Genomic DNA, 144,179 nt, shown 5'->3' on the forward strand with positions numbered 1-144,179 from the left:
CACAGCTGCTACTACGCGCACAAAGTGTAAAACACATCCGTGGAGCATTTCATAGCTTTGACAATAACACATTGTAAAATTCTGTATTTGAAGATTCAGTTTTCATACAAAATCCATTTGCAGTATAAAGCATTACAACGTTGAATTCACGGTTGCTTATACGTAAACACATACAATATATATCCACACCATCGCACACATTATGTATTTCCCAAGCAGCCATTATTAATATAGACGGCGGAAGACGCACATTAATACAGCCTTTGGGAGTAATGTTAGGAGGTGTGCTTATATGCGACATTGTTTTGTATCAGAAATTGACCTTTGCATTCTCCCCACCAGTGCACTATAAGCATGTGTTGCTTATATCAGAACTGAGCTTAAAAAAGCTATGCTTATATCTGGCGGCTACAGTATATTATGTATTTAAAAGTGCCCATCGACGTTCGAAAGATAAGTAGGCGCTACACTGGACGAGCAATTCTAAAGGTCCGAAATCACGCTGGGCCCTGTCCAGTCGTGAATATAAATCGGTGCATCACAGTAAGTGGGTTGGCAGGCCGCATGTGGTGGGATAAAGTGCTGCTATTCCCGCTGTCTTCTAAGATGTCCGGCCAGCGTGGAAGGGTAGGCCAAAAACACCACCTGGAGTGGATCTCTAGAGCTCCCTCTGGCGGAGGCCCAGCCAGGTGTGGCATAGCAAGAAATTGCAGCGCTGCGCCTTGACCTTTGCTACCTACACGATGCCACTTATTTGACTCGTATATACACATTTGAGGGCCTGTCTGTTACGATTGATATCCTGCATTGTCGTGGTGTGGCCTTGGATTCTTGTTGTTATTGTTGTTTTGCTGCATTGCCCAAGCTTGCATTTGTTGTTGACAGATCGGCAGGAATTCACGTACGAGTGAAATGTGTACTTGTATACTTCAAATCAAGATTCTATACTTTATATTTGTTTAGTGATATGGTTGACTTGCTTACATTTTCTCTCTCAATCTTGCCCCTTACTGGACATCTGTTCAAAAGAGCTTTGAAGCCCATCGGATTCCTCCAGTCTGAATAAAGACTATGATTCTGACAAGAAAGCGTTCACTGGCACGCATTTACAGTCTACAAGCAGATTTTGTGAAATCTCTCCTCTGCAATTCACCTCTTTGGCAGAGGATGAGGAGGATCTGAGAAGGGAAGGAGTTTTTGCTCCACGGAGGTCAGGCTTCAGAATCAGCAGGGGTCGCATGCCTTGCTCAGCGGAACCACAAGCCAAGGTCAGACTCAACATCTGCTCGCATTGTGCCAGGTATAGTATGCATCTGTGCGTGTGCAAACTCACTCGGCGTTTACACCATTGGAACCTCATTTGCCAGTAAAAAAGATAATAATGGGTTTTTTAAATCCTTTATTAATTTCACTTGCTTGCTTGCGACCGTGCAAATCTTTCGGTCGTTTTTTAACCCACTTCCCGTGATCCAATCGAGCTGACATTTTGCACACAGACTCGTTGTGCGTGACAATTTATGTTCGTGAAAATTTTTTCCAAAATTTTACACTTTTTAGGAATTTTTTTTAAATATTTAATTACCAATTGCTTAATGGTGGCAGGCAATCATCTGACCCATAGGTGGCAGCCATCTCAAGCCAGAGGACGAGAGGACTCTAGCCGCCACGCATATAAAGGATTTATAGTGAAAAACTTAGTTTTTACGGGTTTATTTTTTTACCCTTCCCAGCTTAAATAGACGCTCCAAGCCCAGGACGTGTCATTCAGACTCTGTCTTCTCGACAGACCTGTTCTTCACCTGAGGACGGCTGCTTGCGTTGTTGCCGAAACGTCGTGAGAATTATTTTATCATGTTTTATTTTTATTATTTTATTATTTCCATTCTACGTGACTTTACCGAAAGAACCAAGAAGATGAATCCCTGCAGTCACGAAAGCTTTAAATCGAAACTATTTTGTATTGTTTGTGTGTGTGTGTATGTGTCTTTGTATGTGTGTGTATATGTGTGTGTATGTGTGTGTATGTGTGTGTATATGTGTGTGTATGTGTGTATGTATGTGTGTGTATATGTGTGTATGTATGTGTGTGTGTATGTGTGTGTATGTGTGTGTATGTGTGTGTATGTGTGTATGTATGTGTGTGTATATGTGTGTGTGTATGTGTGTGTGTATGTGTGTGTGTATGTGTGTGTATGTGTGTGTGTATGTGTGTGTATGTGTGTATGTATGTGTGTGTATATGTGTGTGTGTATGTATGTGTGTGTATATGTGTGTGTGTGTATGTGTGTGTATGTTTGTGTGTGTATGTGTGTTTATGTGTGTGTATGTATGTGTGTGCGGTGATTTTTTTTCTGACTTCTTGCCAGGTCCTCCTAGCAAAATAGGCTTTTAAATCTCAAGGGAGTTTTTTTTTACCTAGTTAAATAAAGGTGAAATAAAATTAATTTTTTTACGTTTAATTTTGAAGCCAACTTGTTTAAATGTTTACATGGTTGGCAGGATGTGCATTACTTGAATGTGTTGCTTTTCACGTGTTTTAATTAAAATGGTAATATAATACGAGATCACCATTTTAAAAGTACGTTGCATTTTCTTAACGTCAAAAAAATTACTGTTAAAAAGCAATATCCTCTCCTTTTGACACGCTAAATATCAAAATGCTACAATAAAAGCCTCCGAAGAAGCTTTTTTATTTTAAAAGTACCCACGCTCGGATGCATGTTTTGCATCTATTTTCAGTCAACGTTGTCATTTTGGGGCAAATAAAATAACTTTAAGAAGATTACTCGAAACACCAAAATTGCATTAGAGACCTTTGATGAAGGCTTAACCGTGTAACCTCACAGCAGTCGCGTGAATTTGCAGAAAGCGAAATGTAATGCGGAATGTCATGAATCCAATTGCATTTCTGGGTCAATTCCCACATGGATTCACGGATATGTTTGCTTGCTTCTTTGACGTTATTCTCCATCGATAATTCAGCAACGTTTATAAATTAGTGATTGTATCCAGGTCACATTGGTAATTCCTTACTTTATTTATTTTTTCACTAAACCGCAGTGTCAAAACCACTGGGAATTATATTTGCATAAGTTAGAAAATGTTTTGAATTCTTACATGCTTGGCTATTTTCACATCTTGATGTGACGAGCTGCATTCGAGTAGTGTAAACACGTTACGCATATATAGTCGACAACAAAACTAAATGTACATTTATATTCTTGGTTCTTTCGGTAAAGTCACGTATTTTATTATTTCCCTTCTACGTGACTTCACCGAAAAAACCAAGAATATGAATCCCTGCAGTCACGAAAGCTTTATATCGAAATTTTAATGTAAATTTGTTTTCGTAAATTTCAATCAAGCAAAGGCGCAAACCTGCAATTGCTTGTTCACTCCACTGTTGGCAGAAGGGCCTCCACTCGACTGAGCTCTAGACAGCTCCCTATAGAGGGTATTTCGCCTCCTCTCACACACTGGCCAGACTTCTTGAAAGAGGCGGGAGTAACCCACACTTGACCCCACTACACGCAACCTTCCGATGGACTAACTGGTGTATCCATTTCGATTTAAAGCTTTCGTGACTGCAGGGATTCATATTCTTGGTTTTTTTTGGTAAAATCACGTAGAAGGGAAATAATAAAAATAAAAATACAATTATCACGACGTTTCGATTGCAACACAAGCAGTCGTCATCAGGTGTGAAAACCACAGCAATACTTATTTTCCAAATTTTTCAATTTTTTGTTCAAATTTTTTTGCTGAAAGAACCAAGAATATGGTGTATCCATCTTCATGGTGTTTCCATTTTTACTGCTGGGTGGACGGAGGCAGTAGGGCTGGGCGGTTTAAGAAACCTGCCGCATTATGTTAACTTCCTCACCGGGTGATCGAATCGAGTTTAGTGTACTAACCATGACCCTATGGCAGCATCCCTCATCTAACCGCATGGGTAACCTGAAAGTTATCTTCATGGCAGAGTTTAGCAGAGATGAAAATGGATACACGTTACACAATGGGGCTTGGCAAGAGCTGATGAGGTCTACATTAACAAGCATCGTGTGGCTGAGTGAACACTTGAGGGGAAAATGGAAACTATGTTGGTAAAGAACATGCATGGAAAATAAAATGTAGAGTGAATTGTTTAGAATGATTACCCACAAATACCACGCACTGTCATAAAACTAGGAAGACATTTAATCTTGAAGAGATTCATGCGTATTTATCTTCCTACCATCCGGTTTAAACCAAACGTGTTTTCAACCAACCAGTTAATTTCAATTTGCAGTCAAAATGTGGACGTTCATTCTCGGTTATTTTTAACGTAATGTGCCCATTTATCTTAGTGGACTCCTGATGTATCAAATGATTGCAGTTTATTTTGTTTACAAAAGAGCTGGCAACCATAGATATAACATGCATGGGCATCTTAGTCCATTAATAGTGAAAAAGAGTATACACTCTACACTGAGAATGACAGCAATAAATAAGAGCCCATAAAACCCCAGCATTGCTCTACCTTATATAGAGCTGAGATTCATAATGGCGATAAGAATGCCATGATGAAAAATAAAAGCAATGGATGGAACATCTTCATACATTTTAAGACAAATTGTGGATAACGTTTATTAATAACATTTCAGTGTTGTTATTTTAAATATGTATTTAAACCTAATAGCATGAGTAAAGCAACACTGATCAATTTCGTTAACTGTAAAATGTTTCCATTTTAAAATGCTTTTATACAATTTGGATGGCCCTACTACAGCGATTGTTATATACAGGTAGTCGATATTCATTTTAAATATTACTGTGCACTCAATACTCATGTACAAAAGCACTATCAAATTTCAAATTGGGTTTTCACGGATTACGGCTGCAAAAACTGACGTGTTACATTACCATACTTGCTTGCGAGTTTAAAGAGTGCAGTGATACGTTGCAGCAATTGTATGGATGTGCATATTTGAAAATCATAGCTTGGATATGTATTTTACATTATGGTCCTGTTCTGTCTTCGGAATATATATTTTGCGGTCAGGCTACAGGGAGTGGATGACCTAAGAGAAGACGCAGAAACCTCTATTCCAGGTCCTGCTTCGTTCATAGAAAGTAAGTTGCATCATACGCAGAATTACAAGACGGTTGATTGCCAGAGACAGGAAACAAAGTTGCTTAACCAAATGTCATACAACATCAATAATAGAGATGTTTTGGGTTAGATCGCGTAAATATATAAATCTGTCGTTAAACCCGCCACCACCCGACACAGCCAACTAGTAAGGGTTGTCACGTAAACAGAATGTGACCAATTCGGCACTAGTACAGCACACCGCTGTGTTGGAGAGTAAATCCGAAATATTTACAATTTGAGTTCGACGTTTCACCAGTGATGACAACTAGCATGATGCTGGATGCAATTACCAGCGAAACGTCGTACTCAAATTGTAAATGTTGTGGTTCCACGCTTCAACACACCGGTGGGCTAAAGCAGTGAACTATTTGTCTTTTGTCAACGTGACACTTTTTTTACTGATTGGCCGTGTCGGGTGGTGGAGGGTTACGACACATTTATAAATAACGCGATCTAAACCCAAAAATCGTTGATTATGAATAGCATCATCAGGTGACAGCCAGGTTTGTGGAGAAATCTCCCTGTTTTGTTCTTAAATAGAGGTATAAATGTGATGTCGTCACCTGTGAACGAAACGAATCGATACTACTGATATTGGACCGTCTTCATAGCACGTAAAATGTATGTGCTGTGAAGAAGGGCCCGGAATGTCGCCTATTATTATATTATTCTTTTGAGAAAGTCTTTTTAACAAAAGTGTAGATTTTTTTTGCGTGCTAATTGTGCTTGTTGTACCCCCGCAAGTGCAGCATCAACAAAAACGTTGTATTATCTATTTAAAAAAAGAAATTAGGATTTTATGAAACGACAACTTATGCCCATAACAACGCCTTAGGTGATAGAATAACAGGAGGCGGACAGTCTATATAAGATGGGGGGGGGGGGTATTTATAGTATAGTATTTAAAAAAACAAAATATGTGTGAGTCTGTGCATATTTAGATTTTTCTAGTGAAAGCGTTTATCACCAACTGCTCATATTGTAGTGCGTTGTGTGGGTGATAAACACCGTTGAATAAACACTGTAAATATTGTTCCTGCCAAACCACACAATGGAAAGTGTTATACGTAACAATTGTTCATTTCAATCATCTGAGATGTATAGTGTAGTGTTGATAGGACTGTGTGTCCCCCCCATATCACACTATATTTGCTCTTTCCAAGTAAAAAAAAAGTCAGCAATCAATCAGCCTTGGCACAGATTTCACATCCAGCTTCCATATTATATTCAGATTATCTAGGCCCCTGAGAGATGTGTGGATGAAACTATATGGACAATGATGTTTTTAAACCGTTATACCCTATACTCTTTGGTTCTTCCGGTAAAGTCACGTAGGTAGAAAAAATAATAGCTCACGACGTTTCGATCACAACAACAAGCGACCGACTTCAGGTGAGAGAATCAGACTGCTGTGGACGATGCATTATATACCCTATATATTCCAATGCCTCTATTTCACGGTGGTTTATTTTATTTTATTGAGGACTTGAAGCAATATGGCATCCTCCGCTGAACACATGCAAGTTGTGTGAAATAGCCTCATTTGCATTTGAAGTCTCAGCAAGATTTACATTCATACTCTTTGAATCCTTGCAGTCACGAAAGCTTCAAATCTAAAATTAAGATTTAAATTGGCATAAAAAAAACTGTCACGGGCAAGTGAGTTGTCACAGGGCTCCAGATGCTTTGAGTTAAAAAAATCCCCGATTTTAATGGGTACCAGTGCATGAGTGGGGTGGAATGAATGTTTGAAAAAGTGAGATATTTTGGTAAGGGCACCATTCTGGAAAACTTTGAACTGCTTTGTTACAGAATCCGTCTCACTTGAGCTTGTGAAGGGCACTCTTAAAGATACAGAAACACGGCATCCAACGAGCAGCACACAGGTACTTGATGACAATTTATTTCAGAATGTTTGGTCTTACATTATAGGCTTTTTTATGTTACCCAACATCTGTTTTGCAATAATTAAAATCCAAAACGTTGTTTATCACCTAGTCTGCCTGCTGGAAATTACACAGTTTTATTGATTACCTATTTTCCCAGCTGTTCAGCACAGCATTTCAACTGCGAAATGCCATCGGTGTGCGATTAAAGTATTTTTTTTATTCATGTCTGCCTTAAAATAAACATTGTTTTTACATTCTACAGTTAATCTCATGTTTCCATTTGCCATGATTTCACTGGTGGCAAAGAACCGGACTTGTTTGCTTTCTTTATTATTTGATTGACTACATTTGATATATATATAGATGTCCCATATAATCCCATGGTGTGGCCGTGCATGACTAATTATCATCAGGCTGTTTGACCACAGGCGTATGAGTGTTGCAGTACAGTACAGACAGATCATCTTCCACAGCCACGTTTTAAGTTGCCTGACTGGATGTACTGAATTAATTGGCAACCAGATTTTAACATGAACATTTTCATCATTTTAGGTGCGTCATTTCGGCGTTACAACTGACACTTGTAAATGCTACAATAACTATGACAAGTCAATTAGAATTGGAAATGTAAACATAATAACGTTGAAGTATGAAATACGGATGACTGTGACATTTAATCGTAATAAATAATAAAGCTACTTGGAGTGATCTTTACAGGACTAACAGTTGCTCGAATAGTAGAATTATAAAAGCTCCTGTTTACATTAAATGCATCCAGGGATTCCAGGCAGACTTCTGCGTGGCGAGATGTTAACTACCTCGCCTGGCATACAGGAGGTCGTGGGTTCGATCCCAACTCCTGACGCCTGCTGCTGTATATTTGGAGTTTGTACAGTATGTTCTCCCTGTGTTCGCATGGATTTTTCTCCGGGCCCTCCGGTTTTTCCTCCGCATTTAGAAATATGCGTTTAGAGTATTTGGCTGCTATACATTTCCACATGATAAGCCACTTAATCAGGTTATCATTTGTGGTCAATTCGCTTCTGAAAAAGAGCGATGGAACTCTGGTAAAATAAAAATAATTGTAATAAAAATAATAAAATGAGATGTCAGATACCCCGCATGACGAAGCTCTGCAAGGTGGTTGTCTGCTCCCGGGGACATCATTTCCAGGGAATTAATTTGTTCGTGGCATGCCAAGCATTGAGAAAATATGTTCCAGTTTGTGAAACACAACAGCAATTACATTTATCTTCTTGGTTCTTTCGGTAAAGTCACGTAGAATGGAAATAATAAAATAATACAAATAAAACATAATAAAATAATTCTCACGATGTTTCGGCCACAACGCAAGCAGCCGTCCTCAGGTGGAGAACAGGTCTGTCGAGAACACAGAATTCAGACTCTGTCTTCTCGACAGACCTGTTCTCCACCTGAGGACGGCTGCTTGCGTTGTGGCCGAAACGTCGTGAGAATTATTTTATTATGTTTTATTTTTATTATTTTATTATTTCCATTCTACGTGACTTTACCGAAAGAACCAAGAAGATGAATCCCTGCAGTCACGAAAGCTTTAATTAGCAATAACATTAGTTTTCGTCTGGTTCATTTTAATTGGGAAGCTTAAAAATTCGGAAAAGTGTATTTGTTAAAAAAAAAAAATCCTCTTACAAAACCACCCTAAATACGTTTGATCTCATCTAATATGAGAAACTTGGATGGGTGACCACTAAGGTGGAGCCAGGCATTGTCAATGTGGGACTGCAGAGAGGTGTAAGTGTAAGTGGTGCCCCCTCTTAGGCATGGGGGGTTTCTCCGGTTCTCTGCGGCGGTTTTGAGCCACATTCCAAATCTTTATTCGTGGTGTATTGGGCAAAGACCATGAGGCAGAGCTCTCCTGAAAAAAGAGTTCAGATTTCTTAAGGTAAATTCCTTTGCATTTATATGTTTAAAAACTTAACCAAAAGACATGTAGCAAATAGCACGTCATATATGTGTCTGCAAGCGACTCATCGGGCGTGAATTCGGTGAATGATGGATAAAATGTTATAATTTGAATCACTGTCCGAATGTATATTCAGAATCTATACGTTTTAAACGTGGGTCTGTAAAATATTTATACCGATATTGTGTGGCATATAATTACGCGGAGGCAATGGGGCTTTTAAGACAACATAAAAACCATTGAATTGCAGTTATGCCCAGCCAGACCTGTTCCCGTTTCCAAAAGTCATCTAACCGGTAAGCGGTTTGCACATTTCATTTTCTTTTTGACACTGCATTCATTCAAAATCCAAATTCATGCTTTTTTTTCAAATGTCTGATGAAGCAATGCATTAGTGACGAATAGCATTGACTTACTTGATTGGGGAAAGTTACAACTGTGTAATTATCCAACCATTACTTGGTCATATTGAATGATAAAAAGGCGTTAAGACGTTCACCAATTACTAACCATCGTATATGCACAAGCACGCATACTTGTGGTAAATGCAAATATATATTTTTTTATATATTATCATACTGGTGAAAAGATTCCATAGTTATCATCAGTCATATCCGCTTACCAATTCTGCCATGTAATGTCTATCGATTTTAACCGTGGTAATATTTTTAGGAAATATGCACAGCTGCAATATACATAGACCACTTATTGTATAACCACTTATAACCACGATTAACTTGTTACTCAAATCATCTGCAACAATTGCAATGCATAAACATTTGATTTAAGCACAATCTTTAATAATTTTTTTAGAAAAGTTAAGAACGCTAATCAATCAATTGGCACGTAGTGATATTCATATCTTTATAAACTTGATAATTTTGTAGGACGGCGGAGGGATAACAACAATTGGACATATGTGAAAAGAGCTTCATAGTTCATCGGATTCCATCGGTATAAATAAATATTCTGATTCAATAATAAACTAGCACGGTAGTTTGATGCCAAAATTACCACGGTATCACTACCTGCCAATTGATTGATTAGCGTTCTGAACAATTAACCTACTCTTCACCAGTGGCTTAAGGAGTTTCACGACGACATTCATCATCAACTATTAACACGCGACGGCGTTTTGCTCAACATGCTTTGAGCTTCTTCAAAGCACGAAAAGTCTTACGCCACTGGTGAATAGGAGGTCGAAGGTCAGACATCAATCAGTACATTGGCAACGTACTGAAATAATATCTTGTTAAATATGACGTACGTAGCTAACCGTGCTAATCGGAGGTGTTTATGGGTAATTACATATAATTACATAGAATGAGAGAGCCGGTTGAGCTATGTCGATAAAATTATACAAACATATGCTTGGTCTCGATTTAAAGCTTTCGTGACTGCAGGGATTCATCTTCTTGGTTCTTTCGGCAAAGTCACGTAGAAGGGAAGTATTATGTTTTATTTTTATTATTTTATTACTTCCCTTCTACGTGACTTTACCGAAAGAACCAAGAAGATGTGCTTGGTCGTGTGCAGACTTTATTGCATGAGCCTCATCCCTGGAAAGAGTGATGTCTGCCATGGCATTGGCGATGCACATCAAATTGAGATTTGACAGATGACCTTGGTGTTTGCAAACATCTCGAGTGTGATCATTTCAGAAGCTTCTGTTATAAAAAAAAATCTGTCAAAATGTACAGATGTAAACGCATATGCGAGGAACATGTTGCCACGATTTCAACAGCTTATCCGATAAGGTGGCTCATGGGCAGGTCGAGCGGCTCGCAAATCAGAAGGTTGCAAGTTTCCATTTTGGGGTGGATAAACTTGCTACCACTTTGTGAGAAAGTCAACGGTCGTTGTCCTTTGTGTAAACTCGCTCCAACCATATTTAGGCGGGATTTCCATCACGGGCTCAGTACTTTAAGCAGAAACTGAGTGTCAGTCATGCTCATTTGAGCAGGAAATCACTTTCATTTTGACTTTCACCACGCAGTTCAAACTGCTCTCTAATTACAATTATTTAATAATGAATGATACCACTACAGACACCCTATATTACAAATTAACAATTTGATTTCATTACAGATATTAAATATAGGCGTGATTTTTCTTTTACTGAATATTTAAATATTACGAAATAACTAAAACATTCTTTGGACACTCCATTTGTACATCGTTCAGTAGCAATGTCAAGGGATAATGATTAAATATGAAAAACACAAAACGGCCTTGTAATTTTAGGTTCATGGAGCTTGTGGGACTATGATCAGACTAAGTCTGTGTGGCACAAGACAGACACATGCATCCTCTTTTAATTGTCTAATAGCTCTGCTCGCTCTGTGTGCTCTGCATACAACATAAGCAATGCTGTTATGCAAGCCAATGGAGCTGTTCATATTCTTGGTTCTTTCGGTAAAGTCACGTAGAAGGGAAATAATAAAATAATATAAATATAAAACAATACAAATTCTCACGACGTTTCGACTGCAACACAAGCAATCATCATCATCAGGAAAAACCGCCACTTTTTTCAAATTTTCTTGCTGTGGATTTCACATCTGATGATGATTGCTTGTGCTGCAGTCGAAACGTCGTGAGAATTTTTATTGTTTTATATCTGTGTTATTTTATTATTTCCCTTCTACATGACTTTACCGAAAGAACCAAGAATATGAATCCCTGCAGTCACGAAAGCTTTAAATCAAAATTTAATGGAGCTCTGCATACAACATAAGCAATACTGTTATGCAAGCCAATGGAGCTGTTATCGCAATGCAAAAAAATAAATTTCGAAAAAATCTCTCAGTGATCACAATACAGAGAAATTGTCTGCAGATGATTATAGATTCTTATGTTTAGTGTGCAAGGGAGGCTATAAGGCATAAATAAGGCAGCCTGTAAGTTAACATGTTCTATAATTCTACCAAAACATGCACAAAATGCATTATGATCACGTTGTTTATGAAAGTTCATGACCTTATATATGAAAGCCTAAATCATTGCAATTAAACGCAATAATGAGTTCATTAAATAAATGAATAGGTGGAGGAATGCAATTGCTGGCAGGAAAGCCTCATCTCATGGGAGCTCTGAAATAGCCCCTTAGGATAAACACTTAAATAACAAAGCAGCTAAATTCAGACATTTGTCGTGTTCAATGTCGAACTCAATTTCACTTTCTTGTATCGAAGATGTTTGCATTTCGCCCGGTGGAGTGTCTATTCATAGTGTCTCGTAAGCGTCGCTTAGCATCACGGGCACGACGCTTTTGCGCCTTGCAGAGAATCGCGATCTATATCCACGGCGCAAATATACACCGTGAATATATCAAATGCTCAAGGGCTGTGTTATCCAACGTTATTCTTTGGTTCTTTCGGTTAAGTCACGTCTAAAGATAAAATAATAAATTAAATAATGGCATATTACGACGTTTCGATTGCAACACAAGCAATCATCATCAGGCATAAAAGAAATAGCAACACAAATCTAACTAGAAAACTATCGACAGACATACAAGCAGTCCTTGTGATGTCTGTCTGCTTGTATGTCTGTCTATAGTTTTCTAGTTAGATTTTTGTTGCTATTTCTTTTATGCCTGATGATGATTGCTTGTGTTGCAATCGAAACGTCGTAATATGCTATTATTTAATTTATTATTTTATCTTTAGACGTGACTTAACCGAAAGAACCAAAGAATAATTCCTGCAGTCACGAAAGCTCCAAAATTAAGATTTTCCAACGTTCACATCTCGACGGTTAAGAAGGATCGAGCTCTCCTTCTCTGCCGAGCAGGCCAAGCCAACTTCGTCCGCTTTGCCCGAGGAGGAGGAGAGGGGGAGAAAATCCCAACGGGAATTGCTGCCCGGCCAAAACCCCGAGCAGCAACTGCCACGCAGCAGCAGCAGCGGCGGCAAATCGCAAGGGGCGAGCAGACAGCAGGCCAAGTCGGCCTCTTTCCCACACTCGCCAGGAGCGTCAGCGAGCCGAGCCGCTTCGTCGCGTATTCCTGTTGTGAGCCAGTCGCTGCGGACGCTCCCGGAAACTTCGAGCGCAAAGCCTCGAGCGAAGGTGCGCGCCATGGGTCGGTGTCAAATGTTGCAACGAGTTTCAAAGGGAACGCGCCGGAGAGAAGTGTGGGGTTTAAAACAAAATTTTAAAAAAGTGGCACAGCCCTTTGCGAGTTGTGCAGCGATAAAAAAAACTGCCGGCGGTTTATCTTATTGGTTCTTTCGGTAAAGTCACGTAGAAGGAAAGTCATAAAATAATTAAAATAAAACATAAAATAATTCTCACGACGTTTCGGCCACAACGCAAGCAGCCGTCTTCAGGTGGACAGACCTGTTCTCCACCTGAAGACGGCTGGACAGACCTGCTCTCCACCTGAAGACGGCTGCTTGCGTTGTGGCCGAAACGTCGTGATAATTATTTTATAATGTTTTATTTTTATTATTTTATTATTTTCCTTCTACGTGACTTTACCGAAAGAACCAAGAAGATGAATCCCTGCAGTCACGAAAGCTTCATGCCGGCGGTTTCTGAAGGAGTGCATTGTCTAAGGTTTCCCGTAAAAAAAAAAAACTAATTCAGGCAGCAGTGATACAGAGCAGGGCAATTGGTCCATGGTTTGCTGATGGTTTTAGAAAATTGCTCATCATTTACAGATTTCAATGCTCACAAAATAATTTGTCAACAAGGATGTTTTTGTTGTTGTTATTACTTTAGTCCGAAATGACTACAAGTGGATGAAAATGAATCAAGACCAATGCACGTGCTTAGATTTTTCGCTATGCACTCAGATTTAATTACCTACTACCAAATATATATTTTCAGGCTGTAATTGCAATATTTAAATAGCCATTTCTCGCATCTCTGCTTTAAATGTGCATGTGCCAGCTGTTTTTTTTCTGTTCATCTCTGATTGCGATGGTGACAACTGTAATTCTTTGTCGTTCTTATGTCATCAGATGCCCACAGGACAGCAGCAAAGGTAGCAGCAGTGGATTGCGCCCAGATCCACAAAAACGCTCATGGGAAGCCTTCTCGACCCAGGCTTCCATCAATACTGGATAAGAACCACGTGCTCATTGTATCGACATCTTGGCAGCAGACGCGTGGTGCAACTGTGCCTTTCTATTTTGGCGCTTCCTTTGAGAAATGGCTGTAGAACCTTTTATTGCGTTCCCTTTTTGTTTTTGATATACAATAACGAAAGGTAATGTGTATTATCTAATATTGACAAATGGCGAAAATCTCGAATGAAATGAGACGAAATACTCGGTATGCAATAAGAACAAATTTGTTTCTGTTAAAAAAAAGTGAGATGAAATTGTAGTCTGACAAAATATAATATGCATGATGCATTATAAATGGTATACTTTACGAACAATGTCTGACCCATGTGCATCATTGTGTGGGTGTATGAAGCCTACTCGTTAAACGTAATGATTATTTTTGGTTTTATTGTTGTATACATGGAAATAAAATAAATATTTGTACTGACACGTATTATTATGAATGCAATAACATTACTAATTATGCAAAGCCACTTTGTTAAAAAAAATAATTCGGCTGAATATAGTTGATCAAATCCACTGATTTGAAAATAATTTGCTTCTGAATTTCTATTACATTTTGCAATATATTACATTGTATGTTGATGCTGATTTTCGTGCACGGCAGTTGTTCAATTCTAACAATAATCTGACCACAAAACTATTATCCCAGCCTAGAATAAACAGTACAGTGGGACCTCGGTATACGACCGCTTTGGAATACGTCTAATTTGGTATACGTCGTGTTTTTTCGAGAAAAAAATGTCTTGGGATACGACGTCTTGCTTGGGATACGACGCGTTTGCTAGCACTTGTATGGGTCAGGATGAGTCACCGCGTACCCGCGTGTGCCCCGTTCACGACTGAAACAAAGCGAGAGGGGCGGGGTGGCGGGGGGGAGAGGGGCGGGGGGCGTGGGGGAGAAGGGCGGGGGGCGGGGGGAAGAGGGGCGGGGTGACGTGGGGGAGAGGGGCGGGTGGCGTGGGGGAGAGGGGCGGGGGGCGGGGGGAAGAGGGGCGGGGTGACGTGGGGGAGAGGGGCGGGTGACGTGGGGGAGAGGGGCGGGGGGCGGGGGGAAGAGGGGCGGGGGGCGGGGGGGAGAGGGGCGGGGTGGCGGGGGGGAGAGGGGCGGGTGACGTGGGGGAGAGGGGCGGGGGGCGGGGGGAAGAGGGGCGGGGTGACGTGGGGGAGAGGGGCGGGGTGACGTGGGGGAGAGGGGCGGGGGGCGGGGGGGAGAGGGGCGGGGGGCGTGGGGGAGAGGGGCGGGGGGCGTGGGGGAGAGGGGCGGGGGGCGGGGGGAAGAGGGGCGGGGTGACGTGGGGGAGAGGGGCGGGGTGACGTGGGGGAGAGGGGCGGGGGGCGGGGGGCGTGGGGGAGAAGGGCGGGGGGCGTGGGGGAGAGGGGCGGGGGGCGGGGGGGAGAGGGGCGGGGTGGCGTGGGGGAGAGGGGCGGGGTGACGTGGGGGAGAGGGGCGGGGGGCGGGGGGCGTGGGGGAGAAGGGCGGGGGGCGTGGGGGAGAGGGGCGGGGGGCGGGGGGGAGAGGGGCGGGGTGGCGTGGGGGAGAGGGGCGGGGTGGCGTGGGGGAGAGGGGCGGGGTGACGTGGGGGAGAGGGGCGGGGGACGTGGGGGAGAGGGGAGGGGGTGTGGGGGGCTGCCCCCATGGAGGGTGGAGCCCCGGGTCGAGGCGCGCGCGACGTCACGTGACCAGCGCAGCTGGCAGGAAGGCGGTCACGTGGCTTCTGTATGCATTTTAGTAATTAGTGTCTAAATGATTTTATACAACCCCATTAATGTATAATATGCCATGTTAAATATCATTTATTTTCCCCTGGAACGGATTATTTCCTTTATCTTTATGTCTTGTGGGAAAAATTCGTTTGGTATACGTCATTTTCGGTATAAGTCCTACCTTCTGGAACGAATTAATGACGTATACCGAGGTACCACTGTATATGGCTTCAGTGATATTCTATCCTGGTAAATATATGAAGCTAAGACTCTGATGAAAGTGCAGAAGGCTATAGAATGACTACTTTTTTATGGGAAATAAGAACACTTAGTGTGCTATTATTTGTACCAAATCCATGTGTAATGTATACAGCTCTATATGCCAGAGGTGGGACAAAGTCATTGTTATGCAAGTCCAAGTCGAGTCGCAAGTCATCAAATTCATGACTCGAGTCTGACTCGAGTCCAAGTCACATGACTCGAGTCCACATCTCATAGGTGGGACAAAGTCATTGTTATGCAAGTCCAAGTCGAGTCGCAAGTCATCAATTCATGACTCGAGTCTGACTCGAGTCCAAGTCACATGACTCGAGTCCACACCTCTGCTATATGCCATATATATTATATGTAAAAGTACAGACCATACATTGAAAATATTGATTTTAATGGAAACATTTTATTCCGAAAGCTCGAATGTTGTATGCTAACATTGCATTTTGTACATATTTATCTGCAGTTTAATAATTATAATAATCTTTGCAATTGCATATACATTTTACAATGGTCAACGTAAGCAGCATGCACATACACTACGCATGTGTATATTATATAACATGGACAGTCAAGGTTGTTCCATGCTAATATCCACATATTTTCTAATATATAAATAAATGAATGGGAAAAATACCAATTGTTGCAAATAGAGCAATGTGTTACAATAGAGTGAGGATAAAGAAATACAAGCGTGTTGTGTAATGCATGGCACAATTCCTTTTTATTGCATATTACTTACTTGCTGAGTCAAAACAGATTTATTTGAAACCTACCCAAAGGAAATGAAAAATTATACAGTCTATTCCAGACAGGTGTAATAATATGGACTACTTTCAACGGAACAAGCCACAGCATTTTTCATATTTATGAAGAGGGAACAAACAAAAAAAATCTTCCGCTGTAAAGCATTAGCTGTAGGATATTAGCATTTTCATAAGAAACTAAGAATAAACATGGGTTTATTAAAAGTTCAGTGTATACCGTGTCGTAATGCTCATTCCTACTGACCACTTGATTTAAAAACTGATCTTGACCATCTATTCAATACGTGTTAGACAGGTTGCAAATTGTTATGCGTGTTCAGTTATATTTGAAGTTGGAATATATTTTTTATTTCCCCAACCCCTACCCTAATTTCATTAAAATTGTGCTCTTGGTGTTCAGTCAAAGTATACCCAACCAGGACTCTCACAGAAGGCTGCGGCGCCCCCATTCTAAATTAAATATGTTTAAAGTATAAAAAAAATTGTTCGTAGAATATCTAAAACCAGTGGCGTCCGCAGCCTTTGGGGCCATCCATTTAGTACATACGCGTGGAGGGGGGAGGAGGGGAGGTTAACCCAAACGCGTAGCCTGCGTATGGGGGTATACTGACAATGTACGTACGCATACGACACCGGGGGGGGGGGTGTGAAGCCTCGATAATAATGTGTCTACATTGGCCTTCAAATGAGTTCGATAGTCCGGCGGTGGACTATCTGTTTGCTTAAAATAAACGTGGATTAAATATCGGTCGGGGGGGGGGGGGTGTGTCAGGGGTATGTACGCAGGTGGGGGGGGGGGGTGTAAAAAGTAGACGTGCGTGCAGGGAGGGGTGGAGGGGTCGAGTTTTGGCAGATTTTAGCGTATCTACTCAATGGATGGCCCCTTTCCCCGTACACATACTGACTGAGCGCTAGACCAGAATGCATGATCGCACTGCAGGCTGACTCCTCTATCATTATCTCCCGTGGCCACTAGTCCATTCGCACTGCAGGCTGACTCTCCTGTCATTACCTCCCGTGGCCACTAGTCCATTCGCAATGCAGGCTGACTCCCCTGTAATTACCTCCCATGGCCACTAGTCCATTCGCACTGCAGGCTGACTCCCCTGTCATTACCTCCCGTGGCCACTAGTCCATTCGCACTGCAGGCTGACTCCCCTGTAATTACCTCCCGTGGCCACGAGTCCATTCGCACTGCAGGCTGACTCCCCTGTCATTACCTCCCGTGGCCACGAGTCCATTCGCACTGCAGGCTGACTCCCCTGTCATTACCTCCCGTGGCCACGAGTCCATTCGCACTGCAGGCTGACTCCCCTGTCATTACCTCCCGTGGCCACGAGTCCATTCGCACTGCAGGCTGACTCTCCTGTCATTACCTCCCGTGGCCACGAGTCCATTCGCACTGCAGGCTGACTCCCCTGTAATTACCTCCCGTGGCCACGAGTCCATTCGCACTGCAGGCTGACTCCCCTGTCATTACCTCCCGTGGCCACTAGTCCATTCGCACTGCAGGCTGACTCCCCTGTCATTACCTCCCGTGGCCACGAGTCCATTCGCACTGCAGGCTGACTCCCCTGTCATTACCTCCCGTGGCCACGAGTCCATTCGCACTGCAGGCTGACTCCCCTGTCATTACCTCCCGTGGCCACGAGTCCATTCGCACTGCAGGCTGACTCCCCTGTCATTACCTCCCGTGGCCACGAGTCCATTCGCACTGCAGGCTGACTCTCCTGTCATTACCTCCCGTGGCCACGAGTCCATTCGCACTGCAGGCTGACTCCCCTGTAATTACCTCCCGTGGCCACGAGTCCATTCGCACTGCAGGCTGACTCCCCTGTCATTACCTCCCGTGGCCACTAGTCCATTCGCACTGCAGGCTGACTCCCCTGTCATTACCTCCCGTGGCCACGAGTCTATTCGCACTGCAGGCTGACTCCCCTGTCATTACATCCCGTGGTCACTAGTCCATTCACACTCTAGGCTGACTCCCCTCTCATTACCTCCCGTGGCCACTAGTCCATTCACACTCTAGGCTGACTCCTTTGTCATTAACTCCCGTGGCCACTAGTCCATTCACACCATAGGTTGACTCTACTGCCATTACACAGGTAAGTCCTTTACATTAGAACCCCTCTGAACGACCCTGTTAACGACTAACTGCTTAAGGACGGGCCTCCATAGAGCCCAATGTGTAGTGTATAGTGTAGTGTATAGTGTCGTGTATAGTAGTATAGTGCCTTCATAGAGCCCAATGTGTTCCCTTACCGACCATTCCCCTGTTAACGGCGGGCTGTTGTAGGTACAGTAAATATAAATTAATGCATATATTAAAAAAATATATTTTAATATGTATTTTCATGTTTGTTAGTATCTTTATGCATTATTATCCATCGTTTAAATATTTAGGGTGCAAAAGGGAAACTTTCGATGCTATCGGAACGAATTAAGTTTATAACATGTATTTCCTATACTCGCTTAACGACCAGATCACGTAACGACCGGTAGAACCAATTACCATCGTTAAGAGGGGCTTTACTGTATTGTTACATGTTTTTTTTAATGATCCTGTTATATTTATCGTAAGGGGCATCACAATGCCACCAAAAGCAACATCCCAGTTAACGTTTAGCCAACGTTGGCATTGGTTCAACGCTGCATGTTTACTGGAGTGTCATGAGCCAACATACCTCACAAGCCAACGGCATGCACGTAACAGCCTATGGATATGATGCGCACTGCATAATGCATAAAACACACTACACAATGTTTCATATGCAGCGCACGCAACTATAACTGGCCCGGGGGTACAAGATTCGCAGTAGGAATAGTTACACGATGCACCCTGCACAACGTTCAACACTGGGGATGAGCAAAATCCAGCGACACATCGGCAACGACGCCGTTTCGCTTTCGATAAATAAATGTATTGACGTCGATGTTTATTACACCGATAATGATTAATATCAGAACTTCGGTGTTTTTTCATGAAATGATAGTGATTAAGCACTTTGATGAATATTTATCTGTTGTCAGATAGAAGGGTAAAAAAACAATTATCATATTTTTTACTGGCAAATGAGGTTCCAATGGTGTAAATGCTTAACTCGAGCTCTCATACTCTGATGGTGCATTGTCTTTGAGTTGTGCGCCTTTTGGCGTCATCTGGTCCAACCCATGTGAGACTAGGCTCTAAGGAAAGCTGTCTCGGGTGTGGACCAATCAACTTCAAGGACAGTGCATACATTATCAGAGTTATGTTTTTTGTTTGCATTATGACTGCACGTATTGTGGTTCATGCAAACATGACTCCTTGTAAAAAAAGGTGTCAGTTTTGTTGCCAGATAGAAGGGTAAAAAACCAATTATCATATTTTTTACTGGCAAATGAGGTTCCAATGGTGAAGCCACATTGTAAAAAATATTAATCAAACACGTGTTTTAGACAGTTGTAAACGGTGAATGATCAACAAACGATTTGGCTGCCTAGCTTGGAGCGTATTGGTTTTGACAAACATGCTCCTTGTGAAAACTTTTTTTTTCCAGACACACAAAAAATGTAGTACTTCTGCAAAATCAATCTCGATAATTAAAAGCAGCGCACCAATGCGCCTTAAGGAAAACGTTCTCCTGTTCGTGGATATCACTGTTTAATTACATGGAACGAACACGTGGACATGAACAAAAGACTGATGAAAGAAAGCTGACAAGTTTTGCAGGGAAGAAATTATCGAGAATTATGCCAAGAGACGGGAAGAGGAACGTATGGATCAGACTCGTAGCCATCAAATTGACTGTTAAAGTCAGCGGGCTCGGACAGGGCAGATTGCTAGAGATAATAGGTGATGGCTGACAGTGGAATGTCAGCTTAATAAGTAATCTTTAAAAAAACCCTTTTTTAAACACGCTTTAATGAAATGTACCGTACTAGTAATTGAAGAACTCCACGACTCCAGGAAGTGGCCCCGAAGCTTGACACAAGGTAAGGGACAGTGGTCAATTACAGCCAACGTGAGTTGACCGTGGACAGTTATACCCAAGCCAAAACATAACAGATAAAAAAGATTGCTTAAAAATATATTTTATTTTTAATGATAGAATATAGTATTGTCATCAGTATGACATAAGTATACCAAGTTTGCAGTCGATACGACATTGGGAAGTGGGTTAAATTGAGTTACAAGATTTGAGGATACAACAGAGTGAGTTAAACGTGTAAAAAGGAAAGCAGCCATAGGTGAAGTAATGAATTGAGATCATATTCGGGAACGAATTGGGTGGGGTGTTGCATCGCAAGGCCATCAATTAAAAAAATTTACCCGTAAAAACTAAGTTTTTCACTATAAATCCTTTATATGCGTGGCATCGGTTTTATTTTATTATTCATTTCTGTTTTTCTTGAGTAGGAGTTTCATTTTTATCACATTGGTATTTTAAATTAAATATGAATTTTTTTTCCCTAAAAAGTGGAAAATTTTGGAAAAACATTTTCACGAAAATAAATTGTCACGCACAACGAGTTTGTGTGCAAAATGTCAGCTCGATTGGATCACGGGAAGTGGGTTAAACAACGACCGAAAGATTTGCACGGTCGTAAGCGCGCAAGCAAGCAAGCAAGTGAACTTAATATAAAGGATTTAAAAAGGGAGGCTCTTATCCAGCAGTAGTTAGGCCACGGCTGAGCATGGTGATTAATAATGGCTGTAAATAATTGGAAACCACACGTGCTTTTTATCATCGCATTATATCAATATTTGTCGTGGGATTAGCAAGACATTTGCTTGACGGGGGAATATGGCTTTCTGACGAATAAGACTGGTGATGGAATGGCGACCATAGGAGAGATCCCACCATACGGAGATGCAGCAATGATCTCAGCTCGTATGCATGCGTGACATAGATGATGGCATTGCAGGACAGTGAGGGATGGTGATGGCATGACGGGAGGCCTTCACTGAATCGTGACCAGACAAGGGCTGATGATGATGATGATGAATCTGCACGTGCGTGCATGTTCATTGGGCATTAAAGGGCCACACATTAATTCCCAGCACGAGTTAATATAAATGCGCAGACCAGTAAGTGCTTTCTCATGCCACTGCTGGCAGAAGGGACTTTACTATGGGGACCTCCAAAGAGTCCCTCTGAAAGGAATGTGCTGGTCAGGTGTCTCGGAGACGTGAGGGGGTGTTTTTGTTCGTCGACTGTTGCTCGCTGTGCAGCCGACCTTCTTGGAAGAGGGTGGGAGCACACCACTTTACCCAACCACACTCGATCTTCTGACTGTGACGTACCCGTTCATGCTGCTGGCTGAAAAGAGGTGGATACACTTTGCGACATTTTGGCCACTCTTTCAACTGCCGCGGCGGGAAATCGAATTGAACCAAGATGGCAAGTTCAGTTCTGGATTGCAAGTTCGGTTAGCTTTGCCGTTGCAGAACGGTGGCATCCCTCAGTGAGGCAAAGTAGCAGGCAGAAGAGAGCGCAGTGATGTGATACGGCATGGCGACTTGACAGGAACTGCTGAGGAGCGCAATACATTTTCTTTGGAGAATCTGGGTGTGGGCTCCTGTCATTGAAGTGGGCTACTGACGCACCCAATGTGTCATCAATGGTGCCGTGTGGAGAGATTTGTCTACTGGCACATTTCCAGTGACAGACGCAAGGAACTAGCGCCTCAAGACAGGGCCACATGCCAGGAGGTCTACCTGTGTACACAAGTTAACTGCTTTGGAGACAACCTGTGCTGGGTCACAACTTCACATTTCACGACATCGCGATGGAGTTAATAAGTTTGGGACTCTTAATTTTTTGAAAAAAGTCTAAAGATGTATTTGTCAAATGAGCATTTAAAGGGTGGTCATGTCATGTTTTGCAGTGGTGGGAATTCCTAATTACCTAGGGTGAGTGCGAGTGTTGATTTCCCCACAGTGGTGCTCATGTTATTTGTTCTCGAGGAATGATATTCATCCTCGCTGCGGCTTTATGGCTGGCCATCGAACAAAGACGACCACTGCATTGTGTTCTTCCAGACGCGCTTCTGCGGATGTCTGGAACGCTCTTCCTTTCCATATTAGGAAGCCATTGGAGCAATGCACTTTTAAATGTAGATTGAAAATTTATTTCTTAAGAATGTTTTTGTTGTTGTTTAGTTTGTTGTCCTTCCCCCGCACCTCCGATTATCAAGGTTGGCTACTCACGGTGCGAAATAAGTTAAACATAAATACATATAATCTTGATTTGAAGCTTTCGTGACTGCAGGAATCCATACGCTTTGGTTCTTTAAAACAGTCTGCCTCAGCAGCAGACCATGCTTTCCCACCTGATGACGGACGCTTGTGTCGCGCCCGAAACGTCGTGATTTATCTTATTTTATACCTACGTGACTTTACCGAACGAACCAAAGAGCATAAATACATATAAAGAGCAATTAATGGATCGGAGGAATCATGGAAATGAGAGATATCTTTTCAACTGCTATGAAAGTAAGTGGGTTTGGGCAGGACACATTTCTTTAATGGAAGATTTATTGATGAGACTGTTGCGACGGTTGCATTAGCGTGGTTGGCTACGTACGGTGCAAAAGAAGTTCAACATACGTATGTATCCAACCGTACTAATCGGAGGGGCTGTGGAAGAAAAATGAAAGCAATCACTCACTCATCCACTCACCCACTCGCTCACCCACTCACCTGCTCACTCACTCACTCACCCACCCGCTCACCCACTCACCTGCTCACTCACCCACTCACCCGCTCACCCACTCACCTGCTCACTCACCCACTCACCCACTCACCCGCTCACCCACTCCCCCACTCGCTCACCCACTCACCCACTCACTCACTCCCCCACTCACCCACTCGCTCACCCACTCACCCACTCACTCACTCACCTACTCACCCACTCGCTCACCCACTCCCCCACTCACCCACTCGCTCACCCACTCACCCACTCACTCACTCACCTACTCACCCACTCGCTCACCCACTCACCCGCTCACCCACTCCCCCACTCACCCACTCGCTCACCCACTCACCTGCTCACTCACCCACTCACCCTCTCACCCGCTCACCCACTCCCCCACTCACCCACTCACCCACTCGCTCACCCACTCACCTGCTCACTCACCCACTCACCCACTCACCCGCTCACCCACTCCCCCACTCACCCACTCACCCACTCACCCACCCGCTCACCCACTCACCTGCTCACTCACCCACTCACCTGCTCACTCACCCACTCACCCACTCACTCACCTGCTCACTCACCCACCCGCTCACTCACTCATCCACTCACCCACTCACCCACTCGCTCACCCACTCACCTGCTCACTCACCCACTCACCCACTCGCTCACCCACTCACCTGCTCACTCACCCACTCACCTGCTCACTCACCCGCTCACTCACCCACTCGCTCACCCACTCCCCCACTCACCCACTCACCCACCCGCTCACCTGCTCACCCACTCCCCCACTCACCCACTCACCCACTCGCTCACCCACTCACCTGCTCACTCACCCACTCACCCACTCACCCGCTCACTCACTCACCCACTCACCCACTCGCTCACCCACTCCCCCACTCACCCACTCACCCACTCGCTCACCCACTCACCTGCTCACTCACCCACTCACCCACCCGCTCACCCACTCACCTGCTCACTCACCCACTCACCCACTCACCCGCTCACCCACTCCCCCACTCACCCACTCACCCACTCGCTCACCCACTCACCTGCTCACTCACCCACTCACCCGCTCACCCACTTCCCCACTCACCCACTCACCCACTCACCCACCCGCTCACCCACTCACCTGCTCACTCACCCACTCACCCACTCACCCGCTCACCCACTCCCCCACTCACCCACTCACCCACTCACCCACTCGCTCACCCACTCACCTGCTCACTCACCCACTCACCCACCCGCTCACCCACTCACCTGCTCACTCACCCACTCACCCACTCACCCGCTCACCCACTCCCCCACTCGCTCACCCACTCACCCACTCACTCACTCACCTACTCACCCACTCGCTCACCCACTCACCCACTCCCCCACTCACCCACTCACCCGCTCGCTCACCCACTCACCTGCTCACTCACCCACTCACCCACCCGCTCACTTGCTCACCCACTCCCCCACTCACCCACTCACCCACTCGCTCACCCACTCACCTGCTCACTCACCCACTCACCCACCCGCTCACCAGCTCACCCACTCCCCCACTCACCCACTCACCCGCTCACCCACTCCCCCACTCACCCACTCGCTCACCCACTCACCTGCTCACTCACCCACTCACCCACCCGCTCACCCGCTCACCCACTCCCCCACTCACCCACTCACCCGCTCACCCACTCCCCCACTCACCCACTCGCTCACCCACTCACCTGCTCACTCACCCACTCACCCACCCGCTCACCCACTCACCTGCTCACTCACCCACTCACCCACTCACCCGCTCACCCACTCCCCCACTCGCTCACCCACTCACCCACTCACTCACTCACCTACTCACCCACTCGCTCACCCACTCACCCGCTCACCCACTCCCCCACTCACCCACTCGCTCACCCACTCACCCGCTCACCCACTCCCCCACTCGCTCACCCACTCACCCACTCACTCACTCACCTACTCACCCACTCGCTCACCCACTCACCCGCTCACCCACTCCCCCACTCACCCACTCGCTCACCCACTCACCCGCTCACTCACTCCCCCACTCACCCACTCGCTCACCCACTCACCCGCTCACCCACTCCCCCACTCACCCGCTCACCCACTCCCCCACTCACCCACTCGCTCACCCACTCACCCACTCACTCACTCACCTACTCACCCACTCGCTCACCCACTCACCCGCTCACCCACTCCCCCACTCACCCACTCGCTCACCCACTCACCCGCTCACTCACTCCCCCACTCACCCACTCGCTCACCCACTCACCCGCTCACTCACTCACCTACTCACCCACTCGCTCACCCACTCACCCAATCACTTACTCATCCACTCACCCACTCGCTCACCCACAAACTCACACACACCCACCCAATCTATGTATGTATGTTGAACTGCTTTCGCACCGTACGTATCGAACCCTACTAATCAGAATACCAGCTAAAGGAGATCATATACTAGAGAAGATTTCTAACGTGGAGGTGTCAAGGAGCGAGGTGGGTCTTTGTTGTTTATGACAACAGCATGGGGAGGCCTTCACCGTTGGAGAGAAACGGGCTGATGATGTGCTTATACATCAAATTGCAATTTGTAATTCACACCACCACTCCCAAGATAGTTGGAGGAAAGAAATGTAGTTCAAGTTATAACCAGTTTGGAGTGTGAAAAACTAAAAATCGTTGATACGTCGCCCGAGGTAGAATCCCGACAAAAAAGTACGGAGTAATAGCTTCGTGTGTGCTGGCTGTCAACCTTTCAGTTCACCTGACTTTGTGAAAAGGATTTCTTGAGCGAGATTCGAGCTACGCAAATGCTGCCTTTACACCTGCACTTTGAACCGTGAACACTCGCCAACCTTTCATTTACACACTTTGAGTGAAGATAAAACATTTTTAGGCATTGGCTTACATCGCATGTGTTGCTACGTTTTTTGTTTCGCATTACAGTAGTGTGCTTGTACACCGAGGTAGGCAGGACATTTTTGTTTAAAAAAATCATTTAGAGAATACTTTCCGCCCCCCCCCCCATCATCATATGTAATAATGTCGAAGGTCTAGGCACAATCGATGCCAGTGATTTTTGTGATGATCAACAGCCACGTACAAATTAAAAGCGGTGTGTGTTTTTTTTCGCCCGTGATATAAATTACGTTTTCATCACTCCAAGCAATTCCTGTGGTTTTGTTCAGAGGTGTTTTAACGAGAAGGTGTGTCACTGTCAGCTCTCGCATCTCACACTCCGACGACACCTCCACCCGCGCAGGTAGGCATGCATCATCATTAGTATTAGTGTTCGTAACAGGACACCTTAAGGACGTTTGTTCTATGAATAATCTAATGATAAAAACACGTTTAATTACTGTAATGTTTTATTTTTAACATAGTTTCAAATAATGGTAGCAGTCGTAGTAATAATATCGTCGTAGTAGTAGTAACAATACGACTACGAGTAAAGGTAAATGTTTCTGTAAATATATATGTTTAATGTTTCAACAGTTTTGTCTGTCAAGGGAAAATATTATTAATTGCTGTTGCTTACGTCAAAAGTTAAATGCGTTTGATGTTACTTGCTTGTAAAGAGCAGCAGCAGTAATGTCTCATTACCGTCTCGTTACAGGACCCATGGCTACCTGGCAGAAACTTGAGAGGAGAACATCTGAGCCCCTTGAAGAAGACACAAGTGCATCCAATGGCCACATTTCGGAAACAACCGCTGGTTTGGTGCTTGGTAAAGGGCACGACACTTTGCCATCCTTCATTTTCCGTATAGGAACGAGCGATGTTCAATGTCACACTCGTAAATTCTGCTGCGTTATGTCTTTAACCGGTGTGTTTTCGGGTTATGCCGTAAGTTGTACAGCATGCGGTACAACATGCGGTACAAACCATGCACCAAATCGGAGAGCTGTTGATTCATACGAACATTAATTTAGTGTGCGATCCTATCATGCCAGCAAACGTGGACATGTTCTTTAATTGTCTCCTGATTGTGTTGTATAAATTAACAACAACCTAATACTGTTTGCAAGTAAACATTTCAAAGATGTTTCACAAGCCTCAGTGCGTATGCCCAATTGTCACAATTGTTTTCTCACGTAAAATGTGGCCCTGTCACTAAATGCCAAAGGTTTTGTTTTTTTAGTGGCTATACAATAACAAAAGTCGTGTGCCTTAGGAACATAACTGCCGAATTTAGACTCACACAACATTTGTGAATGTGTAAACACTACCATAACATGTATTCAACCTTACAATGCTAGTGTTTTATGCTAGATAGTACAATATAGTAAATATTTGTGAAACGTTCTATTATCGTGGCCTTAAATACAGTAAAACTTAACATATCCTCACACCCAGAGTGATATGTGTGTATGGTGTAACTGGCAATATTTATTTTAGACGTGTTCACAAATTAGACATTTTAAATACAGTAGTGTTTTTTTCTCTTGCATAAATTCGCTTAATTCTAGGGTACAGCAAAGCATTTTCCAATGTTGAAAGCAGTTTCTTCTTTGCGTTATAGAGCAACCTAATTTGTGCATTGGCTGTAACTTTCATTTCATATTAATTTTCAGATATCCGAACTTTTCTCATTGATCTACCTGGAATTCATCTCCCGTCGAGTCAGATATGCGGTCGTTTACTGCCACGGGTATCAATCCCCCGAGAAATGTGCAATGCTCGACGAATCTTTGTTGTTGTTTTTGTTGTGTACAAGTTGTTTTTTTTGCTCGCACTGTTTTCAAAGGCTCCAGCATGAGAATGAGTCCGACTCCAAAACGTGGATCTTGGCCACGATTCCTCTCCAGCCCAAATGCAATGAAGAGAGCGATCGTTGTGCTGTACATTCTCTTCGCCGTACATTTTATACTGTGGGCAATGACAGGTAGGCATTTTGTTATCCCTATTGAACCATCACTGAATAGTATTGTAGACGATCTACATGACTTTGCAGGTGAATCAAGAGCGTGGTTAAAATGTGTATTCGTTGTCATAAACTTAATAGCGTCGGTTGTTTTGCACTGTTTTGCTTTGAATGGCTTTATCATCAAAATTCTGTCATGTAGCCAGATATGAGCCCCAACAGACTTAGATTACTCTTTCTCTTGAATTTCATTTGGACTTTACACCCTGTGAACGCTGACACTGATTTTACGGTGAAGCCACTGGACTAGCAATCCAGAGGTCGCCAGTTTTCATTGCCTTGCACAGCAGTTGAAGCTGATTCTTAAATCCCCCGCCTCGACCCACCCAGCAATCAGACTTGGCACACCGCAGTTAGTTGATCAACAGGTCCAAATTGTCTGGCAAGCGTGGGAAGAGTAGGCCAAAATTTATCTCTGTATTCTAGATTTGAAGCTTTCGTGACTGCAAGGATTCATATTCTTAGGGTTTTTAACTTTTTTTTTACCTACGTGACTTTACCGAAAAAAACAAAACCTAAGAATATTTATCTCTGTAGCCGCTCGCTAGGAACATCCTTGAGTAGAGGCCCTTCTGCCAGAAGTGGTGTGGGCAAGCAATGGCAGAGCAGAGCCACGTTTGCCTTAATCGAGGTTTATTTGAGTGAAATAATGTGAATAAAAAATGGGTCGTTAAATGCACCACCACTCGACACGGCTAATTAGTAAGGGTTTGTCACGTAAACAAAAACGTGCCCATCAGATAATCGTTCACACCGGTGTGTTGGAGAGTAATCCCACAACATTTACAATATTCGAGTACGACATTTCGCTGGTGATTACAACCAGCTTAATCAGGTAATAGCCAGAATTGTTTGCCTTCCTCGAAATACCAATTTGAGATACAGATGCACAATGGGCATAGACTGCTTTGATAAATTAGGGGTATCCTGAAAACACATGAGAGCTCGCACAAACTCTTTATATGTATCCAGTTTTGTTGACAGCATATGAATTAAGTGGATGGGTTAAATAATACATTAATTTTGTGGCCATTTGTGGGGAGGTGATTCAAAAAAAATTATTCAAAGTAGACTTAAGTATTTCCATGAAACCATGTGTTGGCAGAATGTAGTCTTTTTCCAGGAATACATCACAAATTTCGATTTAAAGCTTTCGTGACTGCAGGGATTCATCTTCTTGGTTCTTTCGGTAAAGTCACGTAGAAGGGAAGTAATAAAATAATAAAAATAAAACATAATAAAACAATTCTCACGACGTTTCGGCCACAACGCCTGAGGACGGCTGCTTGCGTTGTGGCCGAAACGTCGTGAGAATTGTTTTATTATGTTTTATTTTTATTATTTTATTACATCACAAATGTTAATGCCCTTGAGTGGAAATTTGGGGTATGGGGTGTTGCTTCGGTTACTCTGCACCTTGACTTTGATTTTGTGGGGATCTGATATCAATCATGTCCATGAGACAGCTTCTCATGAGCAACACAACTTTAGAGTAGTTATTTGTTTCTAAATTATTTGATTTTCTTAAGAGCCAATGTACGGACATTCTCAAAAGTTAGGATACAATATGAGCGACATAAATTTCATTTTAGCAATTTGTTTTTATTTATGGCAGAGTTATTGATGAATGTGAGTTTTTGTTGTTTTGTGTTGTTTTGTGTTTCCCATTATTTGATTTCAATCACAGCACTTTGTGCTTCAATGGAACTAAACATCTCTCTGCTGAGCTTGATGCAATTGAAAAGTATCTATTTTTTTGCATTATTATTTTTTATACAGGGTGGCCCAAAAGACAGGAGACACAGAGTAATTTAATTTTAACACTACCATTACGCTATTTTCATTGTTTATTCTTTAGGCAAAAATTGTATCTTTTATCATGATTAATATATATTTTTTATTTTTCCTGTGGAGTCACCTCAAATCCATCTTAGGTGACTTCAGAAAAAATATAAAGTATAAATGTTAAAATATGACACCTGTAATTTTTAAAGAAGTCCTAAATTAATTTCAAGAGGATGTATCCATGCATTCATATTCATGGACGTCAGTTTGAATATTGGTTAAAATAAATGAAATAACCCTTTGTGACTTGTTAAAATAAATATAATAACCCTAATTGCCCTCACTTTTGGGCCACTCTATTAGCCTTGTTTAGGAAATTAAAACAAAAGAGAGAAATTAAATAAATGCTTATCAATACCACAATGATGTATACGATTTTCTTTGTTTCCACCAAAACAGCAGTGTCCCAGAGTATGAGGCAAGGCAATGAAGCCAAAACAGTTGAAACTGATGTCAATGATCTTCAAAAAAACATGACATTGCCGTCTGAAAAATACCAACAGTTGCCTGCAGGAGTGATTGATGACACTGAAGCTGCTACATTTGAGTCACGTAGCCAGAATGTTTATCATCAACACTCAGATGTCAAAAGCCTCTTCTCTTCCACCGAAGAGTTGAATTCAACGGTTCTGCTCTTGCAATCTCAGCTCAAAACCCTGAATGATAAAACGGAGAACTTATCAGACATTACCACAGTTCAAATGAACACGAACACTGTCATAACAGAACAGAGTAAGATGCACATCCATCAATTGCAGGATAGGCTTGAGGGGGTGGAGATGCTCCTGCAACAGTTGATGAGTGCTGTCCAGCGACTGAACCAGTCTTATCAAGCGGATATTGCCTCCTACGGGAATGACATGCTCACTTTGAACTCTATGGTGGCTAACGTGACCTACCAATCCATGGAGATGAAGCAGACCCAAAGGGACATGCAGAGGCAGCTGAAGAATGAGATGGAAATTCTCAAGAAAGTGACGGAGGACGTGCGACTGAATAACTGGGAGCACAGCATCAAACTGCAGAACATTACCATATTGACAGGTGGGGCAAAGAATGCAGAGCATCCACAGATAGATGTATGTACACGTATGATGCGTATTAAAAAAGGAGCGTTGAGCTGGCTCTGCTAAGATCCTGAGTTTGGGGGTGCCACGGTGGCTATGAGATGTTAACTACCTCGCCTGGTATACAGGATGGTCGTGGGTTCGATCTCGACCCTGATGCCTGCTGCTGTATATTTGGAGTTTGAATGTTCTCGCGTGGAGTTTTCCCTCGACGTTTGCAAAACATGCATTTAGAGTGTTTAGCTGCCATACATTTCCACATAAGGTCGCTTGGATTGTTTTGCCTCCACATTTATAAACATGTGCAAGAGCATTTGACCGCTATACATTTCCACATGTAAAGCAACTTTGGTAGAGTTATCGTTTGTGGTCAGGTCGCTTCTGAAAAAGAGCTATATAGCTCAGTGCGCCTTACCTGGTAAAATAAAGAAATGTTTTTGTTTCGTAAACAGTCGAATCTGTGCAGTCACCAATGATTTAACAAGATTCTCAAGGCTACTGAGTTGATGGTTGCAACCCAGTCGCCAATACCTTTACAAAAAACAATCATACAAAATTTTAATTTGCTTTCGATTTGGTACCTGCTATGAAAATTAACATAATTTGTCGTCCTGTCATGTGGGAATCTATTCTTAGATTGTATCAGAAAGGTTCGTGTGTAAGTTTTAGGGAATTTTTTAAAAATATTTAATTACCAATTGCTTAATGCTGCCAGACAATCATCTGACCCAAAGGTGGCAGCCATCTCAAGCCAGAGGACGAGAGGACTCTAGCCGCCCCGATGCCACGCATATAAAGGATTTATTGTGAAAAACTTTGTTTTTACGGGTTTACTTGTTTAGCCTTTTTTTTACGTGGGAGAATATTTTTTTCTATTTTTTCAAAAGTATCCGCCGGATTACAAATGTTTTCTTCTCCTTTCCAAGGTCCTCCTGGGCCAAAGGGGAACCAAGGCGACATGGGGCACGCAGGTGTACCTGGCATGCCTGGCTCAAAGGGTGAAAGAGGATTTACAGGTGTTGTTAATTGCACGCACATTGCCACTTACACTGAACTTTACACCCACAGGAGAGACTGTGTGTGCGTGTGTGTTTGTTGCCATGCTACAGGGTGGTGAAGTGGTACCTGGGTTAAATTCCTGTTCTGCATGGGTTTCTTCCGGATTATTTGGTTTCCTCCCAAAGTAAAAAAAAAACACATTTGGTCAAACATCTCAATATGGAACCCTCCTGAAAAGGTTTATTCAGACTGAGTTGGGCTTTCCTGGGTAAAGAAGTAATTACGATTATGCACAAATCAAAATTAAGTTGATGTCTTTAACATGAGCTCATCTTATTCACTCTCGTATAATATATGAGGTATTCGCATGTAGAGACAGTGATAGCAACAATTTAAAAACAGTAAAAAAGTAATCATTGCGGATGGTACATTGATTGGAGGAATAATACATGCCAGTGTGTTTAAATATTACTACCTTAGCCCATTTCTATGGCTTACGATGCAAATGATGTAACTACAACCTTGCCTCGGTACAAACGCCAATACGTTTACTTCTGCAACCGGTTCAGAGGATGAAAATGAAATTGTTTCTCACTTCCACCGATGTTGTTGTGTGTTTTCTGTGCACCCTGCCTGTCAATGCATCTACTTTCCTATCTCTCTCTCTCTTTCTCTCTCCTTCCCTGCCACCCCTCTATGTCAAGGTTTCCTTGGTCTTGCTGGACAGAAGGGATATCCAGGAGAAAAGGGGGACATTGGACCGAGAGGGCCGTCGGGACTTCCAGGAACTCCCGGTTGGTCACTTGTTATGTATTTATGCAACGAACTCAAATAGTGCAGAGCAGTGGTTCCCAACCTGTGATCTGCTACCCGCTTGGTGGTCTGCAAGGTCATGGGAAGTGTGCCACAAAACGCTTGCAGATACAATGTTTTTTTTCTTTCACCAAACACTCGACGCTCTATTGCTCGGTGATCCACAAAATACATTTGAGAGTTTACGGTGGACCAGAGTTCTACAATGGCTGGTAACCACTGGTTTTGATCTCCATATATATAAAAGGCAAAGTTGTGAATATGTGTGTCTGTTCAAAATGTTTAGCGTACTTCCCGACATGCAACAAACTGGAAATTTTCCATGTGGGTACTTTCCAGACTGTACACCATGCAAACATTATAAAAATACACATTTTTTGGGGGGGGCGGGGGGGAGCTCAATAATGCAAGTGAGCTGTGACGTCAAATCTGTCACGTGACCCGCGTTTGTGGAAGCGTAACGCATTGTAGTGTAGTGGTTAGCGCGCTGCGCTACGAACCCGGCGACCCGAGTTCGATTCCCGCTCACGGACACCACCGGTGACGATTATTTGAACCGGTCCTAGGTCTCCCCTAGGTCGTCTCAGCCTCAAACAAGTAACTATTGTGGTGTGTGAACATCGCCACTGGGGAGACAAAGGCGGCCGGGCGTGGTGCTGTCACCCACCCCCTCGTCAACTATAACTATCACATCCCTTAGTCATATCGTCTGGAAATATTTAAAAGTCTGGTCAACTTCTTAGCACTTAATAGGTTGTTGCATGTTCCTGCAATTGACCCGGATTGAATGTAAAGTATGAAATGTGTGGTATGCACAGCAGACCATTTCGCAATCAGTTACCAAAAATAGTTCGCATAGAGTTGCCATGTGCATCACATGTAATTACTGCAACAATTGGCCAATTTCCTCCTGGACTTAGCTAACAGCCATAGGAATGTTTATGTTACTTACCAGCGGATTTTGGCTAACCAGACAAAGACGGCCACTGCACCACACGCTTTAAAACTTGCTTCTGTGGCCGTCTGGAACGCTCTTCCGATATTAAGAAGCCACTGCAGCTAGGCACTTTAAAATTGTCTAGATTGTAAACTCATTTCTTTAGACCTGCTGTTTCGTGTTTAATTTGTTCTCCTTTCCCCCGCACATCCGATGAGCATGGTTGGCTATGTACGGTGTGAGAGAAGTTCAACATACATACCAGGAAAGAGCCATTTGTCGAACCAAAATAACGTCTATTACTTATTCTTAGTTTTTTTCGGTAAAGTTACGTAGGTAAAAAATTTAAATTAATAAAATACAAATAAAATAAAAATCACGACGTTTCGGAGGCAATACAAGCTTCCGTCTTCAGGTGGAACCGTCACAGCACGATAGCTGTATCAAGTGATTTATTGAGTGATTGACACAGCTATCGTGCTGTGACGGTTCCACCTGAAGACGGAAGCGTGTGCTGCCTCCGAAACTTCGTGATTTTTATTTTATTTTTATTTTACTTTTATTAATTTAAAATTTTTACCTACGTGACTTTACCGGAAAAAAACTTAAGAATATGAATCCTTGCAGTCACGAAAGCTTCAAATCCAGAATAGTCTATTACTTAACCAGATAAAAGGTGTGGATGCAGCCCTCAAATTGCTTGATCATGCCACTGCTGGTGAAAGGGTCTCCACTCGTGGGAGCTCTTAAGGGCCTCTCCAGAGAGTATTTAGCTTACTCTTTCATTCATTCAATTAATATTTTGAGTAAAAACTCGCCCCCACTAATCCTGACACATGTAAAACATATATCAACATGAGAGGACATACTCAAGGAAAAGCTTAAAGGCAAAAAAACCAGTCTTGCAGAGTTCACACTGGTCCAAACATATCGGAAGAGGTAGAAGTACTCACATTTTACCCCACCACACGCAACCTTCCAATCAACTGGGTGGACAGTGGCGAGGGTATTTAAGAAAACGATCAGGTTGCATGCAACTGCCACTGCGGGCGATTCAGCTGTCAACATCTGGATTGCAAATCCAATGTCCTGATCTCGTGAGATGGTGAGAGGCAGTTCTGAAGTGTGTCTGCACTTTAGGTGTCCGTGCAGAAAAGGGCATGAGTGGAGAGAAAGGGGACAAAGGTGACAAAGGTGACAAAGGTGATCCAGGTAATTTTAATTACTATCACTGTTTACAAATATTGCATTCAGTAATTGACCATTGATTTACATTTGCCATGTTTTGTTGTTGCTATTCATGGATTTACATACATCTGTAGTGACTCAATCGGAGACACTAAGAGGTGGAGGCACTCTGTTTATTAACACACGCACCAACGGGTTAACACTTCCAAATACTCCGTCTATAGTCGACTACGGTTCGCAGTCAGGACAGTGGGTAGACTGCCTGACTGGTGACGAAGAGACAGCGGTGAAGACTCCAGCAGCATGATGGGAATCCCACTCCAAACGACAGCCCCGAGGTCCCCTCTCGGGGCCCCTCTAATATTGGCTCCGCCCCCGGCCACGCCCCCTTTCTAGAACCTACCCGCGGGTTCCTGGTGTGTCCCTTCCGTGACCTTTCCCCTAGACCCCCCTCTGGTGTATCACGTGGCCTGCTGCTGTCAGGGCTGCTGTAAGCTGCAGATCCTCTTCCCCGCCAGCAGCCAGCGCTATGCTGCTACATAGCTAATTTCATGGCACTACACATCCATCAACAGCAAACAAATGGGTGGAGAGATGCGTGTTTAGAGTTGCATGGAGAGACACGCGGATTTCAGAACTCTTCTGATGATCGATTGGATTATTTGACGACTTGGATAACACCGCTGCCATATCCCACTGGGCATGGCTTGTTGGGGGTTCCTCCCTTCTGGATGTTGGCTAAGCCCCCCATTGTTTAAAGGGGCACAAGAAATCGATCCAACAAAATGTAGCCGATTAAAATGTGTTGTGGATCAATTTGACTTCATGGACTTATTGTCCCCGGCTCAAGTTGAAGCTTGCGACGGTTTTTTCTGTGCCCGCAGACAACGTCAGAGTGCCCTTGGTGAGGCTTGTTGGTGGAAGAAGGTCCAACGAAGGGCGAGTGGAGGTGTTGCACGATGGGCAGTGGGGCACCATCTGTAACGACAATTGGAATGTGCAGAATGCGAATGTTGTTTGCAAAATGTTGGGCTACAAAAGTGCCTCTGCATCACCTACCATTGCGAGCCCATATGGCCAAGGTACGTTCAGTGCAATAGTTGCGCAATTATAGGGCACGCAGGCGCGCGTGTGTTTTTGTGTGCCGCGGTGGGAAGCCTCGAAATCAGTGGTTCTTAACCTGGTGTGCACGCACGACCTGGGGGTGGGAGATGCCCTTTTTGGGAGTGTCAGACATGGCCAGAAACCCCAAATCAAGCACGGGCACGGAGGCACAACTAGTTTGTTCAATCAAACCTACGTATTTATTAAGGTTATACATTTTCTAACGATTGAGAATTGAAGGGGTGCAGGCTGCTTTAAAGGTTAAGAACCACTGCTCTAAATTATTACTTGGTGCTGTGTAAACCAAGGCCGTAATTTGCATATATATTGGGGGGGGGGGACACACCCCCCCCCCCCCAATATTCAAATATGCACAAAATGTCCCCCCCAATATATTGCTATAAAAAATAATTGTTTTGCTATGTAAATAAAAAATAACAATTTGCTAAACCTTGGCCACAATATCTGGACTTGTCTTCATATAGATCAATGCATAGATTTATGTTCATATGATTGTGGTTATGGTTGTACTTTATCAATCCCTAATCTCTGCCATTGCAAACAATGAAACAAGTAATGGTAAAAAAGCAATGTAAATACAATACACTATTAGACATTATTGTAACAAATAAATATATTAGGCAGGTAATTAATTTTCAAATTTAGAACTTTTTATAGGTTGGGACCCCCAGACACACTGGAGGATTTGGTCCCCCCCAATGTTGACTCCATGCCTACGGCCTTGGTGTTAACATTGGTAATAGGGAGACAAAAGTCGTGGTGCTAGCCACACCACTCCATCGTGTACCATTCCATCCTGAATATTTGCTCACGAACAGCGCTTGCCCCAACATGTTTCGTTTGCAAGTTTGAAAGTATGTGTGCTTATAAACCGCAGATATTACTCATTACAATAACTGCTGTTTAAAAAGTCAAATCGTGGATATAATGTTTGAAAGAAGACACCAATCACTGTTGCTTTCTTTGTCCAGGGAGTGGCCCCATCTGGATGGATGAGGTTGATTGCAGCTCCACTGACACTGACATCAGGAAGTGCAAGTTTATCGGTTGGGGAATCCACAACTGCAACCATAGCGAAGATGTTGGTGTCGCTTGTGTTCCATTGTGATGCAATTCACAACTTCTACTTTGGTGCTCAGCAATGGCGTAACTACGTCATCAGTGACGTAGTAACGACATCATCAGTGGCGTAGTAACTACATTATCAGTGGCGTAGTAACTACATTATCAGTGGGGTAGTAACTACATTCGCAGTGGCGTAATAACTACATTATCAGTGGCGTAGTAACTACATTATTAGTGACGTAGTAACGACATCATCAGTGGCGTAGTAACTGCGTTATCAATGACGTAGTAACGACATCATCAGTGGCGTAGTAACTACATCATCAGTGGCGTAGTAACTACATTATCAGTGGGGTAGTAACTACATTAGCAGTGGTGTAATAACTACATTATCAGTGGCGTAGTAACTACATTATTAGTGACGTAGTAACGACATCATCAGTGGCGTAGTAACTGCGTTATCAATGACGTAGTAACGACATCATCAGTGGCGTAGTAACTACATTAGCAGTGGCGTAATTACTATATTATCAGTGGCGTAGTTACTACATTATCAGCTCAGGGGTACGGGAATTGGTCTGGTGGGGCCCCAACCTTAGATTTGTCTCGCACGGTCACACCTATCGCGGCTCCTCTTGTCTAATCACATCATTACGCTCACGGTCTCGAACATTTAATGCTGCAGGGGCACTCCGTCTTCGCAAAATACAGCCACTACAGCTCTGCTTGTCTACTCGGTTACACTAAGATGACAACGACATAGAAACAAACGGGTGATGCGCAATTTGCAGAAGTCAAACATTGGCGCTCTTATTGAATTGAAATGAAACGTGGAACGAAAATGAAAGCATTTTCATCAAAATAAATTAAAAACCGCGTTTTAAATCAATTTTGTTCATTTACACTGTTGTTGAAAACATAATCCCGTGGTAGTTGTCAAGGGGGTCCCAACTTGTAGCTTTGGCCCTGGTGCCAAGGCACCTCCTGCCCCACGCAAGTTACACTGCCAGTGCTCATTCTGAACCGCAGGTCCTTGGCTGTGATCTTCTACACCCTCCTTTGATTTCTGCCGGTTGTCCAGGTTGGGCTGTGTTCATAATTTTTCCTCTCAAGCTTTTGCCACACACAAGACTTGCAGGTATCTTCAAGAGGTGGAATCGTGAAGACGTGAAAAACTAACCTTTTTTATTTTACCAGGTAAGGCCCACTGAGCTATATAGCTATTTTGCAGAAGCGACCTGGCAACAAATGATAGCTCAACGAAGTGGCTTATCACGTGGAAATGTATATAACCAAAATACTCTAAACGTGGAGGGGAAAATCCACGCGAGAACACGCAAACTCCAAGCATATAAGCGTCAGGGTCTCGATCGATTCAACGACATCCTGTATACCAGGCGAGGTAGTTAACATCTCGCCCCAAACTCAGGATCTTAGCAGCGCCAGCTCAGCGTTCAGACCTGTGAGCCAGCCAACCACATACATATCCTTTCCTTTTTTAGCATGCATCATATTCAATATGATGCTCACACCTTTGGAGCAAGACTGTTTTTTATTTCAACGTTCTGGACATCTGTGATAAAGAGCTTTATAGCTCATCGGATTCCTCGAGAATATAATACATATTCTGATTCTGAATACGTATTATATATCCTGAAGTATCAGAAGTGGCCTTTTGCCTTCCTCCACAAATATTGAGTTAGCATGTGTTACTTATATCAAAGCGTATAAGGTGCGCTGACATTCATATTCTTTTTAAATCCTTTATATTAAGTTCGCTTGCTTGCTTGCGTGCTTGCTTGCTTGTGTGCTGGCTTGCTTGCTTAGGACCGTGCAAATCTTTCGGTCGTTTTTTAACCCACTTCCCGTGATCTAATCGAGCTGACATTTTCCACACAGACTCGTTGTGCCAGACAATTAATGTTCGTGAAAATAAATTCCCAAAATTTTACACTTTTTAGGCAAATTTTTTTTATTTTACATATATTCAAATAGAACTCATTCATGGCTTTGGCTGAACCTCACAGTGTAAGAGCCCAGAGCGTAACCCCTCCACAGGCCATGGCGGAGTAGCGCAGTTGGTAGCGCCCTCGCTTCCCATGCCAAAGGTCGCGGGATCGATCCCTGCGTCCTCCACAGGCGAATATATTTTTAAATCCTTTATATTAAGTTCGCTTGCATGCTTAGGACCGTGCAAACCTTTCGCTCGTTTTTTAACCCACTTCCCGTGATCCAATCGAGCTGACATTTTCCACACAGACTCGTTGTGTGTGACAAATAATTTTCGTGAAAAATAAATTCCAAAATTTTACACTGTTTAGGGAAAACAAATTAAATATTTAATTACCAATTGCTTAATGGTGGCAGACAATCATCTGACACATAGGTGGCAGCCATCTCAATCCAGAGGACGAGAGGCCTCTAGCCGCCACGCATATAAAGGATTTATAGTGAAAAACTTTGTTTTTACGGGTTTACTTGTTTTACGTCAATAACTTACCCAGGAAAGATGTACTCTCTCTCAAGACTCTATTTTTAGGAGAGTTCTGCATGATGACAATTGGACAATGACACTAACGAGTGAGTGGGTTCACGGGGAAGGAAATGCGAGTACCTGGAGAAAACCTACTGCGCATGAAGGGGTTATTCTCAACGCTGTTATCAATGAATAGCACCGTGCCCATAACAGGCGGAAAGCCATGGTAATCTCAAAGCCGAGTATTAACCGGCTTAAATCCGAGTAACATCCAGGAGCTGACGAGATTGGACGCTTACAGGGGGATTTGGTCATATCCAATAACAATATTTTAACAATGAGAGTCAAATAAAATAATAATTAGATATACACGAAAACGTAACGAAATACACAATTGTCATTTCAGGGCAAAATGTATTTGTCGTTGCTAAAATTGTGGGTGACTGTTTACTGAAAGCACTATTATTGTCAACCTGAAATCACTGCAGAGTTGTATTTCAATAAAAATACCACAATGTCATAGACAATGTAGAAGAGCACAACGACTTAAAATAACAATACAAAATAAGTGTTTATACATTTTTAAGTACATTTACTTTTTACTGAGTATAATTTTCATGAACCAAATACGCATCATGGCTACCATCACATGGAGATAAAGTATGGTAAATTGGTACTTTGAATTGCACATTTCTAGCAGGAAGCAATGTTATTTACGTATTGTGACTATACATTTTTTTTGAAAGCCTGCTTTCTACAGTAAGATTCATAAACATTTTATTCAAATATTAAGTTTCAAGAAAATAGTTTGAGCAATGCTTGGGATTGTTGTCTTTACACTTTTCAGAAGCACTTTTCTTCACGCTGGTGAGCTTAGTGAAACATATGCAAGTATAATCTACGAGCCTTTTGCCCGTCCAAGGACGGGTGTATTGCAGTAAATCTGAAACTAGCAAGCGAAAAGCAGACCGCGACGTGATATAATCATTGCATCAATGCGTGTGCAATTTGTAAGGGCGCGGTGACACAGACCTATTTCATCTTAAGGTTATAATCCCTTGTTCATCATGACGTCCTTTTTACTTTGATGTCTCAACAGCGTGACGGAGATCACGTGATGACGTGAGGGTTCTGCATTGGAATAGTGAGGGTTGTCAGTTGACGCGGAGGAGGGGGGAGGAGGCGCCTCGCCCCCCCATGTGGAGTGACGTCACCCGCTAATTATTATAAATGGGGGGGGGGTCCATTTGGAGGACGTCACCTGCTAATGATTCTTAATGAGGGGGGAGGGTGCTCCACGTGGAGTGACGTCAGTGAGCTTGCAAAGTACCATCGTCTTAGAGAAACCAAGCCTATTGGCTATCAACAAAGATTCGTTCATGAAGCCATCCATATATAGAGACACAGACACAATTTCAACCGAGAGGAAGGTTATAGACTCAGCAATCATTGGAAAGATGTCTTCAACCACTTTGGGTCATGCCTTGACTTGTGTTTCTTTGTCAATCAACCTCCACCGTCAGCAGTGTGGTGTGTGGAGCGGGGTGCAGGGATTTCTTGGCGGCCCTTTGCTGCATTGGCATTGCTGCTGCATTGACATTGCTGCTGCATTGGCATTGCTGCTGCATTGGCATTGCTGCTGCATTGGCATTGCTGCTGCACTGGCATTGCTGCTGCATTGGCATTGCTGCTGCATTGGCATTGCTGCTGCATTGGCATTGCTGCTGCATTGGCATTGCTGCTACATTGGCATAGCTGCTGCACTGGCGTTGCTGCTGCATTGGCATTGCTGCTGCATTGGAATTGCTGCTGAATTGGCATTGTTGCTGCACTGGCATTGCTGCTGCATTGGCATTGTTGCTGCATTTCGCATAGCTGCTGAATTGGCATTGCTACTGCATTGGCATTGCTGCTGCATTGGCATTGCTGCTGCATTGGCATTGCTGCTGCATTGGCATTGCTGCTGCATTGGCATTGCTGCTGCATTGGCATAGCTGCTGCATTGGCATTGCTGCTGCATTGGCATAGCTGCTGCATTGTCATTGCTACTGCATTGGCATTGCTGCTGCACTGGCATAGCTGCTGCATTGGCATAGCTGCTGCATTGGCATTGCTGCTGCATTGGCATTGCTGCTGCATTGGCATAGCTGCTGCACTGGCATAGCTGCTGCATTGGCATTGCTGCTGCATTGGCATTGCTGCTGCATTGGCATTGCTACTGCATTGGCATTGCTGCTGCATTGGCATTGCTGCTGCATTGGCATTGCTGCTGCATTGGCATAGCTGCTGCATTGGCATTGCTGCTGCATTGGCATTGCTGCTGCATTGGCATTGCTGCTGCATTGGCATTGTTGCTGCACTGGCATTGCTGCTGCATTGGCATTGCTGCTGCATTGGCATTGCTGCTGCATTGGCATTGTTGCTGCATTGGCATTGTTGCTGCATTGGCATTGCTGCTGCATTGGCATTGTTGCTGCATTGGCATAGCTGCTGCATTGGCATTGCTGCTGCATTGGCATTGCTGCTGCATTGGCATTGTTGCTGCATTGGCATAGCTGCTGCATTGGCATTGCTGCTGCATTGGCATTGCTGCTGCATTGGCATTGTTGCTGCACTGGCATTGCTGCTGCATTGGCATTGTTGCTGCATTGTCATAGCTGCTGAATTGGCATTGCTGCTGCATTGGCATTGTTGCTGCACTGGCATTGCTGCTGCATTGGCATTGTTGCTGCATTGGCATTGCTGCTGCATTGGCATTGCTGCTGCATTGGCATTACTGCTGCATTGGCATTGCTGCTGCATTGTCATAGCTGCTGAATTGGCATTGCTGCTGCATTGGCATTGCTGCTACATTGGCATTACTGCTGCATTGGCATTGCTGCTGCATTGGCATTGCTGCTGCATTGGCATAGCTGCTGAATTGGCATTGCCGCTACATTGCCATTGCCGCTGCACTGGCATTTCCGCTGCATTGGCATTGCTGCTGCATTGGTATTGCTGCTGCATTGGCATTGCTGCCCCACACATGCTGCTGGTGATGCTGATACACTTGGGCTACGCCCATCTTCAAACCTTTACAAATAGTTTTCCCTTAGAGGCTAACCCCTCTTCCTGATGACGACCGCTTGTGTTGCAATCGAAACGTCGTAGGGTATTTTTATTCACTTAATTTATATGATTATTTTTTTCTATCTACGTGACTTTACCGAAAGAAACAAATATAATCTGAATTCCTGCAGTCACGAAAGTTTTAAGTCAAAATGTAACATTGGCACCGTCGTCGTCATCATCATCGTCGTTATTACTAGCCATGCTCAATTCACTGCTAGCTCTGGAATGGGCGCTGATGGGACGCCCATCACCACGATGTAACGATGCGATCAGTTCACGTGCAGGAGTGAAATGGATTGTGGCGTGCGGATGAGTTGCAATAGCATGGTGAGGCCTTCCTCCAGCAGGAGTTGAGACGATGGCTGATGATGATGACTTAACAGTTAAATGAGCTGATGTTCGTGCACAACATACTGACAATCCGATCACAACAGCGATGGCTATTCATTGCCCAGTTGTTGGTTGTGGTTGGCATTATTCTGGCTAAAATAATAATTTCATCTCTAACCTGGGAAGGCATGAACTCGGGTACAATTTCACAAGGACCCAATGATTCTATGCGCGGACCTCCCCTCCCCCCCCCCCAATAATATAGGTTATTTTTTGGTGAGATCGTGTAAATATATAAATGTGTCGGTAAACCCTCCACCACCCGACACAGCCAATTAGTAAGGTTTGTCACATAAACAGAACGTGCCAATTCGTTACTAGTACAGCACACCGGTGTGTTGGAGACCCAAGCCACAACATTTACAATCTGAGTACGACGTTTCGCCAGTAATTACAACTAGCTTAATCAGGCGGACAGCCAGACTTGTGGAGAAATCTTCCTGTTTCGTTCCTTATTGGCTGTGTCGGGTGGTGGCGAGTTTAACGACACATTTGTATATTTACGCGATCTAACCCAAATAAATCCTGTGTTATAGAGAAGAGAGTGCTAACCCTGCGGCTGACGGAGCATGTAATATTCACCTCTTTGCAGAGGTGGGACAAAGTCATTGTTATGCAAGTCCAAGTCGAGTCGCAAGTCATCAAATTCATGACTCGAGTCTGACTCGAGTCCAAGTCACATGACTCGAGTCCACACCTCTGCCTCTTTGGTATCCTGTGTGCCTCGATAACGCTTCAGGCACGTTAACGCTTGGAGGTGTTGGATGTCTTCTCGATTTGTGGGTTCTGGGATTTTGAGATGGTGCCAGTTTTCGCTTGATGTATTCTTTCAACTTGGTGACATTAAAGAGTTTTAAAACCTGCATTGGGACTGACAACTCACAAAGACATGTTTGCAAGGAACTTTAGGTCGTGGCTTTCGTGTATTTTGAGCAATTGTGGTCACATTCATCTTGGCGCCTTTTTGACACAGTGGGAAAGTGACGTCTGAGTTTCTCAACAGTATTCAATGGCGGAGCCTTTCGTTGGCTCGAGCATGCTCATACAAGTTTAAAAATGTAGATTCATATATGTTTGCCAAAACAGGGGTTTGAGCAGTGGCACAGTGGTTAGCGCACTACGCTATGAACCCCGTGACCCGAGTTCAATTCCCTACTGCATCAAACATCAGCGGTGAGTGATATATCAACTGATTCTGTCCTCCTCACCCCTGGCTCCTCACCCCTCCCTTTACCAACATGAACTCACCATCATGACTGGCATAGCGTACAGAGGACTTCATCCAGCAGTGGATTAACAAAGGGATGACATTCATGAAAAAATTACAAAAAGTTACACATCGAATATCTGTAGTTTTCATAGCATGAAAATAATCAATTAATATTTAATGTCAACCGGATATGCATAGCTTAATGCAACGTATTGCGTGGATATATATGCACACAAACATGGCATTTAATTATATTTATTTATTATCTTCAATGGGAAAAGTGCCTTCAGGCAGTATAGCATTCATGTGATTACATGCCAAGATCCATCCCTGTGTCTTTACGCTAATGTCATTTCCTTTTGCCTCTGATGTCTAACGTAATAGTGATCATTTACATGCCTTTGGCAAGCCACTGCTGAATGAAGGGCCTCACGATGCCTTTAGGGCATTGGGATTGTTTGACCATACTTCATCATGCTTGTCAATACGGGTTGGAGAATCGGGGGGAGGGGTGGGGGTCTGGATCAAAGACCAGTTCAGACATCAAAAGCCACTGATGGTAGCCGTGGTTGGGAGTCGAACTGAGGTCACCAGGTTCACAGTGCATTATATTCACCACTACGGAACCAGTCACCCAACACAGTTATTACAGGAAGCTTAACATTTGTGGGGGAAAAACGCAATAGTACTATGTTTAAAGCATGGCCACGAAGGGATGAGCTAATAGGAATTACTTTTAAGTAGGGGCGCAGGTATATTTTGGAAGTTGGTGGTGTCTTATGAGCATGCCGATGTGCTGACTGTGAATTTCCACGTGGGCTGCCTGTGTGAATTTGTGTGTGTGTGTATGCTGATTGTAAATGTGCAGATGTGCTGACTGTGTGAATTTGTGTGTGTATGTGCTGAGTGTGTGTGTGTGGATTGACCGTATGCATGCATGTTAAACTTCTTTCACACTGTACGTCGCCAACCGTGTTAATCGGAGGTGCGGGGGAAGGACAACAATCTAAACACAAAAAGCAGTTCTAAAGAAGTGAGTTTTTAATTCAGATGTAAAAGTGCATGGCTCTAGCGGCTTATTAATATCGGAAGGAAGAGCGTTCCAGACGGCCACAAAAGCGAACCTGAAAATCGCTCGACGCGGCGACCACCGCCTTTGTTCGGTGGCTCGCCAAAAGCCGCCGCCGCTACTGCGAGGATGACCGGAGTCAGTTGTGATGGTTCCTTGACGAAATCAGCGACGACATCGGCGCGGTGCGGTGGTTCATTTGTGGCGAGAACTGGAAGTGCAATGCAGTTGGGCGAGAAAATGTAAGTCTGATTATGGGAAGAGATGGTGGGCTGGTGGTCAAGGCCGACAACGGTGTGACCGCCGGAGAAGGTGAACGCGCGTGTGAGAGCGGATGTTTTCGCGACCGTGGAGATGGAGCGATAATGCATCATCTTAGCGTGCAAGCAGCCACATGGACCGTTGCATGACGAGGCCGTGCCGATTGGGCGATGGCTTGGCGAGGTTTTTATCCAGCATTGTTTAGGGAAAGGTTGATGGTGATAATGTCATAGTTATATTTGAAATGAGAATTGTACAATTTTACTGTATAGCATGTCCAGATAGACCTTGAGATACACAGCATAGCTAAAGGGTCTAAGCATGCATTGATTTATATTGATGCTTAAGCTCATGACGCATATATTGCATTGTATGCGTATAGGAATCGATATTTTTCGATTTAAAGCTTTCGTGACTGCAGTGATGATTAATCTTCTTGGTTCTTTCGGTAAAGTCACGTAGAAGGGAAATAATAAAATAATAAAAATAAAACATAATAAAATAATTCTCACGACGTTTCGGCCACAACGCAAGCAGCCGTCCTCAGGTGAAGACCAGGTCTGTCGGGGAGACAGCGTCATTCAGACGTCATTCAGACGCTGTCTCCCCGACAGACCTGGTCTTCACCTGAAGACGGCTGCTTGCGTTGTGGCCGAAACGTCGTGAGAATTATTTTATTATGTTTTATTTTTATTATTTTATTATTTCCCTTCTACGTGACTTTACCGAAAGAACCAAGACGAGGAATCGATATATTTGTTTTTTATTTCATAGATATGTAATGGGCCAACACGACCCTCAATGCATTACAGGCCACTACATTAACAACATTGTTTTTTTTTCTCATGATAACATAATCAAGTAAAAGGTAAAAGTGCAACTATGCAATTGCTCATATCACTGCTGGCAGAAAGGCGTTCACTAGAGCCCCTCGGGAGGGCATTTGGCCTCGAATCCATGCTGACCAAACGTCTTGGAAGAGGTTCGAGTACCCACACTTCACCCCGCTGCGCCCAATAAAACAAAGAATCCACAAGGCACAGACACAGCATCGTCAGAAAAACAAAAAGTAACGCAATAGAGTGTTGAACACAAATACGTGTCTTCTTGGTTCTTTCGGTAAAGTCACGTAGAATGGAAATAATAAATTAATAAAAATAAAACATAATAAAATAAAGTAATGAAATAATAATAATTCGTGTGTTGAAAAGGCTTGACGACGACAACACAAGATATTGGTGCCAGAAAGACGTGGCACTACTTGAGCATACTGTCACAAGACAGAGGAAAGTGAAAACAAACTACGACATCTGCAGTGCACACCTACGGGGGCTATCTACTCCTGGATCGTGATGATGATGACGACGTTGCACAGGACTTAGTGTGTGTACGTTTGCGTGTAAAAACATCGATATACATGGAGGGAAAATTTTAATAAAAAGGGACATCGTATTTCGATTTAAAGCTTTCGTGACTGCAGGGATTCATCTTCTTGGTTCTTTCGGTAAAGTCACGTAGAAGGGAAATAATAAAATTATAAAAAGAAAACAATACATGTTTGAATTTTGTATTTTTTAAAATATTTATTATTATTTTATTATTTCCCTTATATGGGAAATAATAAAATAATGATGAAAATAAAACATAATAAATGATTGCATTTTATTATTTTAATATTTCCCTTCTACGTGACTTTACCGAAAGAACCAAGAAGAGGGACATCGTACTTTAGGGGATTTGTTCACGAAGATTTGAAGTAAATAGCACGAGCATGTCCGTGCGTGTAGGCGCATGCCCTCTGGGTCTTCCTCCACACGCGAGCTGTCTTGTTGTGTACCCGTTTATATTCCTGGAAGCGGGGGCATTTAAAAATGTGCCCATTTGTTTCACCTGTCGCTCCAGGTAAACTAACTGCCCCGCCCTCTTTGGCGTGCCGTCCATAATACCATGGCAGCATCCATTCAAGAGGGTGTGGTGGTCAAACGGCGGTCAATGTAACATTTGCATTTTTTTACAATGAAAGCTGAGTGTAAAAGGGCTTAAACGTCTGTTTCACGAATCGAATAATTAAATGTACATGTTGTATGTTTACCAAGGAAGGCCCACTGAGCTACACAGCTATTTCTAGATTTGAAGCTTTCGTGACTGCAAGGATTCATACTGTTAGGTTTTTTCGGTAAAGTCACGTAGGTAAAAAATAAAATTAAAAGTTAATAAAAGTAATAATGAAAATCAAATAAAATTGATCAAATAAAATTGATTTCCATTATTACTTTTATTAACTTTTAATTTTATTTTTTACCTACGTGACTTTACCGAAAAAACCTAACACTATACAGCTATTATTCAGAAGTGACTTGGCTATAACAAATGACAGCTCAACGCAGCGGCCAATTATGTGGGAATTCATAGCAGCCAAATATTATTAACGCATGTTGATCCTAAATGTGGAGGGAAAAACCGGAGGACCCCGAGAAAAAAAATCCACGCTACCACGGGGAGAACATGCAAACTCCAAATATGCAGGTGTCGGGGATCGAACCTACGACCTCTTGTATACCAGGCGAGGTAGTTAACATCTCGCCACCGTGGCGCCCAAATAGGTAAGAATTGGTGAATGTTCCACGTTCGTAATGTATGGCAACCAGATGCGTTTAAAATTGGCACGTGAGGTTGTTGTTCCCAGCTTACCGTGTGGTCATATTGTAACCACATAGGCCTCTGGAGCATTGTATGCTTTCCGTAGCGTGCAACTCTTTTGTAAACACGCTGTTAAGACGAAGACCTCCCCGAATTTGTGTCAATCATAAGGGTTGTTCGAGCATAGCTCACCACGCTGCTCAGTGCGGAATCGTGGTGAAGGACCGGTTCAGATATTAATCGCCACTAATGTTAGCCGTGGGCAGGAATCAGAGGTCGCAAACGGGTTTTGATTCCTTACCCGTACCCGTACCCGGCCGCACCAGGGTCGCAAACGGGTACCCGTTACCCGGCTGGGTACCTGATTGCGACCTCTGGGGCGAAGCCATGTTGCAGGCGCGGGTGGGTTGATTCTAGGAACTTGAATTGTGAGAAGAGACAAGACGTTTGGAAATGAGTGACAAACGGCGACTCACCAGTGACTCGCGTTCTACCCGTACCCGTACCCGGCCGCACCAGGGTCGCAAACGGGTACCCGTACCCGGCCGGGTACGGGTAGCCGGGTATCGGGTAGGGTATCGGGTACCCGGTTGCGACCTCTGGCAGGAATTAAACTCAGTTTTGTCAGGTTCCTAGCGCAGCAGCTACGTGGTGGTGGAGGGGCAAGAGAAGGGTGCTGAGGATCATGTCACCCGCCTCCTTCGAGCGTCTTAGAGTCTAGCCACAAAAATGTTGGCGCAGCATTTCATCGAGTACAAAGGCCAGACTGCACAACAGACAGGAGATGATTCGTCTATGTCACCCACCCCCCTTTTAACAAGGTCACGTTGCAGGCCCATAGCCCAGCATGCCAACCAGTTTCACCAATGCTCGTGATAACAATATATCATTTCCAATAGCAAGGGAGAAGATACATTAATCACACACACACACATTGAAAGGTAACCACACACCTGCATGGTTAAATATTGGGCGATTTGGCTGCACAGACAGACACAGACTCTTTGGTCGGCAGTTGTATTAGCAGGCAGTCACAGGCCGGCTACCTTTGTTATGATTGGGGAATGTGTTTTCTGGAACAGCAGTTTGACATGTGTATGTACAATTGGATGTATTGCCAAGGCGTTGCTAACCTGCAGTTAAGTAGTTAAGCAGCAGATGGCAGGGCACCAAAATTAATCCAGGTTTCTTGAACAGGACAGAATGATTTGCCGCGGTGGCGAGATGTTAACCACCTCGCCTGGTATACAGGAGGCCGTGGGTTCAATCCCTGACCCTTTACGCCTGCTGTATATTTGGATTTTTATCCGGGTCCTTCGGTTTTGCCCATTTAAAACACGCGTTTAGAGTATTTAGCTGCTATACATTTGCACTCGATAAGCCACTTCGTTCAGCTATAATTTGCTTCTGAAAATGAGCTATACAGCTCAGTGGTCCTTACATGGCAAGATAAAAAATATAGTTTTAGTTTAATAGTTTATTGACGAATGTGGAGTTTTTTTAAGACGTAAATATTATTCGTTTTTTTTTGTTGTTTCCCAATAGCACGCTTGTTTATATCATGGGGCCTTTCTGCCAGTATCAAAAGTATGAAAAATTAGAATAACTTTTACCATTTCTGACAATAAAACAGGAGGTGTTAAGATGTTCAAACACCAAATAGAAACATTTTTGCAAGGAATAAAGTCTGCATTATACTCTTTGAGGGAGGCTTGTGTTGCCTCCGAAACGTCGTGATTTAATTGTTGTTTTCATTAATTTTATTAATTGTTTAACCTACGTGACTTTACCGAAAACAAACAAAGAGTATGAATCCTTGCAGTCACGAAAGCTTCAAATCTAGAATTAAAGTCTGCATTAACCACACGTACTTTGTGGTAAACATGCAAACAAACATGATTTGATAATAATGATAATGATGTATGCACTGTCTTTGACACTGATTAGCCTACACCAGAGATAGCAGCTTTCTTTATAACACGTGTGAGGCTTTCGCGACCAATATTATTCATAATCAACGTTTTTGGGTTTAGATCGCGTTATTTATAAATGTGTCGTAACCCTCCACCACCCGACACGGCCAATCAGTAAAAAAGTGTCACGTTGACAAAAGACAAATTAGTTCACTGCTTTAGCCCACCGGTGTGTTGAAGCGCGAAACCACAACATTTACAATTTGAGTACGACGTTTCGCTGGCAATTGCATCCAGCATCATCGGGCAATTCGCCAGAATTTGTCTTTTGTCAACGTGACACTTTTTTACTGATTGGCCGTGTCGGGTGGTGGAGGGTTACGACACATTTATAAATAACGCGATCTAAACCCAAAAACGTTGATTATGAGCTTTCTTTATGGCCGCGTCTCATCACCAGTGTCACACCAGAGAACACCAAAAGATTAACAGTGCAATGACAATGCACGTGTAGGTGAACGGTGATATCGTAAGATCTGCTAAATCTGGTGGTGGGTGTATGTATATGTTGAACTTGTTTCGCACCGTACGAAGACAATCTAGAATACAAAAACACTTTTTGCTAGTGTGAGCAAACTGTGCACACAAAAAGAACACGACCATTTATGTCGGGTATTTGTTTTGACGTTACAGAACTTTATTGCTGTAATGGAAGTACAAATTTGAAATCGTATAAAATTAAAAAGCACTCAAATATTGCTACACCTTGCATTGTGGTACAAAAACAAACCCCCCATATTTTCAGAAACATGCTTATTTACGTTCAGAAACTAAGCACGTAACTGTTATTTCAGCGTTTAATAATGCGGTGAGGAAATGGTCGACAACAAAAATATTTTTTTACGCTTAGGACGTTTCTAACGATGCAATATACACATTTTCAATACATGTTGCAATACACACAAACTTGTAGATCATATTTTTCTTCCAATAACGCCGTAACGATATATTTTATCTCCTGCTCAAAACAACATTGACTAACCTCTACATGTGAATGCAGGTTTTAGCCCCATCACTCAAATAACAATTGCAAATATAGTTTTTCGCAATTAACATGGATGACGCCAATTCACTTTGTACGATTCACACACCGTTTCTGTAACCATATGCGATGTGCTTCCTTCCTCAAACCAAACGACTTCCAACACTTGTCTTTTATCTTTTTGGCAACGCAAGGAAAAGTTTAAGAGCCTTGGCGATGGGCAATACCATACTTACGAGTGAAAAAAAACCCCGATTCTACTGTAATTATGAGCTCTGGACACTGCTGCTACTTTATAAGTTCAATGATTGTACTACCTGGTGAACTACTCTAGATTACTTAAAGTGCCCTGGCATTGTGAAGTATTTAGAATAAGTTACACTTGTGGCATTGTTTTATACAAAAGCATACACAGTATTATTACTGCTAATGTACAATCATAAAAAAGAAAATCCGTAAAAAAATGACAAAAAATCCACGCTCTCACTGTTGTACGTATGGTGCTAAAAATATATATATAAAAGCAAAAAATCCCGCTACATTGACCTCTATAATGTACCGACTTATTATTATGAATACGTGCTAGGTATTTACAAAGACGGCAATTCACGAGAGGCCTTGGTATGTACTTAACACCACAACTCAGGGACGCAAAGGTCTGATAGCATTTCACAAGACGACTCACTGTCGACCTTGGGCAGCCCTGTTCGCACTTGGGCCAGCGATCTTGGCTCGTCACGCAAGCCCGCAGCCCTCCTCACCAGAGGTCGCAACCGGGTACCCGATACCCGTACCCTACCCGATACCCGGCTACCCGGCCGTTTGCGACCCTGGTGCGGCCGGGTACGGGTATGGATAGACCGTGAGTCACTGGTGAGTAACTGTTTGTCACTCATTTCCCAACGTCTTGTCTCTTCTCACAATTCAAGTTCCTAGAATCAACCCACCCGCGCCTGCAACATGGCTTCATCCCAGAGGTCGCAATCAGGTACCCGATACCCGTACCCTACCCGTAACCCGGCCGGATACGGGTAGGGTACGGGTACGGCCGGGTACGGGTACCCGTTTGCAACCCTGGTGCGGCCGGGTACGGGTAAGGAATCAAAATCCGTTTGCGACCTCTGCTCCTCACCCCAGCGCTTGAGTAGCGGTAAACAGCAGTGACCCGTGCCATGTCGCCTCATCTAAGATTGGTCAGACGATTCTAGATTTGAAGCTTTCGTGACTGCAAGGATTCATACTGTTAGTTTTTTCGGTAAAGTCACCATGTAGGTAAAAAATGAAATAAAATTTAATAAAAATAAAATAATAATAATAAATCACGACGTTTCGGAGGCAACACAAGTCTCCGTCATCAGGTGGGACCGTCACAGCCAGATTTGCTGTATCAAGTGAGTCCCACCTGATGACGGAGACTTGTGTTGCCTCCGAAACGTCGTGATTTTTTTTTATTTTTATTAATTTTAATTTCATTTCACGTGACTTTACCGAAATAACTAAGAGTATTGGACAGACGCTTTCCTGTCACGTGGGTAGCACGAGCCGAGCTGCGATTATGATGCATGGAAGCACTTAGATTCGGCTCAATCTAGGCAACCTGATGGGATAGATTCGTACATATGGCCACGTTAATGCGGGGTTTAAGAAAACAAAACTACCTTGATGAAGAGCAATATGGTGTTCCTCGAAAATGACGATTATCTAGAGTTGTGTTCTTCCTTAGGGGAATACAATCTAGAGCATGAAAAATACTCTTTGATGTAAAATACAGTAAACAAAAACAATGTCGTGTCGACTTATGGGAGTTGCTTGCAGCCAAAAGGTTAGGGTGACACAATTCAATGCTTATTTTATCACGGTTAATTGGGAGATGCGTCACGAAACTAGAAATATGTGAAAATGTGTTCTCGTTGTTGTGGTAAATTTATAGTCTTTGCCATTCCTTTAATTTATGATTCTACATGTTCAAGACACCGTGACCCAATTATACGTTTCCTTTACCAGGTCAAGCCGTACCTGAATGACTAAAACGTTTGGATTGCTACTCAGTTTAACACGTAGGCTTTCGCGAACAGTATCATTCATAATAAAGGTTTTTGGGTTGGATCGCACATTTACAATAACGCGATCTAACCCAAAAACCTTTATTATGAATGAATTGCTACTCAACAGCTATGTTTAACTTTTAATAAGCAAGAGTGGTTCTGTTATTAGCACGGAGCACATCAATCTGTGCAACTGAAACCAAGATCACGCGCAAAACACGGTTCAATGAAATCATGAGTTTCGTCAAATCCTAAGTGGTATAAACGAACACTCAATGAAGAGTGTTCGTTGATGTGAAGTGTTAGAGCATGCATACCGAATAGTTGTTTGCAGTTCATTACAACCCCGCTTATAAATCCTTCACACAACATTGATTTTATCGTATGCGCTTGCTTTCTGTTCATTCCTTACTAGTCCCTGAGAAAATCGTCCTCTTGAAAAAAAAAAAGTTTCGTTTGTATAACTTGGCACTGTTTACGCGGGCATTGGGAGCACACCGTTCCAGGGCAGCGGTCCTCAGTTTCATCAGAATTTGAACAGATTGATGAAGGCTTGTGGGGAGAGCGGAATGTAGGCACACTCAGGATTATTAGCTGTGCAAGGGTGGCCAGTGTCCTGAAAAAGAACACGCACACACACAGCAACACACATCAAAACACTGGGTTTGGGAATTTCGTTTCTTTTCACAGTTAATGTGTGTCCATTTAATCACCGAAGTGAACTGCAATCAGGTTCGTTTTATAGTTTGGCCAATAACGTTGCATTAAAAAAGAAAAAAAACGGAGAACATCTGTCTGAAATTATCTTGTTCAAGCTCTCTGATGTGTTTTTTGGGAGTCGTTTCTCACTTAGTTCGGCACAATGTCTGACGTTTCACTCGGACGTGCTGGAGCTTCTTCAGGAACTGAATTCCGTTCTTCGTGAACTGAATTAATATCCATCTCCAAAAGAAGCTCCCAGACATCATGCCGACAACACGTGGCACAACCCTCAAACCACACGAGAGTGCTCCACAGAATAACCACAAAAACGTACACGCAATCATTCATTCTATTTTGTAGCATCATACCGCCCCATACCACTCGTACAGAATGAACTGGCAAGGCTAGGAGCGCAGATTGTCCACAATGCCTTGCTAACGAGGTCAACAGGTATCCGCACTAGATTTGAAGCTTTCGTGACTGCAGGGATTCATATTTTAAGGTTTTTTCGGTAAAGTCACGTAGGTAAAAAATTAAAATTAATAAAAGTAAAATAAAAATAAAATAAAAATCACGACGCACCAACCTTACCATAATAATAAAAAGGGGGCCGGTCCTGGCCCATCCCCCCCCTCAACCAGTATATATACGGGGTAGTATCTCTTGGAATTTCTCATTTACTTGATACAGCTATCGTGCTGTGACGGTTCCACCTGAAGACGGAAGCTTGTGTTGCCTCCGAAACGTCGTGATTTTTATTTTATTTTACTTTTATTAATTTTAATTAATTTTTTTTTACCTACGTGACTTTACCGAAAAAACCTGAGAATAGGAATCCTTGCAGTCACGAAAGCTTCAAATCTAGAATCGTAATACACGTGGCAACTCAGACGAGCGAGATCAGTCTTGGTTTACGATAATGGGTTCCAAACCTGACATGAGGAAACAATGCAGATTTGGCATTTCACGTTTCTGCATTCAATGGGTATTGAAAAAAGAAAAAAATCTTTGCTGTTATAACCTGCAAGTGTGATAGCCAATGCTTCTGCATTGAACTCCGCATGACTATATTTGGGCAGCACATCAACCTGCAGACGGAAGCTTGTGTTGCCTCCGAAACGTCGTGATTTTTATTTCATTTTACTTTTATTAATTTTAATCAAAATTTTTTTACCTACGTGACTTTACCGAAAAAACCTGAGAATAGGTATCCGCACCCCAGTGGTGACCTCTCTCACCTTCCAGAAGAGCACGTGGCAGTGACGGCAGAATTGCGGGGTGTCGCCATACTCTTCCTTGCGTGGGTAGCAGCGCTGCATCTTGAAGTACATTCTCTGCCAATCAATCTGCCCTTTGTCGTTCAACATCAGGCGCCTGCGGAACTGCAAACACAGACGGACACAACACGGCAATTTGATCTCGATTACGCGAAGCGTGAGCTGGGATTTTGAGGTTCACCGCGCCTCTGGCAATGGGGGAGCTGCCTTTTCTAATACACGCTTTTTATTAACTCACTGTCTGTCGTTGTCGTATCCTTAAATCTTGTAACTCAATTTTAACTCACTTCCCAATGTGGTATGGACTGCAATCTTGGTATATTTATGTCATACTGATGACAATACTATATTCTATAATAAAAAATATATATTTTTATATTTTTATACATTATTTTTTATGTTATCTTTCGGCTTGGGTCTAATTGTCCACGCTCAACTGACGTTGGCTGTAAATTACCACGGCCCCTTACGTTGTGGCAAGCTACGGGGCCACTTCCTGGAGTCGTTGAGTTCTGCCATTACGAGTACGGTACATTTTATGAAAGCGTGTTTTTAAAAAACTTTGTAAAAATATAACTTTTTTGCTGTTAAGATATGTAATAATTTGCACGTTTTTGTTCATGGGGTTGTTTTGACTATAGTTCACTACGCTGGTCAGTGCGGAATGACTCAGAGGGGGAACACCCACGACCGGTTTCGACATCACTTGCCAATGACGTTAGCCATGGCAGGGATTTGAACTCGCCTTGCCGGGTTCACAGCACAATGCACTAACCGTTGCGCCACCACTCCATCCCCTTACCGTGATGCATTGAAATGTATTAACATATTGTTATTTAATCGCAGGTAATTTTTAAATGTGGGGATGTGAAGTATGGCTTTACATACAATGACCCACACGTGTGAACAATTATTCAGGTTTTTTTTTACTTCATACAAGAGATGCCATGCTTAATTATTTCCCTGTAGAATTCAAATCACCGACTGTGCAAACTGGCTGTATGACAAGCGTAATGAACCATGCGGATACCTGCTCACCCACCGTTAGAATAAAAGCAGCGACGCTGCTAGGGAACTTTAGAATGATTTCTGTGAAAATGCCCACTTGAAGACCTTATACTTTGAATTCTGTACTTCATTGTTTTCTGCTACCAAAGGTATATTTTCTTTTATCTCAGACCAGTTAATCATTATCACATGCGAGTAAGCAACAAGCTAAACATGTTCTGAGTTTAAGGGTTGCAAAGCAGTCTTAAAAAAAAAATTCCAACCCCATTAAGACGTATTTTAATGTGGCTTCGATTCCAGACGTTAACAAATCCTTGCCATGCTTGTCAGATAGCTACCGATATAGTATAGACATTATGTATAGTATGTATGCAATTATGCAGTCCTAATCAAACGCAGCTAACCTTTACAACATCACATGTGGCAGACAAGGTAATAGCAGCACATTCGCACGAGGCACTAGCAGTGACATATACAGCTGTGTAATTTTAACCGTGGAAAAAAAAATGGAGGAAAAAAAAACCTCACTGGCATGACAAGGACATCGTGTCCAGCTACAACACTGAAGTCCACTACATTGAGCAACGCACGCTCATTGGACATTCTTTTGTTTTATTTTTGGACCGATTTAACCGGGCTTCCAGAAAACACGACGAAAAAAAATACCCACTGCGCACCTGTTTGTCCAAATTGAAAGCCCCCCCCCCCTCCCCAAGCTCACGTAGAGTTTACATCAAAAGTAAACACTAATGAACCAAACAATCAACGGCCGACCTCTGCGAGCATTCTAAAGGAAGCTATAACCAATGTGGATTTCAATGGAGTGCTGGTTAATAAAACACCTTGCCCTGACTACGTGTTGCAGGCCACACTTCAAGACTGGATAAAAACTGATTTGAAGCTTTCGTGACTGCAGGAATCCATACTCTTTGGTTCTTTCGGTAAAGTCACGTGGGTATAAAATAAAATAAATCACGACGCTTCGGGCGCAACACAAGCGTCCGTCATCAGGTGGGAAAGGGGTGACGGATGCTTCTGGGAAGGAAGAGCGTTCCAGACGGCCGCAGAAGCGCATCTGAAAGCGCAGGGCGATGCGGTGACCCGTCTTTGTTCGATGGCTCGCAGCCAAAAGCCGCTTGCGGGGGATGACAACGTCTCGCTGAACTATACTAGGCCCTTAAAACCAAGCTCGCGGGACCACCATTTTGTGCAGTTACAACTACCCCCTCTCGAAGGTGGCTTCTGTACCTGGCGTTCTGTGAAGTGGTACTGGCAGAGACGTTTCCACAGCAGGCGGTCCTCGCAGAGCCCGCTGAGGCGAGCCGACACGCGGCCCACGCTCAGGATGTCGCGCCCGTCAGCCAGGCGCCGCAGAATGTTGAGCTGCATGTCCGTCGGGAGGTCAACTAGAGTCAGGCCTTCATCTTCTCTCTGGTCCAGGGAACACAAACAGAATGGCAGTGCTCTGATCAGCGTCGGGGCTAAATATGCAACAGACAAGCATTGCGAGGAGAATTGTTTTACCAAGGCACAAATATTGCATGTTGCATTGTTCAGTCTTTAACTGCCTTGAGATAGGCACAAGGGTAAATGTGCAGCCCTGCAATTCCTTGCTCATGGGCACGTAGCTAACAGAAGGGTTTCTACTCGAGGAAGCTCTGGAAATCCCCGTTTTTGGGGAGTAGTTTGGCCTATTCTTCAAATGCTGACCAGATATTGGAAGAAGTGGCGGTACCCACACTTTAACCCACTAGACGCAACCTGCCAATCGACTAACTTGGAGTCGTTCCATGTAAACTTATGGGTGGGCAGAGGTGCGAGGATTTGAGAAACTTGCCCTTGAAATTCTAGACGTGCAAAAGTGCCCCTATGCTTCAAAAGTCAAGCAGTATTTGTACCTAGATATGAGGTGAAGAGGACTTTTTGTGGAAAGAAAAAAATGTAGCAATAACACGAGCCTGACATTGAGTTCCAGGCTAAATAATTGGTGCTCACTTGGAAGCGAACAATTGCAAAAGGAAGAAATTACTTCAATGAAAAAAATATGGCAAAAATGCGCAGTTCAAGTCAATGTGGAAAAATAAGCGTGCCGATTTTCTGGAATAAATTATCTCTGGACAACTGTTTATAAAGCTTTCATTTTGTGTTGCTCACATCACAGGAATATTTCATATATTCACTTTGCAAACCACTGAATATCCCATATATACATTGTTTTGCAAAAAAGCTGTCCCGAATTACTGAAATCGTAATACATATTCTTAGGTTTTTTCGGTAAAGTCACGTAGGTAAAACATTAAAATTAATAAAAGTTAAATAAAATAAAAATCACGACGTTTCGGAGGCACGTTTCGGAGGCAACACAAGCTTCCGTCTTCAGGTGGAACCGTCAAGTAACTTTACTTGATACAGCTGTCGTGGCTGTGACGGTTCCACCTGAAGACGGAAGCTTGTGTTGCCTCCGAAACGTCGTGTTTTTTTATTTTACTTTTATTAATTTTAATGTTTTACCTACGTGACTTTACCGAAAAAACCTAAGAATATGAATCCTTGCAGTCACGAAAGCTTCAAATCTAGAATCGTAATACACGTGGCAGCTCGGACGAGCGAGATCAGTCTTGGTTTACGATAATGGGTTCCAAACCTGACATGAGGAAACAATGCAGATTTGGCATTTCACGTTTCTGCATTCAATGGGTATTGAAAAAAGAAAAAAATCTTTGCTGTTATAACCTGCAAATGTAATAGCCAATGCTTCTGCATTGAACTCCGCATGACTATATTTGGGCAGCACATCAACCTGCAGATTGTTCTCATTTTCAGCCCATATTGGTTTCAACCGCATAATTTTTCATTGATGATAGACTTTCACTAATGAAAACTATTTAAACAATTGTACGCTTTATCCCCTTCCAGAAAAAAAGAATAAAGAAAGGTATCTCTAATTAATGCTATTTTAGCATGTTTTCAATTGCTTACCTTTGTACAAAATCTGTTTCCACTTTAAGAAAGAAAAAAAAAGCCACCCCACTCCCATGTTCTTTCACTGCCAGGAATTGTGGCTTTGTAAAACATAACCGTCGTGGATATTTATTTTAAATAAGTCAAAATCTGTGCTTGATTTATTCGCATTTGTTTAAAAAAAAAAGTGCATTTGTACTTGAATCGGGCCACATTTACCAACATACGAATGTCGGCATAATAAAACACCAATCGCGGAGCGCGAGCATATCAATAATTGGGCCATGTACGTAAAGAGGGCACTAAGAAGGCCGTGCAATGTTGTCTTCCACAGAGAGATTAATTCTATTGCGTAGGCTTCCGTGGCTGTGCTTTATATAGCTGTCCTGACGTGCGCGCGGATCAAGCGAGCCATTTCAATTAAGTTCGTGAAGAAGCTCCCAGAACGTGGAGCGGAATGCAGGACACGAAGTCGGACAACATGCGGTATATGCACCATCAGAGAGAGCTGTTAGTAGTGTGAAGCCAACGTGTCAGTGATTTCCTGCTCAAATGAGCACTGATAATCTCAGCATTGCGTTTAACTTATTTGGCTACTGTAAACTTCCACGTAATGTACTCCGTTGAGCTATCATTTGTGGCCAGGCTGCTTCTAAAAACGAAGTAAATAGGTCAGTGGGCTTTAGCTGGTAAAATAATCATGAATATATTATTATTATTGATTTACTTACCTTTCCTATATTTTTAAATCCTTTATATTAAGTTCACTTGCTTGCTTGCTTGCGCGCTTACGACCGTGCAAATCTTTCGGTCGTTTTTAAACCCACTTCCCGTGATCCAATCGAGCTGACATTTTGCACACAAACTCGTTGTGCGTGACTATATATTTTCGTGAAAATTTTTTCACATTTTTTTACACTTTTTAGGAAAAAATAAAATATATTTAATTACCAATTGCTTAATGGTGGCAGGCAATCATCTGACCCATAGGTGGCAGCCATATCAAGCCAGAGGACGAGAAGACTCTAGCCGCCACGCATATAAAGGATTTATAGTGAAAAACTTTGTTTTTACGGGTTAATTGTTTCACTTCTATCGTGTTTTCGAATAGTTCGTTATTGTAGCTCTCTGATCCGCCCCTCCTGGACGTCTGAAAACCGCTTTATAGCTCATCAGATTCCTCCACTATAAAAAACAGATTCTGATACAGCCCTGAGCCAGTGGTGGAAATTCCACTATCCTATGATGGGGACGAGTCTATTGACAAGCAAACCACGGTTGACTTCCTGACTAATTAATGCTTATTATTTCGACCCTGAAGGGTTGATGGGCATGAGAAGTAGTGTAAATGTTGCTCTAATACCCACACAGCATTGTTCTCCTGGACATCTGTGAAACTACTGGACATCTGTGAAAGAGCATTTTAGCTCATCGGATTCCTCCAGCATAAATATTTTGATAAATATTCTGATTATATTTACACTTCTGATTTAAAGCTTTCGTGACTGCAGGGATTCATATTCTTGGTTCTTTCGGTAAAGTCACGTAGAAGGGAAACAATAAAATAATACAAATATAAAACAATACAATTCTCACTATTCTTGGTTCTTTCGGTAAAGTCACGTAGAAGGGAAATAATAAAAATAAAACATAATAAAATATTTTATAATGTTTTATTTTTATTATTTTATTATTTCCCTTCTACGTGACTTTACCGAAAGAACCAAGAAGATGAATCCCTGCAGTCACGAATGCTTTAAATAGAAATTCTCACTATTGTTTTACATTTTTATTATTTCATGGTTTCCCTTCCACGTGACTTTACCGAAAGAACCAAGGATATGTTTACACTGTTCAAAGCACTCATAAGGAAACACTCGTTTTGAGACGGGAGGATTACTCACGGCTGTGATTTGAATATGCTTGAGCTGGTAGTGCCACTGCAGGATGCTCTCCATGCGCAGGTACCACAAGTTAATATTGCCCACAAGCACAGACTTCCCCACGCCTTCCACCAGCTGGCACAGAGACGTGTGCAGACCCTGCAGGAGCTCTTTGATCAAGCGGATGTTCTCCTGGTCCTTGAGCACTGCATCGCACGGAACGCAACACGCAGGCAGTTGGCAAGCGCTTGCATCTTTGTCCTCCGACAGCGGCTAAAACGCAATATTATGTTTTTATTAAAACAACTTTGTTGAATACTTTGGACGAAATCCTAGGCAAGGAATGGCCATGATTATTTGGCGAAGCACAATTTAATGATAGTTTAAACAAACTTTATTGTGCACCCAACGGAGCGGTAAATTTGATGTTTTCAAAACTGTAGCCGTTAGATCTTTAGAGGATACTGAAATCCATGCGCTGTATCTGTAAAAATATTTGATTTGAGTATTTCACGATCTTTTTCGTTGGCCAAGTTAGTTGGCCAAATCCGGAGCGTACTTTAAGCTGAACATTAAGAGGAGGGTAATACCGCTAGCAACGTGAGTCCAAGAGAATGACTGACCAATGGCCTTATAACTAACCTGAAAATAGAGGTACAATAACATATCTCAGTACAAATTGCAATACAGCTAATAACACATATATATAACTGCCGTATGAATCTGCAATAGGTGTTTTAAATTCTCAAAAAGTGAAATCCAGTTGTTGTTCTCACATTGGCCGCATATAAATATTTTTATTGGCCAAACATTAGGGACAGCCACGGTAACAGATACCATTTGTTGACCAAATGCAGATTGCAGTGGACTGCCAAAGAATTCTGGTAAGCACCGATGGCCTCATTCCCCCCTCTCTACCCCCCCTCATCAGAACAATCTGCCAAGTCACCCTTTAAACAATGTGCCCCCCGAACTGTGCGCTTCACGGGTTAAAGGCCACACACGCTCACTCACCTTTGTTAACAATCTTTTCCAGAATGTTGAAATAGTTTTTCTGCGCGGCCCCACTTAAAGAGGTCAGTTGGCTCTGCGCGATGAGCTGCAGAAGCTGAGAAAAGAAAAGAAATGCGGCACTCCGTTGCGATGGTTATTTTTTTAACAACTGTATGGCACATTCCGATTTAAAGCTTTCGTGACTGCAGGGATTCACCTTCTTGGTTCTTTCGGTAAAGTCACGTAGAAGGGAAATAATAAAATAGTAAAAGTTTTTTTTACATATTATTATATTACTATATTATTTAATGTTTTATTATTTTTTTTTATTTTTTATTTCCCTTCTACGTGACTTTACCGAAAGAACCAAGAAGATGTATGGCACATCTAAAAATGTACGTTCATATATGTTGCGCATTCGTTCTACGCGAGCAACGTGACCAAGCTACGCAGAAGAGAATTCCGCAGGCAGTTGCTATCCTGCATAAACACCGCAGCGAAAGTTTCCTGCAGTGAATATGTTACGTCACTTCATGCTTTTACAATCGCATTACTGTTGTGTATGCGATGCGGTGTTGGTGAAACAGTGCATTTTATGTTTCTGTGTCAAGGGAAGTACGCCGTATAAATGTTTGTACCAAGTATGCAATTTATCAGCCCGTAAATTATCAACATGTTCGCTGGCAAAAAAAACAAAAGTGTTAAGCACCTCTGCCACGAAAAAACATCGGTTATACAACCCGACTTTGCACAGGTCCACTGGCACTGAAACGCGATATGTTTATGGCATTGCTGCGAGCCCTGTTTGCTGCACGATGTCATTCCAGTTGCACATGGCCAAACGAAAATGTCAACAGAGCCTCAGCCTGGACAAGAGAGAGTCCTCGCATCCCCCCCCTTCCCCCCACCCAGTCCGACCTCCCCCCCCCCCACGTGTCTGACCACGAGTGTTGGTGTGGCACGCGCCCGCTGCATCACATGGCGAAAGCCAAACAGCAGTAACTAACGGGTCACCTGCCAGGACAAAATTAGCCCCACGATGCCACGTGGAAAATCACTACTGCAGCCCACCGCTGGTGGTCTCGTAGCAGTGAATGCACACATATACACACACACAGCACCGACCGCGTCTCCCGTATCCTTCTTTAACAACACTCAAGGCTTTTCCTACGCCCCCACCATCACCACCAACCTCTGTAGGTTCTGCAGCTGTTACGATCGCTCAACGATTGAGAAAACATATCCGTAAGGATTGAGTGGCAATTGTGAGAAATACTTTTTTTTTAAAAGGGAGCTAGCTTTCTTTTTTAATTGCAGTTATAATTGTTGATATTTCGCGTGTTTGGTAAAATAATGTTCTTGATATATTTCACAAGCCATAGTGCGTTCAAAGAATAAAAGAGCGTGCAATAGGTTGAGTAGGCTCGTCCTAAGCAGTAAACACTTGTTATAAATGCAGTTAATTATGAACCAATAGTTCAAGCTTAAAGCCACGGTTAAATATATTAAACACTAAGTGGGGGACGCATTTGTCACTAGGCAATTTAAATAATTTTTTTGAAACCGTTCTACGGTTTTATTTTAAGTTACGCATGTGATATAAGTTCATCCTGAAGTTTGACAGTTATATTTTGCATCATACACTATAAATAATAAACTGGTACAATCACCAAAATATAATCCTCCAGCATAATGTAATCTTACTTTGGATTAGGGATAAAAGTTGGCCAGGAGATGGCAGTGCACTGATAATTAAGACAACAACATCTTCTTTCTATCTTTACAGAGCTTTAAGTTGTAGCCCCTCTTGTGCATGGGGTTTCTCTGGTAATGTGGTTTCATCTCACATGGCAAACATTAATTCATGGAATTGGCCAAAAATACCAATGCAGAATTCTGATAATAACGTTTTTATTTTCCAGTATAGCTTATCATTATAATATCTTGGCCTACTATAGCACGACACATGGGAGTGATAATATATAAGACCACTGAATATGACACTCACTTTTTTTTTAATCGGTAGGAAGCTTAGGTTTCCTACAGCCCACCATAACCTCAAAATAATCACCTAGATTTTAGATGGAAAATACGAGCCCATAAAAAAACATTCCATGACAACAGGCAGATAGCCGTGAAATGGAAAAACAAGTACTGCACATAAATAATTTTAGAAAATATTATAATTGTTCAGCGTGCGAAATGACCACACGTTAATTCTCCAACTAAGCCTATACATGCTAACCAAGAACGAAGAAGTTCAACATCAACACATCCCCTTGTGGAAAGAGGGCCTTGACCAAAACCTCTGTGGTGATCTGAGGGACAAACCTCATGCATCACATTATCCACCACATTATTACGTGCGAATTCACTCCACTGTATCTGTGCGAAAGTGTGGCAGATAAAATTATTCATATAACCGCAGAGTCATGGGTAAACTCGTGGGCATTAAGGTTGCGGACAATAGTTCTTCTGTAATATGTTACATACTACGCGAGAGCTACATTGCTTTCGACTGTTGTGAAATGTAGAAATTGCATACTACTGCGCGCATATATATTGAATAATTCTAGATTTGAAGCTTTCGTGACTGCAAGGATTCATACTCTTAGGTTTTTTCGGTAAAGTCACGTAGGTAAAAATAATAATAATAAAGTAACATAATAATAAATGAAAAATAACTAAATTAAATCACGGCATTTCGGAGGAAACACAAGTCTCCGTCTTCAGGTGGGACCGTCACAGCCACAGTTGATACAGTAAATTTAGCTGTGACAGTCCCACCTGAAGAAGAAGACTTGTGTTGCCTCTGAAACGTCGTGATTTAATGTAGTTATTTTTTATTTATTATATATTTATTATTATTATTTTACCTACGTGACTTTACCGAAAAAAAACGAAGAGTATATTGAATAAATTCGTTGAGCACGTAGCAACATGCACTGCTGGGTGAGTCACATGGTTCTGAAAGTGTTTACTTGCTGGTCAATTTCGAGTCATTACAGACAGTCATGCGGAGCACAAAAATAGAATTGGACTGGTATATCCCTCTGTCTGTCAGCTGTTGCCAGGAGTAATGCAACGGAAGACATGGGGACAGCAGTGTGATTTTCGCCATGCCGTCCACTCGACGTTTACTCAACGTTGTCCAGCTCGAAGTGTCGTTTTAACCACCGACAATGAAAGTGTTTCCAGGTGGCCGAAGCGGTGTGTGTGTAATCTCCTAATTGCAAAATACCACCGGACAAGTTTTGTTTTTGCACATCACAGTAAGTTTACAATGTAAACATTCACTTGTGTAACGTTTCATGCAAGGACGTTAATACTGACTCTTGCAATATGTATGACGGTTCCCCTACTGAATTCCAATAGATTAGTGTGTGCGTGGCAATGTAAGCACGACAAATATGCAACAGATACATTACTGTGCCCACTCGCTAATGCAGTGCGAATTCAGCCAATCAGGATTGTGATGTTCTGCCAAAAGTAATGTGCCTCTCGTGTTTTTTTTAAAATCCTTTATATTAAGTTCGCTTGCTTGCTTGCTTGCGTGCAAATCTTTCGGTCGTTTTTTAACCCACTTCCCGTGATCCAATCGAGCTGACAATTTCCACACAGACTCGTTGTGCGAGACAATTAATGTTCGTGAAAAAAAATTCCCAAAATTTTACACTTTTTAGGCAAAACATTTTTATTTTACATATATTCAAATAGAACGCATTCATAGCTTTGGCTGAACGTCACAGTGTAGGAGCCCAGAGCGTAACCCCTCCACAGGCCGTGGCGGAGTAGCGCAGTTGGTAGCGCCCTCGCTTCCCATGCAAAAGGTCGCGGGATCGATCCCCGCGTCCTCCACAGGCGAATATATTTTTAAATCCTTTATATTAAGTTCGCTGCCACGCATATAAAGGATTTATAGTGAAAAACTTTGTTTTTACGGGTTATACTTATTTGCAAAACTAGGTGATTAAATGTGTAGCGAGGTTTATGAACATCACAAAGTTTCAAAACATCTAATACAGTAGAAGCTGCGTGTGCGTTCACCCCTTGCTTACAACCAAAGCAGTTTCAAAATCAGAAGTTGCCCTTCGACTTGCCCAACCAGTAAGAACGTGCTTATTTATATTAGAACTGCGCTTTGTATGAGGTGTGCTTATATCCAGCAAAAGAAAACCTATCGCCCTGAAAGCCATGTACACGCCATGTGGAGCATGTGGTAGGGCGACCGCACAATCACCAACAACGCCTACATCTGCAGTGAGTTGGCCTTGGGTGACAGGCTACACAACTCCACGTGATGGTAAGGTGAACCTTGTGAAATCAACACTGCTATCCAAGCAAGCAAAAGCAACAGCTGTTTTGACCACTTTTTTTTTTCACAGCCCAAGTGCTGGCAGGCCGATATCAAAGTCAAACAAGAGTATGGACATATTCTTGGTTCTTTCGGTAAAGTCACATAGAAGGGAAGTAATAAAATAAGAAAAATAAAAAATAATAAAATAATTATCACGACGTTTCGGCCACAACGCAAGCAGCCGTCCTCAGATGAGCAGCCGTCCTCAGGTGAGGACGGCTGCTTGCGTTGTGGCCGAAACGTCGTGAGAATTATTTTATTATGTTTTATTTTTATGTTTTATTTTTATTATTTTATTACTTCCCTTCTACGTGACTTTACCGAAAGAACCAAGAATATGAATCCCTGCAGTCACGAAAGCTTTAAATCGAAAAGAGTACAGACATTTCTGGCTATACTCTATTCATAAAATCATCGATGTTCATGTTTTGGAAGGTTCTCAGTTTATGCGAACATGTACTGGGATTTTTTTCATGCATAGTGCCGTGGCCACTTTTTGCGTCTAAATTTGTAGCTGAACATTGGCCATCTCCATACTGGATGAATCATTGACAGCTTGTTTTTGCACTTACTCGTACAACGTAGGTGAAGCGCCGTCTGTCATGGATTGCAGCAGAAAAGTCGAGTCGATTAAACGCCTCTCCCAGGGTGCAGTAGCCGTGACGCTGAAACGTAAACAGATTTCACGGTCACATTAATTGACAAGTCGGTTATTTGGTCATCGTTCACAGCCCAATTATGATTGCTTATGTAACTGTTGGGTGGCCGGAGTGGTGGCGAAGTGATTCGTGCACTTGGCAACCCGAGTTTGATTCCCGGCCACAGACAACATCACAGACGAGCGATATCTGACCTGGTGGGCCCTCCCTCCCACCCTTCCAACAACCCACACTGCCTTGCGTGGCAAGCACAGTCAAACAACTCCCGTGACCAAGAGCCATCGGAGCCCGTCATCTAGCAATGGATGTACGGAGGGATTTAAATGGTCCACACGTGTTATTATAATTAGTAAATTCGGTATGATTGCAATGCTTATAGTGCACGGCTATGACAGATGAACTAATGTATACTGTATACCAGCAGGGGGCATGGTTACTACACCCGCAATATTAACCTGCTCTGCAGCCAGACGAATAGACCTTTCTAACAAGTGGCAAATGCGCTAACCACTCCACCATTTTTTTGGTTATTTCGGTAAAGTCACGTAGAAGGGAAATAATAAAATAATAAAAAATAAAACATAATAAAATTATTCTCACGACGTTTCGGCCACAACGCAAGCAGCCGTCCTCAGGTGAAGAACAGGTCTGCCGGAAAGACAGCGTCTGAACCCATTCAGACGGCTGCTTGCGTTGTGGCCGAAACGTCGTGCGAATTATTTTATCATGTTTTATTTATTATTATTTTATTATTTCCCTTCTACGTGACTTTACCAAAAGAACCAAGAAGATGAATCCCTGCAGTCACGAAAGCTTTAAATCGAAATCACTCCACCATTATTGTATAACAGTTAAGTACAAGTTGATCCAATGTTTTAAACGTGTTTAGATCTTGCAGACAATGCTCACCTCCTTAGTGCTCCCCTTGTGAACGTATATCCATTTATCCTTATGGAAATCTGTTTGGTGGGAAGAAAATGCAAATTAGTACGTATTCAACAACCAATTGTAGAAAGCACACATTGAGGACATCTATGAATTATGAAAACACGTGAAATGTGTACACATTCGAGAGCGCTTCCACTATCAAATGCATTACAATTCGATGCATTCATAGCAGCAGGCAAATATTCCGTACATTGTGTCTTGGCAGTATTAAGCATGTCCTTCCGCCTTTTTTTCACGACAACTTCAAAGTCCTGTTCTTGTCCAGAGTTTTCCTTGTTTTCTTGAGACCTGTCAAAACAAGCAGAGCAATTCTGTGATCACGTTAGGCCAGACATTTTTGGCAATGTCCCTTTGTATTTATGCATGGAAATTCAGACGTGAACCGTTTATTACCTTAAAGAGTGTTAAATATTTATACTACGACCAGCTGTTTGATCCAAAAACTGTCCACTTTTAACAGGAACCATGCTTTTATTTACTATATATTTATACAATACATCCACAAGGTTTTCGAATTAATTACATTTTCGTTGTGAGCGTATTTAAAAGCCATCCAATAATTAACGGTGCAATGATGGATGTCGCAATATTGAATGCGATATTATAATAAACTGAATGGTCAATCGTTGGAATTGGGATTGAGGGAATACATTGTTACATGTACAAATTGTAAACACTAGTGCATTTATGATTTGCGTTGTTTAAAAAGGGCTTAACTTTGTTGTTGTTCAAGAGGAGCCAGGAATTTGCGACTATAAAACCATAACCGAAAACAAATCACACTGAATACATAGTACTCTAAAATACTGTGCTGTATTTGGAATTAAGTGTTTTAAGACTCTATTCGTTATTGCCTTCATCATGTTATTCCTCATCAATTAGCTAAACAGAGATTTTTTTGGCTTTTTTTATTGCGACTAAATAAAATCGTAACATTGCAAATCCCTCAAAAGCTATTAAGACGCCTTTGGCAGAAAGCAAAAAAAACATTAAACCAAAACATTTATGTATTTCAACATTGAGCGCCCAACGATGCCACACAACAACAAAAAACTTTCACCGTCACGCCTCAACGCTAGGAAACAGGGTTAGGCACCTTCTTCTTGGTTCTTTCGGTAAAGTCATGTAGAATGGAAATAATAAAATAATAAAAATAAAACATAATAAAATAATTATATTATTTTTCTATGTTTTATTTTTATTATTTTTTGGTAAAGTCACGTAGAATGGAAATAATAAAATAATAAAAATAAAACATAATAAAATAATTATATTATTTTACTATGTTTTACTTTTTATTATTTTTCGGTAAAGTCACGTAGAATGGAAATAATAAAATAATAAAAATTCAACAGTCAAATAATATAATAATTCTACGTGACTTTACCGAAAGAACCAAAAAGATGAATCCCTGCAGTCACGAAAGCTTTAAATCGAGGGTTAAGCACGTATTGGTCAACGTATTGGTCAATGAAACCGGGACATTCAAGGCCCCCCCCCGCTCTATCTCCGGCCACCCCTCTCCTTGGTGAGAAGTCAAACCAATCGCATGAATGGCACGCCCCCCCCCCACCCACCACTCCTCAGGCTTGTTACCAGGGGCTATTTCAAGGCAAGCAAAGTGGTCAGGATAAACTGAAGGCGAGTTACAGTCCAAAGTTATTTACGTATTTGAGACTCGTGAAACGGTGAATCATGACTCCGCTATTTTCCCCGCAGCTTTGAATGTTTGTGGGGTGGAGCGGTGGCGCAATGGTTAGCGCACTTCCGCTGCGAGGAACTTGAACAGAGTTTGAAACCTCAACCCGCAGCGTCATCCTCCGACAGTGGATGGACAAGGAGTTGTCACCAACTTACCTCGGATTCGTGGCCAGATGTTTGAGTGATCAATTATACCATCGTTTAATTTATCCACTAAAAAAAGGTGAAGGTACGAACATCGATACGAGTGACCATGCAAATGCAGGTCCGATGAAGCTAACGTACAGCACCGTATTCAACTCTTGTGTGTGTGTGTTTTTTTAATGCTGTACGCAACTTGCTACCCATGAGAAGGTTCAGCGGTAAAAAATTTAACCCGTAAAAACAAAGTTCTTCACTATAAATCCTTTATATGCGTGTTCAATGGGCCACAACCCAGCCCACATTGGTCTTTGAATCGAGCGGCTAGAGTCCTCTCGTCCTCTGGCTTGAGATGGCTGCCACCTATGGGTCAGATGATTGCCTGCCACCATTAAGCAATTGGTAATTAAATATAAAAAAAAATTACCTAAAAAGTGTAAAATTTTGGGAAAAAAAATTCACGAAAAGAAATTGTCACGCACAACGAGTCTGTGTGCAAAATGTCAGCTCGATTGGATCACGGGAAGTGGGTTAAAAAGACGACCGAAAGATTTGCACGGTCATAAGCGCGCAAGCAAGCAAGCAAGTGAACTTAATATAAAGGATTTAAAAATGCAATGGCTCTCAATGGGGTGGTTCGCGAGTTCGTATCCACACATTGGAAGTCGACTCAGGCCCCTTCGCCCGTCATGGGTCGATCAAGGGCACCTCGTCCTGAAGACTCATCCCCGCCACAGGAATGTGGAATTTCCATGACTGTTTCAGGGCTGTAAACAGGAAGCCAGTGCCATCGATGCTCAATATATAATATTGGACAACCTTATGCAAACGAATTGTCATTATTAACACTCTCTTTGCCAACACATTGGATCTGCTTTACGTTTGTTTTCTTCATCATTTTTCTTATTCTCCTGGCATTGCTGCCTTGGGAGGGAAATATTGTGTTTTCCAGTCCATCACACATACAGTAAACACTTATACGTTGTAAGCCATTAATCATGCCGGCCAAAAAAAAAAACTTTCCCATTTCAACTGAACACAAAGTTTACTCTGCTGACGTTCAACACAACTCAGGAGGGACTCGTCCTCATGCTGACGAATGACAAGTGTTATTCTCTCGCAATGGAACCCAGAGCAAAAGGCCTAATCTCATCGCCAATAAACCAAGCGTCTGATTCGCTTTGGTGGCTGCACCGGCGTCTCTGCCTATCCTCACGTGGCGCCTAGTCGCGAAGTGGCTGCAAGCCGCACACAATCTGTATACCATCACTGGTGGTGGTGGGGGGAGGGCAGACCTGTCACAGGCCTGCCCGTATATATATACGAAGGACAAAAAAACCCTCCCGAGTTCAATGAGAGGTAACTCTAAAACGTTAACACCGCTTGTTATTGTTACGGCTTTTTTGCATTTGCAATTACAAGGCGGCAATTGGGGGTCTTCGCGTTGAATAAATATTTGCATTCGTATCGGGGTACATTTATTCGACGAGGAAAAAAATGAGTGTGGATAAAATTGACTTGCAGGCATGTTGTCTTTTTAAAGGTGGGATCTTACTCAATGCAAGTCATTTGAATGGCATTATCCTGGTGGCCACATTCTTACAATGACCTGTAGTCGGTCTGAAAGCATGAATTCCATCCGTGAACCATCTGCAGTTGATGTGGCAGTATTATGCCCTCAGGCTAGCTGATCATCGAATGGTACTGGAATGTGGTATACATTTAAAATGCAGCGTATTGCTCAACATTCCCTATATACACAGGTGTGGGAAGGTGGGGTGGGATTGTGTGTTATTTTTCTTCAGCTAAACCCATAATGAACTATAACAGGTTAATAACAAACCAAACATTGTGCTGAGCTGTAATTCTACCAGTTCCTCACACACGCATAGTCAGTGTTTCATTAATCATTCGCAGTTCCTACAGTATTTACTTAGCCCACATTGCCTCCTCTGGATTGGGAAATAACACAGTACTTGCTACGTGTTGTGAAGCAATCGTAGACACAGTACAGTCGCAAAAATTGCATTTGTTGATGGGATCAAACCAGAAGCACATTGACTAAAGAGCAGTTGACTTAAATCTGGAATACCTATCAAATTACCACCATTTTATGTTTAGCACACATGCATTGGCAACAACATGTTATTTTTCCACAGTGGTCTAAAATCGTACATGCCACTTAGACATTTTTGCTCATAAACAAAGTTGAAGAATAGCATGCTCCTATTTAACTGTACTGCGTACACCTGGCAAATGGCGAAACTGAGAGTAACGACCCGTTGATTTACAGCAACACTGATGCGATGAGACAATATGAATACATCGTGGGCCAATTACTATATTATAGTTCATGACGCACACACTGATTAATGCACGGCATATGCTGATTACATCTGCATGCCTAGTCTCGGAGACCTTAATATAACTCTAGTTGTGGCATTCCCACGAACTGGTAGTTCACATTTGTGGAATACTGTTTATAGTGTACAGTGTTGGTGTCACATACTTTCCATTAAATTTGTAAACAATTTATTTTGTGTTCTCAATGATGGTAAACACTTTTTTTTTAACTTAGAAATTGTTGTACTGTCTTGTATTGTCCATTTAAGCTATTTATACCCTCATATTACAACCCTCATATTACAACCATTATACCCTCATATTACAACCATTAAATTTGTAAACAATTTATTTTGTGTTATCAATGATGGTAAACACGTTTTTTTTTAACTTAGAAATTGTTGTACTGTCTTGTATTGTCCATTTAAGCTATTTATACCCTCATATAACTCCAGGTTACTTATACTGATGACCTACATTGGCAGTTTATCTATCACCCAAGGCTACTTTGCCTCGTTCTCACCTAGTTTAACAAACTTAACTCGAACTACTTGAGGTTACCTTAACCGATAGGTTATCTAAATCCCCAGGCTACGTAGAGGTTAACCGCACAATACCTGCCACTTACCTATACATGCAAGATTACTTATACAACTTACACCACCACAGGTTATCTTTGCAAATGACATTTCCTGCATGTAATTTAGATCTCCAGTCTACTCGGAGGTTACGCTTACCTATAGATTACCAATTAACCCTGGTTAGAGGTTACACAGTTCCTAATGGTAACGTATACCCCCAAGGTTACCTATACAATGTCCCTATACCACAGGTTACCTTTGCAGGTTGCCTTTACCTGAATGTTACCTGCACCCAAGATTACTTGTGCATGTTAGCTGAACAAGCTACCCGCGTCCATGCTACTAATATTGGATCTGTAGTTTGCATGTAGGTTAACTTACCAACAAGATTCCAAATGCAACACGCCACCTATACTGCACCTAAGCTTTAGCTGGAGGTTACCACCTGTAATCTACATCAGATGCACGTGTGTGATGTAGAGTACACTGTGCGTATTTAATGGTGCCGAGCACGTGCTGTTCAACAGACAAAAGTAGTTTTTACTTGCGAAGAATGTTAAATGTACAGGGATTTAAATGGACATTGAGAGCCTTTATCAGTTGTCCATCATTACTGATGATATCGTAATTGAAGTCCATTGTAGTTTCGCGCGTCCATGACCAGGCGGAAACAGGAGAAAAATTAGTCATTAAAGTCACCGTTAGAGGGCTCGTACGACTATGACGTCACCCGCATTGGGTTCAACACAATTCCAAAATCGGAAAGAAAAAAAGCACACACATCTTGTCCCTTCGCAGACACACGCACGCACACACACCCCAAAAGTATGTTTTACACATACCGTCAGCCACACGGCCTTCGAGGAGCGCACTCATTTATGATTGGTTCAAACACACGCAAATCCCGTCTCGAAAGCTGGTCAAAGACCTATGCAGGTGAGCTTGTCAGATATTCTACACAAGGTAAAAAAACACACAATAGATGGCTCTTAGTGGCGTTACTTCATAGACTGTTGTTGTCCTTCATTCACGAAGCTGCATGCCTCGTGTTTAAACCAGCGTACCGGGGCGATGATCCAGGGCCTGGCGTGACGCATCTACCACACAGGATAGGGGGGGGGCTACAGAGTGTTAAGCGCTGTGAATGGATTTTACATTATTAAGCAACAAAAATAACAACCAAACTCACATGAATTTAATGATGTCGTTGACTTTGTCGTGGCTGCCCCTCTTCCATCCACTGCCAGTCTTGACCCAGCTTCCGCCAGGAGAACGCCAGTCCTGACCCAAGAAAGGCATCTTTTCCCCTTTTCTCAAAAAAAAAAACTCAACAAAACCACCCGCACAAGTCAAACAGCAACAGCGAGAGAGCGCGAGATAGAGATAGCGAGAGAGAAATAACAAAAAAAATAAAGGCGGTTTAAACCGAACCGCAAAAAGTGACACGCGGAATATCGTTCGCGTTCGTTGGCGCTCTCGGTCACAATTGAATGCGTTGTGCCCCCTGGGCTGACGCTCGCTCCTCTGCGCCTTTTGAAGGAGGCGAGCGAGCGAGAGAGAGGGCCACTCAGTTGCCGGAATAACACACGTGGCGGTGACGCGCTCTTTGTTGTGATGAGTGTTTCGGTGCCGCCTTGCCATTGGGTCAACCACATTCCTCCCCTTCTCCCCTTCCACCCCCCCCCCTCCAATGCTACACCATAACCCCATACAACCGTGCGCCCGATCTCGCTCCGCTCTCTCTCTCTACAGCACGTGGTGGTGGTGGTGGGGGGGAGCGGAAGGTGGTTGATGATAGTTGCTGGGGGAATTAGTGGTGGTTGTTGGGGGTTGGGTGAGCGAGTGGTGGGTGTGTGGGGGAGAGGGGGGTAGTGGAGCTGGGTGGATGGTGGTGGGGGTGATGGTGGAGTTTGCGGTGGGGATGGTGGTGGTAGGAGTCAACCCACGGCACCTGGGGTTCTGTCCCGTGATCTCCTGCCAGGGAGCCTTCGACACTTCACCTGGCCTCAAAGTGCACCTAGCATGGCACAAGCGCCTTGATGACGTTGCCGCCAGTTAGTGGTGAACGGCGGTTGTTGTTGTTGGTGGTGGTAGTGAGGGATGGTGGCAGTGATGGTGATGGAAGGTGATGGTGGAGGTAGGTGATGGTGGTTGGGACGGCGATAGGATTTTCGTATCTGCTAACGGTTAATTTGAAAGAACAATTTACGGTTGCATTTAAATGAAGGCAAAACAAACAAAATGTGTTATATCCACATGTTCCTGTACATGTTCAAGCAATGTTTTAGTACATCTGCCTATAATCTTTGGTTTTTTCGGTAAAGTCACGTAGATATAAAAATGAAGTGAAGTAAAATAAAAACTAATGTAGACTGTAGCCTGGTTCTTAATCTGCCTATATTTGAAAACCCAACATTACCAGCACGTCTTCTTGGTTCTTTCGATAAAGTCACGTAGAAGGGAAGTAATAAAATAATAAAAATAAAACATAAGTGAGAATTATTGTATTATGTTTTATTTTTATTATTTTATTACTTCCCTTCTACGTGACTTTATCGAAAGAACCAAGAAGATGAATCCCTGCAGTCACGAAAGCTTTAAATCGAAATATAACCAGCACGCATGCGTTGAAGCAAGCAGATTGTGGACCGCTTTCGACATTCTGGGTCTTATCATGCTGCTGCTGCTGTATTACCAGATGTCATTTGCGAGAACACTCCTCCTCAAATGGGGGGACCTCGTTCAACACAGAAAGCAATACCACACAAACTCGTGTACTGCTCGTGTCAAATCAACCCCGTGGGGGGGTGGGATGTTGGTACATCCTTGCCTCGTACACAATGGGTGAGAGCTTGAGCAGAATGCATTGGACAATAAAATCTACTCATTCTAACATTTGTTTAAAGTTTGTTTAACATTGACTGTGTTGTGCTCCCCCCCCCGAGTTTCTGAGTTATAACCCCTCCCCATTTAAACAAGATCATGCTGCCACAGATGTGCCAAATGTTACTTACCGGCTCCCACTAATTCGACGCATTTTTAAACGGTGAAATGTGTTGAGGGTTACAGAAACAAGCCTTCATCAAGCTCTGAAAGGTAAAAAAAACCCACAACAATCACTGGGTTGCCAATGACAGTGATGGAGAATGGGCATCGCATCTTGTCTGCAATGGTATCCGCAAATTTACCCCACTGATAACACCAGAATAACAAATGATAGGATACATTTTATGATTAACTCTTCATGGAACAAAAACACGTGTGGATAAGAGGAAGCATGGGTCTTAAGGCCGCAGATACGGGTTCTAGTTTATAACTAATAACAAATATAACATGAGGAAAATTAGACGATACGAAGGATGTCCCTGAAGACATAGAATAACCCACAATAACCACATTGTTCATGAAGTTGGCTTTAGTTAGAACAGGCATAACAAGCGGATGGAAAAGTGAAATATTGAGTAAAGTGTGTGGCTACCTGTGGGAAGATGATACTACAAAAAACTAGAAAGAATGGAGTGTAAAATGTCCCAATTAAACTAGCATGGGTTATCTTAAAATTGGAAATTAGACAATCTATTGTCCTAAAATATAATGTACACGTATCCCTCCCTCTGCACGCATCCCTTCCTCGACACAACGTTCTGGCTACCACATGTACTCTATTTGTTATGATAACTGATGGGAAGTCTCATCAGCAGAGGAGGCTCTTGCAGGCGTGTTTTTCCACTCGTGCATGCAAACATTATTTACAGCCCTGGGCCAGTGTACGAAATTAGACATTCCTGTGAAAGGGATGAGTTAGTGCATGAGACAATCCCGTTTTTTATTCTCTTTTTCCATTTGTTCGTTACCCCCCCCCCCCATCATTTACGTTGTAATGTCAGCATCGTGCCTTGAGAATTGCATTTCTATTGGGAATGTTGGCAGCAAGCAAAACTACTCTTGTTACACGTTCTTCCACCAACGCACGTAAACACGACCACAACACCCAAATCCTCAGATGCTTCAGCTGGCTCCCTCAATTGTCGGGTCCTTGGACTAACTACACGATAACCCTTCCCGTTTCTCATCATATCCCTCCCATGAATGTGCTCTCTGCTCCAGCAAACAACGCCTTCTATTGAAGCCCCCAGCCAGCATTCCCTTAGCAGGAGGTCACTCCTCTACTGCTGCCAATGCAGTTTGGAACCTCTCCCTCTGATCATTCGTGCTGTCAACTTCCTGCTCATGGCCTTCTCCTCCACTTACGTCTGTCTCTTCAAAGGTTTTATAGGGGAAGCCGCGCTGGCGAGATGTTAACTGCCTCGCCTGGCATACAGGAGGGTTGTGGGTATATTTGGAGTCTGCATCTTCTCCCTGTCGCGCGTGAATTTCTCTCTGGGTCCTCTAGTTTTTACCTCCACATCTAGAATGCCCATGTGCTTTGAGTATGTGGCTGTTATACATTTCTAAACGCCATAGTGACTCCATTTATGTCACTACACTTGTGTAATTGGAGTTTGCATGGATTTTACTCCGGGTCCTCCGGTATTTCCCTCCACATTTAGAATCATGCGTTTGGAGTATTTGGCTGCTATTACATTTCCACATGATAAGCCACTTCGTTTAGCTATCATTTGTGGCCAGGTCGCTTCTGAAAAAGAGCTGTATAGCTCAGTGAGCCTTACCTGGTTAAATGAAAACAATTATGTATCGCTTAGTTTATTTTTTTAAATATAGAAACCTCTACACTGTATACGCCTGCTTGTCTCCCATGATACATGTATCCCACTATTTTGTTCTGCACCTTAAACACTTTCCTGCGGAGGGAGCTGGTAGGAACGTTGGGTTGCTCGGTCAATGGCCAGGGTCAACGGCGGCGTGGTGTATTCCGCAAATATGGCCGACTGTGAGGGCGAGCACAAGCCGGCGTGAGCAGGTTAAACGTTGAGTTTTATAAGGGCACCACGGGGTGACCAGCCCCTCCCGAACCAGCCCCACCCCTCCCACCCCTCACCCATCCCAACCCTCCCCTCCCCACCCAGCCCCTCTACACCCAGCCCCACCCCTCCAATTTTTGGATGCACGACGGACGGACACAATAATCCCCTGTGGGCTGGTGGAACCAGGAGGTTCCTACCAGTATAAGTGGTTGCCTCTAGGCTCATTTGAGCAGGACTTTTTTATTGACGTCTTTTTATGCCCACCAAACAGTGTTCGTCGCATGTCAATGCCACCAAAATTTGTAATTCTTCGAGCTTGAAATAAGCCAAATTAAGTTCGAGGAGAACTAATTTATTGATGCAATGTGTTGTAGTCATTTGGCACCCATGCTAAGTCCATCAACTCGCTACCCTTGAGTCGGACAAGCAGTATTGAGTGGTACTCATTCTAGTGACATGTGACTGGGAGTTAAACTTGCCAACTGTGAGGCATTTTCGAGAACCACAGACCAACCTGCGAAATTGTAAAACATAGTCGAGTAATAATTCTTCACCCTCGCAAAGCCTCAATGAGTCACCATTATGTTATCAGGAGGGACTTTTTTTATCGTCAAACATTTACAAGAGTCCATATATTTATTTTCGACAATTATATTGCATATCCCCTTGTCCCATGTTATCATGAGAGGTGTTTAACCATACGTCACCACACTGGTCAGTGCCCTTTGGTCAGGCGGGCGCAGCCTAGGCCAAATCAGATATCACTGACCACCGGTGTTAGTCATGGTCAGGAATCGAGCTTAGTGCAGTGCATGAACCCCATGCATCGCAGCTCCAACCCTTTCTTAAAGTAAACATGCTAAAATATATTATTTTATCGTTTACAGCCCCTTGTTTAGTTGTCAATTTACACAATCTGATTGCTATTGATCATTTATTTTGTGTTTATAAACCCCCATACACTGTACGGTATATAACTCTATGGCAGGCTATTATTTTTATTATTATTATATGTGTGTGTTACGAAATCGCCCCTTAGCTAAAAATGGTTCAAGAAGAGGTATAGTGTTTCACGTCATGCGTCTGTTAAGCTGACACTCCTGTGTACAGAACATTTGAGGGGCACATTTTGTTTACAGATTAAGTCCCGTGGTGGAGTCCGAGGCAACATCCCAAACTATTCGGAGGAGTTGTCAATGGAAAATTGCGTAAATCTGTTCGATAAACAGCAGGAGGCAGTTTGCATTGAACAGGCATGTCATTTCGTTCATTAGCTTAAAAGCATTCACAGGGGGAATAAAATGTGGCCCCGTTGAGTTAGAGATGACCTTTACTGTATGCTATTTAATTTTATTGTAGGTCATGTTGAATTAGATGTGCCTTGTATTGTAGAAAAGTCTGGGCTGCATTCCAATCTGCAAACCGTGTGCCCATCTTGGAGAATGATGGACATGGGCAAATTCACTTAATTTCACAGCATGCCGCTGGATCTTGTACAATCTAGATCATTGATGGCCAGCATTTGCCACAATCTCAAAATATGTTGGTGAAATACACGCACCAATAACACCTTACTGGTGGTGCCTTGAGATAATATACATATTTCTCGATTTAAAGCTTTCGTGACTGCGGGGATTCATCTTCTTGGTTCTTTCGGTAAAGTCACGTAGAAGGGAAATAATAAAATAATAAAAATAAAACATAATAAAATTATTCTCACGACGTTTCGGCCACAACGCAAGCAGCGTTAGACTCTGTCTCAGAGTCAGACTCTGTCTCCTCGACAGACCTGTTCTTCACCTGAGGACGGCTGCTTGCGTTGTGGCCGAAACGTCGTGAGAATAATTTTACTATGTTTTATTTTTATTATTTCCATTCTACGTGACTTTACCGAAAGAACCAAGAAGATACATATTTCTTTGACTGAATAACCAAACATGAGGTGATGTGCTGCATGATATGAATTTATAAAAAAAAATGTTATCTAACATTATTTGGAGCACTGCCAGAAAGCCCATGTGCTGAAAATGTGTAACCAAATGCTTCTATCACCAAGCCACCTTACTCGAAGCCGCAAGCAGCTACTTCTACGAGGTCGTGTTCTTGGCTGTGTGTGGATGCAGATTGAAATTGCCAATCCTTTGACTTACAACCTATTAATCCAAGGCCCGTGGCCACATTTTCACACAGCATTCCTCTTGCTCGCACTGTATGCAGTCTATCTGGCCCCTCTTCAAAACAAATAATGATGGTGAAGTTCACGAATTTCTTTTCGTGAAATTATATTGAATCGCAAACGTATTACGGCAACAATAATGGCATTTATTTTATTATTGGGGGATTTTTTTCCTCTCTCATTTGTGAGTCGATAAACTAAAGATCATAAGCCCAACATGTTTAATGGCACATAAACTATAAACACTGAAACAAAACACGCAATACATTAATGGCAAATTGCGCTTAAACATTATACATGTAAACAAAAGCTATTTCAATTATTAAACTATGTACCGGACAACGTCGTGACCCAGACTCGAACACTAAAACCTTTGGCATGGATTTATGAAAGACAATTCCACCTAACACAGCCTGGTAACAGCTGACAAGGATACGATCAATCAGAAACATGTCCATGACGGTACAAACACGCTTTCAACTTTCGTATATACATGTTGACATTATCACTGCGTTGGTGTTCACAGTTGTGTATCTAGCCAATGTGTCGACTGGACATCTGTGAAAAAAAAACTTTATAGCTCATCGGATTCCTCCAGTATAAATAAATATTCTGATCCTGTTTTGGCATTCAGTTCTTGAAGAAGCTCCCAGTACGTATAGCAAAATATCGGACCTCATACCGAACAACATCGGAGCACGCAAATTTGTTTTCAGATTAAACGGTGAATACAAATGTACAAATGTTTAAGATGTCAAGTTGACATATTAATCCCAAATTCAATACAGCAGGGTAATTACGCAAATATAATCCTCTACTGAATGCTATTATTTTTTTTACTTTAAAAACTGTTTAGCTAGATGGGCTTCTAAGGTATCTTTAATGGTTGGTGCTGTAAAGCCTACAGCACCATGCAAATACATTCACGAATAAGACATCGTGTCCCTTTGGTCTCGAGGTGCTTATTACAGCGGGCAAGTTGTAATCTATACAAAATGATACAACACGTGGCACCAGACATCACTGTAAACACGTGGTCATGATATTTACAGATAGCAAATGTTTTTGACGGTGTTAGAATTCCGATCTGCCAGTGGTGTCGTTCAGAGAACTCTGCGTCTAAAAATTGCGGAGCACGAGGCTCCATTTTCAGCATCAGTGACTTGAAATTCTGTTCCAGGAAAACTGATTTTAATTCCCCATCAAAACAAGTTTTTTTTTCTAGTGACGTCACAAGGAGACGCACCGACCTCAACCAATGGCCATTCCGCGAGCACGTCACGCGCTTACACTTGTCAGAATAATGGCGTAAAAATAGCACAATGCAAGTAAAAAAATCAGCCTTAGAAGAAGAATGAAAAAAATAAGTCAAAGACGTGTAACCTCATTTTACCTGTGAAGAATATATAGTGTCATGTTACGCAGGCTAACCGTGACTTGCGAGAGTGTGTGTGTATGTGCTTCGTCTGCATAGCTTCACGTTACATGTACAAAGTCAAGACATAGACCGCCCACCCCCCCCCCGTACAGCCTTAACGGACATTTCGTGCAAGTGGAGAGATTGAATGAAGGCACGGCGCTCGAGGGGGTGGGTGGCCATTGCCACGCCCGGCCGCCTTTGTTTTCCTTAGTGGCGATGTTTACACACCGTCCTAGGTACTAATTGGAGGCTGAGTCGACCTAGGCGAGGCCCAGGCCGGGTTCATCACCGGTGTTGTGTCATTTATTGTGAAAATTCCGTCACAGTTCCTATGATCACTGTTTCTTTGCTTTATTTTGGTGATTTCGAAAAGTGTATTCCTTTAGCCATGTTTGTTGTAGTACGGAGTTAGACTGATGGCCTTACTCTAAGTTGTCTTGTGGTTGTTGTTGTTGTTGTTATTTGACTTGCATCCCACTGGGATTTTTGCACACATCGTTGGTGTACGGTGCTTTTTCTGCAATATTTAGCTGTCTTTTCTTGGATTTTCTGTTTTCACTTAGTCACATATTCACTTTAAGATGTTTTCTTGTTCATGTTTTTTGTTTGTTGCGGTTGCACCCGATTCAAGAGCCGAATGGCTCACAGGGCTATACCTAATAAATGAACTTGAACGAGCAGGAATTTAACTCAGGCCACCGGGTTTGTAGCAAGGCCCACTAACCGTTGCACACTACCGCTCGCTACAGACTCGGCACAAATGCGCACGCGCGCAAGCCACTGGTTAAATTCTTCTCTGAAAGAGGTCGCGTAATCCCGCGAAATAAAACAAACATTTATCTCACGTTGTATAAAGCCAGAACAGTATTTATTGTTGCTGTTGGGTCTTTTCAATGTAAAGTACAGCCTGTATGTTAGCTGACTGATGTTCCAAGGTATGTGCGTGTGTAAAGCTATACCCACCTTTTAAAAAAAGGAGCACACACACACATTGAAAATGGCATTTTGGCGTACTGGTTGAGAGTAATTAAAAGAAAGGCTGGCTTCAACAGTCAGAAACCATTAAGCTCTTCAATTGCTTTCATCTAATGTGCTGCCAAATCTCTCCACAAAGCCTGCCACTGATGAGACAGCCAATTGCTGGCTCCATGCTGATAACATCTTCCAGCTTTGCAGCACGATCTGCAAGTATTAATGGTCATGAGGTTTGAAATAATGTTAGGAATCCACTGATCAACCAAGGCCAACCGAATGTGTTAAACACTTCAACGAGTCCTCTACAACGGACACATTATGCACTACACGCTACAATTCACGTATTTAATTTATGTTTATTACAAGGGGGATAAAATAAGTGTTCTTACATCAGCGCACTACAACCCTTATGGTGTAAGCTCATTTTTGGCAAGAAGCATCGACGCAAATCACCTACAATAGCAATGCATAATCAGCATTACTATGAAGAATATATTGTAACAATAAGCTAACAATACACCCCCTTCACATTTTTGTCTCAACATAAAAAGCAAGCATTGTTTTACACACCCTATCGGCTACACAGCCTTCTGGGAGTGCAATTTTTTTTTCGACACGGATTTAATTTCTTGCAAATGTTCAATGTTCACGGGACATTTAGTTGATGCTGCCGCGGTTTATTTTTTTGGTGAGCATAGTGGACTTTCAATCCAGAGTGCATCGGGTTCGATGTGGCAACGTGGCAGTTTCAGCAGTGGGAAAGCTTTTTCAAATCATCCTCTTTCCATCCAGCAGCACGTGTAGACCACAGTTCATTGTCAAGGTGTGTATGGTGGAGTCAAGTGTGGGTACTCCCTATCTCTTCAAAGTCATCTGCCTAGTATGGAAGAGTGGACCATCCATAGAGGCTCCATTGAGCTCCCTTTACTGGAAACGCTTCCGCCAGCAGCGGCCTGGGCAAGCAATTGCAGGGCTGCACCTTTACCTTTGCATCTATCACAAAGTAGTCACATTCTGAAAACATAATTATCTACAGCACTCGTGCTTGTATCTCAGTGCTTGTTGTTGTTGTTGTTTTTTCTCCCCCAGCGCTGATTCGAGCACTGTCATTCTATTTGTGATTCCCTTTTCGAGAATGTGCCCAGGGGGTGCTACTGTGGCAAGATGTTAACTACCTCGCTTTATCTTCTTGGTTCTTTCGGTAATGTCACGTAGAAGGGAAGTAATAAAATAATAAAAATAAAACATAATAAAATAATTCTCACGACGTTTCGGCCACAACGCAAGCAGCCGTCCTCAGGTGAAAACCAGGTCTGTCGAGAAGATAGAGATGAATCCCTGCAGTCACGAAAGCTTTAAATCGAAATTTACCTCGCTTTATATGCAAGATGTCGTGGGTTCAATCTCGACCCGGACGCCTGCTGTATATTTGGAGTTTGCATGTTTCTCTCCCCCGTCGTCGCGTGGATTTATTTCTGGGTCATCCGGTTGTTCCTTCCACATTTATAAACATGCGCTTAAAGTGTTTGGCTGTTATGCATTGCCACGCGTTAAGGCCACTTCATTCAGCTATAATCTGTGGCCAGGTCAGTTCTGAAAAAAATCTATATAGCTCAGTGGGCCTTACTTGGTAAAATAAATATAGTAAAAAATTAACCCGTAAAAACAAAGTTTTTCACTATAAATCCTTTATATGCGTGGCATCGGTTTTATTTTATTATTCATTTCTGTTTTTCTTGAGTAAGAGTTTCATTTTTATCACATTGGTATTTTAAATAAAATATGAAATTTCTTTTTTACCTAAAAAGTGTAAAATTTTGGAAAAAAATTTTCACGAACATTAATTGTCACGCACAACGAGTCTGTGTGGAAAATGTCAGCTCGATTGGATCACGGGAAGTGGGTTAAAAAACGACCGAAAGATTTGCACGGTCGTAAGCAAGCAAGCGAACTTAATACAAAGGATTTAAAAATAGTAATACAATAGTAGGCCAAAATAGCCGTTCGGAGGGCATCTTTTGAGCTCTGTCAACTGGAGGCGCTTCTGCTAGCAGTGGCATGAGCATTAGTTGTAGTGATGCACCTTCATCTCCATCGCATTTTATTGCCAATTAACTAACCCAAATGTAATCGGCACTAGGAGCTGTTGGTTTTTATTCTGCTTCGAGATAACGTGAACAGAATGATCATCTCGTGCAAAATACTGCAAATGATATTTTACACATCAGAGTACTGAGATGTGCATGTAAACTAAATATCATGAAACATAAAAAAAAATATCTCTAGGCCACCCAAGGTTATATAAGAACTCGAAATTTTGGAGAATGTTATGTTCAGCCAATGTTTTTCTTCAATGCAATAAAATCCAGTCTTGGATAAATTATCAGCAAGTAAAAAAAAAGCCAAAAATAGTTTTGCATATTGCATTTTAAAGGCCAAACGCTTAGTTCGTTGGAGCCAAACATACCTTTCCAATGAATCGAAACAATTACATTAAATGTTATCCAATTTTTTTTTTACAGATTTCTTCAGTCTCACGCATAGTTTTGCAGAATGTGTTTTATATTGCTCGGTGCGCAAAATGACTTTCATAAACATGTAAAAATGACGAAATCCAGAAAATATCAATAGGGTTTAAAGCTTTCGTGACTGCAGGGATTCATCTTCTTGGTTCTTTCGGTAAAGTCACGTAGAAGGGAAGTAATAAAATAATAAAAATAAAACATAATAAAATAATTCTCACTAATTATTTTATTATGTGAGAATTATTTTATTATGTTTTATTTTTTATTATTTTATTACTTCCCTTCTACGTGACTTTACCGAAAGAACCACGAAGATATCAATAGGGATTTGTCAATATCTGTGTAGAGGCAAGATCTTATAGATATGAAATAAATACTCAGTAGGTGGTGGTAATTTGATGGCAGGGTTGGTGAATTGAGCTGAAATCATATCTGAAAGTCATTACCATCAGCACAATCATAGCCTAGTTTAAAAAAATATATAATTTCACGAATTCAATGTTTTATTGGAGAATAACGATTCGTGTACAGGGGGCTTGGTGTAAGAACGGCACCTTTAAAGATATGCAGTTTTTATTGATCGATTGGTTGGTGAGCAGCCATGGGTCAATCCATTGTTGGATGAAGGCCTTTCCAAGCCGTCGCCATCTCTAAGCGAAGGTGTCAGATGAATGAAAATGCCTCCGCCGTCGGCTAAAAGGTTCCCCAAGGGGGAAGTACAGCAAGTGGGTTGATGCTGTTTGACACGTAGGCTTTCGCGACCAAAATTATCCATTTAAGATCAAAACAGGAGGATTTGTCTACAACTCTGGCTGTCGCCCGATTGGGCTGGATGTAATTACTGGCGAAACGTGGTCCTTGAATTGTAAATGTTGCGGGTTTAAGCTCCGACACACCGGTGTGCTGTACTCGTAACGAAGTGGGACGTTTTGTAATCATGACAAACCTTACTGATTGGCCGTGTCGCGTGATGGTGGGTTTAACGACACATTTCTATCAACGCGGATCTAACTAAAAAAAAACTCTATTAAGGTTTGTGGCTGTGTGGAGTTTAAGTGTTATTCTCTTGGCATGTTTGGATTTTATTTGTATATGTCATTCTCTTACAACAATGCAAAATGAAGTACGCTTCGCCAAAAATGTGGTCAAAGATATCGAGGGGTGGTGTATTACCACTGCACAGTATGACCAGCGGGTATTTTAACTCAAGCGTGTAGTATTTTGTCGCGACTTGAAATGCGCAATACACGCGAGCACCTTCACCTGTTGTGCTGCGTGCAGTTTTGGTGGACAACAAATTAATTCAAGAGGATAATGGTGACTTTATGTTATAGGGCATAAGGGTGTCATCCGTGATGCCACTTACTGCAGTGCGCCAAAGCACAACCAATGTTTGTTCGTCGTGTTAGACTGCAGTGGTTCTTTTTAACCTGGGGGTGCGAGATGTCCTTTCTGAGGGTGCGAGACGTGGCCAGATTTTTCTAGAAGGTAAATAATCGAAACACAAATTAAGCACAGACAGGTAAGTACAATTACTTTATTTTGATCAATCACATGCATTTATTAACGTAATATTTTTTTTTATTTTTTTACGAACAAGAATCAAAGGAGTGCAAAGGCTGCAGTGAAAGTTAAGAATCACTGTGTTTGAGTAGCGGGTAACTGCTGCCACCTGCTGGCAATAATAAGCAACTGAACGAATAGATCTTCTTGGTTCTTTCGGTAAAGTCACGTAGAATGGAAATAATAAAATGATGAAAATAAAAATTATAAAATAAATCTCGCTGCGAGAATTATTTTATTATGTTTTCTTTTTATTATTTCCATTCTACGTGACTTTACCGAAAGAACCAAGAAGATGAATCCCTGCAGTCACGAAAGCTTTAAATCGAAATTGAACGAATACAGTGCTGCACACTCACGTGCGTTTGCTTCAATGAGATCTAGATCCAGTTGCGTACTAAGTTTTAATCTTAATAAGGGGCCGTCCATAAATGACGTCACACAGCTAGGGGGGGGGGTGGGGTCAGACATTCGTGACGATGTGTGACGAGGGGTGGGGGGGGTTTGAGAAATGTGACGTCACATAAAAATGCGCAACTTTAAATAAATATAGACAACACGTTCTACTTAATTAAATATACTTTTTAAGAAATGTTTTCTACTACAACATCAGAGTGCAGCGCCACATTAAATACGCACTACAATGACAATAGTTGAAAGCGATTTGAAGCATGTTTTATTGAAATATGTTTTTTTGGGGGGGAGGGGGCAGAGCTTTGTGACGTCATATTTGTGGGGGGGGGGGTCTGACTTTTGTGACGCCGTGTGACGAGGTGGGGGGGGGGGTCAAAAATCGTCCAAAATCGCGTGACGTCATTTATGGACGGCCCCTAAGATGAAAAAAGTGCCAATTGCCGTGATTGAAAACCCAGCAGAGGAGTAACAAACAACCCATCTATCACCATGCACAGGTATGTTCACTTCGACCGTGGTAACTATTTTAATTGTCCCTCGACGGAATGTTGTAAATGATGTACAGCGGAAAACAAACTCCCCTTTATAGATCCTATTCTCGTCGGAGCAATTGAAAACAATGATGTAAAACGTTGCTGAAATGAAAGGAAACGGACAAATATCGCAATGCAGGATCCTCCTGAGATAAAAGCCATGAAGGTATCTTCCCGGGTAAGAAAGAGGTAACATCACAGCCATGCAATTACTCTTTGGTTCTTTCGGTAAAGTCACGTAGGTAAAAAATAGAAATAAAAAATAAATACAAGTAAATTAAATCACGACGTTTCGATTGCAACACAAGCAATCATCATCAGGTGTGAACATCACAGCTAGAATTTTTGTTACTAAAGTAGGAGAAATGTACAAAATTTCTAGCTGTGATTTTCACACCTAATGACGATTGCTTGTGTTGCAATCGAAACGTCGTGATTTAATTTACCTTCATACATTTTTTATTTCAATTTTTCATCTCCGTGACTTTACCGAAATAACCAACGAGTATGGATCCTTGCAGTCACGAAAACTTCAAATCTAGCCATGCTATTGCTTGCTGATGCCCGTTCCGACACGAGTGCCTCCACTAGAGGGAGCGCTTGAGAGATCTAAAGGGAATGTCGCCTACTTTGCCACGTGTATGTTGAACTTCTTTTACAACGTGAAAGAAATTCGTGAAATTTATCTTCAAAACTAATTTATGTTTACTTTAAAATGACACAGTATTATTAAGCAATATCACAAGTATTTTAAAATCAGTTCCAAACTGATTTTATTAATTTTATTTTATTATTATTATTATTTTTTTCAACTCAAAATTGTCTGGGAGCCATATGCCGTCACCGGAAGAGCCATATATGGCTCGCGAGCCATAGGTTCCCGACCGCTGGTCCTAATCGATATGAGACATCCCAAGGAAGCACAGGCCAGCTTTGTAATTCTAGATTTGAAGCTTTCGTGACTGCAAGGATTCATACTCTTAGGTTTTTTCGGTAAAGTTACGTAGGTAAAAAAATTATAAAATAAAAATTAATAAAAGTAATAATAAAAATAAAATAATAATAAATCACGACGTTTCGGAGGCAACACAAGTCTCCGTCATCAGGTGGGACCGTCACAGCCAGATTTGATACACTAAATGTAGCTGTGACGGTCCCACCTGATGACGGAGACTTGTGTTGCCTCCGAAACGTCGTGATTTATTATTTTATTTTTATTATTACTTTTATTAATTTTTATTTTATTTTATTTTTACCTACGTGACTTTACCGAAACAACCTAAGAGTATCAGCTTTGTAATTTCAAGCCTCAGGAAATACTGTACCACGAAACACTAAAGTCAGCAATAACGGAGAAACGTTAACTTAATTTAGGAGCTTTCGTGACTGCAGGAATTATTCTTTGGTTCTTTTCGGTTAAGTCACGTCTAAAAATAAAATAATAAATTAAAATAACATATTACGACGTTTCGATTGCAACACAAGCACAATGTGGAACGCGTGCGCGTTCCACATTGTCATCTTACTTGCAGCAGCAGCAGTACGTTGGCGTACACTCATTGATATGCTAATTCTCTCTGCCCCCTCCCTCTCTCCGTTCTCGCCCCCCCTCTCTATATTTAAGGGACCGTCATAGAGACAACCCCTCTCTTTGTGCCGATGTGTGTCCTCTCTCTGTGTGCCGTTGTGATGTCTGTCTGCTTGTATGTCTGTCTATAGTTTTCTAGTTAGATTTTTTGTTGCTATTTCTTTTATACCTGATGATGATTGCTTGTGTTGCAATCGAAACGTCGTAATATGTTATTTTAATTTATTATTTTATTTTTAGACGTGACTTAACCGAAAAGAACCAAAGAATGAAACGTTAACTTGTAATTCCTTAGCATGCTCGGTACAACTTTGTTATTTCACAAAGCTCTTGGAGCCTCTGACCAGGTGTCAAACTCCTTTCCAGTGCTCTCACCTAGCATGCCTTTACAATAATCACCTCTCACACACTCTGAACTCGGGTTTCCACCTGTTCTGCTCTTCCCAGGATCGTGATATTTCTCTGAAGAGTTGTCCTGAGAAATCTCTAAGTCTTCCCGGGACATTGAAAGACTCAGTTTCCATCACGTGTGTAATCATAGACCACTCAAGGCAATACCCATTTGCATGCAGTTCCCCCGTCTGCCAGTATTGTGAGATCTTCCCATGATATTTAAAATATATAAATGTGTTTATCTCAGAGGTGGCAACCCATCTGAACTTAGTATTATTGCCTATCTGGCACTGACTCTCCCAGGCTCTCCCAGGTCTGCTCAGACGTCTCTCTCCTCAGATCTCAAACATCCAGTCGACGATAATTTGATAATTGTTTTTTTACCCTTTTATCTGGCAACAAAACTGACACCTTTTTTTTACAAGGAGTCGTGTTTGCATTGACCACAATACCTGCGGTCGGAATGCAAACAAAAAACAGTCGACGGTTAAAAATAATTCAGCTCACTCGCCATTCAAGTTCTCTCTATAAAACAACCCTCCATGATTCAGAGAAACCACGGTGTCAGTATTTAAAGTCAAGAAACAATTGTTGTTCATCAATCATCAATCTCTGTCCTTGTCCAGCCTTCATGCCAGACACACACCATCTTTGCAAACACACCAGTGACCTGCGTACTACCTAACCTCCCTTACACAAAAGTAATTTTTTAAACAACTTTTTTAAAAACTCGCTTTAATGAAATGTACCATACTAGCAATGGAAGAACTCCACGACTCCAGGAAGTGGCCCAGAAGCTTGCCATAACGTAAGGGGCCGTGGTCATTTAAAGCCAACGTCAGTTTACCGTGGACAATTAGAGCCAAGCCGAAACATAACATTTAAAAAATATTTTTAAAAATATGTTTTTTATTTTTTTATGATAGAATATAGTATTGTCATTAGTATGACATAAGTATACCAAGTTTGCAGTCGATACCACATTGGGAAGTTGGTTAAAATTGAGTTAAAAGATTTGAGATTACAACGACAACAACAACAGAGTGAATTCTAGATTTGTAGTTTTCGTGACTACAAGGATTCATACTTTTTGGTTCTTTCGGTAAAGTCACGTAGGTGAAAAAAAGTAAGAATAAAAAGAACTAAATTAAATGTAGTTATTTTTATTTTATTTTCACCTACGTGACTTTACCGAAAGAACCAAAGAGTAACAGACAGAGTGAGTTAATAAAAAGCGTGTAAAATAATAATAAAAAGCAACACGATCTGTGAACTCCTTCGCATTACCACACGTGTAGACTTTAAGCAGATATCTGTCAAATATATTTCCAAAATTTGCACTTAAAGTGACGTTATCTATGCAAATGTCTACAGTGTAAGGTAATCCTTTGGAGTCGAATTTCTTCAGCAAAGATTTGCAAATACAGTTCACATACTAAATGTATGTACTAAATGACCGGCAACATTTAACCCTGTACAGTTAGTGTACTTTGATCATACAACTTCTTATCTTTGTGCACTATGCAGTGTACAGTATGCTATTTTTGCCAGTGTAACACTACCAAATGCTCAATGCAGTAATTCCAGGTAGACTGGTTTTTTCTTTGTCCATATCTCCCGATTTGAAAATATGAAAATCAGGATTTGTTGCGTGACTTGACTCTTTAGAGCTGCCCATGATTGCCTCAAGTGAGGCTTTCCTGGGTAAATATTATCCATCAATATTTTATAGACTAAAATTAAGAAGCGCTCTGTTTTCCCTGTTTGTATTTGTGGGATAATCTTATAATCCAGTAAGTGTTGTGACCATATCTAAACCGCATTGAGTTGAAGATTCAAGAGTTTAAGGGTGCCACGGTGGCGAGATGTTAACTACCTCGCCTGTTATACAGGAGGTCGTGGGTTCGCCTGTATAATTGACGTTTGCATGTTCTTCCCGTGGTCGTGTGGATTTTTCTCCGGGTCCTCTACGTTTAGAAACACGCTTTCACAGTATTTGGCTGCTATAAATGTCCACGTGATAAGCCACATCGTTGAGCTATCATTTTGTGATAGCCAGGCAGCATTTGAAAAAGAGCTGCATAGCTCAATGGGCCTTGCCCGGTAAAATAAATATAGTTTAGTGTTTTAGATTAGTTTCAAATTAGTTTAGTTTAACATTCTCCTAATTGTGTTGAAGGCTTTCAATGGGTATACCCCACCATGCATCCAGGAGCTCATTCAGCCACACACACCCCTCGCTAAGACCCACCAATTGCCATTGGAGGTTATGATCTCAGTCGTTGGAAATTTCGATTTAAAGCTTTCGTGACTGCAGGGATTCATCTTCTTGGTTCTTTCGGTAAAGTCAGCTGTCTTTCCGACAGCCCTGTTCTTCACCGGAGGACGGCTGCTTCCCTTGTGGCCGAAACGTCGTGAGAATTGTATTTTCTTATGTAAATTTTTTATTGTTTGATTATTTACCCTCTACGTGACTTTACCGAAAGAACCAAGAAGAAGTCGTTGGAGAGTTTAAAGTCCCGGCTGGAGACCCGACCTGTTTAAGAAGGCCTCCTCTATCTCGCTCTAGTTATGTATCTTGTCTCTTGCGTCTCTCTCTCACTGCCAGCGGCTCAAGCCAATGTTCCGCCTTTTGGGGGACATCTTCAGGAAACTGAGGGTGCCTTTCTACAACAGCAGCTTCGTATACGGAGTGCCTTACCTGGCAAACAAGCGCCATGACCTCGCCAATTTCGCCTGCGCGCAAGCGAAGATGGCGGTGTACAGAACGAGGAAAAATATGTTGGAGGGTGATACTGACGGCTGCTCTGTGCTTCCGGTGTTCAGAGGCCTGCTTAAGGCGCGGCTCCGGCTGGAGCACGCGTACCACACACATGTCGGTGATGTGCACGTATTTTTCGAACGCTGGGGAGCCGGAAAGGCCCTTTGCACCAGCGTGGACGGCACCCTCGTGTTCACTTTCTGAAATGCTCGCTCGTCACCGTGACGTGCGCGATGACACCACAACCACGTGACTTTTTCTTTTGTGCTGTGTGCGGTGCTTTCAGCACCACAGCACGTAGATTTGTAACCATTATGTAACGTTTGTTTTCTTTTCGGTTGCTGGTGACTGGTTTTCGTTTTGGAGTCGCCTCCGGTGCTTTTTTTGCTGCTGGTGGCAATGAAAGTTGTTTAAAAAGTCAAAAAGTCTCTCCCTCCCCAGTTACTTCTCACTTATTTTGTATGTATGTACGTGTGTTGCCCATCTTCCGCACCACCGTACGTTAAATTGAGGAATGGCTCAGATCGGCATTGGTGTTTGGATTAAATAATTTACTTATTCAAAGTTGTTGTTTGGTTGTTTCGGTAAAATCACGTAGAAATAAAAAATAAATAAAATAATAGCATACGACGTTTCGATTGCAACGCAAGCGATCGTCATCGGGGACAAATGAAAGAGAAAACAAACCTAGTAAACTTCGAAATATAATGCAATACAACACAGAGAGTCGGCTAACACAACAGTCAAAACCCTACCTGGTTGATTACGTTCTTCCAAAGATTGCTAAATTTGAGAGAGAGACAAAACACAGACACGGAGACACATAGACAGACACATACGCAGAGAGAGAGAGAGAGATAACACAGAGACACACAGAGAGAGACACACACATAGGCACACACAGTTGTTCTTACAAATCGACTAATGATACGTATAAAACCAAAAGGCGTAGTGGACGTGTCCATCTTGTAACCTTGAATTACACCATTTCCGTTCCAATTTTGCTGAGATTTTGGTTTTTCAGATGTATGAATGTATCCGCTTTTCTGGAAAAACCAGTGTGGAGTTACCATATGCCTATGATGTAGCTGCTATGATAAGAACAGCGTATCAGTGCACAATCAAGGACAACAATACCAAGTTTAGGCTTATCATGTATGCATGCCGCCTGTGCACCGGTTGTGAAATCTACACAGCTTGCCATTGGACGATATCTCTATGCAAATGTTACTTTTTGGCAGCCCACTCACTTTTTTTTCCACGACCGACCAGATTTTTTTAAAACGAAATGTTCCAAAAAAAAAAATCGAGCATTACTTCCAAGTTTTGAGACAAGCTTAAGGTCTGCAAGCATCAGGTGCACTTAAGTGTTTTTTTCTTCCATTTGCCTGCATACATTTGGATACATTTCAAATTGTGAGTATTACATGCATATATTAACACACCCTTGTTTAAGTACAGATTGATGTATATATATACAATAATAGGGTTTTTCCCCTTTTTTCTGTCAACAAAACTGAAACCTTTTTACAAGGATTCATGTCTGCATTAACCACAATACTTGCAGTCAAAATGCAAACAAAAACACACAGCCGTCCCTTGGTGTGGACCAATCAGTTTCAAGGACAATGCATATATTATCAGAGTGTATTTTTGTTTGCATTTTGACTGCAAGTATTGTGGTTAATGCAGACATGAATCCTTGTAAAAAGGTTTCAGTTTTGTTGACAGAAAAAAAGGGAAAAGCCCTATTATTATATTTTGGTACTGGCAAAGGAGGTCTAATGATATATATACTGTGTGTTGAAAACTTACAGTATTAAAATTGTCACGTGAAACGCGAAGCTCCAAATAACATAGCAATGGTACACGACTCTTAACGAGAAATAGGACAAAAGTAGAGAACAAACGGGAAGATCGTTTTGAGCAGGATTTACAATGAACATACAAATATCAAGGTCCACGGAGGAACTTGCCCTTAAATATGTTGTGATGATGTCACTGCACAACCAATACATTGTTCGGACATTGAAGTTCGTGAACCTCTCTTAAATGTTACGGTTTGGGTTCTACAGTGCCGTTCATATTTATAGAGGGTCTAAGTCAAACTGCATCTCAAGCATTTGTACAGAAATGTGGGACATGTACGTAATGGGGATGAAAGTGAGATAGATATTTTGTGTAAATTTTTTTCATGAAGTGAGATGCAGTTGAAAACACTTTGAACAGTAGATAGGAGACAGTCATAGACAGATGCCACGGTGGCGAGATGTTAACTACCTCCCCCGGTATACGGGAGGTCGTGAGTTCGATCCCGGCCTGATGCCTTGTGTATTGGGAGTTTGCATGTTCTCCCCATGGTCACGTAGATTTGTGTCCTCCGGTTTTTCTCTCCACGTATAGAAATATGCATTGAGTGCATTTGGCTGTTATACATTTCCTCGTGATAAACCACTTTGTTGAGCTATCAATTGTGGCCAGGTCGCTTCTGCAAAAATAATTATATAGCTCAGTGAGCCTTACCTGGTAAAGTAAAACAATGTTTAGTTTCGTGATAGGTTTTTACCCTTTAAACTGGTACAAAAACTGACACCTTTATACAAGGCATCATCTTTGCAATAACCACAACACAAGCAGTCAAAATGCAAACAAAAAGAAACAACTCTGATAATGATAATGATATGCACTGTCCTTGAAGTTGATTGGTCCACACCCGAGACAGCTTTTCTTAGAGCCCAGTCTCCATTGGTGTTGGACCAGATGACGCCAAAAGGCGTACAACTCAAAAACAGCGCACTATCAGAGTATTGAGAGCTCAGGGTAAGCATTTACACTATGAGACATCTCCTTTACCAGTGGCAAAATATAGTAACAGGTTTTTACCCTTTAAACTGGTACAGGACCAAAATAAGAGCCCAGCAGCAGAGAAGTACATGGCGACCTCCCATTGAGGAAAGGAGAATTGACGGTTATGCCAGATAACCTTGGTTCCTTGAGCAGAGAGCAAATGCAGGGAAGTTGAGCGAGATGAGAGGGGACGGTTGGGCAGGGGTTAGATCAAGAAGGATCTTGGACATTTTGAGGACAATTCTAGATTTGAAGCTTTCGTGACTGCAAGGATTCGTATTCTTAGGTTTTTTCGGTAAAGTCACGTATGTAAAAAATTAAAATTAATAAAAGTAAAATAAAATAAAAATCACGACGTTTCGGAGGCAACACAAGCCTCCGTCTTCAGGTGGAACCGTCACAGCACGCTTGCTGTATCAAGGACAATCTTGGAGGTGTCTAAGGATTGGGGGCATGTGGTTCTGTCTTGCAATGGCATTCTGGCATGTTTTGAGTTTGGAGGTGAGAGACGTGGGAGCATTGCAGATGTTAAAGTTGGAGGTGATGAAGACACAGATGAGGGTTTGGGCATCACACAGGGCAAGGGAATGATGGATATGGGAGATGTCGCACAGGTGGAGGTTGGAAGTTCCTGTCGAGTTGAAATATGTAGGAAAAGAATGAGAGCTTGGGGTCAGTCATAACCATCAGACTTTTGTCTAACCATCGAACAAAGACGGTCACTGCATCGCACACTTTCAGATTCACTTCTGCAGCCATCTGGAATGCTCTTACTTGCGATATTATGGAGCCACTGGAGCTTTACCCGTTTAAATCTAGATTTAAAACTAATTTCTTTAGAACTGCTTTGTGTTCGTTTGTTGTCATTCCCCCGCACCTCCGATTAGCACGGTTGGCTACGTACAGTGCGAAAAAAGTTCAACATACATACATAGCTAGCCTTTTGCCCGTCCAAGGACAGGTGTATTGCAGTAAATCTGAAACTTGTAAGCGAAAAGCAGACGTGACGTGATATTCATTGCATCAATTCGTGTGCAATTTGTAAGGGCGCGGTGACACAGACTTATTTAATTTAAAGGTTATAATCCCTTGTTCATCGTGACGTCCTTTTTACTTCGATGTCTCAACAGCGTGACGGAGATCACGTGACGTGAGGGTTCTGCCTTTGTAGTGAGGGTTGTCAGTTGACGCCGAGGAGGGGGGAGGAGGCGCCTCGCCCCCCCCATGCGGAGTGACGTCACCCACTAATTATTGTTGGGGGGGGGGGTGTCCATTTGGAGGACGTCACCCGCTAATGAATATTCATGAGGGGTGCTGGTCGATGTGAAGTGACGTCACGAGCGTTAAGGACAGACATTGCTGGGTGATGATAGGAGGTATTCCAGAGTTGCACACACCCTTTGTGAGTGTGGTATCAGAGTCAAGCTGCACGTTAAAAGTGAAGTCTTTATTCAGAGGTGGCTTTTTGCCAAAGAGGAGGACTTCAGTTTCTTGGCAATGGTTCGCTGGAGCAGATTTGAATTAATCCAGGATGTGGCCATATCAAAGGCGGGTTACAAGATTGGACTTCAAATCTAGAAAGATTGGACAGATTTCGATTTAAAGCTTTCGTGACTGCAGGGATTCATCTTCTTGGTCCTTTCAGTAAAGTCACGTAGAAGGGAAATAATAAAATAATAAAAATAAACCAATAAAATAATTCTCACGATGTTTTGGCCACAACGCAAGCAGCCGTCCTCATGTGAAGAACAGGTCTGTCGGAAAGACGCTGTCTGTCTTTCCGACAGACCTGTTCTTCACCTGAGGACCTGTTCTTCACCTGAGGATGGCTGCTTGCGTTGTGGCCGAAACGTCGTGAGAATTACTTTATTATGCTTTATTTTTATTATTTTATTATTTCCCTTCTACGTGACTTTACCGAAAGAACCAAGAAGAAGATTGGACAGGTTGATTTAATGTGGGCATCTCGGTGCAATATCCCGGCTTACCAGCATAATGCGGTACAGCAGAGTGGATTGATATAGTATGTTATTATTAGGTTCTTTCGGTAAAGTCACGTAGGTAAAACATTAAAATTAATAAAAGTAAAATAAAAATAAAATAAAAATCACGACGTTTCGTCGTGATAAAATAAATAAAAATCACGACGTTTCGTGATTTTTATTTTATTTTTATTTTACTTTTATTAATTTTAATTTTTTACCTACGTGACTTTACCGAAAGAACCTAAGAATATGAATACTTGCAGTCACGAAAGCTTCAAATCTAGAATGAAATAGTATGTCCCTTGGGATCGAGTATTGCCCCCTCGCACGTTTGTGTTTAATCCAAGTACTCCGGTTTCCTCCCATTAGTATACGCATTCAGTAATTGGCTGAACACAACTTAATATCTAGATAACTACTAAACAATTGTTGGAGCCAGCTCACTGAATCTCACAGTCCCTGCAGTTCCCAAAAACATGAATCGTTAGGTTTATTTTAATTAATGTTTTAATGGACCCAACGGCTTCTGCCGACAATGGGAGTTGCAGGTAATAGGGTAACGGATAGGAGGAGATCTGCTGTAGTTGTTTCCGGCAATCGTTTTGGTAGTGAGCTTTTGAGATTGGAGGTTGGAGAGTCACATAAGCTGAACATGAATAAGTCATTAAATATTTTTTTTAAACACGCTTTAATGAAATGCACCGTAATGTCAGAACTCCACGACTCCAGGAAGTGGCTTCAAAGCTTGCTCTAACGTAAGGGACCGTGGTGATTTACAGCCAACGTCAGTTAAGCATGGACAATTATACCCAAGCCGAAACATAACATATACAAAATATTGTTTAAATGTTTTTATTTTTAATGATAGAATATAGTATTGTCATCAGTATGACATACGTATACCAAGTTTGCAGTCGATACCACATTGGGAAGTGCGTTAAAATTGAGTTACAAGATTTGAGGATACAACAACAACAGACAGATTTAATAAAAAGCGTGTAATAATAAAAAGGACATGACGGGCCTTTGTTGGATGTGTGCTCAGTCGAAGACCTCCTTCTCCCCCATGCAACATAGGCTGCTACAAACACCGATCCTGCCACCCACATTGCCCCGAGCAGAGGCAACATTCAGACTGCTCATGGATGACTCAAGTCTGACTCACAGGTTGTCTTCCTACTGACTGATGGGTTTAGATTTTACAAATTGTGTTAACTGTGCATGCTTTCATTATCACGAACGGGCAAGGTTATTCACCTTGGGATGTATTTATATTCAGCTTGGGATTTCCAATTGCTTGAACAAAGCAACGAAACACTTCCTCCTGCAGAGCTAATCATTCACGTAAATCTAAAAACTGTATTTTTCTGGCACGAGCATTTTCGTCCCATGGCGGTGGGCACATATGTTGCATAAAACATGAAAAAGTTCATCATTTCAAAAATGCTATCCATAAAGTACGGTACTATTTATGCCCCCCATGTTTTCTTTGCTCTCCGTAATTTTAACTTTCAGTGTGAATCGTGTATCATTCGCGTAGTCTCATTTGCTGATGCTGTTTTACACATTCCTTGCTGTTGTGTTGCTTAATGATTTACCTGTAGTTGTAAAACTCAAAGGTCAGTTAGTATTAGGAAAGTTAACGAGGACTTGCTAATGCAGAATCTACACTCGTGTCAATGAATAATTATCGATTATCAGTCACCACTAAAAAGAAAATACATTAATGTACGGCCACTACCCAATGCATTAGTCACTTTTGTTATCAAAAGCGTGTGTTAGCTTAAGTGTTGGCTGTAACACCATAATTATGATTCTCCCTGGAAACCATTGAAATTCCTGGAATGTGTGAACAAGGACTGACGTATACAAGTTTAGTTGAGCTGTGGATTGTGAAATTGGGGGGTGGAGAGTGGCAAGAAATCGTTTGAGGTCAATGTCAAATAGCCTTGGCGAAGGAGGAAGCTTGAACACTGACATGCCATAGCATGTTGCTTGTCCCACCTCTGTACAAATGTTCTAGAGGCTACTTAGTCTCCTTTCCATTCCTGTTGAAGCCCAAGTCCGTCACAGATTGAGTACACATTTTTGTTTACCTTTCGACGTTAATACTGCGTGCTGTATTGCGCTCCAATGTGTCTTCGGGTTGTGTTTCGATGTGATGTCCGACGTTTTGCTTTGTGCGCTGAGAGCTCCTTCAGGAAGTGAATTATATTGTTCAGCAGCACATTCGTTTCCTGAAGAAGCCGCGAGCGCGATGTGTTTTCGGGTTGTACCGCAAATGCTGTTCGGCCTGATGTCCGACGTTTTGCTTAACCTGCTGAAAGCTGCTGCACGTAATGGAATAGACTGTACTGTCGTCGTGAATACAGTCAAATGTTCAGTTCCACGTGAAGCAAAGCAATGGACATCGGTGGCGAAAAACACCGTACAACACAACAACACATCAGACAACGATGTCAACATTTGCATTGCTTATTTTTAAAATGTTACATTCCATTTGAATTGTCTCATATTAGAAATAAATTGGCTTAATAGACATTTAAATTCGATACGCGACTTCAAAATGTTAAACTCGATAATGATCTCATGAATGTCTCATCATTTTAATGTAGACCTGATCAAAATGACATCTCGGCCTGTTTACCTTCACACAAATGTTTAGCCACATTGCCAAACTTTATTGGGCAGTTGCAGGAATGCCTTGACGGTTTAAGTTACCGAAGGATTAATTCGTGAATGTGTGCATTTCTTTTTCACAGTTTAATACGAGAAATGGCCCACGATTTCCAGCGTAATTTGAGACGCAACCTGCCGGGATTCAAGGCAAGGCAAGTATTGATATTAATGTTTTATCTTTGTCCCCAATGTTGTCCTGATTGTGTCGTTGGCATCACGTGATGAGATGAAGAGTAAATTTGGAACTCTCGCAGGGCGGTGCATCACTCGATGTTAGAGGATGGTCTGTGGAAGGAGGTTATACAGAACTGCATATTCCATTCTAGATTTGAAGCTTTCGTGACTGCAAGGATTCATACTCTTAGTTTTTTTCGGTAAAGTCACGTAGGTAAAAATTTAAATTTAAATTAAAAAAAAAATATTTTAAATTAAAATGAATAAAAATAAAATAATATTTTTTATTAATTTCAATTTTTACCGAAAAAAATAAGAGTATGCATATTCCATGTTTCTTTCGGTAAAGTCATCTACGTGAATTAATATTCCAAGAACCATGGAATATTAATTCCTGTAGTCACGACAGTTTTAAGTCAAAATGTATACAGGACTATGTTGCACACTCGAAATGAAGAGCGTGGGCAGGTGCTCCAAATCGAGGGCAGACACGTTTATTGTGGTTAACAGCAATCTTGTGAAGAACAGCACCGTCACTCTGTAAAATGCAACAGCACGTGTGTCACACACAGCAATTCTTCCGAGTCGCCATTAAGCACGTGGCTGGTGTCCAAGTGCGGTTATTCAATAGCCCTGCCAGCCACCTACAAGCTAAACTCAGTCAACACATGCTGCTGTACACACATGCATTGATGCACTGCACGGCACATCAGGACTTTCACAGAGCCACACTTTACTCCTTTGCTGCACAAGGATATAATTAAAAGAGTGATCCGTTCCTAATGTGCCACAACTACTTTTGAGGTATTTTCAAGTGACCTCTGAACCACACTGCAGGGGGACAGCCTTTTCACACCTGCTTTGCCACAAAGTACATGCTAGTTGATGACAAAGTGATGTTTTGCATCCTCAAGGATAAACATGTAGCCAAATCCAAAGCAAAACCAATGTAGATGTTTTTTTTGTGCAGTCATTGGTGATTGGATTATCCCAGTTTATTCACTATGGCCTGACCAAAATTTAAACCCACGATCTCAGCAAAGCCAACCCAGTGCTCTGACCTCTGAGCCACTTTGAAATGTTTTATTTAACAGAGTACACTGTTGCGTCCCATTGGGCATCAACAGAATAGTTAATATGTCAAACATTTTACGAGCATTATTATTGTTATTTGCTTCAAAACTTTCAAAATGTACTTTCAATTGTATTTGATCACATTTTGAAACAATTTACAATACAAGTTAGTTATTTCCACCATAACTAAATTTAGCTTACATCACATGCCATTATTCCACATTAATGTACAGTACAGACGTTCAGAAACAGCGAATAGCAATGGTGATTAGCGGAACTTGCAGATGTGTGAATGTATAGACCAAATGGCAACTGAAAACGTGATATACTCTCTTGATCGCATTGTAACATATACTGTACGTAAAACGCTTGCTGCATCATGGATTATTTTGTTTTATAATCTATTGGCTGTATAAGTGCTGTTTTGTATTTTGTCTGCATTTTTTTTGTGTGATACTGCTACCATAATATCTTAAAATAAATATAAACACATTGAGTTATTTTTGCAACTACTTTGCTAAATCCATAATACAGGTTTTTTTTTTGGGTTTAGATCGCGTAAATATATTAATGTGTCGTTAAACCCGCCACCACCCGACACAGCCAATTAGTAAGGTTTGCCACGTAAACAGAACATGCCAATTCGTTACTAGCACAGCACACCGGTGTGTTGGAGAGCAAATCCACATTTACAATCTGAGTACGACGTTTCGCCAGTAATTACAACTAGCTTTATCAGGCAACAGACAGATTTGTAGATAAATCCTCCTGTTTCGTTCCTTAAATCGAGGGGTAGATGTGATGACGTCACTTGTGATGTCTTCTTGAGTGAAGTGGGGGAGGGATTAATGAACGCATATCAAACACATTCCTGCGGAGGGAGCTGGTAGGAACGTTGGGTTGCTCGGTCAATGGCCAGGGTCAATGGCGGCGTGGTGTATTCCGCAAATATGGCCGACTGTGAGGGCGGGCACAAGCCGGCGTGAGTAGGTTAAACGTTGAGTTTTATAAGGCCACCACGGGGTGACCAGCCCCTCCCCACCAAGCCCCTTCTACCCCCCACCCAGCCCCTCCCCACACACCCCTCCCCACCCAGCCCCTCCCCACTCAGCCCCTCCCCACCCTCCCCTCTCCACCCAGCCCCACCCCTCCCATTTTTGGATGCACGACGGACGGACACAATAATCCCCTGTGGGCTGGTGGAACCAGGTGGTTCCTACCAATATAACAATGGGTATCCATTGCCGGTTGTGTTATTTATTTGGTAATCAACGTGCATTATGCCTGCGTATTATGGAAGCTCATTGTTATTGTACCTCATGTCGATTGTGTGTACTAAAATATCAGTACCTGTAATTGTCTGTTCAACAGTATAGTGACCTGTCAAGGCATGCATTTAAACAATGTATTATTTGATGATTCCATTCCAAGCAGGACTATTTCTGTAGCTCTCCGAACGGTTAAATTATTTTTTATTTCTCTCAATTTCGATAGATTTTCTAATTAGCCTTGGCCACAGAACTTGAACATGATCACTTTGCTAAATGTGCTTTCGAAGTGTCGTTCGTTCGTGCAAATTCTGTGTCGTGCTCTACTCTACGTCTGCGCTTTCATCTTCATTCAGATATTCTAAAGGGATATTCTTAACAGAAGATTGTTACAGCCCCACTTCTTTGTGTGCGTGTAAATTGTGTGTTCGGGATTATCATTACAGGAATGTCGAACAGGGCGCACCGTCTCTGCCTGCTAAGTTGCACGTGGCTAGTAACCTGCAAGGTAAGTGTTTGATGTAAGTTAAATTCCAAAAGCTTGTTTCAGGGTTAAAAAGATGTTTCGTATTGTTTCGCAGCTAATTGATGGACTGCAAAGTCTCGGGGCCAATTACAAGGACACTATCGTGAAGTCCTGGGGATATAGATGCATTATAGGGAGGCTCCCGATTATGATATGCTGTCAAAATCTCGATTAATTTCAACGTTTTGATTTAAAGCTTTCGTGACTGCAGGGATTCATATTCTTGGTTCTTTCGGTAAAGTCACGCAGAAGGGAAACAACACAATAATGAAAATATAAAACAATAAAATTGTTCCCCTTATGCGTGACTTTACCGAAAGAACCACGAATATCATTTCAACGTGTTAATCATACAATACAAAAAAAATCTAAAAAATCCAAGACTTGGTTTTTACTTTGGTTTACATGCAGAATATAAAACGTGCACATTGGCTACACGCTATTTTCTGTAGTAGCAGTAGCCGTGATCAATCCACTGCTGACTAAAGATTCGCCACGCCATCACCATCTCACACGATTTCATGATGCAGTAATGCATCTTGCTCTGGAACATAAGCTGCTCTCATCGCTCTAATGTAGCTAACTATACGTTTTTATTTTATTTTATAATGCTGTACATTCCCTATATATAATTAAACATACATTTAAGTTGTTTATATTTTCACAAAAATTCGGCTTAAATTGACTACGTAATTTTTGCACGATTCATCTTTTTAATACATTACTTTAAATATTCCGAATTTAATTAAGCACAATTAAAATGAAACTGGAATTATTTAAAATTACCGACTATAATCACCCAGAAATGTCTGTCCGTCCCGCGCGTGACGTCACTCAACACGAGGCCCACCCCCCCCTCATTAATATTCATGAGTGGGTGGATTTTTACACTAACGCAGAGGAAGGACGAGCTGAATTAAATAATGTATTACGCAAAGTCGCTTCAAATAGGACGACGTTTCTTTAGAGAAAGTGACGGTAAAAAATAAATCTGCAACCCAGACTTCACAATTGCATTTTGGCAAGGCCCGATATGAATTTTGCTTCACTATTTGAAACGAATGCAAGGGCGCTTTTGTCTTGTTAAAAGTACTGTGCATGAAAAATATGGACTGTACATATTAAATAAATAAAAAAATGCTGTGGATTTCACACCTGATGATGATTGCTTGTGTTGCAGTCGAAACGTCGTGAGAATTTAATTTTTATTATTTTATTATTATTTCCCTTCTACGTGACTTTACCGAAAGAACCAAGAATCTGAAGAAGTGCTCGCGCTCGACTTTTAATTGTTTTACATTTCTGCCATCTAGTGATCAGTGTGAACATTGTAGGATTAACACGAAGCTGTCAGGCGAACTGCAATACTGTATACAGGTCTACAGGGTTCAGTGTCGTGCACGATGCCTTGAATATTTAATCTGATATCCGTATGACTCTGATTTTGTGTTCATCCTCATCAGAATGTCAAGAAGAGCTCGTTCAAGAATGGCCTACCAACGAATTTGTACGTACAACTTCAGCAGGATAAGGAAATATATTTTAATAAGACAGTTTTCAGCTATTAAATCCACGTGCGATGAAAGAGTAAACATACTTTAATTGATATTCTTAGGTTTTTTCGGTAAAGTCACGTAGGTAAAACATTAAAATTAATAAAAGTAAAATAAAATAAAAATCACGACGTTTCGGAGGCAACACAAGCTTCCGTCTTCAGGTGGAACCGTCACAGCCACGACAGCTGTATCAAGTAAATGAGAGATTACAAGAGCTACCACTCCGTATATATAATGGTTGGAGAGAGGGGAAGGGCCAAGTACGGCACACTTTTATTAATATGGAAGTAAAAGTAGCGTAAACATATAACATGCAATGTGCAGAGATCTTGCCTGTCAGAATAAAAAAAAAACATATTTAGTCTTGGAAATTCTATTTTAAGTCTTTATTTGAAGCTTTCGTGACTGCAGGAATCCATACTCTTTGGTTCTTTCGGTAAAGTCACGTGGATAGAAAATTTATAGATCACGACGTTTCGATCGCAACACAAGCAACCATCATCAGGTGAAACAAACACAGTAGAAGAACTGCTGACGTCGGAGTTCTTCTGCTATATTTTAAGCTGAAGTGAAACTATGATTTGCACAATTTTCCTTTGAGGCTGATAGGTTTATAGATACCTCGTTAAACATTAAGGAGAATACGATTTATAATTCAACCGCCTCTACATGTCTTCCACCAATTTGAATACGCTTATAAAATATCTTCACACTCCTCCGTAAGATATGCAGCCATCACGTTCACAATGTTACTGGTAGGAACCTCCTGGTTCCACCAGCCCACAGGGGATTATTGTGTCCGTCCGTCCGTCGTGCATCCAAAAATGGGAGGGGTGGGGCTGGGTGGAGAGGGGAGGGTGGGAAGGGCCTGAGTGGGGAGGGGCTGGGTGGGGAGGGGTGTGTGGGGAGGGGCTGGGTGGGGAGGGGCTGGGTGGGGAGGGGCTAGGTGGGGAGGGGCTGGTCACCCCGTGGTGCCCTTATTAAACTTAACGTTTAACCTACTCACGCCGGCTTGTGCCCGCCCTCACAGTCGGGCATATTTGCGGAATACACCACGCCGCCGTTGACCCTGGCCATTGACCGAGCAACCCAACGTTCCTACCAGCTCCCTCCGCAGGAATGTGTTCAACCAAACTTTGTGAAGAAAAAGGGCCGTACAAAAATCTTATTATATCGTCATCAACAGCAGCTAGGAAGAGGGCACTATGCTTAGATTGTGTTTCATGTGGTTGTGTGCCAGTGACACATTTCGCGTGATTGTTCAGTGTGGACCGCGTTGTGTTCCTCATCATTCCTGAACGTGATATGAATGAGGGGCGATCCACATTGGCAGCACTCGTCATCAGCAAGCTCGCTGGTCTGCGTTGACTTTTGTTGCTCACAGAGAGTGTGCCTTCCTCAGAGTTCCAGTGACAGTGAATACGATTCGCCCGTCGAAGAGGACATGTATGAGGAACCCGAGCCAGAGACAAAAATGCCTTTCTCTTACAAGACGAATAGTGCTGAAAAACCCTATATCGGTACGTACCCTTTATCCACTAAAGAACAAGAAATAATGGCAATGCACGTCCCTTTTTTTCAAATTCACTGTCGGATGAGGGTCCCATGGGGTCTTGTTTGCTGAAGGGGAAGTGGTGGGGGGGATCCAGGATTGGGTCAGATCCAACCCCTCCTGGATATCTGTGGGCGGAAAAAAAGTGCTTCATAGCTCATCGGATTTCTCCAGGATCAGTACAGATTCTGATTCAGATATCAGAATCGATCTCGGGTAGCTGGGTTCAGAGGGCAACGTCACTAACAACTGTGCCAACATTACCAGCAACCCTTCCCCTCTGAAGAACATTGCTTTAAAAATGCTTTTTCACATGCGTGTATATGAAGAAGCAAATAATTATTCGACAACTGTCAAGCATGACGAATATTACCGCTACCAAGGAAAGCATGACTGAATTTGACGAATTTCGATTTAAAGCTTTCGTGACTGCAGGGATTCATCTTCTTGGTTCTTTCGGTAAAGTCACGTAGAAGGGAAATAATAAAATAATAAAAATCAAACTTAATTAAATCATTATCTTGATATGCAAATTATTTTGTCAAGGCGCTCTTTCCCCTCCAACCCAGCTTAAATAGTCGCTCCAAGCCTGGGGTGTTTCATTCAGACGCTGTCTTTCCGACAGACCTGTTCTTCACCTGAGGACGGCTGCTTGCGTTGTGGCCGAAACGTCGTGAGAATTATTTTATTACGTTTTATTTTTATTATTTTATTATTTCCCTTCTACGTGACTTTACTGAAAGAACCAAGAAGATGAATTTGACGAGTTAAAGCTTGCTATGAGTTCAGAATCGATCGTTTATTATTTCCCAAGTAGAGCCAAGTCAGCTGTTCTTTTTAAAAGAATGATGGAGTAAACTATGATATTTTATTACAGCAATGTTATTAGTAACAGCAGCAGACTGAATAAGACCCAACATTATCTTGAACTATATGTGCTGTATACAAATATGTTTTACTATTGAGCTGACTATTGAGATCACTGATTGGCTGATGTCATAATATTGGTGGATGGGAAAAATGAAATTCCCACTCAGACAAGCATTTAATGACTGACAATGACCTTAAACTTTGACTGGTCGAGTCGACGAGATTAATGTAATTATTTAATTATGATCATTGACAAGACTTAAGATTACGACTCAAATGATAAAAAAAAATCTGACTAAATGAACACTGTCATAAACCTTCACAAAAAGAAATCGATTGTTGGCTTGGTATTTAACATGCTACTTTATTTAAAAAACCAGACGGTGTACGTTCTCCATGGGAAAACAATCAACAACAACAACAACCACCACAAAATGAGGTGAGTATAAGCATTACAATACTATTTAAAGTGTGATATTCTCCCCCAACAAGATTTAATACATAGAACACAATGGCATACATTATACTCAACATACTGTACATAATTGCAAGTCCTAACTCAAACATTTTAAGTTGCTACAAGATTTAAAAAAAATATAAACGCATCACTTCTGATACATGTTATTCTTTTCGTGTCTCATAATACGTCTTGAATGTGTTTATTTTTATTTAACATTTTCCTAGATTTATGAAACAGCTGAGGATTCCTATATCGATCCTAATCCGAATCCACGTAAGTATATCGCGGTATTGTTCAGCATTTAAGCTTGTTTACTCACTTTCTTCGTCCAACAATGTTTTCATCCATCGCGCATTCTTCGCTTTAACTACCGCAAATGCCACGTGTATCTCTTGTAGTGTAATTTGTTGATCGATCATAAATCAACAGCATATATAAACATAGAAAATAATATCAAGGTAATAAAGTTGTCCATAAAAAAAAAAATAAGAACTTACTTTGTCTGGAGGGTGCTGGACCATTGTTTCAGAATCAAAATATGCATTTATACTGGAAAAATCGAGTGAGCTACGTAGATTTTTTTCATAGATGTTCAGTAAGGGCGGGTAAAAACGTTCCAACAACAAACAATACAAGAACGGTAATGAAATCACCCAAACGCATACAGATACAACTTAACCATCCCCATCGTACCAGGCAAAGCCAACTGAGGTGTCAACTTATTTATCAAAAGCGACCTGGTCACTGCTCAGTTCGTTTGGCATGTCTGCACGGCAAGTAGATATGCAGATAAACAGCAAAAACAGACCGGCGACATCAATACTCGAACGGTGAAGCTACACATTCGTTTGCTTTGCTCTTCATATTTTGAAGAACAGCCATGTGGCTTTCACATTTGGCCATTACATTTTTTTGTGGGGGTTCTCAAAAGACCCCCCCTACCCCCATTATACGTGGAACATGGTATATTGGCCCTCATAATTATCATTGTGCGTGTGACTTATGACATTTGAAGAAGCATGCTGTGCTTGTTTTCTTTTCATCAGCTCCTCAGGTGATAAGGAGTTTAAAGCCAATGCAAGCGAATTATGAAAGGGGCCGTGGTATTGTAACTCCAGATCCACCCAGGCCCCCTGCTTTAAAAAACCCAGATTTCAGACCTCCAGTGTCCATTGCAAGCCATCCGGCAGCTAATCCAGTCAACCCCAGGCAAGGTTTTGTGCCGACGCTGGCCAATGAAGATACCCCTGCGGCAAGAAAAGTGTGCAATCAAAATCCAAAGAATCCACAGGTGCCAAAAAAGCCACCAATCCCTGGAGGTGGCACCAAACAAATCAATTCAGGTATTTGTGCGAGCTTGCTTGTTTTCTACATTCGAATGACACCCATGCGTGACATGATTATGAGTTGGATATTACGTGTGAAGTGTTATTAAATAAGGGTTTTGCAGCGTTGAACTTCTGTAACAGATTTTTTAAATGAAGTCATTTTTTCATGAATGTCGTAGGGTTTTTAAACGGGAAACACCCGTATTAGTTATTTTAAATAAAATGGAATCCTTTCACACTGTTTTATTTATTTTCAACACGGAACATACGCATATAGATGTAGGATGATATTTTTTTTACCTTCAAACATTTGATCAAAGATTGTCGTGAAGTGCCTGATTCCAGATTACAATGATGGTTTTGTTGAATTCATTTGGATCACTTTCTATATTTTGCAGAATTTCGCCCGCCTGTTCCAGAGGTGGGAATTATGCTATTGCCGTGACATCAACATCCACACTAAACCGCATTTAAAAAAAAAATAACGCATTCATTTTACAGTTTTATTTTATAAACAGGAAAGCCGATGATTTGGTAATCTTTTACTGTCATTGTCTTACTTTCAGAGTGGCAGACCAAAGATTGGACAAAATCCTGGGTAGGTTGCTAAAATAATAAATGCTGGTTTAAATAATTCTATTTTGTACTACTGTCAGCCACTCCGAAATCACAGCTTCTTTCAATTTACAAGCGCAGCAATAAACTGTATTCCACTTCATGTACGGTACAATGTCACATATCCGACCATCACATATCCGTCATGACAAATGTATTGCCCACACCTAATGCAGTATGTGTGCGTGGTGTAACTGTCATTTTATAGAGATGTTCATACGTCCGATATTTCACATGTCCATCCATACATTAGTCCCCAACTAATTGGATACATGATGTTGTTATTTATTGTTGCTATTTATTTATTCCATCATTCTGCCACTAAATAGCTACAGCGCAATAAAATGATCGATGCACGAACAATGCTACATTAGTACGTACTGTATCAATATGTTCTGGGTCATTGTAATACTGCCCTACTGTAGTCGGAGCACAAGCCCATGTGATGAATTTAAGTGGTAACATTATTGGCTCAATGATCCTCTTGATTATAATTGCTTGCATAAAATTCTCAACCAATGCCGTAGTGCTTTTTGAGTAATGTATATGACTCTCGGGGCCAACGATGAATGATCCAGTTAGAGTGTATGTACCACATTGTGCAACGGTGGCACGGTGGTTAGCATACTGCATTGCAAACCTGGCGACCTGAGTTTAACTCCCGGCCATGGCGAACATGAGGAGCCTGTGATATCTGAATCAACCTGTGAGGTATAGCCGACCAAGTCCCAACACTGACATGACAAGTGGAGGACTTCATCTGCTAATGGCTTAAGAAAGGGCTATATATTATCAGAGTGATCTTCTTGGTTCTTTCGGTAAAGTCACGTAGAATGGAAATAAAAAAATGAAAAAACATAATAAAATAATTCTCACGACGTTTCGGCCACAACGCAAGCAGCCGTCCTCAGGTGAAGACCAGGTCTGTCGAGGAGACAGCGTCTGAATTATCAGAGTGTTTCAATTGTGTTGTGCAATGGAGGTGATCTGAATGCTTTCATAGTAGGTGTGGAATGATTCGATTAATTGTCACGATCAGGGATTTCAATTCGATGCCAGAGCGGATGATTTATTTTTCGGTTTTGAAAAAATTGAAAGCCTCTCGTGTCTGCTTGACTCCCTTGAAACAACTACACAAAACGTATATGAGCAACAGACAATCACGTTTCATGAGCACAATTCCATCCGTGCATCCGAATAAATAAGACTCGCTTTTTAAATGCGCACCTGATAGGACCATTGCTTGTCCAACTTCTGTGCTCCATTACTTATGGTGGACACTGTCTTCCACATTCGATGTTACAGATTTGAGTTGAAACGAACTCGTGCCATCGGTGGGGGTTTTTTTTTTAGAACGTGTGATATGATCATTGTTTTTTTTACCCTTCTATCTGGCAACAAAACTGACACCTTTTTACAAGGAGTCATGTTTGCATAGACCGCAATACCTGCAGTCATAATGCAAACAAAAGAACACAACTCTGATAATGTGCACTGTCCTTGAAGTTGATTGGTCCACACCCGAGACAGCTTTCCTTAGAGCCTAGTCTCACATGGTGTTGGACCAGATGACGCCAAAATGCGTCAGTTTTGTTGCCAGATAAAAAGGTTAAGAAACAATTATCATACTTTTTACTGGCAAATGAGGTTCCAATGGTGTAAACGTGTAATAGCTCATTGATTCCTCTAAAAGCAGTTTGTTTGATAGTTGCTACTCTACAAAGAAGGGCCCGAGTTACGACCAAGATGAGGTGACACAGAATTTCCAAAAACTGACGTCGAAAACGTGGCATAGTGCTCTTGTGATATTCAAGTTCAAGTTCATTTATTAGGTATAGCCCTGTGAGCCATTCGGCTCTTGAATCGGGTGCAACCGCAACAAAAAAAAAACATGAACAAAAAACATCTTAAAGTGAATATGTGACTAAGTGCAAACAGAAAATCCAAGAAAAGACAGCAAAATATTGTAGAAAAAACACCGTACACCAACGCTGTGTGCAAAAATCCCAGTGGGATGCAAGTCAAACAACAACAACAACCACAAGACAACTTAGATTAAGGCCATCAGTCTAACTCTGTACTACAACAAACAAACATGGCTAAACCAATACACTTTTCGAAATCACCAAAATAAAGCCATGAAAGCAATGAAAAAGCAATCATAGGAACTGTGACGGAATTTCCAAGCAATGCACATAATAACGTAGACCAGCGGTGGGCCAATCGGCATCTCCCAGATGCCGCTCTATGGAAGGCGCCATAACGTAGAACGTAGTGTCACAGTAGCAAAGAATAATGAATGTCTCCCGTGTTTTGCCAAAAACTGTCGATATATACTCTTTCGTTCTTTCGGTAAAGTCACGTAGGTAGCTCTTTGCAGAACTCATGGGTACCTGTTGGCTCTTGGTCTGTGACAGGTCGCACAACCCCTGACTTAGACAATTGCATGGAATGGCTGTTGTTTGTGGAAAAAAAACGGTGCATGCACTTGTGGAGCAATTCATTTATTTCGGGAAGAATATAGGTGCATCTTCTTGGATCTTTCGGTAAAGTCACGCAGAAGGGCAATAATAAAATAATAAAAATCTAACATAATACAATTCTCACGACGTTTCGGCCACAACACAAGCAGCCATCCTCAGGTGAAGAACAGAGCTGTCAGAAAGACAGCATCCTAATGAGAGGCCTTTCCGACAGCCCTGTTCTTCACCTGACGACGGCTGCTTGTGTTGTGGCCGAAACGTCGTGATAATTGTATTGTTTTATTTTTTTTATTTTATTATTTCCCTCCTACGTGACTTTACCGAAAGATCCAAGAATATGAATCCCTGCAGTCACGAAAGTTTTAAATCGAAAAAAAGAACATGGGTCTTTAAAATCCTACTTTGCCAAGAGATAGCGAGGTAGCTTGAAGTCAAACTCCCGAGATCCTTGGTTCACTGTCAGGTTTCGGTCTCCTGAGATTAGGCCAGGTCCTCAAGTGTCATGAGTTTATGGTCTCGGCTAAGTGACCAATGACCGGACACAATAAACACAATGAAATTTGAAATTTTCGCCAAATTTGGCAAAAAATTTTGTTCAGAATATTGTTTTTTTTAATATACAGTTTGATTTCCAAGCAATGCACATCTGTATAGCAGGATGTGTTGGAAAGTGGAGCACCGCATGTGCGGATAATGGGTCATTGGAAGTGATCTAAAGAATAGCTCTGCAATATAACCTTCCAATATCACCTATCAATATCACCTCCCAATATCACCTTCCAATATCACCTATCAATATCACCTTCCAATAATCCTTCCAATATCACCTTCCAATAATCCTTCCAATATCTCCTTCCAATATCACCATCCAAAAACACCATCCAATATCTCCTTCCAATATCACCTCCCAATATCACCTTCCAATAATCCTTCCAATAATCCTTCCAATATCACCTTTCAATATCACCTCCCAATATCACCTTCCAATGATCCTCCCAATATCACCTTCCAATAATCCTTCCAATATCACCTTTCAATATCACCTCCCAATATCACCTTCCAATAATCCTTTCAATATCACCTCCCAATATCACCTTCCAATATCTCCTTCCAATATCACCTTCCATTGTCAACTTCTAATGTCACCTCCCAACGCATACTCTTTGACACAATGTGATGCGTTGTACTCTGAGAGTTTTGAAAGGACATTCCTTCGTACCGCGAATTGATTCCCAGAGCACAAGTGTAAACCAAATCATGAAATAGACAAATGATAACGCCTGCCTTGCCTGGATAGACTCCAGCAGAAACTGCACTTTTGTCTACATATTTCAGACTGTTCTTTACGCTCATGTAATAACATCCCCACGTGTCTTTGCAGACGTAAAAGTGACCAGGCACCAGCAATCAAGGTATGCACCTAATTGCTTTTTGAGATTTATGGAGTAACTGGGTGGTCCTGCATGCTTCCCTCCATGTCCACGTGTCGTCAGTTTAAACCAGCCATCCTGAAGCATGTGTTGGGGATAATTATGAAACAGGTAGGAGGGGGAATGCTGTCCTGGTGTAATGGTTAGCACACTGAATTTGTGTGTATGTATGTTGTACTTATTTTTCAAGGTACGTAGCCAATCGTGCTAATCGGATGTGCTAGGGAAGGACAACAAACTTAAGACAAAAATCAGTTCGAAAGCAAGTTACGTTAAAGTCACGTAGAAGGGAAATAATCAAATAATAAAAATAAAACATAATAAAATAATTCTCACGACGTTTCGGCCACAACGCAAGCAGCCGTCCTCAGGTGAAGAACAGGGCTGTCACCTGAGGACGGCTGCTTGCGTTGTGGCCGAAACGTTGTGAGAATTATTTTTATAATTTATTTTAATTATTGTATTATTTCCCTTCTACGTGACTTTACCGAAAGAACCAAGAAGATGAATCCCTGCAGTCACGAAAGCTTTAAATCGAAATTCAAGTTACCTTTTCAATCGAGATTATTTAAAAGTGCGTCCCTTCGGGGGCGTTTCCTAATATCGGAAGGAAGAGCGGTTCCACGGGTTGACGCCGTCGATTCGATTTCCCCGCTTGGCAGTTGAAACAATGGGACGAGTTTCTTAAATCCCCCGCCCCCTGCTACCCAAGTGTGGTGGGGTAAACTGTAGGTCCTCCCACATCTAGCCAGCGTGGAAGAGTAGACCAAATACCCTCCAGAGGGACTCTCTATAGAGGCTACCTCCAGTAGGGGGCCCCTTCTGCTAGCAGTAGTATGAGCAAGGCATTGCAAGGCTGAGCCTTTATCTTTTATCAAAACACATATCCCTCCTCCAGAGGTTGCCAGCTCTCCATGCTTAGCGATGTGTTATGGCACACACGTGCAAAGCGCTGTGCACTACTCGTGCCTTGTCTACGCTTATCAGAAAACAACTTAGTTTTGTATCATGTCAAAACGAATTTGTATTTTTGACAGGTACAAATTACAGCTCCTTAAGTCGATCCGCTGCTAGATTACTGGCTTCCCAACGCCATGCGACACATGGGGGCTTACTTGACCATACGTCACCATACTGGTCAGTGCATTGGTGAAGTCAGGGAGCGTCAGTGTTGGAGCATAGCACAGTGCTACAATGGATTTGGCTGGACAGCTGCCCGCTTACAACGTAGCCACATAGCTGGCTCCAAGCACCTGTGGCTTGAACGGTGGCCGCTTGTGAAGGCTTTCTCCGGGCTCAACCCTGTTCAGCTCCTGACATCTTATGAAATCGGACACATTCTGAGTGATGTGGTTATCGGGTACATAGTCATTTTAGATTAAACAATTTGGAGATGCACTTTGCAAAATGAGATTCTTGTTATTGCATGGACGTAAAACACGTTAAAATTCGTCTTCTGCTGAAAGTGTATGGTACATATTAACATTTTTATGTGGCGTTTCTGACCAATGTTATTAACATGTTACATTCGTGTCTCTCTCGTTGAAGAAAGAAGAAATCAATGACTGTGAAGAAATGCAGGGTAAAAAAAACCAAGTGCACATTTTAATAAATGTCAACACACACACATTTGGATATATTTTAACAAAGTACAGTTATTACTGCATATAGCATATGTCTGAAATGTTTCACTTTACAAAAATGGATTCCAAAATGTGTTTTGTATTCATCCTGTGATCTTTATAATTTTTATTTTGTTTTTATATAGGGCCAACTCCAAACAAACTGGTCATTCCCAACCAACTTCCTGGTCTAATCGCTCTGGTACATTTCACAAAACAAACATGCTCATTATTGTGCCTATATGTACACTATATTATTGTCACTGTCGTGACTTATAAACAATTTAAATATCGTTTGTTCCTTCGTTTCTCAATCCGCTTGTCCTGGGGAGGGTCGTGGCGGCAGCGTGTTGAGTAGTGGCCGTCCAGACCTCACTTTCCCCTGGCGACAGACTCCAGTACTAAATGACTATACACTATACACTTCTTACACTATACACTACTAAACACAGACTCTAGCTCTTCCTGGGGAATTCCCAGGCGTTCCCAGCAGAGGTCGCAAACAGGTTTTGATTTCTTACCCGTACCCGGCCGCACCAGGGTCGCAAACCGGTACCCGTACCCGGCCGTACCCGTACCCTACCCGTACCCGGCCGGGTACGGGAAGGGTACGGGTATCGGGTACCTGATTGCGACCTCTGGGATGAAGCCATGTTGCAGGCGCGGGTGGGTTGATTCTAGGAACTTGAATTGTGAGAAGAGACAAGACGTTGGGAAATGAGTGACAGTTACTCACCAGTGACTCACGGCCTACCCGTACCCGGCCTCACCAGGTTCGCAAACGGGTACCCGTACCTGGCCGGGTACGGGTAGCCGGGTATCGGGTAGGGTACGGGTATCGGGTACCCGGTTGCGACCTCTGGTTCCCAGGCCAGGCGAGCGACATCGTCCTGCTTACGTGTCCTGGGGCCGGCCCCGGGGTCTTCGCCCAATTTCAATATGGGTTATTAAAATGTCTGTGTGGATTTTGTGTTGTCTTGGAAGGGAGGTGATAAAGGAAAGTTTAAAGCAACCAACGGTACGTACTTTACAATTACATGGAGGGGGGGATTTATTGTTACTACAAAAACAATTTTACATACATAAAATGTATTTGTTAAACCGCAAATGATTAAAATAAATAATTTACAGCCCATCACTAATAAAAAAAAATCCATATGTCCCCGTTTAATTATCATCATCATCAGCAGCAGCAGCCTTGGTCATTATTCTGCCGGATGAAGTCCTCACCATGCCATGTTGGTTGTAGGGGTGTTTTCACCATACTTCACCATGCTGGTTAGTGCAGGTTTGTCAAGGACGTTGTGCGGAACCAGTTAAAATATCACTCAGCACTGGTGACAGCCGTGGCTGAGAATTGAATTAATGTTTCCAGGGTTCATAGCACAGTGCACTAACCACCACGACTGCATGTGATAATAAGTGGTCAAATGCAAAAGCCTTTGAGTACTAGTTGTTATAGGGATATTGCTTTCAGTCGTAAAAAAAATAACTGCGGTAATTTATTTTACCACACGATACTTACTGCTCACATTGACCGTACGTGAGCCTACAAAGCCCGCCTTGATTTTTTTTCTCGTCTCGGGTGACACACACGCAGATGGCTTCTTTGAGTAACCAGTATGGCAGCATGCAATGGCAGTGACCTCATCAGCATATTTTCCACGTGTAGGGCGGCATGCAGCGTTGCAGTAGATCTGGACCTGATGAGATCCCAGCAGTGGTGCATTATCACCGATCGCCTTCGCATCGCAAATATCAATCAATCTCACCGCGTGGCTTTTCGCGCTTGTGGCTGTAAGCTGTTCGGCGCAATGTGCGAGGTCTTGTTCCACGTTCCGGAAACTTCGATTCAGCAATTCTTAGCTCAGTGGAAATGCCAAAAGACGTTTAACCTAAACGATATGAGGCGTCCCAAGGAAGCACAGGCCAGCTTTGTAATTCTAGATTTGAAGCTTTCGTGACTGCAAGGAGTCATATTCTTGGGTTTTTTCGGTAAAGTCACGTAGGTAAAAAATTAAAATTGATCAAAGTAAAATAAAAATAAAATCACGACGTTTCGGTGGCAACACAAGCCTCCATCTTCTGGTGGAACCGTCACAGCACGCTCGCTGTATCAAATAGCGCACATCAAGTAAATGATACAGCGAGCGTTGCTGTGACGGTTCCACCTGAAGACGGAGGCTTGTGTTGCCTCCGAAACGTCGTGATTTTAATTCTATTTTAATTTTACTTTTGTTAATTTTAATTTTTTTACCTTCGATTCAGTCCGTGAGAAAGCTCCGAGGACTAACGGTGGCGAAACGCCGGACATTTCGCTGAACAATGCACGGCGCGACCGGAATACACATGGGAGAGCTTGTAGATAATTCAATTCGCTTGTGCACGCCGCTTGAGAATGGACAACCCAAGGCAGAGATGTAGCGCACATTGAACTGGTCACGAGCCACCGATGACCGCTGGTCTCTCTGGCCATTACCCACGTTTTATGGAAATAACACACTTTGTCCTGTCCATTCTCACAGACGTGAGGCCTAACACAGTTGCCAAGCTCAAAATGCGCCATCCCACATCGCAAACATTAACTTTAAAAATAAAGTACAAATACGGGCTGTGTGGCATCAGTTATGAGGGAATGCATTCATCGCACATGCGACAGATCAGAATGCGACAGATCATTCAGACACTGTCTCCCCGACAGACCTGTTCTTCACCTGAGGACGGCTGCTTGCGTTGTGGCCTAAACGTCGTGAGAATTATTTTATTATGTTTTATTTTTATTATTTTATTATTTCCCTTCTACGTGACTTTACCGAAAGAACCAAGAAGATGAATCCCTGCAGTCACGAAAGCTTTAAATCGAAAGATCAGAATATTATCAACCAAGATGGAGCAATAATGCTTTATATATATATTTTTAGCACTTTGACCACTCTGGGATGAAAAACGAAAGTATCATAAAACACAGAAATGGGAAATTGTAAAAAAATAAGTAATGTTTCACATTGTGACTGCCTCCAACGGTTGTGACCTATTGATTTTCAATTTAAAAAGCAGGGAATGGAACGCCTCCGAGAGTAAGTCCACAGAAATTTTGGGAGAGATGAAATGAGTTTGTTTGCAAGTGCTAGGCGGATGATTCCATCACAGAAACGAAAGCGGTAGCAGCGGCTTGGGGGAGACCTTCATCTAACAGTAGATTGAACATGGCTGATGATGATGATGATGACGCAAATAAAACATTAAAATTAATGTTCATTTTATTTTTATCGGAGCTGCACAATGAGTTGATTGTTTCCGTTATTTTGCTAAAATTAACTTTTTTCCCTGCTTGCAACTGAAAAAGGACCTTTATGCATTGCAGGACCAAGAAAAGTGCCGGATGTCAGTGCACAAGCGTCTTCTCCTGCTAACTCAGCTGGAGCCAAGTGAGTCACCGTATTGATTTGCTTATACTATAATCATTGAAATACATCACATTGCACTATATACACGTTAAATTTCGATTTAAAGCTTTCGTGACTGCAGGGATTCATCTTCTTGGTTATTTCGGTAAAGTCACGTAGAAGGGAAATAATAAAATAATAAAAATAAAACAAAATAATTCTCACGACGTTTCGGCCACAACGCAAGCAGCCGCCCTCAGGTGAAGATCAGGTCTGTTGAGAAGACAGAATTCGGGTTGACAGACCTGTTCTTCACCTGATGACGGCTGCTTGCGTTGTGGCCGAAACGTCGTGAGAATTATTTTATTATGTTTTATTTTTATTATTTTATTATTTCCATTCTACGTGACTTTACCGAAAGAACCAAGAAGATATATACACGTTGTAAGAGGTTTCAACATTGAAACAAACCTGGTACATGATAATGTCATGGAATTTACATGACAATTTAATTAACTTATTCCTCTTATTTTTTTTTTTTAGAAATGGACGACTGGCACTAGCTGGTAATTATATTTACACGCTTTTATTTAACTCACTCTGTCTGTTGTTGTCGTTGTTGTTGTATCCTCAAATCTTCTAACTCAATTTTAACCCACTTCCCAATGTGGTATCGACTGCAAACTTGGTATACTATGTCATACTGATGACACTACTATATTCTATCAAAAAAAAATATTTTTAAACATTATTTTTTAATGTTATGTTTCGGCTTGGGTCGAATTGTCCATGCTCAACTGATGTTGGCTGTAAATCACCACGGCCCCTTGCGTTATGGCAAGCTTCGGGGCCACTTGCTGGAGTCGTGGATTTCTGCCATTACGAGTAGGGTACATTTCATTAAAGTGTGTCTTTAAAAACGTTTTTTTAAATATTACTAATATCATTATTATTCTCGCAATTTTTCCTCGTAATGTATAAAGATACACAGACGAAGAACGTAATCACATTATCTTGAGAAGTACGTGAAAACATTTGCTGCTGATTAGGAATTGTGATAACCAAATATCATAGGACTATTTGGGTACCCGTATAGAATTATACAAGGATGTTTCAGAAAAATAAACATACATTTATCAATAATTTAATTGTATACTTCCTGGAATGTACCGACTGGTCGAGATGTCTTGTGACCGCCGTTTAATCTTTAAAACTAAATTTGTATTGAATTAAAAGTAAATTTAATTAAAAACAAAAAACATTTTGCGAGGGAAATAAAATGTTCGGGTCAATTAATTGGGGGTCACAATACATCTGGACCACCCCGTACGATTTGCTCATATCCTGTTGATTGAGGGTGCTTCGGTATTTAAATATACTTCTGTAACGCAGGTCGATATATTTGTTTTATTGTGGAGTAAATAGGACATGACCCTTGTACACGCACGCATGAAGCCCACGTGTCAATCCACTGCTGGATGACGACATGCCCACGCCGTGCAGGACATGAGTGTTAGTAGACCATACTTCACCACGCTGGTCAGTGTGGGTTGGTGAAGGTGGGGAGAGCACAGATCAATACATAGATGAGCGTAGAGTTTTACCCTTTGTGGGAATTAAACAGGTGTTAAGATGTTCAAACACCAAATAAATACATATTGCACGGCATCACGTCTGCGTTAACCACACGTACTTGTGGAAAAATGTGCGCAAAGAAAAGGTTTGATAATATAGATTTGAAGCTTTCGTGACTGCAAGGATTCATATTCTTAGGTTTTTTCGGTAAAGTCACGTAGGTAAAACATTAAAATTAATAAAAGTAAAATAAAATAAAAATCACGACGTTTCGGAGGCAACACAAGCCTCCGTCTTCAGGTGGAACCGTCACAGCCACGACAGCTGTATCAAGTAAATGAGAGATTGCAGGAGCTACCACTCCGTTTATATAATGGTTGGAGAGGGGGGAAGGGGCAAGTGCAGCACACTTTTTATTCATATGGTAAGGTGAGGCTTAAGAGGGTGAGCCTTTGTTATGGAGAGGTACGGTTTGTGACTCAACCTGGCCTACCTAACAATAGTGTTAAAAGGCAGAGGTGTGGACTCGAGTCATGTGACTTGGACTCGAGTCAGACTCGAGTCATGAATTTGATGACTTGCGACTCGACTTGGACTTGCATAACAATGACTTTGTCCCACCTCTGTTAAAAGGAGAAACAACTAAACATGGTAAACCTGTGATAGTTGTCTGTCAAATAAGATTGGCCAAATAAGTGTGAGAAATCATATCATCTACTGGTATATATTTAGGGGTGACGGCGAAATTTAGTCCTTTGGCCAGTATCGTTTTTAGATTGTCAGAAATTGGGATGTTAATGTTTTACGTACGTGACTTTACCGAAAAAACCTAAGAATATCTGATAATATATGCATTCTCTTTGGTTCTTTCGGTAAAGTCACGTCGGTATAAAATAAAATACAATTTTAAATTAGGTATTTTATTTAAAAGAAAAGAAATGTGTATTTTATATCTACGTGACTTTACCGAAAGAACCAAAGAGTATGGATTCCTGCAGTCACGAAAGCTTTAATTCAATATATGCATCGTCTTATTTGAAAGTGATTGGCCTACTCCAGAGACAGGCTTCTTCATGGGCTTGTCTCACCAGTTGTTAGACCAGAGAATTCCAAAAAGTGAACATTACACAGGCAATACACGTGTCAACTTTTCATATATCGGGTTGAGCAGTTATATCTTTTTTTTTTATCAGTTTGATACTGGCAGGAAGGTCCCATCGATAAAAAAATTAGATCTTTCTACACTGCCCTCTACTGCCCTCTACAACTGCTACTACATCTACTAGACCGGTCTCGTGCAAGACGACTGTCCATCCAAGCACTATCCAGGCTCAACCCTGCTGAGCTGCCGAGGTCTGACGGGATTGGGCATATTCCACATGGTTTGGTCATAATCTTCATTGTATGTATACGCTCTGTATATGTGTGTACAGATTATGGCCACGAGATAGGAAATGTAGCACATGAGAAAAGATTTCAGTTTATTTATTTATTTCAGTTGCAGTTTTCAGTTTATTTGGTATAGCCCTGTGAGCCATTTGCTCTTGAATCGGGTGCAACCGCAACAAACAAAAACACGAACAAGAAAACATCTTAAAGTGACTATCCGCAAACAGAAAAATCCAGGAAAAAACTGCAAAAGTCTTCTAGAAAAAGCACCGTACACCAACGCTGTGTGAAAAAATCCCAGTGGGATGCAAGTCAAACAACAACAACAACCACAAGACAACTTAGATTAAAGCCATCAGTCTAACTCCGTACTACAACAAACACAATGACGGTGCCCTTGCACAATTCTGTTTTAGAAGCAGTAAGCTGTTTACTTATTGAAACACCCGCATAGTTAATTGGATGTTAGCGCATAGTAGGTTTCAAATTGTTTACGCAAAATGTATTATTGGACAGATTCATGAGTTTCTTTACAACATTGCTTAAAATACCAAATAATTTGTTTAATCTTTGAATCTAGCAGCATTATTATAAATGACATGTGCATGGATTGTTTTTGTGGTATTGTTGTTACATGTAACTTTGATGATGAAAAATATGATATTTAAGTTTCTAGACATACTAATGTTTTTTTTATTGTTTTGCCTTAGAAATATTTTATATTTGTGTGTTACAGATTCCTTGAATAATATGATGAAATTAAGAAACAAAAATGTAAGTATGTGACAATTGGCAGTTCTTAAATTCTGGATCAAAATACGAAAACACAAGTATTTTAACTCTGGCAATTTACGTTTATATATTTAATCTACACATCTGTTTAGCTATTGAAATATGGGAAAACAATACTATTTCACTAAATCTTTTAATTGCGCTTGGCTGTAGATCAATAATAATACTTAACAAGTAAATCTTGAGTATTGGTCCGTATAAATAAACCGGTACGACTAATTTTTCGCTTTCTTTGGCGGTAGCGATTTCTGGTCTGGTCCACGGACTCAGAATGATTGTCATCTTTTACATCTTTAGGACATGGACTCTCAGACCTGGTACACAAACAGCTGTGATCGACCTAAAGCTGCGAAGGCGTTGGAGAAAATGGGAAAGGTATGAATGATTTCATTTTATCTTCAGTACAATCTGCGACATTAGTTGCTTGTGTTTTTTTAACTATTAGTTTTGTACACTTATTTGCGATACCATGAATAGGCATGTAATGGTTAATATATTCCAAGAACACAGGATGAGATGTTACTATCCTTTGTGCAAGCATTTCCAAGAGTTCATGAACAGTGAGCCTGGTGAAATTTGGGGAGCGCATCGTCAGTAGTGAACCTTTGGTTCCTAGGGTGTTTCGGCCTTTCACACTATACACCCTCCCCAAAGGCGGCCAGCGACAGGGTGATCAATCCTACGCTTGCGTCCCATTCCCAATTAGTCATAGGAGTTGCCTTGTTGTTGGTAGCCAACATCCCATTACTTAAGATGAGGATTTGCATTGATAGATATTGCTTAAGTTCCTGAGCAGATCAAAGCACCTTGCATTACATCTCATCACAGCCATTGCAACGCCGTGCAATAGTTTAACCAAGGTGACCCCCAGTGACAGCTCTATGTGAAGTGAGCTGCATGCAAAAATGTCCTGCAAATGGGCATTAAGCTGTCAGTAAAGGGGCGATGTTGCCACGGGGATTTCCCAATTAATTTGTAAGTAGAAATCTGTTGTTGTGCATGCAATACATGATTAATCATGTTTAATTGTAAATTATATGCAAAGTGATTAATTTTAGATTTGAAGCTTTCGTGACTGCAAGGATTCATATTCTTAGGTTTTTTCGGTAAAGTCACGTAGGTAAAAAATTAAAATTAATAAAAGTAAAATAAAAATATTATTTTTTATTTTATTTTAATTTTACTTTTATTAATTTTAATTTTTTACCTACGTGACTTTACCGAAAAAAACCTAAGAATAGGAATGTGATTAATTTGTTCTCGTGGCGAAAACTGGATTGTACAAAAGAAACAAAAATGTAATGTTGTAGTTTAGTGGAACGCATTATTCATGGACTCTAAAGATCATGTCGCCGCTATTGTACCACACCCATACATCAGTTTTTCTTTAATGAGATACTCAATCTGTACACATGCATTATCTTTCGATTGAAAGCTTTCGTGACTGCAGGGATTCATCTTCTTGCTTCTTTCGGTAAAGTCACGTAGAAGGGAAATAATAAAATAATAAAAATAAAACATAATAAAATAATTCTCACGACGTTTCGGCCACAACACAAGCAGCCGTCCTCAGGTGAAGAACAGGTCTGTCGAGAAGACAGCGTCTGAATGTTCAGACGCTGTCTTCCCTACAGACCTGTTCTTCCTGGTCTTCACCTGAGGACGGCTGCTTGTGTTGTGGCCGAAACGTCGTGAAAATTATTTTATTATGTAAAATTTTTATTATTTTATTATTTCCCTTTTACGTGACTTTACCGAAAGAACCAAGAAGATGAAACATGCATTATCGTTTGTCTTTTTACACATTCATTTAAAATGCCGAGTACTCAGATAATCTGTATCACTGCGTAATCACCCCCCTCTAATAATCTTATAATCTGGAGCATAATAATTTACACTTCTAAGACACCTTCGACCCAGAGGTCATAAGGTGCTGTACAGAACACAAAACAACCCACAAAAAAAACATGCAAGCTTACAGCAATAAAATGCAACCCCAAAAACGAATTATTACAATAAGTACAAAAAATTCCCTTTAAAAGAATTTGCGTCTTAAGGCGGGATTTTAATGAAGCGAGGGAGTCAGCAGAGCGAGCATCCTGTTGAATTTCGATTTAAAGCTTTCGTGACTGCAGGGATTCATCTTCTTGGTTCTTTCGGTAAAGTCACGTAGACAGAGGTGTGGACTCGAGTCATGTGACTTGGACTCGAGTCAGACTCGAGTCATGAATTTGATGACTTGCGACTCGACTTGGACTTGCATAACAATGACTTTGTCCCACCTATGAGATGTGGACTCGAGTCATGTGACTTGGACTCGAGTCAGACTCGAGTCATGAATTTGATGACTTGCGACTCGACTTGGACTTGCATAACAATGACTTTGTCCCACCTATGAGATGTGGACTCGAGTCATGTGACTTGGACTCGAGTCAGACTCGAGTCATGAATTTGATGACTTGCGACTCGACTTGGACTTGCATAACAATGACTTTGTCCCACCTATGAGATGTGGACTCGAGTCATGTGACTTGGACTCGAGTCAGACTCGAGTCATGAATTTGATGACTTGCGACTCGACTTGGACTTGCATAACAATGACTTTGTCCCACCTCTGCACGTAGAAGGTAAAATAATACAAATATAAAGCAATACAATTCTCACGACGTTTCGATTGCAACACAAGCAATCATCATCAGGTGTGAAAACCACAGCTAATTTTCTTGCTGTGGTTTTACTCTTGCTGGAACACATCGGCATATTTGTATTCACACGTTTAGATTCTTAAAGTGTATAAATGTTTCATGATCCTGTACCGCATGCCCTGCAGAGCGGCGCTTTCCTGGTGCGGAAAAGTGCTCAGGCTTGCAAGGATCAACCGTACACACTTTCGCTACTCTACAAAGGCACGGTGTACAACCTGAGAATTCGATGGATGGAAGGTGTTTCCAAGTACGCTCTGGGTAATGAGAAGGAAGGGGAGGAGGTAAGAATACATTGGGTGATGAATTATGGAATGATTTCTGACCCACGTATTCCTCAAATGGGAGATGCTGTGGGTTTACTCTCCAACACACCGGTTTGCTGAAGTAGTAACTAATTGGGACAGATTGTTTAAGTGACAAACCTTATTCATTGACCGTATCGGGTGGCGGTGGGTTAACGACACATTTATTTTTACGCGATCTAACCCAAAAACGTTTTACTCTTAGGTTTTTTCGGTAAAGTCACATAGGTACATAAATAAATAATAAAAGTAACTAATAATAAATAATAGAAAAAATTTGATAAATAAAATATTTTTCTTTTCTTTTTTATTAGTTTTTTTTACCTACATGACTTTACCGAAAAAACCTAAGAGTATGGATTCTTGCAGTCACGGAAGCTTTGAATCTAGAAACAAAAACTTTTTTTATGAATATTCCTCTGTCTGTCACTTTATTTCCAGCATGCGTCTCTCCTTGCCCCTTTGTGTGCTATTCACATTTTCTTACATCTCCTTTGTCACAGTCCGTGTTTCAGGTTAACATGGCATGATGGGTAATATTGTAATTGTTTTTTTTTAGGGACGTTAGTGTGCGAGTTTGAATTTTCAATTAATTTTACAATTGCACCCTTGCCTGCTGTTCCTCCCCTCTCTGTTTAATAAATGTGATCCCAGTCCACCTGCAATGCCGCCCTACATTGTAAATACTCCATAGTTTTTTGTTTGTTCCACCTACAACTATTATACATTTTATTCACGAACCTGTTGTACATGACTTTTTTTCCCCCCAAAATCTTGTTGACTGTTTCGAAAGGTAAATTGGGCTTACGCAGAACATATTCCGAAAATTGTTAACAGCACTTTTCCCAACAGTCTAATTCAGCTACGTGGGGGAATCCCTGTGCGTGCGTGCGTGTGTGTGAAGAGCAATGGTCCCATGATTAACATACCCCCGACTTATCCAGGAACCAATTAGGTCGAAGGTGCGGGGGGGCGGGGGGTTGCCTGTAAGATCCTTTGCCCAATTTCGTCAGATCCCAGCAGGTTTGAGCCTGCATAGGTGTTGGATGGGTGGCCATCATGCGCTAAGAACAGGTGCAGTAGTAGGCGCGTAGCAAGTCCACTGTAATCCTGTACCCCCACTACCTTCCCCGACACGCACTGACCAGCGCGGTGAAGTGTGGTCAGACATCCCTCATGGCCCGCAGTGTGTGGGGAAGGCCCTTGCCATCAGTGCATTGACATCAGCGTGTGCAGGGTGATCCAGATGTAAGGTGACCCTCTATGAATTGACCCCTAACATCGTTTTCCCTTTGCATATTAATTTCTGTTTTAAATGAACCTCACTTAAAACGTATTATGTTTTAGGTAATTAAATGTGGGTCAGAATATATCTAGACCACCCTGTACATTGTACAGAGATGTGTGTATATGTTTGAGTTTTTTCCAGTTGGTTTTTACTGATGTTGGTTAAAAAAAAAATGTATTGAATCATCATCCTAATTATGAAACCATGGCATACGGTGATGTGTGCTTTCTTCCTTTTTTTACAGATATTTGACAGTGTTGTGGAAATGATTGAAAATTATCAAAAAAGGCCACTCAACCTGATCTCTGGCCAACAGGGAGAGATTAGCCAATGCAAGTTGGAGTATCCTGTGAAAATTCCATCGGGTAATTGGTCTTAAGTGACTTAGCTATTAATTTTACAATGAGCCGGTTCAACTGTAATGAGTAACATTCAACAAAACACGCGATGTTAAGAAAAAAGTCTTGCAATACAATTAATAAATATAGTACTGAGGCACAATTATTGTTCTTATATTAAAGGTACATTATATTACACATAGAAGCCATGAGTAATGATACAAACAATCTAATGACTAGTTTTGCATAGCATCATTGATGCAAATTGCATCTCACAATCGCTGAGGAACCACAAACAAGCTGGAAGACTGTCAAGTGGCGAGCCGTCAATGGTCTGCAGTTCTATATGTATTAAGATGTTTTCAGCCGATTAGTGAGTGTTTATATATGTACCAGTAGCATGCTTGCTTTTGTCAATAATGTCACTCCTAGTGACAGCTGCCACTTGACATCCATACTTAAAAATGCTTTTAAGAGTGATTTTTACTTTAAGGTGAAAGTTAATTAACATATCGGACAATTTTATACGTGGAATAATACATTTGGTATATCGCAGGAGAGCTGGCGGATGGTTGGGGAGACCTTTATTTGGCAGTGAACTGACGAAAGTTGATAATAATAATGTAATTGGGATGAAGATTTGAGTTATTTTTTACAAAATGCATATGGTTAGTTTTACGCATTTTTGGGCTTTCTAAATGAATGTTATCGTCATTATTTAGTAAAACAATTATTACTCATTAAATACTTTTCTAGTTGCATAAAAGTAGTTACTTATTGTTATATGTTTAAATATAAGCACCCATGTTAATCTGAAAAATAATAAAATATTTGATACCTTTATTTATGGTCACTCTAATTTATAGTTTATAACTACACACATACCTGGTTTCACCTGAGGACAGATGCTTGCGTTGTGGCCGAAACGTCGTGAGAATTATTTTATTATGTTTTATTTTAATTATTTTATTACTTCCCTTCTACGTGACTTTACCGAAAGAACCAAGAAGATGAACTACACACACATACAGAATTGTACCAATATATTGCATTGGGATATATAGAGATTTTGTAGTAGAAATTATTTTAAAAAAGCCTTTTAAATGCATGTTCAAATATGTAATATGCACAGGCCTGTATGAGAAAAACATATACCAATGACACCCGCACATGAGAATGTTAAGAGATCAGGATTCAGAATGAATAGAAATACCTCTGAGATTGGATAGTGGAAAGATGTGTGATTGTATTCAGTGTCTGTGGAAAAAAAATACCCTGTTACAGACGCAATCAACGAAACACAGGTTGAAACTACAACACTTTGAAACCCGATTTTCTTGTTTCCAATTGGTAATTATCGCCGCCGTGGGCTGGCTTATTATGAACACGATATAATAAAGTTAGCGAGCTAGTTGTCTTGGGTGTAATTTCCTGTAGAGGTACACCTGTAGAAATTTGCACCTGGTCACAGAACATGGATTACACCCGCCTAGATTTTTGCTGTTTAGTCCTCCGATGCGTTTTTGGGTTCAACTGCACGCGGTTTGACACATTACCCGGTATTTTTAAATCCTTTATATTAAGTTCGCTTGCTTGCTTGCATGCTTGCTTGCTTACGACCGTGCAAATCTTTCGGTCGTTTTTTAACCCACTTCCCGTGATCCAATCGAGCTGACATTTTCCACACAGACTCGTTGTGCGAGACAATTAATGTTCGTGAAATTTTTTTTCCAAAATTTTACACTTTTTAGGAAAAAATAAATTATATTTAATTACCAATTGCTTAATGGTGGCAGGCAATCATCTGACCCATAGGTGGCAGCCATCTCAAGCCAGAGGACGAGAGGACTCTAGCCGCCCCGCATATAAAGGATTCAGCCAGAAAACACGATGGCGACCTACAAATAATGGATGTGTGGTGTTAATGGAAGTCTAAAACCCAGTGTTACGAACTTAGTGTATTTTTCTTCTCTCAAATGTGTACAAATGTTGACGCTGCATTGTTTTCAAAAGTATACGTTTTGCAAAGTATTGCCGAAATGGGCTGAAACAGTGTAGAAGTAAATTTTGATTTGAAGCTTTCGTGACTGCAGGGATTCATATTCTTGGTTCTTACGGTAAAGTCGAAACGTCGTGAGAATTTTTATTGTTTTATATTTATATCATATTATTTTATTATTTCCCTTCTACATGACTTTACCGAAAGAACCAAGAATATGAAAATGTGTAGATGTAACTTTACACTTTTCACGTGGACACACTGTGCGTGAAAACACTCACTCATAAAAAGCGAGTTTCGTGAACGAAATATCGAAATGTCTTCCCTACTCCAAAAGTACCGTCGCAAATACTTCAATCGCATCAACGAGGGAGACCTGCGGTCCATGTATGTGGTTCAATGAATTATTGTGGTGAAAGATTGTCAGCGCCGTGATGCAGACATTGACAACGTTAATTATGTTTTTCAATGTATATATAAAAAAAGGAAACGACCTTGCTATTTTCATTAGTTTTATTTAATTCACAATATATCTCACGTCTCCGACCGTGTCGCCTCTGCCTTCCCATACCTCGTGTCGCTTCCATTAAAAAAAACGAACAATAAACAATCTCGTAGTTTCCCGAGTTATTGGAGTGCGGTTTAAAAAAAAAACGAATGAAGCCGTGAAATGAGACATCTCCTTTACTAGTGGCAAAATATAGGAATAGGTTTTTACCCTTTCAACTGGTACAAAAACTGACACCTTTATACAAGGCCTTTTGGCGTCATCTGGTCCAACACCAATGGAGACTAGGCTCTAAGAAAAGCTGTCTCGGGTGTGGACCAATCAACTTCAAGGACAGTCAAACTTAATTTTGGAGCTTTCGTGACTGCAGGAATTATTCTTTGGTTCTTTCGGTAAAGTCACGTATAAAGATAAAATAATAAATTAAATTAAATACTAGCATACGACGTTTCGATTGCAACACAAGCAATCATCATCAGGTATAAATTAAATAGAAACACAAATCTAGTATACTTAGAAATGTAATGTAATACAACAGAGAGTCGGATAACATAACAGTCAACACCCTACCTGGTTGATTACGTTCTTCCTGAGAATGCATATCATTATCAAAGTTGTTTCTTTTTGTTTGCATTTTGACTGCTTGTGTTGTGGTTATTGCAAAGATGATGCCTTGTATAAAGGTGTCAGTTTTTGTACCGGTTGAAAGGGTAAAAACCTATTACTACAACACTACCGTTGTGAGAGACATTTAAACCGTGGGCATTTAAAAGAAAAATGTGTTTGTGAGCCGTCGCCTGGACCGCACGCTTTCTCGTGTGAAACGTCTTGTACCCGTCGTTCTGGACAGCAGGTGGCGATAGTGCCCGAGGATAATTTCCTTGCAAAGGGACGACACGTGGTCAACCTATGGCAGGGGTCGGCAACCAAAATAACAAGAAGAGCCATTTCTTTCCAATTCGGTACAAAATTCAGTATTTCAAGAGCCGCAATGCATCTGAGTACATACTGTACATATCGTCAAGAAGCAGCCCGTAAAGAGCCGCATGCGGCTCCGGAGCCGTAGGTTGCCGACCCCTGACCTATGGGGAGTGTTCTCGCCTTTTTGTTGAATGCATTTTTTCCCCGTGGCGTGCACAGATTACATTTGAGGGGCTGGCTTTAAAGGGAGAAAAAAACCACACACACACACATTTTCTGCAAGTGTGAATGATTAATGTCCAACATGTTTGCTTGGCTTTAAGCAGATTTTGCCGCACGCACTCTGCATTAGGCCCCATCAGTGGCCACATCTGCAGCATCTCACTTTACAACTTGAGCTCTTCTCATTTTATACACTCCCACTCAATTTTTCCAGCTGGTACGAGAACCATTTGTAGTCGACCTAATCTGGAAGTAGAATATGCATAGATTTTTTTTGTTGAAGAGTTACATTTTCATTTGATTTCTCATGACGGTCATGGTCCGTACATTTATTGGATGTTTTAATTGCATTCCCCACGATGGGTAAAGTCTGATGTAATATTTATCTGCGAACCGTATTTGGTCACGTGTTTGATTCTGAACATCAGCATTGTAAATTCCACTTACTTCTTACGTTGTTGGTTGAACTGAGTAATAATTGTGCCGGTTTGGGGTGCGTCACAGGGTGGTCCAGATGTTTTGTAACCCCAATTTGAATGTTCTAAAACTTAATCATTTGAAAGTAAGGTTTATTTAAAACAGAAATGTCAGGGGTCAATTAATTAAGATGTCACAAGGCATCTGGACCACCCTGTCATATGTACCTCGACGTCTGAAGACCGTTATATACGGGAGGTCAGAAGTGAATGAATTTGCAGCCTTTGTAATAGCTCGTTCGTACCGCTGGTGGCGAAAGTGCCTCCAACTCGAGAAGAGGTCCAGACAATCATCGCACTGGAGAGAGTGTCTGTGTGTGTGTGTTTTTTTGCCTACTCTTCCACGCTTGCCAAACGTCTTGAGAGAGGTGAGAGTAACCGGCATTTTACCGCACTGCAGGCGACCTGCCCATCGGCTAACTGGGGTGAACCCCACTGGAACCTCCTTTGCCAGTAGCAAAATATGATAATTGTTTTCTTAGCCTTTTATCTGGTAACAAAACTGACACATTTTTTACAAGGAGTCATGTTTGCATTGACCACAATACCTGCGGTCAGAATGCAAACAAAAAGCACAACTCTGAAAATGTATGCACTGTCCTTGAAATTGATTGGTCCACACCTGAGACAGCTTTTCTTAGAGCCTAGTCTCACATGGTGTTGGACCAGATGACGCCAAAAGGCACACAACTCAAAGACAATGCACCATCAGAGTACGAGAGCTCGGGTTAAGCATTTACACCATTGGACCCTCCTTTGCCAGTAGCAAAATATAATAATTGGTGGTGAACCCATTCATGTTGCTGGGTGGACAATGGTGGTGGGGCATTTTAAGATACTTGACCTCCCCCCACCTACCATGCATGGAGATCAAACCTGCGACCCTTACACCAGTGCGTTAACCATGCTATACAGTTGCAGCGTTCGTACACATTAAAATCTGATTCTGTAAAAAAAGAACATTTCTAACCTGTCGCAACTGGTGTTGTGCACAATGTCGATGTGAATATATGCAACACGTGACCATTTGTGCGTTTGTTATTTGGGAACATCCGTGGGCAGATGCCAAATTTGGGTGTAAATAAATACACGTTATTTTTTCCAGAGTGGTAAACATTTCTTCTCGAAGCATCATCGCCAGCTGTGGGTTTTGCGGCACACACTGGAGTTGCATTTTAAGATTCCAGACAAGCAGTGTATTCTCATACAACATTTCCATGTGTTTATTCAGATAAATGTGTTAATTAACTCTCCTATCAACATTCAGTTGTTTTTCAGTAGCCACCCACAGGCAGTTGTTGAGTCCTGATTTATGCACCGTTTTCACAGTTGAATCCTGACTCTAGCTTTGGTAGGGGGAGAAAGGGCTTTCATTCAGCAGTGGATTGACCACAGCTACTGGTATTATTGTAAGATTCACTTGATTGGAAATGCGTTTATTCGATAGAAAAACAAATGTGCAATGTTTGTGATTATAATAAATGTGTTTTGAACGGTGTATCTTTTGTTTTTCCATCCCGTAAAATTGTATTTATTTTGTAAACATTATGATCAAGTAAAGTAGAATTATATGGACAAAAAATAGAACTTGGAGACCTGACACCACTGCAATAATTACACTGGTCAACACACATTTTCCGGCATAAGATATTCCAACGGTTTTGGGGTGCTGATTCCAAATCTGGCATCAGTTTTTGTCTATCACATCAGGTTTTTGAGATATCAAATATTGCATTTTCAATAAAAACTGCAGAATAAAAATATATAATAAATGTGGATATCTACATAAAATGATGTTATAAACACACTATGCTAAAAATACAGCACCATATTTTAACACTAAAGCAGTCACTGACTTGCAACAACTTGCAATCATAAGTGACAGAGTTAATTTCGGGTAATATCAATGAAAATGGGGTATGCCGATAGCATAAAAATGAGATGTGATAGAGCAAATCTGAGATAAGATTTGGAATCAGCACCCTGAAATTAGTCTAAAACAGCTGCAAAAGTCCAGGCCAGAAAAAAATGTATTTTTTTTGTTAACCAGTGTTATTAACTTTGCATGCGTTAGCTGTTTAAACATTGCGTTGCACTTGCAATTGTTTTACTTCATCATAAGTATGAATAAAAAAAAATGTGTGTTGCAAAGCCAGGTTGGATCGTGCCTGCACTACAAGATAAACTCCTTATTCTTTTCTAGATGTAATCCTTGATAGTTACGTGAATAAACACATCATTGAATAAGGCCTCCCTATATCATATCGGTTATGTTTGACCATACTTCGCCACTATGGTCAATGCGGGTTGGTGAAAGAGAGGCTCAGGACCACTTTTGATGTTACTGACATCCGTCTCGACTGGGAATAGAACTGAGTTACTCGTGCAGTGCGCTCACAATCATTGACACTGCTCAACATTATAAGTCTTAATATTGGGAGAACATGTACATCTGTTCCGCAACATGTGCGTGCTATGTAATCACAAAAAATATATATACTTTTACTGTATTTTAAAAGTAATAAATATCTTCGCATTTAACGAGTGTGTTAATATTACAAATAGGATAAGTGGCTCAGTATATGCGGAATAAAATCCAAGACTTGCAAAAGTAGAACAGGAAGTCAGCGTTTTCCGTTTTGAAATGAAAACGTACATAATCACCTTTTATATTCGTAATCTATCATTTGCAGTAAGAAGAAATGTATACTCGGCGGTTGTATCCATAGCTAAAGACAAGGCCTCAAACGGCACATTCTCACTGCGTTATTCTTCAAATAGCTCCGTAAATTCTAGATTTGAAGCTTTCGTGACTGCAAGGATTCATACTCATAGTTTTTTTCGGTAAAGTCACGTAGGTAAAAAATGAAATTAAAATTAATAAAAGTAAAATAATAATATTTTACTTTTTTTTTTATAAAATAAAATTAAAATTAATAAAAGTAAAATAATTATATTTTACTTTTATTATTTTTACCTACGTGACTTTACCGGAACTGATTTTATAACGGTGTACAATCTTCTTGGTTCTTTCGCTAAAGTAACGTAGAAGGGAAATAATAAAATAATAAAAATACAACATTGTAAAATAAAAAATAAAATGTCGTACAATGTTCGGCCCTTTATCAATCCACTGCTAGACGAATGCTTCAGCGTAGCATTTCAGTCACACGGGGGGGGTAGGGGATGAGGGGGGTTAGTGTGGGTTGGTGCCAGGTAGTGCCTACGGGTGCGTTCAAACATCGCTCGCCCACTGATGTTCGTCATGGCTGTGAGTGAACTCAGGTCACCCAGTTCATGAAGCAGTGCTCTAACAACTTCGCCACAACCTTCCCTAAAGAACTGATCTAGGCCTTTTAACGTGTGTTACCCCCTCCCCCTCCTCCCTGTTGAAAATGGAATATAGATTTACAATTGTATTTCTTCAAAGGGCAGATGAGGATAATAAGTGACTGGATGGAAATACAGTTGTTTGTTCCTGTTTCGGCCGCTTTTTTTTGTAAACATTCTTTAAAGTAGAAAGCCCAAAGTAATTCAATGCCACGTGAAAAAAAAACCTATAAATGGAAGCTCGTGAATTATCGTATACATTTGCCAATGCAAGTGCAATTTGAAGGCTTGCATAGACACTATTAAAACTAAGAGCAGATGTACACTTTACACATAACTCATCGAAGAGTACATGTGTACTCCCATACTGCGTTCAGTAAATGCAATAATATACTATTGTTTTCATGAATTGCTGCTTGCAGGATAAAAATGTAAAAGAAAAAAAAAATCTGGATACAAATATAAATAATGATGCTTCAGTTATGGACAATGCATAATCCAATGCGTCTTAATATTAACCTATATTAATACGTGCAATATTTTCCCTAAAATGACATTAATTTAAAACGGAAGAGAAAATGATATTAACATCTTCAATTAAATTGCAATGAAATGTCGCATATCCGACAGCCATATTCGCCCTGACCAATGCACCACTCCATACCCAGTGCAGTACCACAATATTTACGTTCGATGTAAGTGCCATTTTACGTGGTCATAAATCCACCTTTTGATAGACAGTAATGTATTCATAACCTTGCGTGCATTTGCTTCTAAAGTACAGCAGAGGATTTCTCCATGTGTGAAAAATAAGAATAGGTTTGACACTTTTTGGCAATGAAACAGGTGCTAAGATTTATACCATGGGGACCTCATTTGCCAGTAAAAATATGATAATTGTTTTTTTACCCTTCTATCTGGCAACAAAACTGACACCTTTTTACAAGGAGTCATGTTTGCATAGACCGCAATACCTGCAGTCATAATACAAACAAAAGACATAACTCTGATAATGTGCACTGTCCTTGAAGTTGATTGGTCCACACCCGAGACAGCTTTCCTTAGAGCCTAGTCTCACATGGGTTGGACCAGATGACGCCAAAAAGGAAAGCTGTCTCGGGTGTGGACCAATCAACTTCAAGGACAGTGCACATTATCAGAGTTATGTCTTTTGTTTGTATTATGACTGCAGGTATTGCGGTCTATGCAAACATGACTCCTTGTAAAAAGGTGTCAGTTTTGTTGCCAGATAGAAGGGTAAAAAAACCAATTATCAGGTGCTAAGATGTTCAAACACCAAATAGATATCATTTTGCAAGGAATAAAATCTGCATTCCCCATACGTACTTGTTGCGAACATGCAAACACGCATGGCCTGATAATATAAGCATTGTCTTTGAAACTGTTTGGCCTACACCAGAGAAAGCAGGCTTCTCTATGGCCTAGTGTCACCACCAGTGTCAGACCAGAGAAGGCCAAACGGCGAACATTACAAAGACAATGCACTCCATCACAGGATTTATAGCTAGAGGTGAGTTGCGATATCATGGGACCCTTTTGTCAGTACCAAAGGATGAAAAATAAGAATAGGTTTTACTCTTTCTGGCCAAAAAAACTTGTGTTAAGATGTTCAAACCCCATGTTTAGAGTAAATTCCACATTTATGTAGACAGTATACTTTTTTATCCACTAACCTATTTGGGAATGGTGGGATAACTCACTTCTGTAGATGTTCACATGTCCGATCTTTTAAGATCACCAGTGCCCAGTGAGTATTTTAGCCATAGCGTCTATACTCGCAGAGAGTTCTCAACCTATAAGAAGTAGAATTTAACTTTTCTGATTTTTTAAAAACATATTATCACCTGATAATTGGTTTTTTACCCTTCTATCTGGCAACAAAACTGACACCTTTTTACAAGGAGTCATGTTTGCATAGACCGCAATACCTGCAGTCATAATAAAAACAAAATACATAACTCTGATAATGTGCACTGTCCTTGAAGTTGATTGGTCCACACCCGAGAGAGCTTTCCTTAGACATAACTCTGATAATGTGACGCCTTTTGGCGTCATCTGGTCCAACCCATGTGAGACTAGGCTCTAAGGAAAGCTGTCTCGGGTGTGGACCAATCAACTTCAAGGACAGTGCACATTATCAGAGTTATGTCTTTTGTTTGTATTATGACTGCAGGTATTGCGGTCTATGCAAACATGACTCCTTGTAAAAAGGTGTCAGTTTTGTTGCCAGATAGAAGGGTAAAAAAACCAATTAACTCAACTGTTGTTATACCCATGTTTAACTTGCAGGGTGAACAGATGGCAGTGTCCTTTAGAAACTTGCGTTTAGAGTATTTGGCTGCTATCAATGTCCACATGATAAGCCACTTCGTTGAGCTATCACTTGTGGCCAGGTTGCTTCTGAAAAAGAGTTATATAGTTCAGTGGACCTTACCTGGTAACACATTCCTGCAGAGGGAGCTGGTAGGAACGTTGGGTTGCTCGGTCAATGGCCAGGGTCAACGGCCGCGTGGTGTATTCCGCAAATATGGCTGACCATGAGGGCGGGCACAAGCCGGCGTGAGTAGGTTAAACGTTGAGTTGTATAAGGGCACCACGGGGTGACCAGCCCCTCCCCACCCAGCCCCACCCCTCCCACCCCCCACCCAGCCCCTCCCCACCCAGCCCCACCCCTCCCACTCCCCACCCAGCCCCACCCTCCCCACCCTCCCCACCCAGTCCCACCCCCCACCCAGCCCCTCCCCACCCTCCCCTCCCCACCCAGTCCCTCCCCACCCTCCCCTCTCCACCCAGCCCCACCCCTCCCATTTTTGGATGCACGACGGACGGACGGACAAAATCATCCCCTGTGGGCTGGTGGAACCAGGTCGTTCCTACCAGTAAAATAAAACATGGCTTTAGTTTCGTAGTTTACATGTGTCCATTCCCCGCGGGAGATTGACTCGAACTGGCAACCGCTTCATTTAAATAACAATAAACGTTTTAAAATGTACAGCATTTGACAATTGGGTAGGTGTTTTAAATGTACAGCGGTACGCTCTGTACTGTTTTCCCAAATTGTAATTATTTAATCGATATCTGCACATGCAACCTGGACAACTGCTTTCCAGCATTCGTGTAGATACATTGACCTACCTTGCTTGTTTTATTGCTCCTGTGCTGTATTATGTTTGCCATCCTTTGATATACACACAGCGCGCATGCATCACACGGCGAGCCCTGCATCTCACAGTGCGTATGAATAACAGCCGGCCAGTGAAACGTTATCAGATGTTGTAATCGGCTATTTCCTGAGTATGGCGCACTCCACCCAGACATCAAAATCCCGAGCAGATCTGAACAAAAAAAAGGTCAGACGTATCCGCTTGTAAGGACACCACACTTCCACTCGCTCAATAATGGACCTCCGCAGATTTTCCCTCTCTGTACAGAAGTAAACAGATGCCCATCTGATGAAATAACTTGAAAGGAAAAATTCATAATGAAAGTTTCAAGCGGACATTATTAAAGGCAAACGTTTCACATGCACTGTAAGATGTTTAGACATTAGGACGGTGCCATTTACCGACTAATAGGGCCAGAAGGGTTTCTCTTTCCCATGGTGGTCCTTAATTTATCGCAAGTGTCTGGGCGGATATTTTGTTTTCACTGAACAGCACCATATGCAATTTCACAAGTGGAACTGCTGTGTAACCTTCAACACCTATGTGTTCATTTTTACAGCCCACCCCCCGCCACCCCCAAAACGTATAGCATCCACATGCGGTGAAATTAGTGTGGCTTTTGATCACCAACTTGTAGGCTCTCAGCGACGTGACTCATCTGTCGGATACTGTTAATGGAAAAGGGGCCTGTGATGTGGGAGGGAAAGCCAACTTTAAAGCCAACTCCACGGTGGTGAGATGTTAACTACCTCGCCTTATATACATGGGGTCGTGGGTTCGATCGCGACCCTGACTCCTGCTGTACATTTGGAGTTTGCACGTTCTCCCCCGTGGTCGTGTAGATGTTTCTCCGGGTCTTTCGGTTTCTCCCTCCACATTTAGAAACATGCATTGAGAGTATTTACACTATGAGATCTCTTTTACCAGTGGCAAAATATAGTAGTAGGTTTTTACCCTTTTAAACTCGTACAAAACTGACACCTTTATTCAAGGCATCATGTTTGCAATAACCACAACACAAGTAGTCAAAAAAGCAAACAAAAAGAGGTTGTTGCAAACATGATGCCTTGAATAAAGGTGTCAGTTTTGTACCAGTTTAAAAGGGTAAAAACCTACTACTATGCATTGAGAGTATTTGGCTGTTGTAAATGTCCACGTGATCAGCAAGCTTGTTGAGCTGTCGTTTGTGGGCAGGTCGCTTCTGAAAAAGAGTTACATAGCTCAGTGGGGCCTTACCTGGTCAAATATAAATGGGGGTAAAATCGTGTTGTATTACATAACATTTCGATATTTTGCTAGCTTATTTAATTTAGTGTGTTCTTTCTCCCTCTCTCCTAATGTTCAAGCTTGCGTACTTTACTACCACGCGTCGCCGTACTCATTGACATGTTACTTTTTTCTCTAACCCCTACCTCTCTCCGCCCCCGTCTGTCTATTTAAGGCCTCGCCACAGAGACGATCTCCCTCTCTGTGCCTGTGTGTTACTCTCTCCTTATGTATCTTGGTGATATCTGTCTGCTTATATGTCTGTCTATAGTTTTCTGGTTAGATTTTTGTTGCTATTTCATTTATACCTGATTATGATGATTGCTTGTGTTGCAATCGAAACGTCGTATGCTATTATTTAATTGATTATTTTATCTTTATACGTGACTTTACCGAAAGAACCAAGGAGTATTACCCGCAGGAGCTACACTGTGTGTAACAATAATAACAACAACACTATATTGTTCACAAACTAATTTCCCCCCCATTATTTAAATATATAAATGACACATCTGCTGATAACATTCTTCTTTTTATAGAAACTGATGTTGAACATGAATACAGATCCAGTGGCGGCTCCTGCAAAATCTCTCAGGGGGGGCAAATGTCTGGATGATTGATAAGGATAAGGTCCACCCATGCAATGGATAAATTAACAGCTTAAGCATGTAAAGGCAACTTCACTTCTTTAATATTAATGAAAAATAAAGTGACTCTTACAATACATCTTGTTTGTTTCTATCTCACTATTATTAAAATCCACTTAGTTTCTTTTATTAAAGATTCCACTAGGTGGCGACAAATAACATTGTTGACTGAAACGTGCTTACGTATGATGACGTAAGCACGTTAGTGCAAGCCCTCCCGGAAGCCATAGAGAATGCATTGCAGCGCCCGCCTTTCGAAAAAAAACATCTTTGAATGTAAGTCTATGGGACCACACGGGGAGATTCTCAGCCAGAGTGAAATCGTCCAAAAAGAGGCGGTACTCCACAGAACGTGACATGACGCTGATTGGACTATATCCAGAGGCACAGTGACGGCTGAGATTGGTGGTGCGTCGCCCAATCGCCCTAATGAAGAAACCGCCCCTGTACAGATCCATTGCATTCTTTGTTTTAAGCAGCAAATGTGTTTGTTTTAGTTATTGTAATGTTACGTATTAAATGCTTATTAACAGGGCTCTAAAGTAACCTTGAAGTGAGATGTTGATGTATCATGATGAATGTGGTCTCAGGTAAAAGCTGACCTGCCCATACAGATGTCCAGCAAGGGCAGATCAGCAAGTTTACTGACCATGCCCTTACTGGACATCTGTGAAAAAAGCTTCATAGCTCATCGGATTCCTCAAATCTAAATACAGATTCTGATTCAGATTTTAGCGGAAGTGATGTTCAGTCTTCAAGTATGGACATAAACTAAAATATATACTCTTTTTTGTATCAGTTTAACACGTAGGCTTCATATTACCTGGTGCTGGAGTGTCAACCCAGTGACCTGAGTTCAGTTCGCCAGCCACGGCTAACATTAGTAGCGGGTGATATCTGCATCAGTCTCGGCTGCTTCCTTTACCAATGCGCACGGCCAAATATGGTAAAATATGGTCAAAGATACCATTGGAACCTCATTTGCCAGTAAAAAAATATGAGAATTGTTTTTTTACCCTTCTATCTGGCAACAAAACTGACACCTTTTTTTTACAAGGAGTCATGTTTGCATAGACCACAATAACTGCAGTCATAATGCAAACAAAAAACATAACTCTGATAATATATGAAGTTGATTGGTCCACACCCGAGACAGCTTTCCTTAGAGCCCAGTCTCACATGGGTTGGACCAGATGACGCCAAAAGGCGCACAACTCAAAGACAATGCACCATCAAAGTATGAGAGCTCGGGGTATCGTAAAATTAATTTCTTCCAGGTGTTCAGGAAAGTAATATGCGGTAGACATTTGAATACACTTTAAACCCATCGCTGGGTATGGAAGCGTCTGTGTATGCCATATACAAGACGAATATGCATAGCATTTGAATTGTATTAATAGTCATTATATCATTACACGCGAACTCACTCGCATTGACAAGCATGCAATTCGTTCTAAATGTAGAATGCCAATGTAGACTTTTGAAAAGAGGGCCATACTATCCTCCAGGGATGGTCTCTCTCTCTCTGATGTGCACGTCTTCTTCGAACGCTGGGGAGCCGGACAAGCCCCTCTCTGCACCAGCGTGGACGGCACCCTCGTGGTGTTCACCTTCTGAAGCGCTCGCTCGTCACCGTGGCGTGCGCGATGACCACCATCACCACCACAACCACCACCACCACAACCACCACCACCACAACCACGTGACTTTTCTTTCGTGTTGTGCGCGGTGCTTTTAGCGCCATAGCGCGTGGATTTGTAGCGTTTATTTTCATTTGTTTGCTGGTGACTGTGTATTTCATATCGAAATCGCCTCCAGTGCTTTTGCTGCTGGCGGCAATAAAAGCTGTTCAAAAGTCAAAACGTCTCTCTCTCTTTATCGTGAGAGGGGTCTTCTGCCAGCAGTGCAGCAGTGACGTGCGCATCTAAAGTGTCCCTTTCACTTTGTTTCTTACGACAACGCGCCACTGTAACACGCTGTTGCGACGCTATCCTGAGCGTCGTGTATTGACTAAATATGTGTGTGTGTCTCCCATCCACTCATCCTCACCTTCCGTGGGGAGGGAGGGAGGGAGGGACGGGGAGTTCTGAATGCAGGTTATGATAACGTGAACTGTTTTGAAGGTCACAACATTTACACTGGCACGGGTGGCGGCGGGGGGGAAGGCTTTCCTGTTTTGCAAGCCCGACTTTGTATAGCGGGTTCTATCGCCAGTTTGGACAGACTGTTTACCTTGACACATGACTTTTTCCTGTCTAGACTCACAGCATTTTGGAACCGTTACGAAGCATCACTCTCTCTCCCGCACACAATGTAACAGAAGGAATATTGGCAACGTGCTACCCACCGACCCACCCACTCGCCACTCACCCCCCCCCTCCACCAATTCATTATTATTTCAAGCAGAAACATTTGAGTATGCCGATATTGAGAAGTTGATCGATTTCTTTTTGCGAAGAGATTTGTTTAAAATGTTTAAATCGTGGTATTGCCAGAGCACAACAGACCACGTATTGGAATGGGTTTTATGAAAAGAATGGGATGCTGCTCTGGTATGAATGGTTGGCACGCCGGGTTGGCCGGTTCGATTTGATCGCCCGGTGCGGCAGTTGGCTACACAGCCTAGTTGGCTACGTACGGTGTGAAAGAAGTTCAACATAAATACGCAATAAATGGGTACACATCCATCGGCCCGATCAGCAGGGTTGCGTTTGGTGGGGTCAAATGTTGGTATTTCCACCTTGGCCAAGATATCTGTCCGGCATTGAAGAGCAGGCCCAAGCAGCCACCAGAGAAAGCTCTTTTAGAGAGGACACTCTAGAACTTCCGTGAGCGGAGGTCGTTCCACCAGCAGTGACATTAGCAAGTGATAGCGGAGCTGCACCTTTATTTATTTATTCATGAAGGAGCCTACGTTGCCCCGCCTTCGCCGCGAGTCTGTGACACCTGTGATACCTGACACATGCTCTGAGTGCAGAACAATATGCTCTTACACATCCTCCTGTCATTTGTTTTCATAAAAAAAATTGAAACCAGGAAGGAATGAAGTTGGAAAGTTTGTTTTTTTTTGTCGAGAAAAAGGAAATAACACTGAATTTTTTTTTATCACACACACAAAAAAAATCGCGGTTGGAAGTGACGACTTTGTTTTTTTAATTAAACTAATCACATTTATACAGGGGCAGCTCAAAAAAAACGGAATGTATACTTTTATTTGGCTTTAATTTTATTTTATTTGGATTCAAATCAAATTCAACAACTTCTGAAATCAGTAAAATTCTGATAAATTTCAAACGCTTTTTAAATGTTGTTTCGATGCCAGATGAAATGTTCAAAATTCCATGCTATCATTAGCATTTTCCTAGCTCAATAATACACAGTAGCTCAAAGCTGGGCGGGTAGTTAAAATGAGAGGCTTTCGAGCAACCCCAACTGAAAATGTGAACACTGTGCCACTTTGTGTGAGCATTTCTTGTTAGTTTAGCTTGCATAACGTGAACTCACAAAGAATGTTGAAGAATGAAAGTGCGAACGTAGACCATATATGTATATAAAAAAACACACATGTTTGCACTCGTCACAAATCATTGACCTGGTATAGTTTCTTATTCTCCATCGGCAAACATGTCCAAGGGGGCTAGTGCCAGGGTGCAGTGGTGAGAAACCTGAGCTGTAAGCCTGGTGACTCGAGTTCGAATCCCGATTTGCTTTGACCAGTGTCGTGGAGCATTGTCATAAAAAAAACTCCCATGACTAACACAACGCTGGGAGGGAGCTTCTTCCCAGCGTTTAATTGACAAAAGGGCTGTACGTTTATTATTAACATTTGTTGAACGTGTAAGCAGAAACTGTGGCTCAAGATTCGGTGCAGAGATTACTTCAAAGCATGTTCCCGACAAAGCATGCTGTTCATCTCTCTCTCTCTCTACATAGTCTTGAGCCACTGGTGGAAATTATTCCTTCCTAATGGTTGGTATGATAATCCTTAGCAGAGACACTGTTGATTTGCCGTTAAGTGTTGTCTGCTAACACTGGTCAACACACTTTTTCTGGCATAAGGTATTCCAACGGTTGTAAGGTAATTTCGGGGTGCTGATTCCAAATCTGGCATCAGTTTTTGTCTATCACATCAGGTTTTTGAGATATCAAATATTGCATTTTCAATAAAAACTGCAGAAGAAAAATATTAAAGAAATGTGGATATCTACATAAAATGATATTATAAACACATTTATCTTAAAAATGCAGCACCATATTTTAACACTAAAGCAAGTCACTGACTCGCAACAACTTGCAATCATAAGTGACAGAGTTAATTTCGGGTAAAATAAATGAAAATGGGGTATGCCGATAACATAAAATGAGATGTGATAGAGCAAATCTGAGATCAGATTTGGAATCAGCACCCTGAAATTAGTCTAAAACAGCTGCAAAAGTCCAGGCCAGAATTTTTGTTGTTGACCAGTGTTATCGATCTCGTCCATCGCCAAGAGACTACGTGCTGACTGAGGCCCTCACCTGCACATAAAGAGGAATGTATGACCGCTGATTGAAATACAGGCAGAGGACAACCCCTTCGAGGGATGCATTGTTGACTTTTACAACACTGGTCCAATGGGCTCTAATTTATAGGAGAGCAACACAATTGTTTTCAGTCACCACTGGTGTACTTGTGCAGGTAACGATGATGTGTTGGCAACGTGTAAGCCTTTGCAGCACTGTTGCCGTGGAGTGCCATACATTACTTTGAAATCTTAATTTACAAACGTTAGCATTTATTGGACTCTAAAAAAATCGTCTTTTCCCTCGATTTTATTAAGATCGTGCCTTCGGAGTCACGTGGTGAAAAGAAGAACCCATTCGGATCTTCTGCAGAGCAGTGGCACGCTTCGTGCTAGAGGGTGGTCCACAAAGGTTGATATTACGTAACTATTTCTGAGGTCCTCCCATGATAGCACATTCTC

The 144,179-nt window shown here is 41.8% G+C and overlaps 3 protein-coding genes across 5 annotated transcripts in view; 2 read left to right on the forward strand and 1 right to left on the reverse strand.

Moving 5' to 3' along the window:
• The window catches only part of LOC144935748 (uncharacterized protein C8orf34-like), a 41,515-nt gene extending 27,474 nt beyond the window's left edge, over window positions 1-14,041 (forward strand). The window contains exons 8-12 of one of the 3 annotated variants that reach the window (XM_078862492.1): window positions 1,165-1,300; window positions 5,042-5,112; window positions 6,947-7,020; window positions 12,764-13,039; window positions 13,936-14,041. In XM_078862492.1, the coding sequence (XP_078718618.1) occupies window positions 1,165-1,300; window positions 5,042-5,112; window positions 6,947-7,020; window positions 12,764-13,039; window positions 13,936-13,962 (584 nt within the window). In that variant the 3' untranslated portion in view covers window positions 13,963-14,041. Of the gene's footprint in view, window positions 1-1,164; window positions 1,301-5,041; window positions 5,113-6,946; window positions 7,021-9,218; window positions 9,265-12,760; window positions 13,212-13,935 lie in introns of those variants that run through there. The other 2 variants (XM_078862491.1, XM_078862490.1) reach the window with 2 other exon arrangements.
• A 7,629-nt stretch (window positions 14,042-21,670) lies between these two features.
• Window positions 21,671-37,476, forward strand: LOC144935778 (scavenger receptor class A member 5-like). Its single transcript, XM_078862520.1, has 10 exons — window positions 21,671-21,702; window positions 26,659-26,732; window positions 27,087-27,197; window positions 28,218-28,355; window positions 30,639-31,283; window positions 32,233-32,322; window positions 33,010-33,099; window positions 35,196-35,267; window positions 36,128-36,325; window positions 37,340-37,476. The coding sequence occupies exons 1-10, from the start codon at window positions 21,671-21,673 to the stop codon at window positions 37,474-37,476; spliced, it is 1,587 nt and encodes a 528-aa protein (XP_078718646.1).
• Window positions 37,477-52,993: 15,517 nt separating this feature from the next.
• Window positions 52,994-74,683, reverse strand: LOC144935749 (F-box only protein 32-like). Its single transcript, XM_078862493.1, has 9 exons — window positions 74,334-74,683; window positions 68,569-68,666; window positions 68,340-68,389; window positions 67,344-67,436; window positions 62,436-62,529; window positions 61,443-61,627; window positions 57,826-58,008; window positions 55,531-55,674; window positions 52,994-54,206 (listed from the first exon to the last, which is right to left on the reverse strand). The coding sequence occupies exons 1-9, from the start codon at window positions 74,441-74,443 to the stop codon at window positions 54,117-54,119; spliced, it is 1,047 nt and encodes a 348-aa protein (XP_078718619.1). The 5' UTR covers window positions 74,444-74,683; the 3' UTR covers window positions 52,994-54,116.
• Window positions 74,684-144,179: the final 69,496 nt, after the last annotated feature.

Source organism: Lampetra fluviatilis, chromosome 14, assembly GCF_964198595.1.
Source record: "Lampetra fluviatilis chromosome 14, kcLamFluv1.1, whole genome shotgun sequence".
Taxonomy (NCBI): Eukaryota; Metazoa; Chordata; class Hyperoartia; order Petromyzontiformes; family Petromyzontidae; genus Lampetra; species Lampetra fluviatilis.

What these genes read in the sequence shown, in the direction of transcription:
- LOC144935778 (XM_078862520.1), top strand. Translation starts at nt 21,671, where the DNA reads ATGCGTGACATAGATGATGGCATTGCAGGACA. An exon ending in AACCGCTGGTTTGGTGCTTG is followed by an intron (nt 27,198 to 28,217) that starts GTAAAGGGCACG and finishes CTGTTTTCAAAG; the next exon opens with GCTCCAGCATGAGAATGAGT. An exon ending in AGGTGACAAAGGTGATCCAG is followed by an intron (nt 35,268 to 36,127) that starts GTAATTTTAATT and finishes CTGTGCCCGCAG; the next exon opens with ACAACGTCAGAGTGCCCTTG.
- LOC144935749 (XM_078862493.1), bottom strand. Translation starts at nt 74,443, where the DNA reads ATGCCTTTCTTGGGTCAGGACTGGCGTTCTCCTGGCGGAAGCTGGGTC. An exon ending in ACCACTTCACAGAACGCCAG is followed by an intron (nt 55,675 to 57,825) that starts GTACAGAAGCCA and finishes CTGTGTTTGCAG; the next exon opens with TTCCGCAGGCGCCTGATGTT. An exon ending in GCCACGTGCTCTTCTGGAAG is followed by an intron (nt 54,207 to 55,530) that starts GTGAGAGAGGTC and finishes GTTCTTTTTCAG; the next exon opens with GACACTGGCCACCCTTGCAC.